This window comes from Salmo salar, chromosome 02 (assembly GCF_965601325.2).
Source record: "Salmo salar chromosome 02, fSalSal1, whole genome shotgun sequence".
Lineage (NCBI taxonomy): Eukaryota > Metazoa > Chordata > Actinopteri > Salmoniformes > Salmonidae > Salmo > Salmo salar.
The window spans coordinates 88,763,037-88,884,871 of NC_138292.1; the positions used below are offsets into that span (position 1 = coordinate 88,763,037).

General features: G+C 41.1%; 4 protein-coding genes across 6 annotated transcripts; 1 reads left to right on the forward strand and 3 right to left on the reverse strand.

The window, feature by feature from the left end:
• Nucleotides 1–2,127: 2,127 nt before the first annotated feature.
• Nucleotides 2,128–10,256, reverse strand: LOC123738661 (uncharacterized). The gene is made up of 2 exons (XM_082968929.1): nucleotides 9,573–10,256; nucleotides 2,128–5,034 (listed from the first exon to the last, which is right to left on the reverse strand). Exons 1-2 carry the CDS (start codon nucleotides 10,018–10,020, stop codon nucleotides 4,061–4,063), a joined length of 1,422 nt encoding a protein of 473 aa, XP_082825055.1. The 5' UTR covers nucleotides 10,021–10,256; the 3' UTR covers nucleotides 2,128–4,060.
• A 38,446-nt stretch (nucleotides 10,257–48,702) lies between these two features.
• On the forward strand, nucleotides 48,703–78,838 carry LOC106600476 (uncharacterized). Of its 3 annotated transcripts, XM_082969063.1 has the most exons (3): nucleotides 48,704–49,291; nucleotides 75,288–75,379; nucleotides 76,656–78,838. In XM_082969063.1, the coding sequence occupies exons 1-3, from the start codon at nucleotides 48,964–48,966 to the stop codon at nucleotides 76,698–76,700; spliced, it is 465 nt and encodes a 154-aa protein (XP_082825189.1). In that variant the 5' UTR covers nucleotides 48,704–48,963; the 3' UTR covers nucleotides 76,701–78,838. The 3 variants fall into 3 exon arrangements, with proteins under 3 accessions (XP_045567825.1, XP_082825189.1, XP_082825179.1); XM_045711869.2 differs by lacking the exons at nucleotides 75,288–75,379; nucleotides 76,656–78,838 and adding an exon at nucleotides 56,617–59,837 and having other exon boundaries at nucleotides 48,703–49,291; XM_082969053.1 differs by lacking the exon at nucleotides 75,288–75,379.
• LOC145864245 (uncharacterized) lies at nucleotides 76,816–92,591 on the reverse strand. The gene is made up of 2 exons (XM_082969616.1): nucleotides 92,570–92,591; nucleotides 76,816–79,533 (listed from the first exon to the last, which is right to left on the reverse strand). Exons 1-2 carry the CDS (start codon nucleotides 92,589–92,591, stop codon nucleotides 78,590–78,592), a joined length of 966 nt encoding a protein of 321 aa, XP_082825742.1. The 3' UTR covers nucleotides 76,816–78,589.
• Nucleotides 92,592–99,759: 7,168 nt separating this feature from the next.
• Nucleotides 99,760–108,306, reverse strand: LOC106606985 (uncharacterized). Its single transcript, XM_082968976.1, has 2 exons — nucleotides 107,719–108,306; nucleotides 99,760–101,965 (listed from the first exon to the last, which is right to left on the reverse strand). Exons 1-2 carry the CDS (start codon nucleotides 108,074–108,076, stop codon nucleotides 101,085–101,087), a joined length of 1,239 nt encoding a protein of 412 aa, XP_082825102.1. The 5' UTR covers nucleotides 108,077–108,306; the 3' UTR covers nucleotides 99,760–101,084.
• Nucleotides 108,307–121,835: the final 13,529 nt, after the last annotated feature.

The window sequence follows — 121,835 nt, forward strand, 5'->3', positions numbered from 1 at the left end:
GAGACATATTCAGAGCCAAACATCAACCCAACTTAACCTTTTTAACTGTTGTCGCATCCAAACTTGTCACCATCGTTTTCAGTTGTAATTGCGAAGTTCCCGGAAGAAGTCCAGCAACAACGGAGGTTCCTTGAAGAATCCACCTTCTAACAAGTTCTTTGAAGAACCTTTTGGGGCTGTTTTTCATTGACCAAGAACCCTACGGTTCTTAGAGGATCTGAGAACAACTCCAGTTGAACCCTTCATTGTTAGTGTAGTTGGCTCTATTTACTCTCAGATTCAAACATGATGATTAGCATCAACGATCAAGTCAGCTGCTGCTGCTCCAATACAGTATGAGGTGAGACGGTGAACTGACGTTGAACTGGGCAGTCAGTCATTCAATCTGTACTATGAGTCTTATCAAATCGAATTTTACCTTACAGTGAAATGCTTACTTCCAAGCCCCTAACCAACAATGCAGTTTAAAAAAAGTACAAATAAGAATACGAAATAAAAGGAACAAGTAATTAAAGAGCAGAAGTTAAATAACAATAGCTAGACTATATACAGGGGGTACCGGTACAGTGTCAATGTGCGGGGGCACTGGTTAGTCGAGGTAATTGAGGTAATATGTACATGTAGGTAGAGTTATTAGAGTGACTATGCATAGATGATAACAGAGAGTGGGGGGGGGGGGCTTCCTCTGACACCGCCTGGTATAGAGGTCCTGGATGGCAGGAAGCTTGGCCCCAGTGATGTACTGGGCTGTACGCACTACCCTCTGTAGTGCCTTGCGGTCAGAGTCAGAGCAGTTGCCATACCAGGCAGGGATGCAACCAGTCAGGATGCTCTCGATGGTGCAGCTGTAGAACCTTTTGAGGATCTGAGGACCCATGCTAAATCTTTTCAGTCTCCTTTGACGTATTGTTGATTGTAACATTTTTCATCTTCAACAAATGAACTGGGTTGGTTGAAAAGTGATACTGATCTTACATACCATGGAAGAAATACTGAATTTATACTGTTTTTCATACTAAGATGGACCTAGATATGTGTTGCTTTTGCACATATTTGTTCATTGGTTTTGCAAGAGTGTTGGTCAATCATTGGGTTCATTTGTTTTACAATATGTTCAAATCAAGCTTTATTTATAGAGCACATTTCAGACATGGATGCAACACAATGGGTTCACAGAAAAAAATCTTTATTGAGTGACTGATCCATTCATCCTTCCATCCCTCCTCAGCCTTCCTCTCTTCTGAAGACCCAGTGAGGGTGGAGCTCAGTCAGAGAGCTGTTGAGGGCCTGGTTAGGAAGAACACATCTTCAGCCAGAGAGGTGAGAGGTCACACATGGTTTAGATGGTAAATATTTATGTCCCCTTAGTGGTTCATCAGGTCAGCAAAAGGGAATATGTTCCATCATCAATGTTTATTTACATTAGTGCAAATAGTCCACTGATATTGGTGTCATTTCTCAACCCTTTTGGCTGTATGAAAGTTAATTTCCCCTCAGACACACATTTGTTCTTTGATATTATGAAGGTAATTTGTGTCAAATGTACTTTTCCCCACTCATTCAGCCCATCTCTTTACATTGCTTATGCATATTCAGTGGCCTGACTGCATCCAGACGATGTCAAAGGCCCATCCTGGTAGATCTGAACCTAATGCAGCTTGGAGTGATCGGATGACAGAAGTCACATTTAGGTGCCAGGTGTAACTGAGGCCATAGATGCTCCATATCCATTACTTTGAGTGTTTTATATAATATGACTAAATGTGTTTCTGTGTTGCAGGGGCAGTCAAGAAATGGAACAGCAAGTCCACAGAACATGACATAATCAGAGCTGTGGGAGACCACCTCAAGCCCTTGGTAGAGCCGGGGGTGGTGTTTACCACTCCACCACGCCTTCAGCAGGCTGGAAAAGTGGTGTTGATGTTTTTGATCAATTTGTTTGTTTCAGTTTTCAGTAATTTAATCCTTTGACGTATTGTTGATTGCAACATTTCATCTTCAACAAATTCACTGGGTTGGCTGAAAAGTGATACTAAACATACATACCATGCACAACCATGATATGTGTTGCTTTTGCACATATTTGTTCATTGGTTTAGCAAGAGTGTTGATTGGTCAGTCATTGGGTTAATTTGTTTTGCAATAAGATCAAATCAAGCTTTATTTATACAACATATATATATATGTGTGTGTGTGTGTGTATATATGTATATATAAAACAGCATATGTCAGACATGGATACAACACAATGGCTTCACAGGAAAAAACAAAAAACAATTAAAATAAACTGAAATATTTACTACACAACTTAAGAGGATAAACAGAAGAATAACAATTGAAAGACTAATGAGCGTTCAAAAGAAATGTCAATTAATTACAATATTAATTGGATGCAATATCCAACCCAAAATGGAAGCTTGTTTTTTGTTATGTTCCCCAGCAAGAAAACCAAAAAATGTCACTCAAACAGAAGAGGGAAACAAATTCCATAACAAAAACTTCCTAGCTTCTACAACTCTCGTCCCCTTGGAACGAGCCCAAACAAAACTCATCTCCAATTCGGAAAAACGTGCAGTCAAAATAAATTGTGATCCATGGCAATGCACTGGCTAAACGCAAAACACAAATGTTTTTGACTGCCCACCCTTGAGACAATCAGCAACCAAGTTGTCCTTACCACAAACATGACTGATTTCAAGAAGAAACTCCTGCAATATCCGTAGTAACTTTCCACCTCACTGCAGAGCGTCTCTCTCTTCTCAGGGTTCACTAGATAGGCATGTTGTTGGATCGGGGCCCAGTCCCTAATGTCATGCTCTAGTACATTTGGGTTGGTACATCTGAGAATGAACCCTGATATTCTAAAAGCAGGGTAACAATGTCAATATAATTGTACCCAAAAATTGTCTGTTGGTTGCATAAATAATTATGATTACTAAATGTTACATGAATTGTTAACATGAAATATCAAAACCAAATGTACACCCCTTTGTTAATATGTATTAGCAATAATTAACTTAATGGTGATGCATGGAATAATAAAACGTATATTTTGTCAGGCTGAATGTTTGAAATATGAGGTGATTTGAGTCATGCTTCTTCAGTAGTGGAATAAAGACAATTAGCACTTGAATGTTGTCAAGAAATGCTGGAGTGATGTAGGATTGATTATAGACTAATTTATTATACTGCGTCCATGTGTTTAGGCTGCAAGTATGTTGAAATTAAGTTGTTTTCAAGTCAATGAAAAAACAACCCGAAAAGACATCTTCTCAACTTTCAACTAAAACTGAATGTATATTGGATATCGGGCAGTCCTATTTTCAACGTCCTTTCAATTACATTTTGATTGGTGGGGTGTCCAAATCAATAACCAATATGCATAAACAGTTTGTGATATATTGAAAACCTAAACATAAAATGTGCTATATACACAGACATCTGCCACAATAATCATATTACTTGGATTTTTTTTAAACAAGCTCCTTATAAACTGCACAAGCACCAAAAAACACTGTTGTTTTGACAAGTAGCAATAAATCACTGATATCGATCAGGGGGGAAATCAGGTTGTACGTGCTGTTGAAACTAACACAACTAAACAAAACACATGGAAATGGGAGATATATTTTACCTCACTGATTAGAGGACAACCTGCAGAAGACAGTCAGCTACATTTTGGAGTGATGCATTTAAATTTAGGGGTCGCTAAACAAAGGAACACAACACTTATTTGTCATCACTCATCGATATCATGTTGAAATCAATTGTGCCGAGAGCAGGGAGATGAGGTTGCAAGGACAAACGTTTAGGGTTCTACATTGTAACATTATTTCATTGATATCATTAAACAACTTCATGTATGTATTTTCTAATGTTTGATTAGATCTTTTATCAGAGTATCTCTTCCCACATTGATCACAGCTATAAGGTTTCTCTCATGTGTGTTCTCTGGTGCACCATCACGTCCCACATTGATCACAGCTATAAGATTTCTCTCCTCTGTGTGTCCACTGATGCAAAGTCAGATGTACCAAAACTCTTCCCACATTGATTACAGCTATAAGGTTTCTCTCCTGTGTGTTCTCTGGTGTATCTCTAGATAGGCAGATGTACCAAAACTCTTCCCACATTGATCACAGCTATAAGGTTTCTCTCCTGTGTGTGTTCTCTGGTGCATCTTCAGATAGCCAGATGATACAAAATTCTTCCCACATTGAGTACAGCCATAAGCTTTCTCTCCTGTGTGTGTTCTCTTGTGTGATTTCAGGCCACCTGACTGAGTAAAACTCTTCCCACATTGAGTACAGCTGTAAGGTTTTTCTCCTGTGTGTGTTCTTTGGTGTGATATCAGGCTGGTTGACTGCGTGAAACTCTTCCCACATTGAGTACAGCTATAAGGTTTCTCTCCTGTGTGTGTTCTCTGGTGTGATGTTAAACATCCTGAAGTACCAAAACTCTTTCCACACTCAGAGCAGCTAAAAGGCTTCTCTCCTGTGTGTGTTCTCTGGTGTTTAGTCAGACTGCCAGCTTTAGTAAAACTCTTCCCACATTGATCACAGCTATAAGGTTTATCTCCTGTGTGTGTTCTCTGGTGTGATTTTAAACATCCTGAAGTACCAAAACTTTTTCCACAGTCAGAGCAGCTAAAAGGTTTCTCTCCTGTGTGGATTCTCTGGTGAATTTTAATGCCAGATGAGGTGGTGAATCTCTTCCCACATTGAGCGCAGCTATAAGGTTTCTCTCCTGTATGGATTCTCTGGTGAATTGTAATGCCTGATGAAGAGATGAATCTCTTCCCACATTGAGCACAGCTATAAGGTTTCTCTCCTGTGTGGATTCTCTGATGTCTTTTGAGGTCTGCTGAGGAGGTGAATCTCTTCCCACAGTCAGAGCAGCAGTGAGATTTCTTCCCTGTGGGTCTCTGGTGGTGTTTCTTGAGGAGTTCTGATCTGGAGAGACTCTTCGCTGCCTCATCAGCATCATGATGTTGTTGAGGCTCCCCAGAGGATCCACGATAGTGACGTCTCTCTCCTGTGTGAACAACAAAGTCAGACAAATGGTTATAGGCCCACAACAGCGGAAATCCACTGTAAAAGGTGATGCCCAGAGCGTAACCATGATTTTGTACAACAATTGACTGCCTGTAATGAATGCTAAAATTATTTGACAATTGTCTTAAGACAGTCAAGTGAGCAACAATAGTCATATTTTGTCTTGTTTACACATTAATAGTAACGTCGATGATTGTAGGCTATAAATAAGTTATTCAAGTTATTGAAACCCTAAGCAGTGTGCCAGGCGACTTTTGGTCTCCAAAATAGGCCCCTTTCTGTGTTTGCTAAAAATTGCCGCACGAGGGCGATGCACACACAATTTGGTTGCAGAAACTCCTCCCTGCTAATGAGGAAACCACTAGTTATGGATGTAGTATATCTGGTAATGAGGAAACCACTAGTTATGGATGTAGTGTATCTGCTTGGAGCAACAACGGTGAGCAAAGATTTTAGTTTTTTACAATGCATTCTGAATGTGAATGGGGGAAACTCAGGGGATTAACCTCAGGTTGCTTATGAGTGCATTTCACACTACTTTGGATTAAAATTGTAAGGCTTGTTTGAATGTCCTGCTTAATATAATGTTTGTGTTATTGTCTCAAATCAACTGCTTTATACTTTATACTGCTTTATACTAAAAAAACACTTCAACCAGTAAAATGCTCTTTGGCTAGCTTTTCCATCAGCCTGACAATGAGTGTTTGTAAACTAAGTGTTTGCCAAATTGGCCCATAACGTCACCTAACAACAAATGTGATGTTTGTTATTTGACTGGCATTCAGAAAATCATTTCCTGGATCAGCTGATGATAGTTGAACATGTGACTAACACAACAGAATGTCCCCAAGAACACAGTGGCCTCCATCATTCTTAAATGGAATACTCTTCCTAGAGCTGGTCACCCGGCCAAACTGAGCGATTGGGGGAGAAGGGCCTTGGTCAGGGAGGTGACCAAAAACCTGATGGTCACTCTGACAGCGCTCCAAAGTTCATCTGTGGAGATGGGAGAACCTTCCAGAAGGACAACCATCTCTGCAGCACTCCACCAATCAGACCTTTATGGTAGAATGGCCAGATGGAAACCACCCCTCAGTAAAAGGCACATGACAGCCTGCTTGGAGTTTGACAAAAGGCACCTTAAGACTCTAAGACCGTGAGAAACAAGATTCTCTGGTCTGCTGAAACCAAGATTGAACTCTTTGGCCTGAATGCCAAACATCACGTCTGGAGGAAACCTGGCACCATCCCTACAGTGAAGCATGGTGGTGGCAGCATCATGCTGTGGGGATGTTTTTCAGCAGCAGTGACTGGGAGACTAGTCAGGATCCAGGGAAATATTAACGGAGCAAAGTGCAGAGAGATCCTTGATGAAAAACCTGCTCCAGAGTGCTCAGGACCTCAGACTGGGGCAAAGGTTCACCGTCCAACAGGACAACAACCTTAAGCACACAGCCAAGACAACACAGGAGTGGCTTCGGGATAAATCTCTATGTCCTTGAGTGGCCCAGCCAGAGCCCGGAATGCAACCCGATCTAACATCTCTGGAGAGACCTGAAAATAGCTGTGCAGTGATGTTCCCCATCCAACCTGACAGAGGTAGAGAGGATCTGCAGAGAAGGATGGGAGAAACTCCCCAAATGCAGGTGTGCCACATAAATTAGCTAAATAAAAGGGGAAAAACATTTTTTAATCAATTTTAGAATACGGTTTTAACGTAACAAAATGTGGAAAAGGTCAAGGGGTCTGAATACTTTCCGAATGCACTGTATACAGCAACAGCTCCCCCATAAGCATTCCTGTCTTTTCTGTAGATGTTATATCCCTGTATTGCTACTGCTGTATCAAAGGAATTATCTCAGTGAGTTTCAGAGATGAACAGTACAGTGCATTCCAAATTCAATAGGCAGGCAAGTAAACAAAAACGTTTTCAAATAAAAACTATTCGGTCGACCAATCGCGTTCACATTGTCATGCTGTGACACGCAGTTCCTAAGCTAATTCTCACTAAATCCCTTTTTAAAGTCAGGGTATGAGTTGAGAAACATGCCTATTTTCCTTGAAAGTACGGAATGTCACGATTGCAAAGCTATATGATATTACAGAGAACAAGTTAATTATCTCTGAAAATATTTGTAATGTTGTGCTTCTTGTTCACAGAGGGTAATTAATGCCAATGTTCTTGTCTTTAAGATGTTAATACGAATTGAAAGGAGTTTCCAATATCCTCATTTCTTGAAGTATTTCTGGTGATAGCTTGTGATAATGACACACAAGCTAGGTCTATTTCAAACATTGCCATCCCATGGCAGCATTTACCAGCCACCAGATTCAGAAGCTTTAAAACCACAAAAATATTTAAAACCCAATTCTATTTTTGCCCAAAGTTAAGATATAAATTATTCAAACTGAACATAATTCATGCTGGTTATTATTTTAGGCTATTTTAGTTTGAGTCAAAGATAGTTTTGGAATAGTTTTCATTTTTCAAAAAGGTTTCTTATTTTATTTCAGTTTACTAAATAGTTTTCCCCTAATTACTTTTTCTATAATAAGCATGGAGGTTTTCCCTATCAACCAGTCATAGGTACTGGTGACAAAGCGCCTCGTACCCTAGCTGGGAATGGGACAGACTGAACCCTTCTGTGGTAACAGACGGGGCGATTTGTAATCAAATCTAATTCCCAATGAGACACCTCTGGGGGAGGGGTGTCAGCAACATTTAAAAAAATATATATATAGTGTTTTATGACAAACCGTTTTTTTACAAATCCGTCAAGACACCCAGACTTTACCGTGAAATGCTTTACTTACACACCCTTAACCAACAGAGCAGTTCATGAAGAAAATATTTACCAAGTAGACTAAAATAAAAAGTAATAATAAAAAGTAACACAATGAGAATAACAATAACGAGGCTATATACAGGGGGCACCGGTACCGAGTCAGTGTGCAGGGGTACAGACTAGTTGAGGTAATCTGTACATGAAGGTGGGGGCGTAGTGACTATGCATAGGTAACAAACAACCAGCGAGTAGCAGCAGTGCACAAAAGGGAGGGGGGTGGTGGGGGGGGCAATGTAAATTGTCCAGTGGCAATTTTATGAATTGTTCAGCAGTCTTATGGCTTGGGGGTAGAAGCTGTTGAGAAGGCTTTTGGTCCTAGACTTGGCGCTCCTGTACCGCTTGCCATGCGGTGGCAGAGAAAACAGTTTACAACTTGGGTCACTGGAGTCTCTGACAATTCTGTGGGCTTTCCTCTGACACCGCCTATTATATAGGTCCTGGATGGCAGGAAGCTTGGCCACAGTGATGTACTGGGCCGTTCACACTACCCTCTGTAGCGCCTTACGGTCGGATGCCGAGCAGTTGCCATAACAGGCGGCGATGCAACCGGTCAGGATGCTCTCGATGTTGCAGCTGTATTACCTTTTGAGGATCTGGGGACCCATGCCAAATCTTTTCAGTCTCCTGAGGGGGAAAAGGTTTTGTTGTGCCCTCTTCATGACTGTCTTGGTATATACCCACGTGGGTGATTAAAAGATGAACTGAGGTCCACACTCCAGTCCAGTTGGTGGTGGTAACGCACCTTAAAGTTGGTTGCCAACCGCCATATAAAGTCCAAAGAAGAAAAAGAAGCCTGAAGGAAGGAGAAATGACGAGAAACTGAATTTGGTTTAAAGTTTGGGGCGTCGCAACTGGTTACCTATTTTGATGCGGTATTTAAGTATTATGTGAAATGATTTTGATGTGATATGAAAGTATTATGTGAAATGATTTTGATGTGATATGAAAGTATTGTGTGAAATGATTCTGAATGTGACATGAAAGTACAGCGATTTATGTTTCTAGAAACGTATCGCAATTGAGAATCGATTCCCATTTAGATGGAATATTTGACTATTTTGGCTGCCAGAGCCAGTCTACCTCTGAAAATAACATACAGTCCTTGGACGTTGAGGAGTAACGGGGGCAGCAATCAGCAGTAGAAACAATAATAAAGCGTACTCCCTGCCCGTTTCGGTAAAAAGCTGAGGGATGGGGCTGGAGAAATGCAACCATCCATGATATCAACATTCTAGTTTTAACCATGTTTTGAGGATATACAGTGTTTGTTTATATTTACTGACAAACATTGGAGTAAAAAAAGCTTATATTTTGGGTTCTGATGGGGTACGACAGTTGAACTAAGCTCATGAGGCATTTATAAGGGATTTCTTCAAGAAACAATGGGTACATATCATTAATGTTTAAGTCCCAAAATGGATGTAACAACTGCTGATTGCCCCTTTAAGAGAACATATTGGGCTAATCTAATCGGAGATATTGAGGACTACAGTATTTCAGGCATTGTCATTGGATGCATTTGATCAGTTGTTAACGTTTTGTTGATGGTCCACTCTCGATGTTCTACACGTTACAGTGTAGCTCCAGCCATTCCTACAGAACAACATTAAACATTAAAGTGTAGGACCCCTTTACTGCATATTGGTTCAACGACTGCAGAGACGGTACTTACTGGTGTTAAACAGATCTCCAACCTCCTCTTCTTCCTCCAATGTGACAGTCATCTCCTCCTCCTCCTCTTTCACTCCAAAAACTGCATCCTCTTTCTCATCCTCCTCTTCTTTTAATGTAACATCCTCCTCCCCTTTCACTCTGAACACGTCTTCCTCTTCTTTCACTGTAACGTCTTTCTCTTCTTCTTTCACGGTAACAGCCTCGCCCTCTACTTGTTTTTGTATTGTAACATCCTTCTCTTCCTCCTCCTCTTTCACTCTGAACGCGTCTTCCTCTTCTTTCACTGTAACGTCTTTATCTTCTTCTTTCACGGTAACAGCCTCACCCTCTACTTGTTTTTGTAGTGTGACATCTTTCTCTTCCTCCTCCTCTTTCACGATAGTTTCTTTCTCCGTCCAGCAGACCTCCTCTTCTTTATCAGGAGGAGAGTAGCTTAGTGAACTCATGGTCGGGGACGTTAGCTAGCTAGCATTAGCGACTAGCCTAGTTCTAAGCTAACTTAGCAAACCAGCTAGCTGACAAACAACGTAAATATATAATTAAATGTGCCCACAAGTACATACAACAGAAGTGTGTTTAATACACAGCGACTAATATACACCAAAACCAGTGTAAAGAGCGTGAATGTTGTAGCTATGTTTGCTAGAAAGCTACCGAGGTGTCTGACTAGCTGTTGTTGTTGAAGGAGCGTCCCGTCCACTAGATTATACGTCACACTGGCAGCATCGCCTGAACCTAAAAGACGCACATCGCCATCTGCTGACTGGAGTGGGCAACGCAGGTGAGGAACCAAACGTTTATTTTTCATTTATTTCAGAAAAGTTGAATATTATATTAAGTCGTTCAAAGAGAAGCATGTGTTGATTGATTCCGTGTTTAATGAGTGAGAATTTAAAACACACTTTACACCCACTACATATTGGCATTGAACCATACTTCTGACATGGTTCATTTTGACCCCAGAGGCATATCTTTTATCATAGCCAAAATGTGTTTTATTCAATTCTTCCAATTTTTCATGACTTTGTCAATCAACTAGTTGTTAATAAATCTAAATCATGGTTTAGTGTTTCTATATCAATATGGACTTTTAACAAATTCAAATTCCTTTGGAGTCATTTTGACCCCAGGCAAAAGCACCTTTGATAAATAGGACATTTATTTCAAATCAAAATCACATCTCATTGGTCACATACACATGTTTAGCAGATATTATTGCGGGTGTAGCGAAATGCTTGTGTTTCTAGCTCCGACAGTGCAGTAATATCTGACAAGTAAAATCTAACAATTTCACAACATATACCCAATACACACAAATCTAAGTATTTGAACCTAGGTTTCTCTGTAGACATGATCCATCCCACCAGAGGGTGGAGGGGCACCTGTATCAGTGGTTTTGACCAGATAGACACCTGCAGACACACAGTATAGCGCCTCCCATGTACTCTCCTAAGATTGGACTTTTCTATGCCACGTATCACATGACAGTGTACTAAACTTCCTGATTTGATCAGTGTAGCAAGGGAGACTGTGGCTAGAAAAGTAAAGGTGCATTCAGACCCGGCTGCGGTCACACGTCGTTCTGCCCGACATTTCTGTTCCACGTTACAGGCCTTCATTCTAAAATCTTACGTTTTTCTTCCCGCCTGCATCAATCTACACACAAGGTAACCCATAATGACATCACAATACCGCCATCAATGACATCACAATACCCCATAATGACAAAGTCGAAAACAGGTTTTTAGAGATTTTTGCAAATGTATTTACTTAGGTATTCAGACCTTTTGCTATGAGACTCGAAATTGAGCTCAGATGCATCCTGATTCCATTGATTATCCTTGAGATGTTTCTACAACTTGATTGGAGTCCACTTGTGGTAAATGCAATTGATTAGACATGATTTGAAAGGCACACATCTGTCTATGTAAGGTCCCACAGTTGACAGTGCATGTCAGAGCAAAAACCAAGCCATGAGGTCCAAAGGAATTGTCCATAGAGCTCTGAGACAGGATTGTGCCGAGGCACAGATCTGGGGAAGGGTTCCAAAAAATGTCTGCAGCACTGGAGGTCCCCAAGAACAAAGAGGCCTCCATCATTCTCAAATGGAAGAAGTTTGGAACCACCAAGACTCTTCCTAGAGCTGGCCGCCCGGCCAAACTGAGAAATCGGGGGAGAAGGGCCTTGGTCAGGGAGGTGACCAAGAACCCGATAGTTCACTCTGACAGAGCTCCAGAGTTCCTCTGTGGAGATGGGAGAACCTTCCAGGAGGACCACCATCTCTGCAGCACTCCACCAATCAGGCCTTAATGTAGCAATGATTAAATTGTCAGCATTTATTTCAATGGACAATTCAGTGAACTGTTCTGTGAAAGGTGTCGGCTAGAGATGACATGCAGGAGCTTGCAGGGATTTGTAGTCTTGCCTGTCGTCTACTTTGATGCTAATTAGCATTTTAGAATCCGAGAGTAAAGAGAGACAAATATAGGCAGCAGCTACTCTTCCTGGGGTTTATTATTGATCCCCATTAGTTCCTGCCAAGGCAGCAGCTACTCTTCCTGGGGTCCAGCTAAAATAAAAGCAGTTATACCATTTTAAAAACATTACAATAAATTCACAACACACTGTGTGTCCTCAGTCACCTTGTCCTAGAGAGATTTACATGGTTATCAAAACGTCACACCACGGTGAGCCTAAACAAAACACAGCCCTATGGTAAAAATGAATGGTGGAAAAACGATGTGAACCATTTCCCTGTTTGACCTGTAGTTGTTATGGATATTATGACTCTGCAGAGCCCCACAGTGGACGTGTCAAAATATGTTACATTGGTAAAGCACACTTTATTTAACCTCAATGTCATCTTGTTTTTACATGGCATTGTAGATTTTAACAGTATACAGGATGTATTTTGGATGTTTTCAGTGTAATTTTAACCCTTTCAGACAATGGATTAATCGCGATTAAAAAAAATAGTGCACTAACATTACACAAAGTGAACTCAAGTCTGACAGTCCAAACAAAATCACAAATTCTCAGTCAAAAACACAAGTCAGAACACAGCCTCTCTATTCTCTCATGTGATTTCAGGTCCTCTGACTGGGAAAATGTCTTTCCACAATGAGAGCAGTGGTATGTCTTCTCCTCTTGTGTATTTGTATGTATTCTTTCATGCTCTTTCAGGTACCTTAACCGGATAAATCTCTTTCCACAGTGGGATCAGTGGTGCATCTTTTTTCCTGTGTGTGTCCTCTCATGCTGGTTCAGGTTTCCTAACTGGGCAAAATGCTTTCCACAATGGGAACACTGGTAAGGCTTTTCTCCTGTGTAATCTCTCATGCTCCTTCAGGCTCCCTAACTGCGTACAACTCTTTCCACAATGGGAAGATTGGAAAGGCTTTTCTCCTGTGTGTGTCCTCTCATGCCTTTCCACTCTCCCTAACCACCTAAAACTCTTTCCGCACAAGGAGCAGTGGTAAGGCTTCTCTTCTGTGTGTATTCTCTTATGTGTTCTCAGGCTCCCTAACTGAGTGAAACTCTTTCCACACTGGGAGCAGTGATGTCGTCCTGCTGGTTTGGACGTCTCAGGGTCTGGTTCCTCTGATGGACTCTTCCTGTTGTCAGAAGGAGAGTCTGGTCTCTCTCCTGTCAAAGACAAACAGATTATTTAATTAATTAAACAGATGCCTGAATGAAACCTCCACATGATAAAACTTCCTATGACGTTTAATCTAGACTAGATCCCTCAATCACCTGAAGTCAGTTTTCACAAGTATTATTAAAGCGACTTCAAAATGCAGGTCTCTGTGTGCTTCTTAGGATGTTCAGGCAGGTGATTCACTTCTAACCGAAGTCTTGCAGGTGTTTACATGGTTTTACACATCTGCCAGGTCATCGAAAAATCTAATTTCAGTACCAGTGTATATATATAATTTTTTTTGTACCTTTACCCCTTTTTCTCACCGATTTCATGATATCCAATTGCAACTCCCCTACGGACTCGGGGGAGAGGCGAAGGTCAAGTTCCATGTGTCCTCCGAAACATGACCCTGCCAAGCCGCACTGCACATCCTGACACACTGCTCGTTTAACCCGGAAGCCAGCCACACCAATGTGTCGGAGGAAACACCGTCAGCGTGCATGCTGACCGCCACAAGGAGTCGCTAGAGCACAATGGGACAAGGACTCCCGGCCGGCCAAACCCTCCCCTAACTTGGACAACGCTGTGCCAATTGTGTGGCGCCCTATGGGACTTCCGATCACAACCGGTTGTGATACATCCTGGATTAGAACCAGGGACTGTAGTGACGATTCTAGTGACGCCAATGACAAGCATACCCATAACATGATGCAGCCACCACCATGCTTGAAAATATGAAGAGTGGTACTCAGTGATGTGTTGGATTTTCCCTAAACAAAGCACTTTGTATTCAGGATATAAAGTTCATTTCTTCAACACAATTATTTGCAGTATTACTTTAGTGCCTTATTGCAAACAGGATGTATGTTTTGGAATATTTTTAGTTCTTTACAGGCTTCCTTCTTTTCACTCTGTCAATTAGGTTAATATTGTGGAGTAACTACAATGCTGTTGATCCATCCGCAGTTCTCTCATATCACAACCATTAAACACTGTAACTATTTTAAAGTTACCATTGGCCTCATGGTGAAATCCCTGAGCAGTTTCCTTCCTCTCCAGCAACTGAGTTAGTGACTGGGTATATTGATACACCATCTAAAGTGTAATTAATAACTTTACCATGCGCAAAGGGATATTCAATGTCTGCTTTTTTACCAATCTACCAATAGGTGCCCTTCTTTGCGAGTCGTTGGAAAACCTCCCTGGTCTTTGTGGTTGAATCTGTGTTTGAAATTCACTGCTCGACTGAGTGACATTACAGATAATTGTATGTGTGGGGTACAGAGATGAGGTAATCATTCAAATATCATGTTAAACACTATTATTGCACACAGAGTGAGTCCATGCAACTTATTATGTGACTTGTTAAGCAAAATCTTTACTCCTGAACTTATTTAGGCTTTTAATTAAATGTGTAAACATTTCCAAAAACATAATTCCACTTTGACATTATGGGGTATTGAATCCATTTAACCCCAGTATCTCTACTTGCACATTCATCTTCTGCACACCCTACCATTCCAGCTATATTGTAATTACTTCTCCACCATGGCCTATTTATTGCCTAACCTCTCTTATCCTACCTCATTTGCACATGCTGTATATAGATTTTTCTACTGTATAATTGACTGTATGTTTGTTTATTCCATGTGGAACTCTGTGTTGTTGTATGTGTTGAACTGCTTTGCTTTATCTTGGCCAGGTTGCAGTTGCAAATGAGAACTTGTTCTCAACTAGCCTACCTGGTTAAATAAAGGTGAAATAAAAATAGGCTGTAACACAACAAAATGTGGGACAAGTCAAGGGGTGTGAATACTTTCTGAAGGCACTGTATATATAAAACTCCTATCCCCCAAACCCAGCAATCTAATAGCATCAGTAAAATCTGTTGAAATAAAACCACAGATAAATATACCTAACATAGTACAATTAAACAATACATCACAATAGATACATCAGAAATAGTTACACATTATAGAAATCCATTCATGGAAGTACAGGTCTGTTGGAAAAATGTTCAGAAATGTCCACTGCTGATTTTTTCCAGGTGTCCATAGCGGACACCCTGGCCCTATGAATCCTGTCCATGGACAACTTCTCAGTCAGAAACATAAGTCAGAACACAGCCTCTCTATTCTCTCGTGTGATTTCAGGTCCTCTGACTGGGAAAATGTATTTTCACAATGAGAACAGTGGTATGTCTTCTCCTCCGGTGTATTAGTATGTTGGAAAGGCTTTTCTCCTGTGTGTTTTCTCGTATGCTTTTTCAGACTGCCTGACCACCTAAAACTCTTTTCACACTGGGAACATTGGAAAGGCTTTTCTCCTGTGTGTATTCTCTCATGCGTTTTCAGGCTCACTAACCACCTAAAACTGTTTCCACAGTGGGAACAGTGATAAGGCTTCTCTCCCATGTGTGTTCTCTCATGCCCAACCAGGGCCCCTAACTGAGTAACATTCTTTCCACAGTGGGAACAGTGGTAGGGCTTTTCTCCTGTATGTATTCTCTCATGCATTTTCAGGCTCCCTAACCACCTAAAACTCTTTCCACACTGTGAACAGTGGTGTTGGTTAGGCGTCTCTGGGTCTGTTTCCTCTGAGGAACTCTTCCTGCTGTCAGAGTCCGGTCTCTCTCCTGCCAAAGAGTATCTTGTTAAACAGAGAACTGAATGAAACCTGCATTAAATAAAATTGTTTTCCTATGAGGTTTAATCTAGACTAGATCCAAAATAACCTGAGGTCAGTTTTCACAACATTACATCATTAAAAATAAACTTGGTGACGGTGAGATTTAAAAACAAATGATGTAGAGCTCCATATCTAATCTCTCAGGGAATGTCATGTGTCAGGCTGAGCAGAGCTCTATAATAATAGATAATGTCATGTTTATAGGCTGAGCAGAGCTCTATAATAATAGATAATGTCATGTTTATAGGCTGAACAGAGCTCTATAATAATAGATAATGTCATGTTTATAGGCTGAGCAGAGCTCTATAATAATAGATAATGTCATGTTTCAGGCTGAGCAGAGCTCTATAATAATAGATAATGTCATGATTTTATTTCCCCATAGTATGTTGTACCGAAGTTGATTGACTGAAAGGGAATGTAACTTTGATTATAATTACACTTCCCTGAAGGATCTTCCTCAGAGATATCATCCTAACCAACTTGCCCTCTAAATACACCTCTGCTGTTTTCAACCAAGATCTCAGCGATCACTGCCCCATTGCCTGCATCCGTAATGGGTCAGCGGTCAAACGACCTCCACTCATCACTGTCAAACGCTCCCTGAAACATTTCAGCGAGCAGGCCTTTCTAATCGACCTGGCCCGGGTATCCTGGAAGGATATTGACCTCATCCCTTCAGTAGAGGATGCCTGGTTATTTTTTTTCAATGCCTTCCTCACCATCTTAAATAAGCATGCCCCATTCAAGAAATTTAGAACCAGGAACAGATATAGCCCTTGGTTCTCTCCAGACCTGACTGCCCAAAACCAACACAAAAACATCCTGTGACGTTCTGCATTAGCATTGAACAGCACCCGTGATATGCAACTTTTCAGGGAAGTTAGAAACCAATATACACAGGCAGTTAGAAAAGCAAAGGCTAGCTTTTTCAAGCAGAAATTTGCTTCCTGCAACACAAACTCAAAAAAGTTCTGAGACATTGTAAAGTCCATGGAGAATAAGAACACCTCCTCCCAGCTGCCCACTGCACTGAGGATAGGAAACTCTGTCACCACTGATAAATCCACTATAATCGAGAATTTCAATAAGCATTTTTCTACGGCTGGCTGTGCTTTCCTCCTGGCTACCCCAACCCCGGCCAACAGCTCCGCACCCCCCGCAGCTACTTGCCCAAGCCTCCCCAGCTTCTCCTTCACCCAAATCCAGATAGCTGATGTTCTGAAAGAGTTGCAAAACCTGGACCCGTACAAATCAGCTGGGCTAGACAAATCTGGACCCTCTCTTTCTAAAATTATCCGCCGCCATTGTGGCAACCCCTATTACTAGTATGTTCAAACTCTCTTTCGTAACGTCCGAGATTCCTAAAGATTGGAACGCTTCCGTGGTCATCCCCCTCTTCAAAGGGGGTGACACTCTAGACCCAAACTGTTACAGACCTATATCCATCATGCCCTGCCTTTCTAAAGTCTTTGAAAGCCAAGTTAACAAACAGATCACTGACCATTTTGAATCTCACCGTACCTTCTCCGCTGTGCAATCCGGTTTCCGAGCTGGTCACGGGTGCACCTCAGCCACACTCAAGGTACTAAACGATATCATAACCGCCATCGATAAAAAACAGTACTGTGCAGCCGTCTTCATCGACCTGGCCAAGGCTTTCGACTCTTGTCAATCACCGTATTCTTATCGGCAGACTCAACAGCCTTGGTTTCTCAAATTACTGACTCGCCTGGTTCAGTGTGTCAAATTGAGTTCAGTGTGTCAAATTGAAGGGCCTGTTGTCCGGACCTCTGTCAGTCTCTATGGGGGTACCACAGGGTTCAATTCTCGGACCGACTCTTTTCTCTGTATATACCAACGATGTTGCTCTTGCTGCGGGTGATTCCTTGGTCCACCTCTACGCAGACGACACCATTCTGTAAACATCTGGCCTTCTTTGGACACTGTGTTAACTTCTTAAAGTATAGGGGGCAGTATTTTCACGGCCGGATGAAAAACAATCCCAAATTAAACCGGTTACTACTCTGGCTGAGAAACTAGAATATGCATATTGTTAGTAGATTTAGATAGAAAACACTGAAGTTTCTAAAACTGTTTGAATAGTGTCTGTGAGTATAACCTGTTGGGGCTACAGGTTAGCAATGAACCCCGAGTCGGGATTGCTAAAAAGGCTGGAAATTCAAAACATCAAAAATCTAATAATTTCAATTTCTCAAACAATCAACTATTTTACACAATTTAAAAGATAAACATCTCCTTAATCTAACCACATTGTTCGATTTTCAAACAGGCTTTACGGCAAAAGCATAAAGTTAGATTATGTTAGGACAGTACATAGCCACAAAAGTACAAACATCCATTTTCAATTCAAGGTCAGGCGTCACCAAAAGCAGAAACCAGCTAGAATTATGCACTAACCTTTGTCAATCTCCATCAGATGACACTCCTAGGACATTATGTTATACAATACATGCATTTTTTGTTCCATCAAGTTCATATTTATATCCAAAAACAGCATTTTACAGTAGCGTGAAATTCAGATTTTTTTCTTCTCTGAAATGCTTCCGGTGAACATAACAAAATTACTATTCGAAAACATTGGTAAATTATAATATTGTCATTCAAAGAATAATATATTATCATCTCGTAATTGCTACCGAATGGCCAGATCTCAAAATAACTTTACTGGGAAATCACATTTTGCAATAAACGGGGTGCTATGTTAAGAACAATAAGCTATGCTATACAGTTAGCATCATCTAAAATCGATAATAACATTGTAAATATCCCCTTACCTTTGATTATCTCCATCAGAAGGCAGGCATCCCAGGTCCGGAAGGCATCCCAGGTCCGGAACAAATGTGGTTTCTTTTGACAAAGTTCATAATTTATGTCCAAATAACACCAAGTACTTAGCGTTCATTATGCTCCCACAAAACGTGGTGGGGGGAGTGTAAAATCACGCCGAAAAGCTAAAAAAAACTAGTAAAAAATCTATTTACGTTCGTTCAAACATGTCAAATGTTGTTTAGCATTAATCTTTTGGTCCATTTTTAACGTTAAACATCAGTAATATTTTCACACAACCTATCCTATGTCTAGATAAACAATGATGACAAACTCACGCTTCTCAGATTTATGTGCAGGCGCAAAAAAATGAAGTGATGACATGTCAACTTCCTTGGATTCTAATTTGCTCTCTGTTTATCATAGACGCTTCAAACAACTTTATAAAGATCGTTGACATCTAGTGGAAGCCGTAGGTGTTGCGAAATGAATCCTTTCTCACTATGGTATCTATAAAACAATGACACTAAATAGTACAGTCACAAAATTCACATTTTTTTTAAATCTATTTTTCACAGGTTTTTGCCTGCAATATGAGTTTTGTTATACTTACAGACACCATTCAAACTGTTTTAGAAAATTCAGAGTGTTTTCTATCCGAATGTGTTAATAATATGCATATCCTAGCTTCTGAGTTGGTGTAGGAGGCAGTTAAAAATGGGCACATATTTTTTTCAAAATGTCTCAATACTGCCCCCAAGCCCCAACAGGATAACAGAACTCATATGGCAGGCAAAAACCTGAGAAAAATCCAACCAGGAAGTGGAAAGTCTGAGAATTGTAGTTCTTCTTTTGAATCTCTATCGAAACTACAGTGTCTGTGGGGTTACGTTGCACTTCCTAAGGCTTCCATTGGCTGTCAAAAGCCTTCAGAAAGTTGTTTCATCCGTCTCCTGTATCCGGGCAGAGTATAGGAGCTCAGTCACTAGGTGGACTGCCTATGGACAAAGGGATTGGATATGCGCGATCCCGCGAGTGCGCCTTTCCTTCTTTTTCTTCTTGAATGAATATGCTATTGTCGGGTTGGAATATTATCGCAATTTTACGTAAAAAATACCATAAAGATTGATTTTAAACAACGTTTGACATGCTTCTAAGAATGGTAATGGAACATTTTGACTTTTCGTCTCCGGTACCGCGGTCGCACGTTATGCCTTTGGATAGTGCTCTGTACGCACGAACAAAACGGAGGTATTTGGACATAAATATGGATTATTTCGAACAAAAACTAAATTTCCTTGTGGAAGTAGCAGTCCTGGGAGTGCATTCTGACGAAGATCAGCAAAGGTAAGAGAATATTTATAATACTAATTCTGAGTTTAGGTGACCCCAAACTTGGCTGGTGTCTGTATAGCTTGCTGTGAAGGCGAGCTATGTACCCAGAATATTGAAAAATGTGCTTTCTCCGTAAAGCTATTTTAAAATCTGACACAGCGGTTGCATCCAGGAGTAGTCTATCTATAATTCTTTAAATAATTGTTATATATTTTGTCAAAGTTTATGATGAGTATTTTTGTAATTTGATGTGCACATTCACCGGCCGTTTTGGTGGGAATACATTTTCTGAACATCACGCGCCAATGTAAAATGCTGTTTTTGGATATAAATATGAACTTTATCGAACAAAACATACATGTATTTTGTAACATGATGTCCTATGAGTGTCATCTGATGAAGATCGTCAAAGGTTAGTGCTTCATTTAGCTGTGTTTTGGGGTTTTGTGACACATATCCTTGCTTGGAAAATGGCTGTGTGGTTATTTTTGTCTATGTACTCTCCTAACATAATCTAATGTTTTGCTTTCGCTGTAAAGCCTTTTTGAAATCGGACAATGTGGTTAGATTAACGAGAAGTTTATCTTTAAAATGGTGTAAAATAGTTGATTGTTTGAGAAAATCTAATTGAGATTTTTGCTGTTTTGTATTTCGCGCCATGCTATTTCACTGGCTGTTGAATAGTGTGTCCCGCAGGTGGGACGCTAGCATCCCACGTAGCCCTGAGAAGTTAACAAACCTCCAAATGAGCTTCAATGCAATACCAAACTCCTTCTGTGGCCACCAACTGCTCTTAAACACTAGTCAAATTAAATGCATGCTCTTCAACCGATCTTGCCTGCACCCACCGCCTGACTAGCATCACTACTCTGGATGATTCTGACTTAGAATAAGTGGACAACAACAAATACCTAAGTGTCTGGTTAGACTGTAAACTCTCCTTGCAGACTCATATTAAGCATCTCCAATCCAAAATTAAATCTAGAATCGGCTTCCTATTTCGCAACAAAGCCTCCTTCACTCACGCTGCCAAACATACCCTCGTAAAACGGACTATCCTATCGATCCTTGACTTTGGCGATGTCATTTTCAAAATAGCCTCCAACACTCTAATCAGCAAACTGGATGCAGTCTATCACAGTGCCATCCGTGTTGTCACCAAAGCCCCATATACCACCCATCACTGCGACCTGTATGCTCTCGTCGGCTGGCCCTCGCTACATATTTGTCGCCAAACCCACTGGCTCCAGGTTATCTATCAGTCTTTGCTAGGCCGTCTTAACTTCTTATGGATGGGTCGCAGTATTGAGTAGCTTGGACGACTGACGTGCCCAGAGTAAACTGCCTGCTACTCACGCCCAGAAGCTAAGATATGCATATTATTAGTAGATTTGGATAGAAAACACTCTGAAGTTTCTAAAACAGTTTGAATGATGTCTCTGAGTATAACAGAACTCATATGGCAGGCAAAAACCGAAGAAAAATCCAACCAGGAAGTGGGAAATCTGAGGCTTGTAGTTTTTCAACTGATTGCCTTTCCAAACTACAGTGTCTGTGGGGTCATATTGCACTTCCTAAGGCTTCCACTAGATGTCAACTGTCTTCAGAACGTTGGTTCAGACTTCTACTGTGAATTTTGAGAGAATAACAGCCGGGTCAACCAGTGGACTAGCTGAGGTCATTGAGCTGGGTACTGCGCGATCACGCAAGGCGCGCCTTTCTTATTTTTTCTCTGTAATGAATACGCTATTGTCCGATTGGAATATTATCGAAGAATTATGTTAAAAAGATGCTAAGGATTGATTGTAAACATGGTTTGACATGTTTCTACGAACAGTAATGGAACTTTTTTACTTTTCGTCTATGGTTTTGCGCTCGGCATTGTGCCTTTGGAATAGTTATCTGGACGTGCAAACAAAACTGAGGTATTTGGACAAATGATGGACTTTATCGAACAAATGAACATTTCTTGTGGGAGTCCTGGGAGTGCATTCCGACGAATATCAGCAAAGGTAAGGAAAGATTTATAACACTATTTCGGAGTTTTGTTGATGCCATGACTTGGCGGGTAACTGAATAGCTTGCTTTGATGGATGAGCTCTGTACTCAGAATATTGAACAATGTGCTTTCCCCGTAAAGTTGTTTTGAAATCTGACACAGCGGTTGCATTAAGGAGAAGTGTATCTATAATTCTTTGAATAACTGTTGTTTATTTTATCAACGTTTATGATGAGTATTTCTGTAAATTGATGTGCTCATTCACCGGATGTTTTGGGAGGCAAACATTTTCTGAACATCACGCGCCAATGTAAAATGGGGTTTTTGGATATAAATATGAACTTAATCGAACAAAACATACACGTATTGTGTAACATGATGTCTTATGAGTGCCATCTGATGAAGATCATCAAATGTTAGTGCTTAATTTTAGCTGTATTTCTGGTTTTTGTGACGCCTCTCCTTGCTTGGAAAATGGCTGTGTGATTTTTTTTTTGTCTTGGTGCTATCAGCCCTCTCCTGTACTCCCTGTTCACCCACGACTGCGTGGCCATGCACGCCTTCAACTCAATCATCAAGTTTGCAGACGACACTACAGTGGTAGGCTTGATTACCAACAACGACGAGACGGCCTACAGGGAGGAGGTGAGGGCCCTTGTAGTGTGGTGTCAGGAAAATAACCTCACACTCAATGTCAACAAAAGAAAGGAGATTTACATTTTAGTCATTTAGCAGACGCTCTTATCCAGAGCGACTTACAGTAGTGAATGCATACATTTAATTTCATGCATTTTTTTTGTTTTTTGTACTGGCCCCCCGTGGGAATCGAACCCACAACCCTGGCATTGCAAACACCATGCTCTACCAACTGAGCCACACGGGACCACATGATGATCGTGGACTTCAGGAAACAGCAGAGGGAACACCTCACCCACACTGTTACAGACCTATATGCATCCTGCCCTGCCTTCCTATTTCACAACAAAGCCTCCTTCACTCACGCTGCCAAACATACCCTCGTAAAACTGACTATCCTACCGATCCTTGACTTCGGCGATGTCATTTTCAAAATAGCCTCCAACACTCTACTCAGCAAACTGGATGCAGTCTATCACAGTGCCATCCGTTTTGTCACCAAATATTCGTCGCCAAACCAACTGGCTCCAGGTCATCTATAAGTCTTTGCTAGGCCACCTTCACTCAGCTCACTGGTCACCATAGCAACACCCACCCCTAGCACGCGCTCCAGGTGGTATATCTCACTGGTCATCCACAAAGCCAACATCTACTTTGGCCACCTTTCTTTCCAGTTCTCTGCTGCCAGTGACTGGAACGAATTGCAAAAATCGCTGAAGTTGGAGACATATATCTCCCTCACTAACTTTAAGCATCAGCTATCTGAGCAGCTTACCGATCGCTGCAGCTGTACACAGCCCATCTGTAAATAGCCCAACCAATTGCCTACCTCATCCCCATGTTTTTATTTACTTTTTTTGCTCTTTTGCACACCAGTATATCTACTTGCACATCATCATCTGCACATCTATCACTCCGGTGTTAATCTGCTAAATTGTAATTACTCTGCTACTATGGCATATTTATTGCCTTACCTCTGTACTCCATTTGCACACACTGTATATAGATATTTCTATTGTGTTATTGACTGTACGTTTGTTTATCCCACGTGTAACTCTGTGTTGTTTGTGTCGCACTGCTTTGCTTTATCTTGGCCAGGTCACAGTTGTAAATGGGAACATGTTCTCAACTAGCCTACCTGGTTAAATAAAGGTGAAAGAAAAAAAAGGAAAAAAAAGAAAATAGAATCTTAACTTTATTAACGCGGTTCTTCAAAAATTACACATAATTCACAATACTGTAGCAAACATATTAAACAGGACATTCAAACGAGCCTTACAATTATAATCCAAAGTAGTGTGAAATGTACTCATAAGCAACCTGGAAATGGAGGTTACTCCCCTGAGTTTTCCCCCATTCACATTCAGAATACATTGTGAAAAACTAAAAACTACTACGGTTTCCTCATTAGCAGGGAGGAGTTTCTGCAATCAAATTGCCCTCGTGCCACAATTTTAGCAAACACAGAAAGGGGCCTATATTGGAGACCAAAAGTCGTCTGGCACACTGCTTAGAGTTTCAACAACATGAATAACTTATTTCTAGCCTACAATCATCGATGTCACTACTAATTTGAAAACAAGACAAAATATGACTATTCTTGCTCATTTTAAGGCAAATGTCAAACAATTTTAACATTCATTAGACGTCAGTTGTTGTACAACATCATGGCTACGCTGTTGGCATCACCTTTTACAGTGGATTCCGCTGTTGTGGGCCTTTAATCATCTGTCTGACTTTGTTGTTCACACAGGAGAGATAGGGGACTATCGTGGATCCTCTGGGGAGCCTCAACAACCTCATGATGCTGACGAGGCAGAGAAGAGACTCCAGATCAGAACACCTCAATAAACACCTGCAGAGATCCACAGGGAAGAGAACTCACTGCTGCTCTGACTGTGGGAAGAGATTCACCTCATCAGGCATTAAAATTCATCAGAGAATCCAAACAGGCGAGAAACCTTATAGCTGTGGTCAATGTGGGAAGAGTTTTGCTGCATCTAGTGCTCTGACTCTACACAAGAGAACACACACAGGAGAGAAATCCTACAGCTGTGATCAATGTGGGAAGAGTTTTGGTGGATCTGGAAATCTGACTATACACCAGAGAACACACACAGGAGAGAAACCTTATAGCTGTGGTCAATGTGGGAAGAGTTTTGGTCAATCTGGAGATCTGACTCAACACCAGAGAACACACACAGGAGAAAAACCTTTTAGCTGTGGTCAATGTGGGAAGAGTTTTTCTAAATCTGGCTCTCTGACTCAACACCAGAGATCACACACAGGAGAGAAACCATATAGCGGTGGTCAATGTGGGAAGAGTTTTGTTCAATCTGGCCATCTGACATTACACCAGAGAACGCACACAGGAGATAAACCTTATAGCTGTGATCAATGTGGAAAGAGTTTTGCTGCATCTAACAATCTGACTCTACACCAGAGAACACACACAGGAAGAAACCTCATAGCTGTGACCAGAGATAATCTGATAAAAGATCTCTGATCAAATATCAGAAAATACATGAAGGAGATGTTTCATGATATCAATTAATTAATGTCACAATGTAGAATGTTTTAACATTATAGAAGGAGTATTTTAATAATGTCACAATGTAGAAGCCTAAACGTTTGCCCCCTGTTCTATTGATTTCAAAATCATATGGATATTAACCTCAGGGGGGACATCAAGGCTCTGAAATGGATGAGTACTATTTATGTGATTTAACAAAAAGTGACTAACACAAAAAGAGCTGTGTTACACTTACCACGTTGGTGACCCACTTGAATCAAAATGCAACACTTCAAAATGTATCTAGCTGTTTTCTACAAGTTGTCCTCTAACCAGTGATGTACACATTATTCCCAGATTCCATGTGGTTTTGGAGCTGTTAGTTTTAACAGGACATGCAACCTCATCTCCCTCCTCTCGGCACAATTGATTTCAACATGATATTAATGAGTGATGACAAATAAGTGTTGCGTTCCTTTGTTTAGCGACCCCTACATTTAAATGCATCACTCTAAAATGTAGCTGACTGTCTTCTGCAGGTTGTCCTCTAACCAGTGAGGTGAAAGATATCTCCCATTTCCATGTGTTTTTGTTGTTGTGATAGTTTGAACAGCACATACAACCTAATTTCCCCCCTAATTGATATCATTGATTTATTGCTATTTGTCAAAACAACAGCGTTTCTGGTGCTTCTGCAGTTTATAAGGAGTCTGTTTTAGTAATACGATTATTGTGGCATATGTTTGTGTATATAGCACATTTTATGTTTAGATTTGGACATGTTAAAACTGTGTTTTGACATTGGGCTATCCCACCTAGCAAAATGTCATTTGAAAGACGTTGAAAATAAGACTATGCAATCAAATATTTCATATTTACATTTCATGGAACATTTAGTAATTATATTTATTCAGGCAACCAACTGACAATTTTTTGGTACAATTATATTGACATTGTTGCCCTGCATTTAGAATATCAGGGTTAATTCTCACATGTGCCAAACCAAATGTACTAGAGCATGACATTGGGGACTGGGCCCGATCCAACAACATGCCTATCTAGTGAACCCTGAAAAGAGAGAGAAGCTCCGCAGTGAGGTGGAAAGTTACTACGGATATTGCAGGAGTTTCCTCTTGAAATCAGATATGTCCGTGGTAAGGACAACTTGGTTGCTGTTTGTCTAAAGGCTGGGCAGTCAAAAAGTTTGGTGTTTTGCATTTAGGCAGTGCATTGCCATTTATTTTGACTGCATGTTTTTCCGTATTGGAGATGAGTTTTGTTTGGGCTCGTTCGAAGGGTACGAGAGTTGTAGAAACTATTGAGTTTTATGAGGTTTTTTTTCTTCTTGTTTTTAATTGTTGACGCCAGTTGACGCCATGTTTATATTGTAGAAGGTGAAACATTGTAGTTGATTATAATGTGAAATGGAAGTTGTTTTCTGTTGTTGGTAAGGAAACTTGTCCAACAAAAATATGGGATATATTTGTTGTCTTAAAGGGGGAAGGTGTTACAGGCTTTGGTTTTTCCATTTATGTTTTGAGGTTGGACTTTAGCACGTGTACCCCGTTAGCACGTGTACCCCGTTAGCACGTGTACCCCGTTAGCACGTGTAGCACGTAGGACGCACTGATTGGTGTCACCTCGTTAGTCAGTATGTGTTACACCTGTGCTGGCTTGTCCATCTCGTTAGTGGGAAGGTGTTTCACCTGAGCTGGTCCAGGTTCTATTTAAGAGTGTCTGGCCCAGTGCTCCAGTTGGCTTGATAGATGTGGAGAGTCAACACCTTTAGTTGCTCCACCTTTTTGGTTTGTTTCCTGTCTTTAAGTTTGGTGTGGGTTTTTCTTTTGTTTTCCTCTTCTTGGGCAGATTTAGTGGGTCTCATGGTGGGTGTCTTTTAGGTCCCAGTTGTTGTTACTAGTCAACTTCCAGTGGACACCCCCATAGTGTCTTTGAAAGCCCTCCTAAAAAACAAGCTTATATTTTGGGTTAGATATTGCATCCAATTAATATTTTAATCAATGACATTTCCTTAGAATGTTCATTAGTCTTTCAATTGTTAGTCTTCTGTTGTGTACTAAATATGTTTATTTTTTTCCTGTGAAGCCATTGTGTTGCATCCATGTCTGAAATGTGCTGTATAAATAAAGCTTGATTTTATTTCAACAAATGAACCCAATGACTGACCAATCAACAGACTCTTGGTCCCTCTTAGTATGAAAAACAGTATCACTTTTCCAGCCTGCTGAAGGCGTGGTGGAGTGGTAAACACCACCCCCGGCTCTACCAGGGGCTTGAGGTGGTCTCCCACAGCTCTGATTATGTCATGTTCTGTGGACTTGCTGTTCCATTTCTTGACTGTCCCTGCAACACAGAAATTAACACATTTAGTCATATTATATAAAACATTAAAAGTAATATATATGGAGCATCTATGGCCTCAGCCTTTGACATAGTCTGGATGCACTCTGGCCACTGAATATAAATAAGCAAATTGCACCAATATCAGTGGACAATTTGCACTAATGTTAATAAACATATATGATGGAACATATTCTCTTTTGCTTACGTGATGAAACACTAAGGGGACATAAATATTTACCATCTAAACCATGTGTGACCTCTCACCTCTCTGGCTGTAGAAGTGTTCTTCCTAACCAGTCCCTCAACAGCTCTCTGACTGAGCTCCACCCCCACTGGGTCTTCAGAGGAGAGGAAGGCTGAGGAGGGATGGAAGGATGAATGGATCAGTCAGTCAATAAAGTGTAGAGGTGCTGTCTATGCTGTCTGACAAAATCACTATTTTAGTAGTTCATTAAAGTAAATAAGGCTTTATGACTGCTGAATACCAACTATCAATCACTTAGATCATTTATTTTCAGGTAGAGATACATCCTTGGGACGTCCCTAGCCCATTGAAGTTGACATTTAAAATGGTTAAGGTAGGGGTTAAGGTTAGGGTGTATGGTAGGGATGTCCCAAGGATTCCAGATAGCATTGACCATTGTGCATTCTTCTGTCTCTTTTGCATAGCAGGTGTAAAAGAAACACAAACAAAACAAGTAGACATGCAGTGCATTATGGTCATTGCGTCTAATTATGCCAATCTCTATGTGGGGTTGTTTGAGAAGAATGTGATTGTCAGCCCTAACAACCCATTCTAGCACCTCATCAGGCTCTAAAAAAGACTTAGTTGGTGACGTGTTCCTTCTATTCCAGAGGACAGCAGAGAAACTTCATCGATTTCCACTCCTTCATCATTACAAGCAGTGAACATCTGAAATTCACCCTCACCTTTAATGTGTATGAAACAAGTTATCTGGACATTTTGATTAAGAGGGGGAAGGGTGGCTTAAGCACAGTCCTATACAGGAAGCCGATGGACAGGAATTCCCTGTTACGCGGAGACAGCTTCCACCCTACACCCCTAAAAGAGAACCTCACCATCAGCCAATAAAGTCACATACACAAGATTTGTAGTACACAGAATGACTATGACAAACAAGCCAACTGGCTGGATGAGTGTTTCAGACAGCGGGGTTACCCAGAGGAACGGCTGGATGAGTGTTTCAGATAGCGGGGTTACCCAGAGGAACGGCTGGATGAGTGTTTCAGACAGCGGGGTTACCCAGTGGAACGGCTGGATGAGTGTTTCAGACAGCGGGGTTACCCAGAGGAACGTCTGGATGAGTGTTTCAGACAGCGGGTTACCCAGAGGAATGTCTGGATGAGTGTTTCAGACAGCGGGGTTACCCAGAGGAACGGCTGGATGAGTGTTTCAGACAGCGGGGTTACCCAGAGGAATGGCTGGATGAAAAAGTACCCAATTGTCATACTTGAGTAAAGAAAACATTTAAAATGTCATTTTAATTTTGTAAATTTAAAACATAAACAACTGTTTGTACTCATAGGTAGCCAGATCGTGGCTACATCTAAGTTACTAAGTCTTTGTGGCTCCGTCAACAATTCAGCAGAGCAAGTTTGTTTGAAGGTCTGGTTATTAAATGGGTACATAGTTCAATAGTAATATCCTCTAAAACGCTCTGGTGACAAACTTTGCTGCCCTTTTTCCAAATGTCCACATGGCTGGGAGAACCTATTCAAGTAAGTAAGTAAGTAAGCAACGCAAGGGGAACAACCACTTCAGGTCTCAGAGCGAGTGACGTCACTGATTGAAACGCTATTAGCGCGCACCACCGCTAACTAACTAGCAATTTCACATCGGCTACATAAGTAAATAGATTTGGAAAATGTAAAAAAAACGATGTATTATTAGCTAATGAGCTACAGTGCAGGCTAACTCAAATGAGCTGCTAAATGAGCTAGCTAGCTATCTAACCAACTTCACATTCTGTATAGATAGGTAGCTAGCTAAGTGAATTAAATATCAGCAGCTATCTAACTTCATATTAGCTAGCTATATCACTATATCGCTATATCACTGTAAAAAACAAACTCCAAATGCATTTGTAGGTAGCTAGCTAACAGCCATGGAGGAGGGTGAAAGGATAGCAGCCCCAACTGTCAGTGAGAGAGGAGGCTATTCTGGATAGGACAGGTACTTTTGTGTAGTTCCTGTCCCTAGAAGTGAGGACGGAGATAATAGTAACATAATATTCAGTGTGGTGTAATTTGACTATAATGAAGTATGTTTCTTGTGAGGTTTTCTGTCCTCAGATAAAGAGCGCTATGAAAGCCAGTCTACATACGAAGAGGTCCCAATGAAGAGCAGTGGTTCTCAGTCCTGGGGACTCAGAGGGGCACATTTTTGTTTTTGCCTTAGCACTGCACAGCTGATTCAAATGATCAACTCATTATCAAGCTTCAAGTGGTATTTATGTATTCATTTGTGATGCCATCCTTGATATGATCCTGTTATTGTCACATGCTACACATGTACATATGTGTGCCCATGCATCTATCAATCAAATGTTATCATGATTTGTAATCAGGGATATTATACTTTAGTAATCCACAATGACCTGGTCATGTAACAGTCTAATAATTACATTGTCTTCCATATTCCTACAGATACCTTGTAACTGGAGATTCCTTCAAAACGATTGCCTACAGTTACCGTGTAGGGCACTGCAAGGTTGGGTGACCAGGGCCATCTGGGACTGCCTCCTGGAGGAATTCAGGTGTGTGAAGGCTACCTGCGTAACTTCATGAGGATGGACACGAGGACCAGGGGATCTGCAGCTCGCCGCCGTGTGCCAGAGGAGGAGTCTGCTGCTCTGCAGGATGTTTCAAGGATGGGGTCCAACAACGCAGCAAGAGAGGCAATCCGTGTGCAGGAGATCTTCACCTCCTACTTCTTCAAAGAGGGTGTTGTTCCCTGGCAACACCATAGACTACACTATGCACAACCAAAGGATCTTTTAAGAGCCATTCACATTGCAATAAGAGTATTCTTCCATTTACTGAGCTATGTCAACTGCAGTTATTCAATTCACAGTTTTTCTCCCTTTGATTTCTACTTCTCAGGTGAGGGTGCTGTTTAGGTAAGGGTGTGATGTCTGTGCAAAAAACAAAAAAGGATATTTTAAGTCACCCATATTGAAAAAATGTAGAACAATTAGACACCCTATAACTCACACCTACACACTCATGTATCAATCTGATTGATGTATTGTGTTGTGCAGTAAACAGGCTCAGGTGTATAACTGTGGCTCCTTCCACCTTCAAAGAATAGGCAAGAGGGCCAACCATGGAGAACAGTAAGACACTTCATTAGTTCTATAACTATGCTATATTGTTTGTCCTTGTGTGTCCGTTCATGTTTTTCAGCATAAAGTAATCTGCAGCCACTTAGTGTGGTGTGGACACCAGGTGAGGCCACACACAGATTCCTGTTGAACACTGTCGCTTTAACTACCTTATTTTCTCAATAACAGTCTCTCTCCTTCACTTCATCCCTCTCTCCCCTTCTCCCTAAATCCTCTAGTGTGTCGGTGAACCCCTCCTGCATCTGAACTGGCTACATAGAGGGCACAGCATGATCAGAGGTGAGAGGTCACTTGGTCAGGTCAACAGGAAGTATTATTAAAGAGATGCTTTACATTGAAATACAGATAGAGATGCAGTAGTCCCAGAGTTAATGATCCCAGGTCAGTTTATATTATACAGGAAGTATTATTAAAGAGATGCTTTACATTGAAATAAAGATAGCGATGCAGTAGTCCCAGAGTTAATGATCCAAGGTCAGTTTATATTATACAGGAAGTATTATTAAAGAGATGCTTTACATTGAAATACAGATAGAAATGCAGTAGTCCTAGAGTTAATGATCCCAGGTCAGTTTATATTATACAGGAAGTATTATTAAAGAGATGCTTTACATTGAAATACAGACAGAGATGCAGTAGTCCCAGAGTTAATGATCCAAGGTCAGTTTTGCATTTCACCTCCTGATTGATGACTAACAATGTCAGAATAAAAACTAAAAACACAAGGCTTAAACATGTTCTCTCTCTCCATCTGTCTCTTGTCTGCAGATATGTTTTGATGTGAGAGGATGCCAACCCCCAGTCCCATCATCGCCACCTCACCTGCTTTTAAGAACCTTTGGGCCGACATGAGACCATTATGTAATTGTGATGAACTGAGAGAATATTTATGTAGCACTGTGATTCATTAATCATGTGCTGCCTTCCCTGCTCCTATGTGCTTACCTCTTTCCCTTTATGTCTTTTACACCTCTCTCACCACCTCCTCTTTCTTCCTCTGTTTTTATAATGCACAACAGATGTGCATTGAAGTACAGATTGAAACATGTATTTATAACACTTGGATAATGAGCTTTTCAATAAAGCGTTTCACATTCTCTACTGGTTGAAATGAAGTGTAATGTGATGAAATACTCCACCTATCCTGTGTTTATCAGATCAATGCAGATGAAGGGCATTAGATGTTGAGATTAACCAGTGTTAGAGTATTTACATGATGCATAGGAAGTGTAGTGTTCTGTTTTTAACATTATATTTCTGTATATATGAATTAACTAGTTAAATCCTGTTTCTAGTCTATTAGTTACAATTTGTAACCATTGATGTCCCAGGACCAAGATTGGTAAACACTGTTGAAGTGTATAATTGTAATACATAAATGCAGACACAGCGTCATTCAAAGACTGGAATTTGATACTCCTAAAATAATCTCAAAGACATTCATACCTAAACTGCACCTTTATTTGCCAAGATAGAGTACATGATCAGTGAATATATTAAATGTACAGGCTACAATGTGGGGATCTCATGCATGGTAATAACTACATGTATATACGACTTGTATCCTTGGCACAAAGTTATATTATATTCTACTCAATCCATAGGCTTCATTAATGTAATTCAGGCTGTTTTGAAGTTGATACAACTGGCTATGATAGCTGAGGTTCATAGCTAGGTTCTGAACTAATATGTATACCAAACGTTTGGGTCCATACACAGATTGGCTAGATATCTAGCTACACATCCATAGGCATACAGGTATTTTAATCATCCACTGCACAATAAGCAAGAACATAGCTAGCTACGTTATTTAATCTATCTGCATGGCAAATATCAGCAAGGCAAGCTTACACAATTGTACATTCAATTTGCAGTAAATTCTTCAGCTAGCTAGATTCTATACATCCACTGTTTCACAAAACGACAGCCTGGTTAACTGGTTGTTTCAGGAGTCCCTAAAACAACCTGAATGACAATTTAGGCCTATAAATGTGCCCATTTGGGGATGTCTGATAGTATTTCTGATTGTCTTAATGCACCACCACTAATGAGCTGTGGAGCTTCTCAAAGCAAATTTTTCTTCACCTCAAAACAGCAAGTAAACAAAGTCTAATCAAAATCAATTGCGTATGACAATAGTTCCTCAAAATAATTTCGTTAAATATTTCCAGTCGGCATGAAAGGGAAAAATGTAATGCTCTGATCCAGTGGAAATGTCATGAAATACCTGATTACTTCTTATCCTTTGCACAAATAGCCGACAGCTGTGTTTGTCCTGAACTCACTGGCACGGGAAACTCTGAGGGCCCAGAATATTTTATACAATGTTGCAAGCTTGCTATCACAAGCTGACCCAGTTGATAGTTGATACAATGTTTCAAGTTTGTTGTAGACAGGCCATGTGCAGCCAATGTGATTTCTAGGATATTTGTTTTTAATCAGAATATTCTCTACCTGCTGTCAGGTCCTGACCACTAAAAGGGGTTATTTGTTATTGTAGTTTGGTCAGGGCGTGTCAGGTGGTGTTTGTTTAGTGTGTTTCGGAGTTTTTGGTCTATGTTTTCTATTTCTATGTGGTTTTTCTAGTTTTTCTATGTCTGTTAGTTTTGTCAATGACCTCCAATCAGAGGCAGCTGTTTGTTGTTATCTCTGATTGGAGGCCATATTTAGTTGTGTGTTTTTACTTGTGTTTGTGGGTGGTTGTTAGTATAGTCTGTGCACCTTACTGGGCTGTTATCATCGTTTGTTTTGTTCAAGTATTTTTTCTTCAATAAATAAGAAGATGATTAATATACCCGCTGCGTTTTGGTCCCCCTACAACGACGCTTATGACAGAACCACCCACCAAAGAAGGACCAAGCAGCGGAGGAAGGAGCAGCAGGAGAGCCATTTAGAGTCGTGGACATGGGAGGAAATAATGGATGGAAAGGGACCCTGGAGGCAGGCAGGGGAGTACCGGCGCCCGAAGGAGGAGCTGGAGGCAGCAAAGGCTGAGCGACGGAGGTACGTGGCACTATATCCTACATTTCAGGAGGTGAGGAGGCAGCCCCCCAATATATTTTTTTTTGGGGGGGGGGCACACGGGGAGTTGGAGTAAGTCAGGCAATAGGCCTGAACCAACTCCTCGTGCTTATTATGGGGAGCGTTTGGCGTTGAGAGCACCGTGCTATGCGGAAGTGCGAACGGTCTCGCCCATCCGCACTGCACAGTCCGGTACGGTTAATACCAGCCCCCCGCAAGTGCCGTGCTAGAGTGGGCATCCAGCCAGGGAGAAGTGCGCTGGCACAGTACATCTGGCCACCAGTGCGTCTCCTAGGCCCAGGCCACCCTGCGCCTGCTCTACGCACGGCAGCCATCATGCCTCAGCACAGCCAAGTTCACCCTGTGCCAGCACTCTGCATATTGGACCCTATTCCAACTAAACTACTGAAAGAGCTGCTTTCTGTGCTTGGCCCTCCTATGTTGAACATAATAAACGGCTCTCTATCCACCGGATGTGTACCAAACTCACTAAAAGTGGCAGTAATAAAGCCTCTCTTGAAAAAGCCAAATCTTGACCCAGAAATTATAAAAAACTATCGGCCTATATCGAATCTTCCATTCCTCTCAAAAAATTTTGAAAAAGCTGTTGCGCAGCAACTCACTGCCTTCCTGAAGACAAACAATGCATACGAAACGCTTCAGTCTGGTTTTAGACCCCATCATAGCACTGAGACTGCACTTGTGAAGGTGGTAAATGACCTTTTAATGACGTCAGACCGAGGCTCTGCATCTGTCCTCGTGCTCCTAGATCTTAGTGCTGCTTTTGATACCATTGATCACCACATTCTTTTGGAGAGATTGGAAACCCAAATTGGTCTACATGGACAAGATCTGGCCTGGTTTAGATCTTATCTGTCGGAAAGATATCAGTTTGTCTCTGTGAATGGTTTGTCCTCTGACAAATCAACTGTAAATTTCGGTGTTCCTCAAGGTTCCGTTTTAGGACCACTATTGTTTTCACTATATATTTTACTTTTTGGGGATGTCATTCGAAAACATAATGTTAAATTTCACTGCTATGCGGATGACACAGCTGTACATTTCAATGAAACACGGTGAAGCCCCAAAATTGCCCTCGCTAGAAGCCTGTGTCTCAGACATAAGGAAGTGGATGGCTGCAAACTTTCTACTTTTAAACTTGGACAAAACAGAGATGCTTGTTCTAGGTCCCAAGAAACAAAGAGATCTTCTGTTGAATCTGACAATTAATCTGGATGGTTGTACAGTCATCTCAAATAAAACTGTGAAGGACCTCGGCGTTACTCTGGACCCTGATCTCTCTTTTGAAGAACATATCAAGACTGTTTCAAGGACAGCTTTTTTCCATCTACGTAACATTGCAAAAATCAGAAACTTTCTGTCCAAAAACGACGCAGAAAAATTTATCCATGCCTTTGTTACTTCTAGGTTGGACTACTGCAATGCTCTACTTTCCGGCTACCCGGATAAAGCACTAAATAAACTTCAGTTAGTGCTAAATACGGCTGCTAGAATCCTGACTAGAACCAAAAAATTTGATCATATTACTCCAGTGTTAGCCTCCCTACACTGGCTTCCTGTTAAGGCAAGGGCTGATTTCAAGGTTTTACTGCTAACCTACAAAGCATTACATGGGCTTGCTCCTACCTATCTTTCCGATTTGGTCCTGCCGTACATACCTACATGTACGCTATGGTCACAAGACGCGGGCCTCCTAATTGTTCCTAGAATTTCTAAGCAAACAGCTGGAGAGCTCCATTTTTATGGAATAGTCTGCCTACTCATGTGAGAGACGCAGACTGTCTCAACCTTTAAGTCTTTACTGAAGACACATCTCTTCAGTAGGTCCTATGATTAAGTGTAGTCTGGCCCAGGGGTGTGAAGGTGAACGGAAAGGCTGGAGCAACGAACCGCCCTTGCTGTCTCTGCCTGGCCGGTTTCCCCTCTTTCCACTGGGATTCTCTGCCTCTACCCCTATTACAGGGGCTGAGTCACTGGCTTACTGGTGTTCTTCCATGCTGTCCCTGGGAGGGGTGCATCACTTGAGTGGGTTGAGTCACTGACGTGGTCTTTCTGTCTGGGTTGGCGCCCCCCCTTGGGTTGTGCCGTGGCGGAGATTTTTGTGGGCTATACTCGGCCTTGTCTCGGGATAATATGTTGGTGGTTGGAGATATCCCTCCAGTGGTGTGGGGGCTGTGCTTTGGCAAAGTGGGTGGGGTTATATCCTACTTGTTTGGCCCTGTCCGGAGGTTTCATCGGATGGGGCCACAGTGTCTCCTGACCCCTCCTGTCTCAGCCTCCAGTATTTATGCTGCAGTAGTTTACGTGTCGGGGGGCTAGGGTCAGTCTGTCACATCTGGAGTATTTCTCTTGTCTTTTCCGGTGTCCTGTGTGAATTTAAATATGCTCTCTCTAATTCTCCCTTTTTCTCTTTCTTTCTCTCTCTCTCTCGGAGGACCTGAGCCCTAGGACCATGCCTCAGGACTACCTGGCTTGATGACTCCTTGCTGTCCCCAGTTCACCTGGCCGTGCTGCTGCTCCAGTTCCAACTGTTCTGCCTGCGGCTATGGAACCCTGACCTGTTCACCGGACGTGCTACCTGTCCCAGACCTGCTGTCCCAGACCTGCTGGAACCCTGACCTGTTCACCGGACGTGCTACCTGTCCCAGACCTGCTGTTTTCAACTCTCTAGAGGCAGCAGGAGCGGTAGAGATACTCTCAAAGATCGGCTATGAAAAAGCCAACTGACACTTACTCTTGTGTTACTGACTTGTTGCACCCTCGACAACTACTATGATTATTATTATTTGACCATGCTGGTCATTTATGAACATTTGAACATCTTGGCCATGTGCTGTTATAATCTCCACCCGGCACAGCCAGAAGAGGACTGGCCACCCCTCATAGCCTGGTTCCTCTCTAGGTTTCTTCCTAGGTTTTGGCCTTTCTAGGGAGTTTTTCCTAGCCACCGTGCTTCTACACCTGCATTGCTTGCTGTTTGGGGTTTTAGGCTGGGTTTCTGTATAGCACTTTGAGATATCAGCTGATGTAAGAAGGGCTATATAAATACATTTGATTTGATTTATTACTCCCTTCAGGGAATCTGACCTGACCTCCTGACCTCAACCCCTCCTTCTCCTAATCCACAGATGTCCATCCGCTTCCCCTAAAGCAATCCTGTGATCTCCTCCTGTCCACCCAGCACATTCCACAGCCACTCTGTCTTTCTACAGATCTCACTCCTTTATATACTCTGCATCTGATCTATCATGTCTTCAATATCTCAAAGTTCAAAGTTTAGCCCGAATCCAACAATAGTCAAAGTTACACTCCCTTTCAGTCGGTCAACTTCGGTACAACATACTATGGGAAAATACAATCACTCCCCATGTCGACCCAAACAGATACTAAATGAAACGGCCCCTAGCAGACCACCCAGACCTGACCCCGCAAGATACGTCAGTTGTCAATTTAGTAATTGTCTTTTGTTTGAAACGCTCCTGTCAATGGTGAGTAAGGACGCACACCTAATTACGCATATAGAAGTAGGACTAGTCTACCTGGCCTGTGTGCAAATGTAGACCTATAAATGAGCCCATTTGGGGATGTCTGATAGTATTTCTGATTGTCTTAATGCACCACCACTAATGAGTTGTGGAGCTTCTCAAATACATTTTTCTTCACCTCAAACAGCAAGTAAACAAAGTCTAATCAAAATCAACTGCGAATGACAATAGTTCCTCAAAGTATTTTCGTAAAATATTTCCAGCTCTCACCCTTTCGATAACCACTCAGCATAAAAGTGAAAAATGTAATGCTCTGATCCAGTGGAAATGTCATAAAACACCTGATTACTTCTTATCCTTTGCACAAATAGCCTACAGCTGTGTCTGTCCCGAATATTTTATACAATGTTGCAAGTTTCAGAGGACCCAATGGATAGTTGATACAATGTTTCAAGTTTATTGTAGACAGGCCATGTGCAGCCAAAGTGATTTCTAGGATATACATTTTTATCAGGATATTTTCTACCTGCAGAATGCAATGTTTTTATTTGTTGGCTTTATGTAGGCAATTCTTTTTCATAGTTGGCAATGGCAATAAAAGTTACTTTTAGATTTGTATTATTTTCATTTAGATTTAGATAGAATGTAGATTAGTCACAGACAAAGATTTTGAGATACTATTATAACCTCTGGTGAGGTTGGGGCGGCAGCGTAGCCTAGTGGTTAGAGCGCTGAACTAATAACCGAAAGGTTGCAAGATCAAATCCCCGAGCTGACAAGGTACAAATCTGTCGTTCTGCCCCTGAACAAGGCGGGCTGTTCCTAGGCTGTCATTGAAAATAAGAATTTGATCTTAACTGACTTGCCTAATAAAATAAAAAAGTTTATGTTGATGACTGGCTCCCTCTGGTCATTTGTGTGTCTTATTTATTTAATCAAACAGTGTGCTTAAAGCATCAGACAAGTTCGGTACATATAGATTTTATAAAAACACATGGGGTGATTGGTAGAAAGAACAGATGACTCTTGGTTGACCAAGATGTATTTTAGTTGGGTACAGCACTAGAATATGATTTTGGGGCTCCCGAGCGGCGCAGCGGGGACTGCATCTCAGTGCTTGAGGCGTCACTACAGACACCCTGGTTCAAATCCAGGCTGTATCACATCCGGCCGTGATTGGGAGTCCCATAGGGCGGCGCACAATGGCCCAGCGTCGTCCGGGGTAGACAGTCATTGTAAATAAGAATTTGTTCTTAACTGACTTGCCAAGTTAAATAAAGGTTACCTTTAAAAAAAAATAAAAAATAGTGTTTCATGACAAACCATTTTTTACAAATCTGTCAAGGCACCAACTTTGAGAAGGGTTGAAAACAAAGGTTTCAAACCAATTCATGAATGCAATTGAATCTAGGTATGTCTTGCCTTTAATGTAAGGGCATGAAAAAAAATTGGCTGAATATTATACAATGACTTATCAACAGCTCTAATAATTTGCCTCCACAGGAAATCTACACTGGCAGTTATAGAATATACTATATAGCCTAGAAACCTGGTTAAACTATCATTATGACATCATGGAAGAATTCTAGAATATTCTATATAGCCTAGAAACCTGGTTAAACTATCATTATGACATCATGGATGAATTCTCAAATATACTATATATCCTAGAAACCTGGTTAAACTATCATTATGACATCATGGATGAATTCTAGAATATACTATATAGCCTAGAAACCTGGTTAAACAATCATTATGACATTGTGGATGAATTCTAGAATATACTATATAGCCTAGAAACCTGGTTAAACGATCATTTTGACATCATGGATGGCCAGTCTGTATTCATAGTGTAGTGAATTCAGGGGGTTGCCCTGAGCTGTCAAGCCAACACCTTATAACTGTTACGCCAAGAAGTCTGAACTTCTTGAAGAGGTCGCTAGGTGTTGAGTTACGGTTGCCACAATAGCTTTCTCTATGAATCTGAGAGTGGTTACACTTCTCCAGCCCCCATCCCTCATCTGTTTACCAAACCAAGTCTCTGGGCAGCCATTTTGTTACTGTTGAAAAACCCACACAACCCAGGAATCTACAATTCAAACAATAACAAATCTGTCATTCCACCACTGTTTTGGTAACAAGATGATTATGGGGTTGGAGAAATGTAACTACAGACTGACGTATGGATGCAAGGACTGAGTATCCATGATATCAACATTATAGTTTTAACCATGTTGAGGCTATACAGTGTTGATTTACATTGTTTCTAAACATTGGAGTAAAAAAAGCTTATTAGGGGTTCTGATGGGGTACAACAGTTGAACTAAGCTCATGAGGCATGTGTTATATTCTTCAAAGAATCAATGGCTATAAATAAATAATTTAAAAGTCACAATATGGATGTAGCAATTGCAGATTTCCGCTTTAACGCCACACATCAGTTCAACAACTGTAGAGTTTGTACCTCTGTTTTTAAGACAGTACTTACTAGTGTTAATCAGGGAACGGTTTCTCAAAACCATCTTACGGCAAAGTTCACCGTTAGAACCATTGGACGCCTTAAGATGCGTTTGGGAAATCGGGCCCAGATATCCAGTTTCCTCCTCCTCCTTTATCGATGTAACAGTCACCTCCCACTCCTCCTCTTTCACTCCATAAACTGCATCCTCCTCTTCTTTTACTGTAACATCCTCCTCCTCTTTCACTCTGAACGCGTCTTTTTCTTCTTTCACAGTAACGGCCTCACCCTCTACTTCTTGTTTTACTGTGATATCCTCCTCTTCTTTAGCAGGAGGAGAGTAGCTTAGTAACCGCATGGTGGGGGATGTTAGCTAGCTATGCTAATTCTAACTTAACCAGCCCGCTAGCTGACTAATAACAACAACACTGTAAATATGAAATTAAATCGGATAACTAACTAGACGACAGAAGTGGTTTTAAAACACAGTTGCTAATATCCACGAAAGCGTCTAAAGAGCTTTACTGGTTCGGCTATTTTGTCTAGCAAGCTACCGAGGTGGCTGATTAACTGTTGCTGATGTTGAAAGAAGCGTTCCGTCCACTACATCACACGTCACACTAACAGCATCGCCTTAAATTCCCACACCGCCATCTGCTGACGGGAGTGGGCAACGCAGTTGAGTAAAATGTATATTTAATTTTCAGACAAAAAGTTAAAGGGTAGGAATCAGGGACGTCGCTAGGCCTAAAATATTCATTAGCCCCCCTTAAATAAATCAATATCAGTCAATATATTTTTTCTGTGATTTATTTTTTTCGTCAACCGTTCCATCGCATCTTAAACTTCTTACCGGGCCGGCACTAGGACCGGGGAGGCTGCTGTACTAGTGATTGTTAGACTTTCTTCAGCAAAGATGGCGGACAGAAATACTAGGAGAGAGGGGTACCCCTACACAGAACTGAACTGGATCAAAGATGGAGGACAGAAATACTAGGAGAGAGGGGTACCCCTACACAGAACTGAACTGGATCAAAGATGGCGGACAGAAATACTAGGAGAGAGGGGTACCCCTACACAGAACTGAACTGGATCAAAGATGGTGGACAGAAATACTAGGAGAGAGGGGTATCCCTACACAGAACTGAACTGGGTCAAAGATGGCGGACAACAATACTAGGAGAGAGGGGTACCCCTACACAGAACTGAACTGGATCAAAGATGGCGGACAGAATTACTAGGAGAGAGGGGTACCCCTACACAGAACTGAACTGGATCAAAGATGGCAGACAGAAATACTAGGAGAGAGGGGTATCCCTACACAGAACTGAACTGGATCAAAGATGGCAGACAGAAATACTAGGAGAGAGGGGTATCCCTACACAGAACTGATCTGGATCAAAGATGGCAGACAGAAATACTAGGAGAGAGGGGTACCCCAACACAGAACTGATCTGGATCAAAGATGGCAGACAGAAATACTAGGATGGAAGCAAATGTAAGGGATTATAATGTCATAACAAATCATGCAAATACATGTACAGTTGACAGGAATGTTAGTTAATGTAGAGACAAACGATTATGCTTTTTTTATCATTAAGTTCATTTACGAAAATTGCAATTTAGCCAGCTAGCTGACTAGCTAACATTAGCCAGCTAGCTGACTAGCTAACATTAGCCAGCTAGCTGACTAGCTAACATTAGCCAGCTAGCTGGCTAGCTTTATGGGTGTTGTGACATGAGTATGAAATTGTAATTCTGGTTGTTTTAGGGAATCCAGAAACAACTAGCAAACCAGGCAGTCGTTTTGTGAAACAGTGGATGTATAGAATCTAGCCAGTTGAAGAATTTACTGCAAATTGAATGTACAATATTGTAAGCTTGCCTTGCTGATATTTGCCATGCAGATAGATGAAATAAACTAGCTAGCTATGTTCTTGCTTATTGTGCAGTGGATGATTGAAATACCTGTATGCCTATGGATGTGTAGCTAGCTATTTAGCCGATCTGTGTATGGACCCAAACGTTTGGTATACATATTAGTTCAGAACCTAGCTATGAACCTCAGCTATCATAGCCAGTTGTATCAACTTCAAAACAGCCTGAATGACATTAATGAAGCCTATGGACTGAGTAGAATATAATATCATGTTGTGCCAAGGATGCAAGTCGTATATACATGTAGTTATTACCATGCATGAGATCCCCACATTGTAGCCTGTACATTTAATATATTCACTGATCATGTACTCTACCTTGGCAAATAAAGGTGCAGTTTAGGTATGAATGTCTTTGAGATTATTTTTCAGTCATATCCAATACCAGGAGTATCAAATTCCAGTCTTTGAATGACGCTGTGTCTGCATTTATGTATTACAATTATACACTTCAACAGTGTTTACCAATCTTGGTCCTGGGACATCAATGGTTACACATTGTAACTAATAGACTAGAAACAGGATTTAACTAGTTAATTCATATATACAGAAATATGTTAAAAACAGAACACTACACTTCCTATGCATCATGTAAATACTCTAACACTGGTTCATCTCAACATCTAATGCCCTTCATCTGCATTGATCTGGTAAACACAGGATAGGTGGAGTATTTCATCACATTACACTTAATTTCAACCAGTAGAGAATGTGAAACACTTTATTGAAAAGCTCATTATCGAAGTGTTATAAATACAAGTTTCAATCTGTACTTCAATGCACATCTGTTGTGCATTATAAAAACAGAGAGAGGTGTAAAAGACAGAAAGGGAAAGAGGTAAGCACATAGGAGCAGGGAAGGCAGCACATGATTAATGAATCACAGTGCTACCTAAATATTCTCTCAGTTCATCACAATTACATAATGGTCTCATGTCGGCCAAAAGGTTCTTAAAAGCAGGTGAGGTGGCGATGATGGGACTGGGGGTTGGCATCCTCTCACATCAAAACATACCTGCAGACGAGAGACAGATGGAGAGAGAGAGCATGTTTAAGCCTTGTGTTTTTAGTTTTTATTCTAACATTGTTAGTCATCAATCAGGAGGTGAAATGCAAAACTGACCTTGGTTAACTCTGGGACTGCTGCATCTCTATCTGTATTTCAATGTAAAGCATCTCTTTAATAATACTTCCTGTATAATATAAACTGACCTGGGATCATTAACTCTGGGACTACTGCATCTCTATCTGTATTTCAATGTAAAGCATCTCTTTAATAATACTTCCTGTTGACCTGACCAAGTGACCTCTCACCTCTGATCATGCTGTGCCCTCTATGTAGCCAGTTCAGATGCAGGAGGGGTTCGCCGACACAGCTGATATAACCTAGAGGATTTTGGGAGAAAGGGAGAGAGGGATGAAGTGAAGAAGAGAAACTGTTATTGAGAAAATAAGGTAGTTAAAGCGACAGTGTTCAACAGGAATCTGTGTGTGGCCTCACCTGGTGTCCACACCACACTAAGTGGCTGCAGATTACTTTATGCTGAAAAACATGAACGGACACACAAGGACAAACAATACAGCGTAGTTATAGAAATAATGAAGTGTCTTACTATTCTCCATGGTTGGCCCTCTTGCCTATTCTTTGAAGGTGGAAGGAGCCACAGTTATACACCTGAGCCTGTTTACTGCACAACACAATCCATCAATCAGATTGATACATGAGTGTGTAGGTGTGGGTTATAGGGTGTCTAATTGTTCTAAATGTTTTCAATATGGGTGACTTAAAATAGCCTGTTTTGTTTTTTGCACAGACATCACACCCTTACCTAAATAGCACCCTCACCTGAGAAGTAGAAATCAAAGGGAGAGAAACTGTGAATTGAATAACTGCAGTTGACATAGCTAAGTAAATGGAAGAATACTCTTATTGCAATGTGAATGGCTCTTAAAAGAGCCTTTGGTTGTGCATAGTGTAGTCTATGGTGTTGCCAGGGAACAGCACCCTCTTTGAAGAAGTAGGAGGTGAAGATCTCCTGCAGACGGATTGCCTCTCTTGCTGCATTGTTGGACCCCATCCTTGAAACATCCTGCAGAGCAGCAGACTCCTCCTCTGGCACACGGCGGCGAGCTGCAGATCCCCTCCTGGTCCTCGTGTCCATCCTCATGAAGTTACGCAGTACACAGGTAGCCTTCACACACCTGAATTCCTCCAGGAGGCAGTCCCAGATGACCCTGGTCACTCAACCTTGCAGTGCCCTACACGGTAACTGTAGGCAATTGTTTTGAAGGAATCTCCAGTTACAAGGTATCTGTAGGAATATGGAAGACAATGTAATTATTAGACTGTTACATCACCAGGTCATTGTGGATTACTAAAGTATAATATCCCTGATAACAAATCATGATAACATTGGATTGATAGATGCTTGGGCACACATATGTACATGTGTAGCATGTGACAATAACAGGATCATATCAAGGATGGCATCACAAATGAATACATAAATACCACTTGAAGCTTGATAATGAGTTGATCATTTGAATCAGCTGTGCAGTGCTAAGGCAAAAACAAAAATGTGCCCTTCTTTGAGTCCCCAGGACTGAGAACCACTGCTCTTCATTGGGACCTCTTCATATGTATACTGGCTTTCATAGCGTTCTTTATCTGAGGACAGAAAACCTCACAAGAAACAGACTTCATTATAGTCAAATTACACCACACTGAATATTATGTTACTATTATCTCCGTCCTCACTTCTAGGGACAGGAACAACACAAAAGTAACTGCCCTATCCAGAATAGTCTACTCTCTCACTGACAGTTGGGGCTGCTAACCTTTCACCCTCCTACATGGCTGTTAGCTAGCTACCTACAAATGCATTTGGAGTTTTTTTTTTACAGTGACAAATAGATAGATAGCTAATATGAAGTTAGCTAGCTAAGTGAATTAAATATCACCAGCTACCTATCTATCTATAAAGTATTTAAAGTTGGCTAGATAGCTCATTTAGCAGCTCATTTGAGTTAGCCTGCACTGTAGCTATTTAGCTAATAATACGTTGTTTTTTTTACATTTTCAAAATCTATTTACTTACTTACTTGAATTGGTTCTCCCAGCCATGTGGACATTTGGAAACAGGGCAGAAAAGTTTGTCACCAGAGCGTTTTAGAGGATATTACTATTGAACTATGTACCCATTTAATAACCAGACCTTCATACAAACTTGCTCTGCTGAATTCTTGACGGAGTCACAATGGGCGGCCTAAGAGGCATCTAGTCCATCTGCTGACTGGACGCAGTTCAGTAAAATGTACATTTTATTTTCAGACAAGTTAAAGTGTAGGAAGCATGAGTTTTTACTCACCAGTGTAACAACACAGTGTGGTTAAAGACTTAGTAACTTAGTTGAAGCCACGATCTGGTTACCTATAAGTACAAACAGTTATGTTTTTGCGTTTTACATATTTCTTAACTTATTTCCAGATATCATCTAAACTACCCACAATGCACTATTTCTCAACGTCATATGGAGGATCTACTCTGTGCTACAGAGTTTGTATGCTAGCTCGGTAGCTAGCTCCAACTTGTCAACATTAGCCACACCTCATGCTTTCATGTACTGTGTGGTTGTGTTATCTAGTGGGAACCCATGAGTGCAAACGATTGGTTTAATATGAAGTTCTACATTTGAAGTTATTTCTGTTGTAGTTTACATCATAGGGAATTGGCTGGTCCTCCATATTACATCACACCTGACTTTGTCATTCTTCTGAATTCTGATTGGTTTTATGTAATAACTCCAAAAATAGAACAGTGAGGTGTAACTTTACATTGGGACTTAAAAATATTTTATTTGATATTTTATAAACAATAGAAAACATACACATACAAATGACAACATCATATAAACATTAACTACATCACACCTGTCCAGACCCACTAGAACACACCTCCATCTCCATTAACTACATCACACCTGCCCAGACTCACTAGAACACACCTCCATCTCCAGCGCCCGCATCAGCACCATTTAATTTCTCTCACTTCCAACTTTTAGATAATAAAGCATTTTACCTTTCTTTTGAATTAACAACAGAGGATTGGTTGATTTCCATGTTTTAATTAAGTATAATATTTAAGATGATTGATGAGAAAAGTATCGTCCAACCATCGGGTATCTCACTGTATCCCCATATGCCATGTCTTGAAATATACAGACAGACGGATTAAAAGTAATTTTACATTATAATACTGTACTTCTGACAGCCAACTTTCTAACTCCTCCCATAACTTTATGACATCATAACATTCCCAGAAGGATTATTGAGTCATTGTTAGTTTTACACTGAAGACATGACTCTGCTGTTGTGCTGTAGAATTAGGGGATTTTGTCTCTTGTATAATAAGGGACTATCATCTGTCCCAACATCACAGGCCACAGACTTTGATAAAGACTTCCAAAAGTTTTTCCGCCGTTTGAGATCGACTGAGTTTTTTTTTTACACCTGCCAATGTTATTCCATTGAACGAGACAAGTTACCAGACAGGACATATTGCTAATGCTCTTCCTATTGATAACCTGAATGACAATTAACTAGTGGGCGGTGGTCGTGATGACGGCCTATTCGATGTCCATCGGGATTCCCCCAAAAAAGAAGACGCTCTGGATTGATCACTGGAGTCAGATGTGAAGGAGGAGGTTGATCACCAGGAGTCAGATGTGAAGGAGGAGGTTGATCATCAGGAGTCAGATGTGAAGGAGGAGGTTGATCATCAGGAGTCAGATGTGAAGGAGGAGGTTGATCATCAGGAGTCAGATGTGAAGGAGGAGGTTGATCATCAGGAGTCAGATGTGAAGGAGGAGGTTGATCATCAGGAGTCAGATGTGAAGGAGGAGGTTGATCACCAGGAGTCAGATGTGAAGGAGGAGGTTGATCATCAGGTGTCAGATGTGAAGGAGGAGGTTGATCATCAGGAGTCAGATGTGAAGGAGGAGGTTGATCATCAGGAGTCAGATGTGAAGGAGGAGGTTGATCATCAGGAGTCAGATGTGAAGGAGGAGGTTGATCATCAGTGAACCTCTAGGATTGTGGCTGGGCTGGCATTTACACTTCCAGCTTGGTCATATATTTTGATACTTTGAATGTTGATATTGTGAACTTATGTTATATATTTTTCCTCCTGTTTCAGGAAGTGATGTCACTAAGTACTGCCCCTATATATACAGTGCATTTGGAAAGTTTTCAGACTCCTTCACTTTTTCCACATTTTGCTACGTTACAGCCTTATTCTGAAATGGATTAAATCAATATTTTACCCTGAATCTACACACAATACCCCATAATGACATCACAATAGCCCATAATGACATCACAATCCCCCAGAATGACATCACAATACCCCATAACAACAAAGCAAAAACAGGTTTTTATAAATGTTTCAAATGTAAGAAAAACAACTGAAATATCACATTTACATACAGTACCAGTCAAAAGTTTGGACTCACCTACTCATTCAAGGGTTTTTATTTGTACTATTTTCTACATTGTAGAATAATAATGAAGACATCAAAACTATGAAATAACACATATGGAATCATGTAGTAAGCAAAAAAATATATTTTATATTTGAGATATTTTAAAGAAGTCACCCTTTGCATTGATAACAGCTTTGCACACTCGTGGCATTCTCTCAAACAGCTTCATGAGATAGTCACCTGGAATTAATTTCAATTAAATGTTAATTTGTGGAATTTCTTTCCTTCTTAATGCATTTGAGCCAATCAGTTGTGTTGGGACAAGGTATGGCTGGCTCTCATGAGGATTGCCACAGGAAAGGAAGATCCAGAGTTACCTCTGCTACAGAAGATACGTTCATTAGAGTTAACTGCACCTCAGATTGCAGTCCAAATAAATGCTTCACAGAGTTCAAGTAACAGAAACATCTCAACATCAACTGTTCAGAGACTGCGTGAATCAGGCCTTCATGGTTGAATTGCTGCATGCAAAAACACTGTTTACAAAAGCGTTGTTATTAAAGAACAAGAAAGACAGCACACTGTTTACAAAAAATTTGTTTTTCTTTCAAAAACAAGGACATTTCTAAGTGACCCCAAACGTTTGAACGGTAGTATACATCTACATGATGTATTGTTACACCATGTAGGAGCAGTATAGACCTAGTCTGTTCATTATATACATCTACATGATGTATTGCTACACCATGTAGGAGCAGTATAGACCTAGTCTGTTCATTATATACATCTACATGATGTATTGTTACACCATGTAGGAGCAGTATAGACCTAGTCTGTTCATTATATACATCTACATGATGTATTGCTACACCATGTAGGAGCAGTATAGACCTAGTCTGTTCATTATATACATCTACGTGATGTATTGTTACACCATGTAGGAGCAGTATAGACCTAGTCTGTTCATTATATACATCTACGTGAAGTATTGTTACACCATGTAGGAGCAGTATAGACCTAGTCTGTTCATTATATACATCTACATGATGTATTGTTACACCATGTAGGAGCAGTATAGACCTAGTCTGTTCATTATATACATCTACATGATGTATTGTTACACCATGTAGGAGCAGTATTGACCTACAGTAGCTGGCTACTTATTTAGATTTGGTTTGACTTAATGAAACTGTCTTAACTTGCTGTAGTAAACATTTTAAATTCGCACTAATCAATCAACACATTCAGGTCTTTGTATGTCTCAATATAATAGTATTATTTAATTAAATCCATGTAAAATAATCTTTGTCTGAAAATAAAATCTGATCCTCAACTGCGTTTCCCTCCAGTCAGCAGACGGCGATGTGCGTCTTTCAGGCGATGCTGCCAGCGTGACGTATAATCTAGTGGACGGTTCTTCATAAACAGCTCGTCAACCACCTCGGTAGCTTGCTAGCCAACATAGCCGAAAGATTCAAGCTATTTAGACGCTTTCGGTGTATATTAGCTACTATGTTTAAGACACGCTTCTGTCGTATCTACTTGTTAACCTATTTCATTTAATATTACGTTATTTTGTATTAGTCAGCTATAGTAGCTGGCTGGTTAAGTTAGCACTAGCCTAGTCGCTAATGATAGCTAGCTAGCTAACATCCCCGAACATGAGCTCCCTAAACTACTCCCCTCATGTAAAAGAAGAGGAGGTCTACTGGACGGAGAAAGAAGCTCTGGGGCTGAACATTGTCGTGAAAGAGGAGAAGGAAGAGGAGGATGTTACAGTAAAACAAGAAGTAGATGGTGAGGATGTTACAGTGAAAGAAGAAGAGAAAGACGTTTCAGTGAAAGAAGAGGAAGACGCGTTCAGAGTGAAAGAGGAGGAGGATGTTACTGTGAAAGAGGAGGATGTAGTTTTTGGAGTGAAGAAGGAAGGAGAGATTACTGTCACATTGAAAGATGAAGAGGAGGAGATAGGAGATCTGAGTAACACCAGTAAGTACCACATTCAATTTGTTTTTAACTTTGGATATTCGGAGTTGGCTCGTCAATACCTCTTCAACGGAGGGCCCTGGGATGATGACTGATATGTCTAGAATCAGACGATGTAGAGAACAAGCTGTAATATTCATATGTGAATACATACTGAATTATAATTGCATGCATTTTACCGCCGTATCCTACTGTGCAGTGATTGGTTAAGACCACCCAGACGGTTAGGTCATGGGCAGTTGATCGTGGTTGGAGATAGGCGAACATGCAGTTGTAGCTAGTTAATAAAGAGTTATGATAAGAAACATCCTGTAGTTCTCAGCCATAAAAGAAATGGAGCCACCAAAGAACCGTGCAGAGCTGGAAACAGTGCTTGGCATGGTCAACTACTTAGCCAAGTTCGCACCCAGCCTCTCCAATGCTAATGCACCCCTGCGTCAACTGCTAAAGCAGTCCAGTGAGTTTCTTTGGGACAAGCAACACGACATTGCTTTCCAGAATGTGAAAGACTTGATCACGAGAGAACCAGGACCAATCCTTGCCTACTACGACCCCAACAAAGAGCTCAGACTCCAAGTGGACGCGTCGAAGTATGGACTAGGTGCAGTGCTACTGCAAGAAGGAAAGCCCATCGGCTACGCTTCCAAATCTCTCACAGACTGTGAAATCAACTACGCCCAAATCGAAAAGGAGCTCTATGCCATTCTGTTCGGATGTAAACGTTTCCATCAGTACGTATATGGACGACAAGTCATTGTGGAATCCGACCACAAGCCCCTTGAGTCAATCATGAGGAAACCACTAGCTGCAGCCCCGCCAAGGCTACAGAGAATGATCCTTCAACTACAAAAATACGACTTCACAATCACTCACCGTCCAGGCAAAGACATCCCTGTCGCAGACACACTCTCCAGGAAGTTTCTTACCTACAAGGACAGCAGCCTCAGTGAGGGCATGGACATGCAAGTGCACACTGTGTACAGCAACTTACCAGTTAGTGACACGAAACTGAAGGAGATCCAAGCAGAAACAGACAAGGACTCACAACTCACACAGCTGAGGGAAGTCATACAGGATGGATGGCCTGAGGAGAGGAGAAAACGCCCTCAGAGCGTCTCAGAATTCTGGAACCATCGTGATGAACTATCACAGATCAACGGAATCATTTTCAAAGCAGAGAAAATCATTATTCCTACCAGTCTCAGAGAAGAGATTTTGACAAAGATCCATGCTGGACACATGGGCATGGAAAAGTGCAAACAGAGAGCACGGGACATTTTGTTTTGGCCTGGAATGTGCAAACAAATAGAGGACATTGTTGGTAGATGCACCATCTGTCTTGAAAGACGCCCCTCAAACACCAAAGAGCCAATGTTACCTCACTGTATCCCAGACCAACCCTGGCAGGTCATGGCAACCAATGTGTTCACCTGGAACAATGAGGACTACATCGTAACAGTGGACTACTACAGCAGATACTTCGAACTCGACAAGCTTCACAGCACCACATCTGCAGCTGTGATACACAAGCTGAAAGCAGCCTTTGCCAGGCATGGCATTGTAGAGACTTTAATATCTGACAATGGGCCCTGTTACAAATCAAATGAGTTTGAATCCTTCACAAAAGCATGGGAATTCACACATGTCACCACAAGCCCACATTACCCTCAAAGTAATGGCCTTGCTGAAAAATCTGTGCAGATTGCTAAATCACTCATGGACAAAGCAAAAGCAGACAAGAGAGACCCCTACCTCAGTCTCCTTGAATACCGCAACACTCCAGTTGACAACTTCAAATCACCAGCCCAGCTGTTGATGAGCCGCAAACTTCGCTCAACCCTTCCCAGCACCAACCAGAGGTTGTCAGCTACAAGGAAATGCATGGAAAACGTGCACAGAGACAACAACAACAAAAGCGATACTACGACAGGTCAGCTAGACCACTGCCACCACTGATCGACGGAGAGTCAGTTAGAATCCAGGAGCATGGCCTCTGGAAACCAGCAGTCGTCATCCAGCCAGCTGACACTGAACGTTCATATCACGTCCGCACAGCAGAAGGAGCAGTGTACCGCCGCAATCGTCGTCACTTACTGAACACAAAAGAACAACACACTGATGAGATGAACTGTTCCCCTGAAAGAGAATGTGATGGACTAAACACACACACAGCACAACATACACCACACTTACCTGCAACACCACCAGAGCTGTTGACTGACACAGAAGCATGCTCAACATCATATCGCACAAGGTCAGGAAGAGAGGTCAAGCCCAGAGCTGTCCTCGACCTGTGAAATGTCAAAGGGTGTAGGCGGATCGCTGCCCTAAAAGAGTTCCAGACTGTAAACTTGTTATTGAAAGTTGACTTGACATGCTTTGGTATTGTATTTGTTTGAAATGTTAAGATGTCATTTCTACAGTGAAAGCTGAGTTGCTGAGAATCCCTTGTTTGAAAAGTAACAGTATGTTGGATCATTGTTTCAGAGTCTGTTGATTCAGTTGGTGTAGTATGCAATATAAATGGTTACTTACCTTGAGTTCAAACTACAGAGCATGTATCCAAAAGAAAAGCTTAGAATATGTAAAACATTTGTATTTTGTTTAAAAGAAGGGGGATGTAATATTCATATGTGAATACATACTGAATTATAATTGGATGCATTTTACCGCCATATCCTACTGTGCAGTGATTGGTTAAGACCACCCAGACGGTTAGGTCATGGCCAGTTGATCGTGGTTGGAGATAGGCTAACATGTAGTTGTAGCTAGTTAATAAAGAGTTATGTTAAGAAACATCCTGTAGCTCTGTGTTTTATTATTTTGTACAAAGCGTACAAAACAAGACACAAGCTACCCCTTGTTTTCTCCGTTCCGTTTCCTAAAAGTGACTTAACATATATATTTGAGAAGGGTCTATCTGCTGACCGCAGACTGAGGGGCACGGCATGTAGTGATTTTAATGTAGTGATGTTTTACTACACACCGTGTCCTCCAATAGAGCCATGTGAGAGTTGGGTTGGCTACACCAAAGATTATGGATATACTGACAAGATGTCTCTCCGTCCTAACAAGGGGAGTCGTTGTCCACAAAGCTGCGCTGTGGGTTGTCTCACTCCCACCTACCCTGTCTTTGGATTGGTGGATTCATGTTATTATTGTAATCTATTGTTTACATTCTATGAGGGTTGTTGACGTCAACCGCCTGAATTCAATCGAGAGAGATGCTAAGCTACTAGCTTGAATATGCATAGCAATCTGGAGACAACTCCTTTAGTGTTTTACTTGAACTCACCATTCTAAACAGTCCACCTGGTAGAGGTTCATATCTGACAGAGATGAACACACCGTTCTATACAGTCCACCTGGTAGAGGTTCATATCTGACAGAGATGAACACACCGTTCTATATAGTCCACCTGGTAGAGGTTCATATCTGACAGAGATGAACACACCGTTCTATACAGTCCACCTGGTAGAGGTTCATATCTGACAGAGATGAACTCACTGTTCTATACAGTCCACCTGGTAGAGGTTCATATCTGACAGAGATGAACACACCGTTCTATATAGTCCACCTGGTAGAGGTTCATATCTGACAGAGATGAACACACCGTTCTATATAGTCCACCTGGTAGAGGTTCATATCTGACAGAGATGAACACACCGTTCTATACAGTCCACCTGGTAGAGGTTCATATCTGACAGATGAAAATCTCTTTTAGAAACTTAGAAAGAGGGGGAGTCTAAAGCTGCAACAACTAGGATTGTGCTTTTGGCTTCTGGACAACGAAATAATGTTGAAATGAAAGCCAATAGAACAGGAGAGAAATGACATAGTGGTGGGTCCAATAGAACAGGAGAGAAATGACATAGTGGTGGGTCTAATAGAACAGGAGAGAAATGACATAGTGGTGGGTCTAATAGAACAGGAGAGAAATGACATAGTGGTGGGTCTAATAGAACAGGAGAGAAATGACATAGTGGTGGGTCTAATAGAACAGGAGAGAAATGACATAGTGGTGAGTCCAATAGAACAGGAGAGAAATGACATAGTGGTGGGTCTAATAGAACAGGAGAGAAATGACATAGTGGTGGGTCTAATAGAACAGGAGAGAAATGACATAGTGGTGGGTCTAATAGAACAGGAGAGAAATGACATAGTGGTGGATCTAATAGAACAGGAGAGAAATGACATAGTGGTGGGTCTAATAGAACAGGAGAGAAATGACATAGTGGTGGGTCCAACAGGTAAATAAATGTAAATAAATGTACCCAAATGATATAATTACTCCTGTCTATACAAAAATAAATAAAATACTTCACCAGAAAGCATGATGTTGCCACAGAGGAATCAGGGATCATTAGCTTCTTAATTCATTTTTTTTTTAGCTGTGTTTGGTTTCAAATCACAAGCTTGTAGGCTTATGCCTATTTGGGATGGAATCAGGGTTTATTTATTTATTTCACCTTTATTTAACCAGGTGGCCAGTTGAGAACAAGTTCTCATTTACAACTGCGACCTGGCCAAGATAAAGCAAAGCAGTGCGACAAAAACAACAGAGTTACACGTGTGATAAACAAACGTACAGTCAATAACACAATAGCTAATTCTATCATCGCCGGCATGTGTAAATTAAGTAAGGAGGGAAGGCAATAAATGGGTAATTACAGAGGTAATTACAGTTCAACAATTAACACTGGAGTGATATGAAGAAAAAAAAATAGCTGTGTTTGAATGAACAAATGTCACCAGTAGTAAATGTACCATTACTTCCTGTCATTTGGTTACATTCATTTCTGTTAATGTATTAATTACAGTCATTTATCGTTGTCATTCTCGGAGTGGAAATGTTGTCTGTTCAAAACCTGCTACACTTGTGAGAAACCAGTTTTGGTTTATTTCAGAACCATCATTTACAAGATTTGTCCATTTTTTTCATTGTCTTTTTGTTTGGAGTTCTCCATGTGAGCAATGAGCATGTCTGGTTTCTCTGTCCTGATCATGTTGAGGGAGCGTGTGTCTGGTTTCTCTGTCCTGATCATGTTGAGGGAGCGTGTGTCTGGTTTCTCTGTCCTGATCATGTTGAGGGAGCGCGTGTCTGGTTTCTCTGTCCTGATAATGTTGAGGGAGCGCGTGTCTGGTTTCTCTGTCCTGATCATGTTGAGGGAGCGCGCACCCATTTCCCAATATGAATGAGACCCCCTTCACCGCTAGGCTAGGCCTCACTCCAACGACAACAGAATGAGATCAGATTCCAGTTCCACATTATAAAAATGAACTTCCATGCAACCATCTCCAGGCCTTGTACTAACACACTGGAACCAGTTGTATTGTACTGACACACTGGAACCAGTTGTCTTGTACTGACACACTGGAACCAGTCGTCTTGTACTGACACACTGGAACCAGTTGTCTTGTACTGACACACTGGAACCAGTTGCCTTGTACTGACACACTGGAACCAGTCGCCTTGTACTGACACACTGGAACCAGTTGTCTCGTACTGACACACTGGAACCAGTCGCCTTGTACTTACACACTGGAACCAGTTGCTGAAGTGTCAAAGACAAAACACCCTCCAACATGAAGGGCTTCCCCGGTATAGTACTGTAGAAACACCCTCCAACATGAAGGGCTTCCCCAGTATAGTACTGTAGAAATACCCTCCGACATGAAGGGCTTCCCCGGTATAGTACTGTAGAAACACCCTCCAACATGAAGGGCTTCCCCAGTATAGTACTGTTTTAAGGTTATACCAAGGATAATTTTGACTTTCTGATTTTGAATTGTAAGACCAATGGAAGAATCAACAAAAAATATTCAAAAGTTAATTTATGTCAAACAATGATTTGTCCATACTGCTATAACCCACAGTAACATATTGGATAACATTCACAACATTGAACAACAGTAACCATAGTAACACATTGGATAACATTTAGAACATGGAACAACAGTAACCATAGTAATACATTGGATAACATTCACAACATGGAACAACAGTAACCATAGTAACACATTGGATAACATTCACAACATGGAACAACAGTAACCATAGTAACACATTGGATAACATGGAACAACAGTAACCATAGTAACATTGTTTCCCCCAGAACAGCTAAAGGAAGTTTGTTCTGAAGTGTCTGTCCTGTATCTGAGAGATAAAATAACAAATATTTTAAAAAAAATGTGCATGTCTTCAACCCCTTATTTATGTCACTAAACAGTCTTTCCGCATTTTATTATGTTACAGCCTTATTCTACTATGGATTAAATAAATAAAAATCCTCATCAATCTGCACACAATACCCCATAATGACATCACAATACCCTTAATGACAAAGCGAAAATAGGTTTTTAGAAAAAAGTCACATTTATTAATAACAAAAAACAGAAATACCTTGTTTCCATAAGTGTTCAGACCCTTTGCTATGAGACTTGAAATTGAGCTCAGGTGCATCCAGTTTCCATTGATCATCGTTGAGATGTTTCTACAACTTGATTGGAGTCCACCTGTGGTAAATTTAAATTGATTGGACATGATTTGGAAAGGCACACACCTGTCTGGCTGCTACAGCCTTCTGAAGCGATACGCCATCCCATCTGGTTTGCGCTTAGTGGGACTATCATTTGTTTTTCAACAGGACAATGACCCAGCACGCTGCATCAGATGACCTGGCCTCCACAATCACCCGATCTCAACCCAATTGAGATGAGTTGGACCGCAGAGTGAAGGAAAAGCAGCCAACAATTGCTCAGCATATGTGGGAACTCCTTCAAGACTGTTGGAAAAGCATTCCAGGTGAAGCTGGTTGAGAGAATGCCAAGAGTGTGCAAAGCTGTCAAAGGCAAAGGGTGGCTACTTTGAAGAATCTAAAATATATTTTGATTTGTTTACCACTTTTTTGGTTACATGATTCCATATGTGTTATTTCATGGTTTTGATGTCTTCACTATTATTCTACAATGTAGAAAATAGTAAAAATAAAGAAAACCCCTGGAATGAGTAGGTGTGTCCCAACTTTTGACTGGTACTGTATATCTCATGAATGTTTTTACATTCAGTTACAAAAAGTCACTAATCACTTCTTCCATAGGCAAACGTAAGGAAAGCTTTTTTTTAATCAAAAGGGATGCTGTCAAATATTGATTGAATTCAAATGGATTTACCTAGCCTACAAAGCACTACAGCCACTCTGTGATGATCAGTTCTGCTCTTTTATTGAGGGATCTAGTCTAGATTAAACCTCATAGGAAGACAGTTTTATCATGTGGAGGTTTCATTCAGGTCTCTGTTTAAGAGATACTCTGTTTGTCTTTGGCAGGAGAGAAACCAGACTCTCACTCTGACAGCAGGAAGAGTCCTTCAGGGGAACCAGACACAGAGACGCCCAAACCAGTGAGACATCACCACTGCTCCCACTGTGAAAAGAGTTTTCGCTGGTTAGGGAACCTAAAACTGCATGAGAGGACACACACTGGAGAAAAGCCTTTCCAATGCGCCCAGTGTGGAAAGAGTTTTGCTGTGTTAGCTAACCTGAAGAGGCACAAGAGAATACACACAGGAGAAAAGCCTTTCCAATGTTCCCAGTGTGAAAAGAGTTTTACTAAGATAGGGCAATTAAAAGAGCATGAGAGAATACACAAAGGAGAAAAGCCTTACCAATGTTCCCAGTGTGGAAAGAGTTTTGCCGTGTTAGCTAACCTGAAAAGGCATGAGAGAATACACACAGGAGAAAAGCCTTATCACTGTTTCCACTGTGGAATGGGTTTTATTCAGTTATGGGACCTACAAGCTCATGAGAGGATACACACAGGAGAAAAGCCTTTCCAATGTTCCCAGTGTGGAAAGAGTTTTACTCAGATAGGGCACCTGAAAGCTCATAAGAGGATACACACAGGAGAAAAGCCTTTCCAATGTTCCCAGTGTGGAAAGAGTTTTACTCAGACAGGGCACCTGAAAGCTCATAAGAGGATACACACAGGAGAAAAGCCTGCTCCCAGTGTAAAAATAGATTTTCACGAATGGCGGACCTAAAAGCTCATGAGAGGATAGAGAGGAGAAAATCCTTTCCAATGCTCCCAGTCTGGAAAGGGGTTTACCTGGTTAGGGAGCCTGAAGGAGCATAAGAGGACACACACGATAAAAGTCCTACCACTGCTCTCTCTCCGTGTGGAAGGACATTCAGAGAACCTGAAATCAAATGAGAGAATAGAAAGGCTGTATTCTGACTCATATTTTTGACTGAGAATTTGTGTTTTTGTTTATGCCACATGAAATCATATTGTGTATGATTACACCTGTCTACATAAGGTCCCACAGTTGACAATGCATGTCAGAGCAAACACCAAGCAATGAGGTCGAAGAAATTGTCCTTAGAGCTCCGAGACTGGATTGTGTCGAGGCATAGATCTGGGGAATGGTACCAAAAAATGTCTGCAGCATTGGTCCCCAAGAACACAGTGGCCACCATCATTCTTTAATGAAAGAAGTTTGGAAGACTCTTCCTAGAGCTGGCCACACGGCCAAACTTCACAATCAGGGGAGAAGGGCCTTCGTCAGGGAAGGGACCAAGAACCCGATGGTCACTCTGACAGCTCTAGAGTTCCTCTGTGGAGATGGGAGAACCTTCCAGAGGGACAACCATCTCTGCAGCACTCCATGTTGTTTGTCAGCTAACTGGTTTGCTAAGTTAGCTTAGAACTAGGCTAGTCGCAAATGCTAGCTAGCTAACATCTCCGACCATGAGTTCACTAAGCTACTCTCCTCCTGCTAAAGAAGATGAAGAAGAGGTCTGCTGGACGGAGAAAGAAACTCTTGTGAAAGAGGATGAGGAAGAAAAGGCTGTTACAATACAAAAACAAGTAGAGGGTGAGGCTGTTACAGTGAAAGAAGAAGAGAAAGACGTTTCACTGAAAGAAGAGGAAGACGCTTTCAGAGTGAAAGAGGAGGAGGATGTTACAGTAAAAGAAGAGAAGGTAGAGAAAGAGGAGGAAGCAGTTTTTGGAGTGAAAGAGGAGGAGGGGGAGGTGACTGTCACATTGCAGGAAGAAGAGGAGGTTGGAGATCTGATTAACACCAGTAAGTACCTCTGCAGTCGTTGAACCAATATGCAGTAAAGGGGTTCTACACTTTAATGTTGTTCTGTAGGAATGGCTGAAGCTACACTGTAACGTGTAGAACATCAAGAGTGGACCATCAACAAAACATTAACAATTGATCAAATGCATCCAATGACAATGCCTGAAATACTGTAGTCCTCAATATCTCCTATTAGATTAGCCCAAGATGTTCTCTTAAAGGGGCAATCAGCAGTTGTTACATCCATTTTGGGACTTATACATTAATGATATGTACCAATTGTTTCTTTAAGAAATCCCTTATAAATGCCTAATGAGCTTAGTTCAACTGTCGTACCCCATCAGAACCCAAAATATAAGCTTTTCTTTACTCCAATGTTTGTCCAATATATAAACACTGTATATCCTCAAAACATGGTTAATATTATAATGTTGATATCATGGATGGTTACATTTCTCCAGCCCCATCCCTCTTTATTTTACCGAAACGCGCAGGGAGTACGCTTTGTTATTGTTTCTACTGCTGATTGCTGCCCCCGTTACTCCTCAAGGTCCAAGGACTGTATGTTATTTTCAGAGGTAGACTGTCTCTGGCAGACAAAATAGCCAAATATTCCATCTAAATGTGAATCGATTCTCAATTGCGATACGTTTCTAGAAACATAAATTGCTGTACTTTCATATCACATCTAAATAGGTAACCAGTTGCGACGCCCCAAACGGTAAACCAAATTCATTTCTAGTCATTTCTCCTTCCTTCAGGATTCTTTTTCTTCTTTGGACTTTATATGGCGGTTGGCAACCAACTTTAAGGTGCATTACCACCATCAACTGGACTGGAGTGTGGACCTCAGTTCATATTTTAATCACCCACGTGGGTATATACCAAGACAGTCATGAAGAGGGCACAACAAAACCTTTTCCCCCTCAGGAAACTGAAAAGATTTGGCATGGGTCCCCAGATCCTCAAAAGGTAATACAGCTGCACCATCGAGAGCATCCTGACCGGTTGCATCACAGCCTGGTATGGCAACTGCTCGGCATCTGACTGTAAGGCGCTACAGAGGGTAGTGTGAATGGCCCAGTACATCACTGGGGCCAAGCTTCCTGCCATCCAGGACCTATATAATAGGCGGTGTCAGAGGAAAGCACACAATTGTCAAAGACTCCAGTCACCCAAGTCATAGACTGTTTTCTCTGCTACCGCACGGCAAGCAGTACCGGAGCGCCAAGTCTAGGGCCAAAAACCTCCTCAACAGCTTCTACCCCCAAGCCATAAGACTGCTGAACAATTCATAAAATCACCACCGGACAATTAACATTGAACCCCCCCCTTTTGTGCACTGCTGCTACTCGCTGCTTGTTTGATCCCTATGCATAGTCACTACGCCCCCACCTTCATGTACAGATTACCTCAACTAGCCTGTACCCCTGCACACTGACTCGGTACCGGTGCCCCCTGTATATAGCCTCATTATTGTTATTCTCATTGTGTTACTTTTTATTATTACTTTTTATTTTAGTCTACTAGGTAAATGTTTTCTTCTTGAACTGCACTGTAGGTTAAGGGCTTGTAAGTAAAGCATTTCACGGTAAAGTGGGGCGGCAGTGGTTAGAGCATTGGACTAGTAACCGAAAGGTTGCAAGTTCAAATCCCCGAGCTGACAAGGTAGAAATCTGTCGTTCTGCCCCTGAACAAGGAAGTTAACCCATTGTTCCTAGGCCGTCATTGAAAATAAGAATTTGTTCTTAACTGACTTGCCTAGTAAAATAAAGGTAAAAAAAGTCAAAGTTGGTATCTTGACGGATTTGTAAAAAACGGTTTGTCATAAAACACTATATATATATTTTTTAAATGTTGCTGACACCCCTCCCCAGAGGTGTCTCATTATTGGGATTCATTGCTGATTCCTACCTGTAGCTCACTATGAGGTGTCTAGTGATACAGGTTAAGGGCCCTGTTGGAGATTGGTGGTTGGTAGCGGAGTCGAGGGAACAAGCAGGGTTGGACACGGCCATGTTATTATCCCACACACAGTCTCTGTGGTTCATATGAACCCCATTTCTGGGAATTAGATTTGATTACAAATCTCCCCTGTCTGTTACCACAGAAGGGTTCCATCTGTCCCATTCCCAGCTAGGGTACGAGGCGCTTTGTCACCAGTACCTATGACTGGTTGATAGGGGAAACCTCCATGCTTATTATAGAAAATGTAATTAGGGGAAACTATTTAGTCAACTGAAATAAAATAACAAACCTGTTTGAAAAATGAAAACTATTCCAAAACTATCTTTGACTCCAAAACTAAAATAGCCTAAAATAATAACCAGCATGAATTATGTTCAGTTTGAATAATTTATATCTTAACTTTGGGCAAAAATAGAATTGTGTTTTAAAAAGTTTTTATGTGGTTTTAAAGCTTCTGAACCTGGTGGCTGGTAAATGCTGCCATGGGATGGCAATGTTTCAAATAGACCTAGCTTGTGTATCACTATCACTTGCTATCACCAGAAATACTTTAAGAAATGAGGATATAGAAAATTCCTTTCGATTTGTATTAACAGCTTAAAGAAAAAAACATAACCATGAATTACCATCCGTGAACAAGAAGCACAACATTACAAATATTTTCAGAGATGTGAGATAATTAACTTGTTCTCTGTAATATCGTATAGCTTTGCAATCATGACATTACGTACTTTCAAGGAAAATAGGCATGTTTCTCAACTCATACCCTGACTTTAAAAAGGGATTTAGTGAGAATTAGTTTAGGAACTGCGTGTCACAGCATGACAATGTGAACGCGATTGGTCGAAAGTCTCTTGGACGGGCATTATATACGCTTTGACATTTTCTGGAATAGTTTTTCTTTGAAAACGTTTTTGTTTACTTGCCCGCCTATTGAATTTGGAATGCACTGTACTGTTCATCTCTGAAACTCACTGAGATAATTCCTTTGATACAGCAGTAGCAAACTGGTATATAACATCTACAGAAAAGACAGGAATGCTTATGGGGGAGGTGTTACTGTATACAGTGCATTCTGAAAGTATTCAGACCCCTTGACTTTTTCCACATTTTGTTACGTTAAAGCCTCATTCTAAAATTGATAAAATAATTTTTTCCCCCCTTTCAATTAGCTAGTTTAAATGGCACACCTGCATTTGGGGAGTTTCTCCCATCCTTCTCTGCAGATCCTCTCTAGCTCTGTCAAGTTGGATGGGGACCATCACTTGCACAGCTATTTTCAGGTCTCTCCAGAGATGGTAGATCGGGCTCAAGTCTGGGTTCTGGCTGGGTCACTCAAGGACATTCAGAGACTTCTACCGAAGCCACTCTGCGTTGCCCCAAAATCATGTTCTAGTGTCCCCACCTAAAATAAATCTTGGTCAACCAAGAGTCGTCTGTTCTTTCTACCAAACGATTGGTTGAAATGTTATAATGTGTATTTTTCCATATATAGACACACCCCATGTGTTTTAATAAAATCAACTATATGTACTGAACTGGTCTGATGCTTTAAGCATGCTGTTTGATTAAATAATTAAGACACACAAATGACTCGGGAGCCAGAGATCATTATAACCTAACCAGAAGGAGAAAAATTCTGCCGTTATGCTCCTAAAGTTTCCAGTAATGTGCTACACCAGCGGTCGGCAACTTTTTCCATTTGGAGTGCCAAGTTATCTTACCGTTTCTACCAACCTGCGTGCCAGTTACGATTTTCATATGTACATTTTACTGGAACAGTTTCATTTAATTTATAATAGTATCTCAAAATCATTGTCTGTGATTAATCTACATTCTATCTAAATCTAAATGGAAATTATACAAATCTAAAAGTAACTTTTATTGCCAACTATGTAAAAATAGTCTACATAAAGCCAACAAATAATAACTTTGCAGCCTACAGGTAGAAAATATCCTGATAAAAATAAATATCCTATAATTCACATTTGCTGCACATGGCCTGTCTACAACAAACTTGAAACATTGTATCAACTATCAACTGGGTCCTCTGAAACTTGTGATAACAATCTTGCAACATTGTATAAAATATTCTGGGCCGTCAGAGTTTCCCGCACCAGTGAGTTTGGGACAGACACAGCTGTCGGCTATTTGTGCAAAGCATAAGAAGTAATCAGGTATTTTATGACATTTCCACTGGATCAGAGCATTACATTTTTACCTTTCATGCCGAGTGGAAATATTTTACGAAAATACTTTGAGGAACTATTGTCGTACGCAATTGATTTTGATTAGACTTAGTTTACTTGCTGTTTGAGGTGAAGAAAAAAAAAAATTACTTTGAGAAGCTCCACAGCTCATTAGTGGTGGTGCGTTAAGACAATCAGAAATACTACCAGACATCCCCAAATGGGCACATTTATAGGCCTACATTTGCACACAGGCCAGGTAGACTAGTCCTACTTCTATATGTGTAATCAGGTGTGCATCTTTACTCAACATTGACAGGAGTGTTTCAAACAAAAGACAATTAATAAATTGCCAAACTGATGGAAATTGCGGGGTAAGGTCTGGATGGTCTGCCACGGGCCGTTTCATTTAGTATCTGTTTGGGGCGGCATGGGGAATGATTGTATTTTCCCATAGTATGTTTTACCGAAGTTGACCGACTGAAAGAGAACAGTAGTTATAGTCATAACGTTACGCTTGTCATATGATGAACTTCAACTTAAATACGGAATCTTGCTGTCGGACAGTTTTTTTGTATTCTGAAATGCACTCGAACTACGTATCATTTATGTTACGCTGGAAAAACAGTTTTCATCGGCACAGAAATACAAAATAATTTCAGAGTTTGCTAAATCCAATGGTTTTTAACTGAGAGACATCTTGTAATCCAAGATGGCGTAGCAGTAAGACGTGTTTGTTGTAAATGTTATGTTTGTATATATTGCAATCTCTTTTCCATTTTTAAATTAAATATACCTTCCGGCAACCCGCCTCACCCAATGTGATACGGATCTGCAATTTTTTAGACCTTTTAGCTAGAACCTCCATCAGCAGCTAACCAGCTAATTAGCTACTAGCTATTTAGTCATTGTTAGCTACTGCTAGCGGTCTTTACCTTTTTAGCTCAGACACCAGCCGCTTTTAGCCTGAATAATACCTGCCAGTCTGCACAGCGCGATATGAACCCTGAGCATATCGGACTGTTTTTCTCCACTACATCACCGTATTCCTGCCGTAAGCTCTGGACCATTACACCAGATAATTGCAGCTAGCTAGCTGCTACCGAGTGGCCCAGCCTCGAAGCTAGCGTTGAACCAGGCCCATCTCCCGGCCTGCTCAGTGGACCCTATGATCACTCGGCTACACAGCTGATGCCTCCCAGACTCTTCACTAAGACGACTAGAAGTCACTACATCACCGGATTCCTGCCGTAAACTCTGGACCTTTGCACCGGATTGGCTAACGCCCTTGTGCCGAAGCTAGCAGCAGTTAGCCTCGAGCCAGGCGCATCTCCCGGCCAGCGAAGTGAAGACTACCATATCGGCTTCCCTGCTTCATATATTGCTGTTCACTGGACCCTATGATCACTTGGCTACATAGCTGATGCCTGCTGGACTGTTCATTACTCACGGTACTCCATTTGGTTTATTTTGTTTATCTGTCGGTCCCAGCCTCGAACTCAGGCCCTGTGTGTAGTTAACTGACCCTCTGCCCATTCATCACCATTTTACCTGTTGTTGTTGTCTTAGCTGATTTAACTGTTGTCTTACCCGTTGTTGTCTTAGCTAGCTCTCCCAATCAACACCTGTGATTGCTTTATGCCTCTCTAATGTCAATATCCCTTGTATATTGTTGTTTAGGGTAGTTATCATTGTTTTTATTTTACTGCGTAGCCCCTAGTCTCACTCAACATGCCTCAGAGAACTATTTTGTCCCACCTCCCACACATGCGGTGACCTCGCCTAGCATAACTGGTGCCTCTAGAGATGCAACCTCTCTTATTGTAACTCAAGCCTAGGTTTACCTCTACTGTACCCTTACCCTACCATACCCCTGTCTGTACATTATGCCTTGAATCTATCCTACCACGCCCAGAAATCTTCTCTTTTTATTTTCTGTTCCCAACGCACTAGACGACCAGTTCTGATAGCCTTTAGCCGTACCCTCATCCTACTCCTCTGTTCCTCTGGTGATGTAGAGGTTAACCCAGGCCCTGTGTGTCCCCAGGTGCTCTCATTTGTTGACTTCTGTAACCGTAAAAGCCTTGGTTTCATGCATGTTAACATCAGAAGCCTCCTCCCTAAGATTGTTTTACTCACTGCTTTAGCACACTCCGCCAACCTTGATGTCCTTGCCGTGTCTGAATCCTGGCTTTGGAAGGCCACCAAAAATTCTGAAATTTCAATCCCCAACTACAACATTCTCCGTCAAAATGAGAGGAGTTGCAATCTACTGCAGAGATGGCCTGCAAAGTTCTATCATACTTTCCATGGCCTAAGCCCAAACAGTTCGAGCTTCTAATTTTAAAAATGTATCTCTCCAGAAATAAGTCTCTCACTGTTGCCGCCTGTTACAGACCCCCCTCAGCTCCCAGCTGTGCCCTGGACACCATATGTGAATTGATTGCTCCCCCATCTATCTTCAGAGTTGGTTCTGTTAGGTGACCTAAACTAGGATATGCCTAACACCCCGGCCATCCTACAATCCAAACTAGATGCCCTCAATCTCACACAAATTATCAAGGAACCCACGAGGTACAACCCTAAATCCGTAAACATGGGCACCCTCATAGATATTATCCTGACCAACTTTCCCTCCAAATACACCTCTGCTGTTTTCAATCAGGATCTCAGCGATCACTGCCTCATTGCCTGCATCCGTTATGGGTCCGCGGTCAAACGACCACCCCTCATCACTGTTAGTAGAGGATGCCTGGTTATTCTTTAATTGTAATTTCCTCACCACCTTAAATAAGCATGCCCCTTTCAAAAAATGTAGAACTAAGAACAGATATAGCCCTTGGTTCACTCCAGACCTGACTGCCCTCGACCAGCACAAAAACATCCTGTGGCGTACTGCAGTAGCATCGAATAGTCCCCGCGATATGCATCTTTTCAGAGAAGTCAGGAACCAATACACACAGTCAGTCAGGAAAGCAAAGGCTAGCTTTTTCAAACAGAAATTTGCATCCTGTAGCATAGCTCTAACTCCAAAAAGTTTTGGGACACTAAAGTCCATGGAGAATAAGAGCACCTCCTCCCAGCTGCCCACTGCACTGAGGCTAGGAAACACTGTCACCACCAATAACTCCACGATAATCGAGAATTTCAATTAGCATTTCTTTACGGCTGGCCATGCTTTCCTCCTGGCTACCCCAACCCCGGCCAATAGCTCCCCACCCCCGCAGCTACTTGCCCAAGCCTCCCCAGCTTCTCTTTCACCCAAATCCAGATAGTTGATGTTCTGAAAGAGTTGCAAAACCTGTCAGCTGGGCTAGACAATCTGGACCCTCTCTTTCTAAAATTATCCGCCTCCATTGTGGCAACCCCTATTACTAGTCTGTTTAACCTCTCGTATCGTCCGAGATTCCTAAAGATTGGAACGCTTCCGCGGTCATCCCCCTCTTCCAAAGGGGTGACACTCTAGACCCAAACTGTTACAGACCTATATCCATCATGCCCTGCCTTTCTACAGTCTTCGAAAGCCAAGTTAACAAACAGATCACTGACCATTTTGAATCTCACCGTACCTTCTCCGCTGTGCAATCCGGTTTCCGAGCTGGTCACGGGTGCACCTCAGCCACACTCAAGGTACTAAACGATATCATAACCGCCATCGATAAAAGACAGTACTGTGCAGCCGTCTTCATCGACCTCGCCCAGGCTTTCGACTCTGTCAATCACCGTATTCTTATCGGCAGACTCGGTTTCTCAAATGACTGACTCGCCTGGTTCACCAACTACTTCTCAGAGTTCAGTGTGTCAAATCGGAGGGCCTGTTGTCCGGACCTCTGGCAGTCTCTATGGGGGTACCACAGGGTTCAATTCCCGGACCGACTCTTTTCTCTGTATACACCAACGATGTTGCTCTTGCTGCGGGTGTTTCCTTGATCCACCTCTACGCAGACGACACCATTCTGTATACATCTGGCCCTTCTTTGGACACTGTGTTAACCTCTCTGGGGTATGTGGGACGGTAGCGTCCTGCTTCGACAACAGCCAGTGAAAATGCAGGGCGCCAAATTCAAAACAACAAGAATCTCATAATTAAAATTCCTCAAACATACAAGTATTATACACCATTTTAAATATGCACTTCTTGTTAATCCAGCCACAGTGTCTGATTTCAAAAAGGCTTTACGGTGAAAGCACAACTTGCCATTATGTTAGGTCAGCGCCTAGACACAAACCATACAGCCATTTTCCAAAGAAGGAGAGGTATCACAAAAAGCAGAAATAGAGATAAAATGAATCACTAACCTTTGACGATCTTCATCAGATGACACTCCCAGGACTCAATGTTACACAATACATGTATGTTTTGTTTGATAAAGTTCATATTTATATCCAAAAACCTCAGTTTACATTGGCGCCCTGTTCAGAAATGCCTCAAAAACATCCAGTGAAATTGCAGAGAGCCACATCAAATAACAGAAATACTCATCATAAACTTTGTTTTACATAGAATTAAAGAGAAGCTTATTCTTAATGCAACCGCTGTGTCAGATTTCAAAAAAGCTTTACGGCGAAAGCATATTATTCAATAATCTGAGTACAGCACTCATCTACCGAAGCAAACCATACAGTTACCCGCCAAGTTGTGGAGTCAACAAAAGTCAGAAATAGCATTATAAATCTTCACTTACCTTTGCTGATCTTCGTCGGAATGCACTCCCAGGACTCCAATTTCATTTACATTTACATTTACGTAATTTAGCAGACGCTCTTATCCAGAGCGACTTACAAATTGGTGCATTCACCTTATGATATCCAGTGGAACAACCACTTTACAATAGTACATCTATATATTTTTTGGGGGGGGGAAGGGTTAGAAGGATTACTTTATCCTATCCCAGGTATTCCTTAAAGACGTGGGGTTTCAGGTGTCTCCGGAAGGTGGTGATTGACTCCGCTGTCCTGGCGTCGTGAGGGAGCTTGTTCCACCATTGGGGTGCCAGAGCAGCGAACAGTTTTGACTGGGCTGAGCGGGAACTGTGCTTCCGCAGAGGTAGGGAGGCGAGCAGGCCAGAGGTGGATGAACGCAGTGCCCTTCTTTGGGTGTAGGGACTGATCAGAGCCTGAAGGTACGGAGGTGCCGTTCCCGTCGCAGCTCTGTCGGCAAGCACCATGGTCTTGTAGCAGATGCGAGCTTCAACTAGAAGCCAGTGGAGTGTGCGGAGGAGCAAGGTGACATGAGAGAACTTGGGAAGGTTGAACACCAGACGGGCTGCGGTGTTCTGGATGAGTTGTAGGGGTTTAATGGAACAGGCAGGGAGCCCCGCCAACAGCGAGTTGCAGTAATCCAGATGGGAGATGACAAGTGCCTGGATTAGGACCTGCGCCGCTTCCTGTGTAAGGCAGGGTCGTACTCTGCGAATGTTGTAGAGCATGAACCTACAGGATCGGGTCACCGCCTTGATGTTAGTGGAGAACGACAGGGTGTTGTCCAGGGTCAGGCCAAGGCTCTTAGCACTCTGGGAAGAGGACACAATGGTGTTGTCGAGATCATGGAATGGGCAGTCCCTCCCTGGGAGGAAGAGCCGCTCCGTCTTGCCGAGGTTCAGCTTGAGGTGGTGATCCGTCATCCATACTGATATGTCTGCCAGACAGGCAGAGATGCGATTCGCCACCTGGTTATCAGAAGGGGGAAAGGAGATGATTAATTGTGTGTCGTCTGCGTAGCAATGATAGGAGAGACCATGTGAGGATATGACAGAGCCAAGTGACTTGGTGTATAGCGAGAATAGGAGAGGGCCTAGAACTGAGCCCTGGGGGACACCAGTGGTGAGAGCACGTGGTGCGGAGACGGATTCTCGCCACTCCACCTGGTAGGAGCGACCTGTCAGGTAGGACGCAATCCAAGAGTGAGCCGCGCCGGAGATGCCCAACTCGGAGAGGGTGGAGAGGAGGATCTGATGGTTCACAGTATCAAAGGCAGCAGAAAGGTCTAGAAGGATGAGAGCAGAGGAGAGACAGTTAGCTTTAGCAGTGCGGAGAGCCTCCGTGACACAGAGAAGAGCAGTCTCAGTTGAATGACCAGTCTTGAAACCTGACTGATTTGGATCAAGAAGGTAATTCTGAGAGAGATAGCAAGAGAGCTGGCCAAGGACGGCATGCTCAAGAGTTTTGGAGAGAAAAGAAAAAGGGATACTGGTCTGTAGTTGTTGACATCGGAGGGATCGAGTGTAGGTTTTTTGAGAAGGGGTGCAACTCTCGCTCTCTTGAAGACGGAAGGGATGTAGCCAGCGGTCAGGGATGAGTTGATGAGCGAGGTGAGGTAAGGGAGAAGGTCTCCGGAAATGGTCTGGAGAAGAGAGGAGGGGATAGGGTCAAGCGGGCAGGTTGTTGGGCGGCTGGCCATCACAAGTCGCAAGATTTCATCTGGAGAGAGAGGGGAGAAAGAGGTCAAAGCATAGGGTAGGGCAATGTGAGCAGGACCAGCGGTGTCGTTTGACTTAACCTCTTGGGGCTAGGTGGGACGCTAGCGTGCCACCCGTGGTGCACTCCATCAACAGCAGGTGCATTTCAAGAGCGGCAAATTTGAATCCAAATAAATGTCAAAATTCAAATTTTTCAAAAATACAACTATGTTACACCATTTGAAAGATAAACATCTCCTTAATCTAACCACGTTTTACGATTTCAAAAAGGTTTTACGGCGAAAGCATAAATTTAGAGTATGTTAGGACAGTACATTTACAAGAGTTGTGTGTAATGTTTTGTCAAGTCAAAGACAGGGTCACCAAAACCATAAAACCAGCTAAAATGATACACTAACCTTTTACAATCTCCATCAGATGACACTCCTAGGACATTATGTTAGACAATGCATGCATTTTTAGTTCTATCAAGTTGATATTTATATCCAAAAACAGCGTTTTACTATGGCATTGATGTTGAGGAAATCGTTTCCCTCCAATAACCGGCAGTCAAGTCAGCGTCACAAATTAAATAATTAAAATTAGAAAACATTGGTAAAATATTATATTGTCATTTAAAGAATTATAGATTTACATCTTTTGAACGCAATCAACTTGCCAGATTTAAAAATAACCTTACTGGGAAATCACACTTTGCAATAATCTGAGCACTGTGCCCAGAAAAATACGCGTTGCGATACAGACTAGACGTCATGTTGGGGAGATCTAAAATCGAAAATACTATGTAAATAATCCATTACCTTTGATTCTCTTCATCAGATGTCACTTCCAGGTATCACAGGTCCATAACGAATGTAGTTTTGTTCAAAAAAGCTCATCATTTATGTCCAAAAATCTCCGTCTCGTTAGCACATGATGTAAGCCAGCCGGACTTCTCGTCATGAACGAGGGGAAAAAATATATTTCCGTTCGTTCAAACATGTCAAACGTTGTATAGCATAAATCATTAGGGCCTTTTTTAACCAGAACATGAATAATATTCAAGGTGGACGAATGCATAGTCTTTTATAACGTATTGGAACGAGGGTACCCAACATGAAGTAGCGCGCCAGGTGTCTAATGGGACATCACCGTTCCATGGCTCTTGTTCGGTCAGATCTCCCTCCAGAAGACTCAAAACACTTTGTAAAGGCTGGTGACATCTAGTGGAAGCAATAGGAAGTGCCAAAATATTCCTAAACCCCTGTGTTTTTCAATGGGATAGGTTTAAAGTCAATACAACACATCAGGTATCCACTTCCTGTCAGAAAATGTCTCAGGGTTTTGCCTGCCAAATGAGTTCTGTTATACTCACAGACACCATTCAAACAGTTTTGGAAACTTTAGAGTGTTTTCTATCCATATATAATAAGTATATGCATATTCTAGTTACTGGGTAGGATTAGTAACCAGATTAAATCGGGTACATTTTTTTTATCCAGACGTGCAAATGCTGCCCCCTAGACCCAACAGGTTTTAACAAACGAGGATCGGATGTCGTCAACCTTCTTTTAAAAATGGTTGACAAAGTCATCCGCAGAGAGGGAGGAGGGGGGAGGGAGAGGAGGATTCAGGAGGGAGGAGAAGGTGGCAAAGAGCTTCCTAGGGTTAGAGGCAGATGCTTGGAATTTAGAGTGGTAGAAAGTGGCTTTAGTAGCAGAAACAGAGGAAGAAAATGTAGAGAGGAGGGAGTGAAAAGATGCCAGGTCCGCAGGGAGGCTAGTTTTCCTCCATTTCCGCTCGGCTGCCCGGAGCCCTGTCAGATACTTTGTCCAACATTTGACAGATTCCATCAAGATATTTCCCATCAGCACAAGGAGGCCTGTAACAGCAGCCAACTAGTATATGTTTCATATGTGGTAAATGATCCTGGAACCTCTGTTTCATTCAGCACTAAAGGTGCGGCATGTAGAATGTCTCGCCCATGTGGAAGTTAGGTGAACTGCATCAACAAGTCTGCATTCCAAACTCCCCCATCACACTTCCCTGTAACATGGTGAACTGCATGAACTAGTCTGCATTCCAAACTCCCTCCATCACACTTCCCTGTAACATGGTGAACTGCATCAACTAGTCTGCATTCCAAACTCCCCCCATCACACTTCCCTGTAACATGGTGAACTGCATCAACTAGTCTGCATTCCAAACTCCCTCCATCACACTTCCCTGTAACATGGTGGACTGCATCAACTAGTCTGCATTCCAAACTCCCTCCATCACACTTCCCTGTAACATGGTGGACTGCATCAACTAGTCTGCATTCCAAACTCCCCCCATCACACTTCCTGTAACATGGTGAACTGCATCAACTAGTCTGCATTCCAAACTCCCCCATCACACTTCCCTGTAACATGGTGAACTGCATCAACTAGTCTGCATTCCAAACTCCCCCATCACACTTCCCTGTAACATGGTGAACTGCATCAACTAGTCTGCATTCCAAACTCCCCCATCACACTTCCCATCACACTTCCCTGTAACATGGTGAACTGCATCAACTAGTCTGCATTCCAAACTCCCCCATCACACTTCCCTGTAACATGGTGAACTGCATCAACTGGTCTGCCTTCCAAACTCCCCCCACTATCACGCTTCCCTGTAACATGTGTGGTGGAATATTGACTCAGAAATATAACACTCTTACTAGAACTTGTGAATTCAAAGTAGACTTTAATACAAAGTAGCAAAGCCGAGCCCTTCCATGGAAAGACTTTATTACAAACGTAACAGAGCCGAGCCCCTCCATGGAAAATACTAAATTCTTTAATCACAGAGTTCTGACCTTATAGTCTTTCCCGTCTTTGCATAGCACATATAGTCACTCCTTGTATGTCCATGAACAGCTCCTATTGGCCTTTCTCCACCATTATCTTTTCATCTCAGTTCTTGCTTATTACCGGCCACATCTGACAGCTGTATAGGTAGCGGGGCCCTGGTCCTATATGTTCCATTCCTTATATAGCCATTCTGTCTTAGCTCTTCAAAGTGGACAGTCTAAATACTGCCTGCTAATATTGGAGTCATGCACTAGATGACATCATTTCTGCATCTGGCCAATGTAATTATTGGCTTGAAGTTTTTCTCAGCATAGCAACTGCACCTAGTTACATTGAATAATCTCCCACAACAGTTGGTGCTTAAAGCTAGTGAGGGAGATATGAGTCTTCAGCTTCAGTGATTTTTGCAGTTCGTTCCAGTCATTGGCAGCAGAGAACTGGATGGAATAATAAGGCGTGTTGCGATTGGCCCTGCTTGCAAATGGGGGAGATGGCAAATGTCAGGTCTCCCCAGTATGAAAATGTGATGCAAGGGGTCGGTCACGTTCAGAATACTGTTTTATATTTGACAAGTTTGCTGTACATTGCTGATTTATACATGTCTGGGTATATGGTGCCTGTTAGGGATTGAGGGGCTTTCTGGGATGTGCTTTGGTATATGATTGCTGTATATAAGTAGGTTAGCTAGCATGCTGGTCACATAAGCCCACTGCTAACACAGTTGTTTTCACGCTACAGATTTTACCATCGACAGCCATCAATATCATCAAGCCCTGCACAATTAACGTGCTGTTTCCTATTTAACAACAGATAATAAATGATGCTCAACTGGGACCACTGGCTGGTGTGATTTATTAGGAGAAAACACAACGCAAGGAGAGTACGATCAACATCTGTTATACACAGAATACAACAGGTGTAGACCTTAGAGTGAAATGCTTACTTACAAACCCCTAACCAACAATGCGGTTTAAAAAAGTATGAATAAGAATAAGAAATTAAAGGAACAAGTAATTAAAGAGCAGAAGTTAAATAACAATAGCTAGACTATATACAGGGGGTACCGGTACAGAGTCAATGTGCGGGGGCACTGGTTAGTCGAGGTAATTGAGGTAATATGTACAGTGTAAAGAAAAGTATGTGAACCCTTTGGAATTACCTGGATTTCTGCATAAATTGGTCATCAAATTTGATCTGATCTTCATGTAAGTCACAACAATAGACAAACATAGTCTGCTTAAATGAATAACACACAAATTATTGTATTTTTCTTGTCTACATTGAATACATAATTTATACATTCACAGTGTAGGTTGGAAAAAGTATGTGAACACCGAGGCTAATGACTTCTCCAAAAGCTAATTGGAGCCAGGAGTCAGCTAACCTGGAGACCAATGAGACAAGATTGGAAATGTTGGTTAGAGCTGCCATGCCCTATAAAAAACACTCACAAAATTTGAGTTTGCTATTCACAAGAAGCGATGTGAACCATGACTCAAACAAAAGAGAGCCGCAAAATACCTAAGATTGAGTTGTTGACTTGCATAAAACTGGAAAGGGTTACAAAAGTATCTCTAAAAGCCTTGATGTTCATCAGTCCACGGTAAGACAAATTGTCTATAAATGGAGAAAGTTCAGCACTGTTGCTACTCTCCCTAGGAGTGACCGTCCTGCAAAGATAACTGCAAGAGCACAGCGCAGAATGCTCAATGAGGTTAAGAAGAATCCTAGAGTGTCAGCTAAAGACTTACAGAAATCTCTGGAACATGCTAACATCACTGCTGACGAGTCTACAATACGTAAAATATTAAACAACAATGGTGTTCATGGGAGGACACCACGGAAGAAGCCACTGCTGTCCCAAAAAAACATTGCTGCACGTCTGAAGTTTGCAAAAGTGCACCTAGATGTTCCACAGCGCTACTGGCAAAATATTCTGTGGACAGATTAAAGTACAGTTGAGCTGTTGGGAAGGAACACAACACTATGTGTGGAGAAAAAAAGGCACAGCACACCAACATCAAAACCTCATCCCCACTGTAAAGTATGGTGGAGGGAGCATCATGGTTTGCGGCTGCTTTGCTGCCTCAGGGCCTGGACAGCATGATGTCATCGACGTAAAAATTAAATCCCAAGTATATCAAGACATTTTGCAGGAGAATGTTAGAGTATCTTTCTGCCAATTGAAGCTCAACAGAAGTTGGGTGATGCAACGGGACAACGACTCAAAACACAGAAGTAAATCAACAACAGAATGGATCTAGTCTATCATTGTTGGTATTGAAAAAGCCTACTGCACGTTGTGGTGGAAATTCTACCCAATAAGAAGACACTTTGACATTTCTTCAAACAATCAACCTTTATTTGATAAGAATTGCAATAAAGTAGCTGGTCAGCCCTACACTCTGAGGTGGAAGGCCGAGAGCTCGATGACACAAGGAGTTCAGAAGCCTTATACAGTCAAACTATCTTGTGCATATAGAAAACACGTGATCTTGGTATGTGTACGTGTGTGGAGAACGAGACACAGACTAACTGTGAATTGGTCGTCTCGTTCTGTAGCAACAGCTAGTTATTCTAGTTTTCCAGTGAGGTGTCAAAACAACAGGAAATCACTCTAGACACAGTTCCTCTTAAGTAGATCAACGATTCCCCGAATTGGGCCAAGCAAGCGCCTTTGGCCTGTCTGCCCAGAGGGTGTGTGGTTGCAGACCCACACAAACATACAAACTTCTCAACCATAAAGAGATCCTTCAACACATTAGAAGCCTTATAAACTTAAAGAGGTTGACATAGATTTTTCCACCACAACATTGTACAGAGATAAATCAGACCCAGACTTAACTGTGTGATGAAGTATGGAGTTGTAGTTTCTCTAGAGATAAATCAGATCCAGACTGAACTGTGTGATGTAGTAGGGAGTTGTAGTTTCTCTAGAGATAAATCAGACCTAGACTGAACTGTGTGATGTAGTAGGGAGTTGTAGTTTCTCTAGAGATAAATCAGACCCAGACTGAACTGTGTGATGTAGTAGGGAGTTGTAGTTTCTCTAGAGATAAATCAGATCCAGATTGAACTGTGTGATGTAGTAGGGAGTTGTAGTTTCCAACAGGCCAATATTCTACATAGTTTAGCGCATAAAACATAATTAACTACAATGACCATAATCCATTGCGTGCCTACTTGTCTTGTCTGTGTTTCTTTTACACCTGCTAGGTAAAAGAGACAGAAGAATGCACGATGGTCAATGCTATCTGGGATCCTTGGGACATCCCTACCCTAAACCCTAACCTTAACCCCTACCTTAACCATTTTAAATGTCAACTTCAATGGGCTAGGGACGTCCCAAGGATGTATCTCTACCTGAAAATACATGATCTAAGTGATTGATAGTTGGTATTCAGCAGTCATAAAGCCTCATTTACTTTAATGAACTACTAAAATTGTGTTTTTGTCAGACAGCATAGACAGCAGCTCCACACTTTGACTGACTGATCCATTCATCCTTCCATCCCTCCTCAGCATTCCTCTCCTCTGAAGACCCAGTGAGGGTGGAGCTCAGTCAGAGAGCTGTTGAGGGACTGGTTAGGAAGAACACTTCTACAGCCAGAGAGGTGAGAGGTCACACGTGGTTTAGATGGTAAATATTTATGTCCCCTTAGTGGTTCATCACGTCAGCAAAAGGGAATATGTTCCATCATCTATGTTTATTTACATTAGTCCAAATTGTCCACTGATATTGGTGTAATTTCTCACCCCTTTTGGCTGTATGAAAGTTAATTTCCCCTCAGACACACACATTTGTTCTTTGTTATTACCCGAGCCACTGCCTGTTCACCCTGCTATCATCCAGAAGTCGAGGTCAGTACAGGTACATCAAAGCTGGGACTGAGAGACAGAAGCTGTTTTTCAATCTCAAAGCCATCAGACTGTTAAATAGCATCACTAACACAGAGAGGCTGCTGCCTACATACAGACTTGAAATCATTGGTCACTTTAAGGAATGGAACACTAGTCACTTGAATAATGTTTACATATCTAGCATTACTCATCTCATATGTATATACTGTATTCTATCCTATTCTACTGTATCTGTCTATGTATTACTCATCTCATATGTATATACTGTATTCTATCCTATTCTACTGTATCTGTCTATGTATTACTCATCTCATATGTATATACTGTATTCTATCCTATTCTACTGTATCTGTCTATGTATTCTATCCTATTCTACTGTATCTGTCTATGTATTACTCATCTCATATGTATATACTGTATCCTATTCTACTGTATCTGTCTATGTATTACTCATCTCATATGTATATAGTCTATTCTATCCTATTCTACTGTATCTTAGTCTATGTATTACTCATCTCATATGTATATACTGTATTCTATCCTATTCTACTGTATCTGTCTATGCCGCTCTGACATTGCTCGTCCATATATTTATATATTCTTATTCCATTACTTACATTTGTGTGTATTTGGTATTTGTTGTGAAATTGTTAGATATTACTGCACTGTTGGAGCTCGGAACACAAGCATTTAGTTAGATATTATTGCACTGTTGGAGCTAGGAACACCAGCATTTCGCTACCCCCGCTAAACACATGTATGTGACAAATAACATTGGATTTATTATGAAGGTCACTTGTGTAAAATGTACTTTTCCCCACTCATCTTTTGATATTGCTTATGCATATTCAGTAGCCTGACTATGTCAAAGGCCCATCCTGGTAGATCTGAACCTAATGCAGCTTGGAGTGATCGGATGACAGAAGTCACATTAAGGTGCCAGGTGTAACTGAGGCCATAGATGCTCCATATCCATTACTTTGAGTGTTTTATATAATATGACTAAATGTGTTTCTTTCTGTGTTGCAGGGACAGTCAAGAAATGGAACGGCAAAGCCACAGAACATGACATAAGCATAGCTGTGGGAGACCACCTCAAGCCCCTGGTAGAGCTGCGGGTGGTGTTTACCACTCCACCACGCCTTCAGCAGGCTGGAAAAGAGTGTCGATTGGTCAGTTATTGGGTTAATTTGTTGAAATCAAATCAAGCTTCATTTATACAGCACATTTCAGACATGGATGCAACACAATGGCTTCACAGGAAAAAACAGAAATATCTAGTACACAACAAACAGAAGACTAACAACTGAAAGACTAATGAACATTCTAAGGAAATGTCATTGATTAAAATATTAATTGGATGCAATATCCAACCCAAAATATAAGCTTGTTTTTTAGGAGGGTCTCTGAAAGACACTATGGGGGTGTCCACTGAAAGTTGACTAGTAACAACAACTGGGACCTAAAAGACACCCGCCATGAGACCCACTAAATCTGCTCAAGAAGAGGAAAACAAAAGAAAAACCCACACCAAACTTAAAGACAGGAAGCAAACCAAAAAGGTGGAGCAACTAAAGGTGTTGACTCTCCACATCTATCAAGACAACTGGAGCACTGGGCCAGACACTCTTAAATAGAACCTGGACCAGCTCAGGTGAAACACCTTCCCACTAACGAGATGGACAAGCCAGCACAGGTGTAACACATACTGACTAACGAGGTGACACCAATCAGTGCGTCCTACGTGCTAACGAGCTAACGTCCAACCTCAAAACATAAATGAAAAAAACAAAGAATGTAACACCTTCCTTAATAGAATGCTTACCACCAACAGAAAACACCTTCAAATTCACATTATAATCAACTACGATGCTTCACCTTCACCAATATAAACATGGTGTCTACTGGCTGTCAACAATTAAAAACAAAAAAATTTACCAAAATTCACTAGCTTCTAGAACTCTCATCCCCTTGGAAGGAGCCCAAACAAACCTCATCTCCAATACGGAAAAACATACAGTCAAAATAAATTGTGATCTTAACAAAGCACTGGCTAAACGCAAAACTTTTTAACTGCCCACCCTTGAGACAATCAGCAACTAAGTTGTTCTTACCACAGACATGTCTGATTTCAAGAGTAAACTCCTGCAATATCCGTAGAAACTTTCCACCTCACTACAGAGCTTCTCTCTCTTTTCAGGGTTCACTAGATAGGCATGTTGATGGATCGGGCCCCAGTCCCCAATGTCATGCTCTAGTACATTTGGTTTGGCACATCTGAGAATGAACCCTGATATTATAAAAGCAGGGCAACAATGTCAATATAATTGTACCCAAAAATTATCAGTTGGTTGCATAAATAATTATCATTACTAAATGTTACATGAATTGTAAATAGAAAATATTTGATTGCATAGTCTTATTTTCAACGTCTTTTCAATGACATTTTGCTAGGTGGGATAGCCCCAGTGTCAAAACACAGTTTTAATGTGTCTAAATCAATAACCAATATGCAGAAATAGTTTGGGATAAATTGAAAACCTAAACATAACATGTGCTATTGACACACAAACATCTGCCAAAATAATCATATTTTTTTAAACAAGCACCTTATAAACTGCACAAACACCAGAAACGCTGTTGTTTTGACAAGTAGCAATAAATCACTGATATCAATTAGGGGGGAAATCAGGTTGTAACACAACTAAACAAAACACATGGAAATTGGAGATATCTTTTAACGATAAGCTTAAGATTAAGATTTAGCGATAAGTTTAACAAGTTTTTTGTTTGTCACTTTTTGTAAAAAAATAGTACTCTTTCAATTCAGAGCCTGGATTTTCCCCGAGACTAAAATCAATTGAACAGGGGGCAAACGTTTAGGGTTCTACATTCTGACATTCATTCAAATACTCCTACTACAATGTAAAAACATTCTACATTGAGACATTATTTCATTGAAATCATAAAACAACTCCTTCATGTATTTTCTGATGTTTAATCAGAGATCTTTTATCAGAGTATCTCTTCCCACATTGATTACAGCTAAGAGATTTCTCTCCTGTGTGTGTTCTCTGGTGTGCATTCAGACAGCTAGATGTAGTAAAACGCTTCCCACATTGATCACAGCTATAACGTTTCTCTCCTGTGTGTATCCGCTGGTGTACTATCAGGCTGTTCAGCTGATTAAAACTCTTCCCACATTGACTACACCTATATGGTTTCTCTCCTGTATGTGTTCTCTGGTGTATAGTTACATAGCTAGATGTAGAAAAACTCTTTCCACATTGATCACAGCTATAAGGTTTCTCTCCTGTGTGTGTCCGCTGGTGTACTATCAGGCTTTTGATGTGAGTAAAACACTTCCCACATTGACTACAGCTATATGGTTTCTCTCCTGTGTGTGTTCTCTGGTGTATAATTTGATAGCTAGATGTAGAAAAACTCTTCTCACAGTAATCACAGCCAAAAGGTTTCTCTCCAGTATGTATTCTATGGTGTGATTTCAGGGTTTGTAGCCGAATAAAACTCTTCCCACATTGACTACAGCTATATGGTTTCTCTCCTGTGTGTATTCTCTGGTGTATAGTTAGATAGCTAGATGTAGAAAAACTCTTCCCACAGTGATCACAGCTATAAGGTTTCTCTCCTGTGTGAATTCTTTGATGTATTTTAAGGTCTGATGAAGAGTTGAATCTTTTCCCACAGTCAGAGCAGCAGTGAGATTTCTTCCCTATAAATCTCTGCTGGTGTTTCTTGAGGAGTTCTGATCTGGAGAGACTCTCTGCCTCATCAGCATCATGATGTTGTTGAGGCTCCCCAGAGGATCCACGATAGTCACGTCTCTCTCCTGTGTGAACATCAAAGTCAGACAGATGGTTAAAAGGCCCACAACAGCAGAAATCCACTGTTTATTTGAGGTACAAGGTGATGCCCAGAGCATACCCATGAAGTTGTACAACAATTGACGTTTGTTAAATGCTTTGACAAGACTGTCAAGATAGCAACAATAGTTATATTTAGTCTTGTTTTCACATTAGTAGAAATCCTAAGTAGTGTGCCAGACAACTATTGGTCTCCAATAATGGCCCCTTTCTGTGTTTGCTTAAATTGCGGCATGAGGGCGATGCATACTCAATTTGATTGCAGAAACTCCTCCCTGCTAATGAGGAAACCACTTGTTATGGATGTAGTATATCTGCCTGGTACAAAAATGGTGAGTGAAGATTTTAGGTTTCACAATGTATTCTGAATATTACAGCGCACTATCAGGAGTGCTACTCAAGGAAACTCACATTAAGTTCTGTGTCTATTCGCTAATTCACCACCGTGGGGGAAAACTCAGGGGAGTTCTCATAGGCTGACAGCAAAAATAGCCTCCATTTCCAGGTTGCTTATGAGTGCATTTCACATTACTTTTAGATTATAATTGTGAGGCTCGCTTGAATGTCCTGCTTAATATGTTTGTGTTATTGTCACATATCAACTACTTTATACTTCTTGGTGACGGGGCAGTATTCGGAAATTCAGATGAATAATGTGCCCAACTTAAACTGCCTGCTACTTGGGCCCAGAAGGTTGGATATGCATATTATTAGTAGATTTGGATAGAAAACACTCTGAAGTTTCTAAAACTGTTTGAATGATGTCTGTGAGTATAACAGAACTCATATGGCAGGCAAAAATCTGAGAAAAAATCCAACCAGGCAATGGGTTGTAGTTTTTCAACTGATTGCCTTTCCAAACTACAGTGTCTGTGGGGTCATTTTGCACTTCCTAAGGCTTCCACTAGATGTCAACAGTCTTTAGAACCTTGTTTCATGCTTCTACTGTTACTGGGCAGAGAATAAGAGCTGTCTCAAGCCTGGGACCAACGAGTTGTTTACTGCGCGCTCACACAGGCTCCTTCACACACGCTCCTTCTTTTTCCTCTGTAATGAATACGCTATTGTCCGGTTGGAATATTATCGAAGATTTATGTTAAAAAGACCCTAAGAATTGATTGTAAACATCGTTTGACATGTTTCTACGAACGGTAATGGAACTATTTGACTTTTCGTGTCAGGTTTTGCGCTCATGCATTATGCCTTTGGATTAGTGATCTGAATGCGCAAACAAAACGGAGGAATTTGGACATAAATATGTTTATCGAACATTTATTGTGGAAGTGGGAGTCCTGGGAGTGCATTCCGACGAAGATCAGCAAAGGTAAGTGAAGATTTATAATACTATTTCTGAGTTTAGTTGACTCCAGAACTTGGCGGGTAACTGTATAGCTTGCTTTGATGGCTGAGCTCTGTATTCAGAATATTGAACAATGTGCTTTCACCGTAAAGCTATTTTGAAATCTGACACAGCGGATGCATTAAGGAGAAGTGTATCTATAATGCTTTCAATAACTTCAGCGGAAGTTTTGGAGGCAATACATTTTCTGAACATCACACGCCAATGTAAAATGGGGTTTATGGATATAAATAATAACTTTATCGAACAAATCATACATGTATTGTGTAACATTGAGTCCCACATGTCCCAGAGAGGTTAAACACTTCAACCAGTAAAATGCTCTTTGGCTAGCTTTGCCATCAGCCTGACAATAAGGGTTTGTACACTAAGTGTTTAACAAATTGGCCCATAACTTCACCTAACAATAACATAGACCTACTGTAGGACCCATAACTTAACAACAACATAGTAGAGGTCGAGCGATTATGATTTTTCAACGCCGATACCGATTATTGGAGGACCAAAAAAAGCCGGTACCGATTAATAGGCCTTTTTTTCTTATTATTATTATTATTTATTTATTTGTAATAATGACAATTACAACAATACTGAATGAACACCTATTTTAACTTAATATAATACAGCAATAAAATCTATTTAGCCTCAAATAAATAATGAAACATGTTCAATTTGGTTTAACCTCTATGGGCTAGGTGGGACGCTTGCTAACAGCCACTGGCAGCCTGTGGCGCGATTTTCAAAACCTTAAAAATCCTATTACTTCAATTTCTCAAACATATGACTATTTTACAGCTATTTAAAGACAAGACTCTCGTTAATCTAACCACACTGTCCGATTTCAAAAAGGCTTTACAACGAAAGCAAAACATTAGATTATGTCAGCAGAGAACCAAGCCAGAAATAATCAGACACCCATTTTTCAAGCCAGCATATAATGTCACCAAAACCCAGAAGACAGCTAAATGCAGCACTCACCTTTGATGATCTTCATCAGATGACAACCCTAGGACATTATGTTATACAATACATGCATGTTTTGTTCAATCAAGTTCATATTTATATCAAAAACCAGCTTTTTACATTAGCATGTGACGTTCAGAACTAGCATACCCCCCGCAAACTTCCGGGGAATTCGCTAACATTTTACTAAATTACTCACGATAAACGTTCACAAAAAGCATAACAATTATTTTAATAATTATAGATACAGACCTCCTCTATGCACTCGATATGTCCGATTTTAAAATAGCTTTTTGGTGAAAGCACATTTTGCAATATTCTAAGTACATAGCCCAGGCATCACGGGCTCGCTATTTAGACACCCGGCAAGTTTAGCACTCACCATAATCATATTTACTATTATAAAAGTTTGATTACCTTTTGTTGTCTTCGTCAGAATGCACACCCAGGACTGCTACTTCAATAACAAATGTTGGTTTGGTCCAAAATAATCCATCGTTATATCCGAATAGCGGCGTTTTGTTCGTGCGTTCCAGACACTATCCGAAATAGTAAAGAAGTGTCGCGCGCATGGCGCAATTCGTGACAATAAAATTATAAATATTCCATTACCGTACTTCGAAGCATGTCAACCGCTGTTTAAAATCAATTTTTACGACATTTTTCTCGTAGAAAAGCGATAATATTCCGACAGGGAATCTCCTTTTCGGCAAACAGAGGAAAAAATCCCAAAGGCGGGGGCGGTCGGGTCATGCGCATAAGCCCAGTGTCCCTTGATCGGCCACTTGAGAAAGGCGATAATGTGTTTCAGCCTGGGGCTGGAATGACGACATTCTGTTTTTTCTCGGGCTCTGAGCGCCTATGGACGACGTGGGAAGTGTCACGTTAGAGCAGAGATCCTTAGTAAATGATAGAGATGGAAAAGAAGTTCAAGAAATGGTCAGACAGGCCACTTCCTGTAAAGGAATCTCTCAGTTTTTTACCTGCCATTTGAGTTCTGTTACACTCACAGACACCATTCAAACAGTTTTAGAAAATTTAGGGTGTTTTCTATCCATATGTAATAAGTATATGCATATTCTAGTTACTGGGTAGGAGTGGTAACCAGATTAAATCGGGTATGTTTTTTATCCAGCCGTGTCAATACTGCCCCCTAGCCCTAACAGGTTAAATAATGCAAAAACAAAGTGTTGGAGAAGAAAGTAAAAGTCCAATATGTGCCATGTAAAAAAGCTAACGTTTAAGTTCCTTGCTCAGAACATATGAAAGCTGGTGGTTCCTTTTAACGTGAGTCTTCAATATTCCCAGGTAAGATGTTTTAGGTTGTAGATATAGGAATTATAAGACTATTTCTCTCTATACGATTTGTATTTCACATACCTTTGACTATTGGATGTTCTTATAGGCACTTTAGTATTGCCAGTGTAACAGTATAGCTTCCGTCCCTCTCCTCGCTCCTACCTGGGCTTGAACCAGGAACACATCGACAACAGCCACCCTCGAAGCAGCGTTACCCACGTAGAGGAAGGGGAAACAACCACTCCAAGTCTCAGAGCGAGTGACGTTTGAAACGCTATTAGCGCACACCCGGCTAACTAGCTAGCCATTTCACATTGGTTACACCAGCCTAATCTCGGGAGTTGACAGGCTTGAAGTCATAAACAGCACAATGCTTGAAGCATTGCGAAGAGCTGCTGGCAAAACGCACGAAAGTGCTATTTTGAATGAATGCTTACGAGCCTGCTGCTGCCTACCACCGCTCAGTCAGACTGCCCTATCAAATCATAGACTTAATTATAACATAATAACACACAGAAATACAAGCCTTAGGTCATTAACCTGTTAGGGCTAGGGGGCAGTATTGACACGGCTGGATAAAAAACGTACCCGATTTAATCTGGTAACTACTCCTGCCCAGTAACTAGAATATGCATATAATTATTGGCTTTGGATAGAAAACACCCTAAAGTTTCTAAAACTGTTTGAATGGTGTCTGTGAGTATAACAGAACTCCTATGGCAGGCCAAAACCTGAGAAGATTTCAAGCAGGAAGTGGCCTGTCTGAGAAGTAGTGTTTCATCTTGGCTCTTTTTATTGAAGACTCAGGATCTGTGCAATAACGTGACACTTCCTACGTCTTCCATAGGGTCTCAGAGCCTGGGAAAAAGTTGAACGATATCGAGGCAGGCTCTGGCTTAAACACTTTATCACTTTTGGCAAGTGGCCACTCAGAGTACTATGGGCTTAGGCGTGTGCCCGCTTCGACCGAATGCTTTCTTTTCCTTTGTCTGTTTATCTAAACGCAGATTCCCGGTCGGAATATTATCACTTTTTTATGAGAAAAATGGCATAAAAATTGATTTTAAACAGCGGTTGACATGCTTCGAAGTACGGTAATGGAATATTTAGAATTCTTTTGTCACGAATTGCGCCATGCTCGTCACCCTTAGTTACCCTTTAGGATAGTGTCTAGAACGCACGAACAAAACGTCGCTGTTTGGATATAACGATGGATTATTTTGGACCAAACCAACATTTGTTATTGAAGTAGAAGTCCTGGGAGTGCATTCTGACGAAGACAACAAAGGTAATAACATTTTTCTTACAGTAAATCTGACTTTGATGAGTGCTAAACCTGCTGGGTGTCTAAATAGCTAGCCCTGTGATGCCGGGCTATGTACTTAGAATATTGCAAAATGTGCTTTCACCAAAAAGCTATTTTAAAATCGGACATATCGAGTGCATAGAGGAGGTCTGTATCTATAATTATTAAAATAATTGTTATGCTTTTTGTGAACGTTTATCGTGAGTAATTTAGTAAAATGTTAGCGAATTCCCCGGAAGTTTGCGGGGGGTATGCTAGTTCTGAACGTCACATGCTAATGTAAAAAGCTGGTTTTTGATATAAATATGAACTTGATTGAACAAAACATGCATGTATTGTATAACATAATGTCCTAGGGTTGTCATCTGATGAAGATCATAAAAGGTTAGTGCTGCATTTAGCTGTCTTCTGGGTTTTTGTGACATTATATGCTAGCTTGAAAAATGGGTGTCTGATTATTTCTGGCTTGGTACTCTGCTGACATAATCTAATGTTTTGCTTTCGTTGTAAAGCCTTTTTGAAATCGGACAGTGTGGTTAGATAAAGGAGAGTCTTATCTTTAAAATGCTGTGAAATAGTCATATGTTTGAAAAATTGAAGTTTTTGTATTTTAGAGGAGTTTGTATTTCGCGCCACGCCCATCATTGGATATTGGAGCAGGTGTTCCGCTAGCGGAACGTCTAGATGTAAGAGGTTAAATCATCCCCCGTTGGCTGTCTTTGTTAGGAAGAAATAGTCTTCACAGTTCGCAACGAGCCAGGCGGCCCAAACTGCTGCATATACCCTGACTCTGTTTGCAAGAGAAGTGACACACTTTCCCTAGTTAAAATAAATTAATGTTAGCAGGCAATATTAACTAAATATGCAGGTTTAAAAATATATACTTGTGTATTGATTTTAAGAAAGGCATTGATGTTTATGGTTGGAGCAACGTGTACCTAAGCGATTATATGCAACGCAGGACAGGCTAGATAAACTAGTAATATCATCAACCATGTGTAGTTAACTAGTGATTATGATTGATTGATTGTTTTTTATAAGATAAGTTTAATGCTAGCTAGCAACTTACCTTAGCTTCTTACTGCATTCGTGTAACCTCGTGGAGTGCAATGTAAAGCAGGTGGTTAGAGCGTTGGACTAGTTAACTGTAAGGTTGCAAGATTGAATCCCTGAGCTGACAAGGTAAAACTCTGTCGTTCTGCCCCTGAACAAGGCAGTTAACCCACCGTTCCTAGGCCGTCATTGAAAATAAGAATGTGTTCTTAACTGACTTGCCTAGTTAAATAAAGGTCAAAAAAAAAATTCTGCCAAATCGGCGTCCAAAAATACCGATTTCCGATTGTTATGAAAACTTGAAATCGGCCCTAATTAAATCGGCCATTCCGATTAATCGGTCGACCTCTACAACATAGACCTACTGTAGGACCCATAACTTCACCTAACAACAACACAGACCTACTGTAGGACCCATAACTTCACCTAACAACAACATAGACCTAGGACTATAAATCATTTCAGGTGAAACATGGAAACTAAAATGTCTTTGTCATGACATTTTATAACCAGATAATTTTGTGAATAATCCCATTAGGCTACTCTGTAATGTGTTGTCATTCTAAATGTCCTGAATAAAGGAAAATAGCTCTGTGTGTTGTACAATAGCCTATCCATCAAGGAACAGTTCTCTACACACTACTATAAATCAAGCAGACAATAACATTATAAACACCAATTTGTTAGGGATGTTGGATACAACGTGGAGCACGGCATAACTGTCTTTACCAGAGTAATGAATGAAGAAGCACTTTGGTTGTTGTTGCATGTCGTGATGTTTGTCATGTGACTGTCATTCAGAAAATGATTTCCTGGATCAGCTGATGATAGTTGAACATGTGACTGTAACTAAACAGCTACAGTATTAAGAATTATGTGTAATTATTGAAGAACCACATTAATGACAGAATCCATTTGGGTGTTGTCAATAAAGTTAAGGTGACTCTCAGTTAAAACCATTGGATTTAGAAAACTCTGAAATTATTTAAGATTTCTGTGTCCATGAAAACTGTTTTCCCAGCGTAATATAAGGAGGCACTAAATGTTACGTAGTTAGAGAGCATTTCAGAGATCTGAATAGAAAAAATTGTCTCGTTAAAACAAGAGCCTGCCTGGATCTTTAATTTAAAGACCTTTGCTCCCGTCGGTCTCAACGTAGCCATTATTGAAATATTGCTATTCATTGTAAATGTTTCTAGGTCTATGGAGCCAAATTGTATCTATGACCGTATGCTATCCATTTATGTTTTATATGTTCTATTTATATCTGTAAATTGACCAATGATATCAGGCCACACTTGGCCATGATTACAGACATTCAACAAGCACTTACACAAATGACTGATGAGAAATTGATGATAAAAAGATTGTGGGGCTGTTTTGTTAGACTTCAGTGTGGCTTTTGACATTATCGATCATAGTCTGCTGCTGGAAAAACGTATGTGTTACGGCTTTACACCTCCTGCTATATTGTGGATAAAGAGTTACTTGTCTAACAGAACACAGAGGGTATTCTTTAATGGAAGCCTCTCAAACATAATCCAGGTAGAAGCAGGAATTCCCCAGGGTAGCTGTTTAGGCCCCTTGCTCTTTGAGTAAAGCCAGTGTGTCTATGTATGTGGATGACTCAACACTATACACGTCAGCTACCACAGCAACTGAAATGACAGCAACACTTAACAAAGAGCTTCAGCTAGTTCCAGAATGGGTGGCAAGGAATAAGTTAGTCCTAAATATTACAAAAACTAAAAGCATTGTACAAATCATTCACTAAACGGTAAACCTCAACTCAATGTTGTAATGAATAATGTGTAAATTGAGCAAGTTGAGGTGACTAAACTCTTTGGTGTAACCCTGGATTGTAAACTGTCAAGGGGAGAAGTCAATAATAAAGTGCTGCTCTGCCTTAACAGCACTATCAACGAGGCAGGTCATTGATGTTCATCAGTCCACGGTAAGACACATTGTCTATACATGGAGAAAGTTCAGCACTGTTGCTACTCTCCCTAGGAGTGGCCATACTGCAAAGATGACTGCAAGAGCACAGTGCAGAATGCTCAATGAGGTTAAGAAGAATCCTAGAGTGGCAGCTAAAGACTTACAGTAATCTCTAGAACATGTTAACATCTCTGTTGACGAGTCTACGATATGTAAAACACTAAACAAGAATGGTGTTCATAGCAGGAGACTACGGAAGAAGCCACTGTTGTCCAAAAAAAAGAAAAAAACTGCTGCACGTCTGAAGTTTGCAAAAGTGCGCCTGGATTTTCCACAGTACTACTGGCAAAATATTATGTGGACAGATGAAACTACAGTTCAGTTGTTTGCAAGGAACACACACCACTATGTGTGGAGAAAAAAATACATTAAAAACTTATCCCAACTGTAAAGTATGGTGGAGGGAGAATCATGGTTTGGGGCTGCTTTGCTGCCTCAGGACCTGGACAGCTTGCTATCATCGATGGAAAAACTAATTCCCAAGTTTATCAAGATATTTTGCAGGAGAATGTAAGGCTCTCTGTCTGCCAATTGAAGCTCAGCAGTAGTTGAGTGATGCAATAAGACAACGACCCAAAACACAGAAGTAAATCAACAACAGAATGGCTTCAACAGAAGTGGCCCAGTCATAGTCCTGACCTCAACCCGACTGAGATGCAGTGGGATGACCTCAAGAGAGCGGTTCACACCAGACATCCCAAGAATATTGCTGAACTGAAACAGTTTTGTAAAGAGGAATGGTCCAAAATTCTTCCTGACCGTTGTGCAGGTCTGATCCGCAACTTCAAAAAACATTTGGTTGAGATTATTGCTGCCAAAGGAGGGTCAACCAGTTATTAAATCCAAGGGTTCACATACTTTTCCCACCCTGCACTGTGAATGTTTACACGGTGTGTTTAATTAAGACATGAAAACGTATAATTGTTTGTGTGTTATTAGTTTAAACAGACTCTGTTTGTCTATTGTTGTGACTTAGATGAAGATCAGATCAAATTTTATGACCAATTTATGCAGAAATCCAGGTAATTCCAAAGGGTTCACATACTTTTTCTTGCCACTGTATGTATATTTGTAAACAACAGCTGGTGCACAAAATCTAAGGAAGTTTCAAGGTTTTGCTCGCCTGAGGTAGAGAGCCACATGATAAGCTGTAGACCACACTATTTACCAAGAGAGTTTTCATCTGTATTTTTCGTAGCTGTCTATTTACCACCACAAACCGATGCTGGTACTAAGACCACACTCAAAGAGCTGTATAAGGTCATAAGCAAACAGGAAAACGCTCATCTACAGGCGGCGCTCCTAGTGGTCGGGGACTTTAATGCCGGGAAACTCAAATCCGTTTTTTTCTTCATTTCTACCAGCATGTCACAAAGCTCTAGACCACCATTACTCCACACACAGAGACACATACAAAGCTCTCCCTCACCCTCCAATTGGCAAATTTGACTATAATTCTATCCTCCTAATTCCTGCTTACAAGCGAAAACTAAAGCAGGAAGCACCAGTGACTAGATCAATAAAAAACTGGTCAAGCTACAAGACTGTTTTGCAGCACAGACTGGAAAATGTTCTGGGATTCTTCCGATGGCATTGAGGAGTACACCACATCAGTCACTGGCTTCATCAATAAGTGCATCGATAACGTTGTCCCCACACCCCAACCAGAAGCCATGGATTACAGGCAACATCTGCACTGAGCTAAAGGTTAGAGCTTCCGCTTTCAAGGAGTGGGACTCTAACCCAGGAAGCTTATAAGAAATCCCGCTATGCCCTCCGACAAACCATCAAACAGAAAAAGCGTAAATACAGGACTAAGATCGAATCGTATTACACCGGCTCTGACGCTCGTCAGATGTGGCAGGGCTTGCATAACCATTAGACTACAAAGGGAAGCACAGCTGACAGCTGCCCAGTGACACGAGCCTACCAGACGAGCTAAACTACTATGCTCGCTTCGAGGCAAATAACACTAAAACATGCATGAGAGCACCAGCTGTTCCGGAAGACTGTGTGATCACACTCTCCGCAGCAGATGTGAGTAAGACTTTTAAACAGGTTAACATTCACAAGGCCGCAGGGCCAGACGGATTACCAGGATGTGTACTGCAAGCATGCGCTGACCAACTGGCAAGTGTCTTCACTGACATTTTCAACCTCTCCCTGTCCGAGTCTGTAATACCAACATATTTTAAGCAGACCACCATAATCCTTGTGCCCAAGAACACTAAGGTAACCTGCCTAGACGACTACCGACCCATAGCAGTCACGTCTGTAGCCATGAAGTGCTTTGAAAGGCTGACTTGGCTCACATAAACACCATCATCCCAGAAACCCTAGACCCACTCCATTATGCATACCGCCCTAACAGATCCACAGATGATGCAATCTCTATTGCACTCCACACAGCCCTTTCCCATCTGGACAAAAGGAACACAGCTCAGCGTTCAACACCATAGTGCCCTCAAAGCTCATCAAAAAGTTAAGGACCCTGGAACTAAACACCTCTCTCTGCAACAGGATCCTGGACTTCTTGACGGGCTGCCCCCAGGTGGTAAGGGTAGGTAACAACATATCCGCCACGCTGATCCTCAACACAGGGGCCCCTCAGGGGTGCGTGCTCAGTCCCCTGCTGTACTCCCTGTTCACTCATGACTGCACGGCCAGGCACGACTCCAACACCATCATTAAGTTTGCCGATGACACAACAGTGGTAGGCCTGACCACCGACAAGACAGCCTATAGGGAGGAGGTCAGAGACCTGGCCGTGTATTTTAGTGCCTGGCAACGCAGACGCTAGTTGGCACGCAAGCAGTGTGGGTGCAATGATTGAATAACATGTATGTGCTTTCTCCTATAGAGCTCCATTTTTATGGAATGGTCTGCCTACCAATGTGAGAGACGCAGACTCAGTCTCAACCTTTAAGTCTTTACTGAAGACTTATCTCTTCAGTAGGTCCTATGATTAAGTATAGTCTGGCCCAGGAGTGTGAAGGTGAACGGAAAGGCTGGAGCAACGAACCGCCCTTGCTGTCTCTGCCTTGCCGGTTCCCCTCTTTCCACTGGGATTCTCTGCCTCTAACCCTTTTACAGGGGCTGAGTCACTGGCTTACTGGTGTTCTTCCATGCCGTCCATGGGAGGGGTGCGTCACTTGAGTGGGTTGAGTCACTGACGTGGTCTTCCTGTCTGGGTTGGCGCCCCCCCTTGGGTTGTGCCATGGCGGAGATCGTTGTGGGCTATACTCGGCCTTGTCTTAGGACGGTAAGTTGGTGGTTGGAGACATCCCTCTAGTGGTGTGGGGGCTGTGCTTTGGCAAAGTGGGTGGGGTTATATCCTGCCTGTTTGGCCCTGTCCGGTGGTATCATCGGATGGGGCCACAGTGTCTTCTGATCCCTCCTGTCTCAGCCTCCAGTATTTATGCTGCAGTAGTTTATGTGTCGGGGGGCTAGGGTCAGTCTGTTACATCTGGAGTATTTCTCTTGTCTTATCCGGTGTCCTGTGTGAATTTAAATATGCTCTCTCTAATTCTCTCTTTCTGTCTTTCTCTCGGAGGACCTGAGCCCTAGGACCATGCCTCAGGACTACCTGGTATGATGACTCCTTGCTGTCCCCAGTCCACCTGGCCGTGCTGCTGCTCCAGTTTCAACTGTTCTGCCTGCGGCTATGGAACCCTGACCTGTTCACCGGACGTGCTTGTTGCACCCTTGACAACTACTATGATTATTATTATTTGACCATGCTGGTCATTTATGAACATTTTAACATCTTGACCATGTTCTGTTATAATATCCACCCTGCACAGCCAGAAGAGGACTGGACACCCCTCATAGCCTGGTTCCTCTCTAGGTTTCTTCCTAGGTTTTTGGCCTTTCTAGGGAGTTTTTCCTATGGAGTTTTTCCTAGCCACCGTGCTTCTTTCACATGCATTGCTTGCTGTTTGGGGTTTTAGGCTGGGTTTCTGTACAGCACTTTGAGATATCAGCTGATGTACGAAGGGCTATATAAATAAATTTGATTTGATTTGATTTAAATTGATTTTGCAACGTTCGCACACGCGACACATCCGGTTTGGGCAGCGTGTAAATGGACGAGGGTGTGTCTTTTAAGTGTTTGGACCATGTAGCCGGCTAACCTCAGAGAATAAGACATGGTAGGAACCAAAGTGTTGGTCAGTGTTTCCAGGTGACCCTAATTAGATTTTACATTACATGTTTTCTTACTTCATGTAGCCAGCTAGCTAGCCAACATATTCATACTTCTCTTATTCCTGTCTGATAAGATACCGCTGCACAAACATTCTTATCTAGCCCTACACCAGCACTGGTACCAGGCAGTATTAGTTAGTGATTAGCATTAGCGAATAACACATTTTAGCAACACCTTGCTAAGAAAAGACAAACTAGCAGAGAGTAGTTTACAGACAGTAAGATAGACAAACTAATAGTGTATAGAACGCTTGTGGAGACCAACATTGTAACATCCATCTGACCAAGCAGAGTGAACAGCAAGAAAGGGCTCATGACTCTGAGTAACTGCTCTCTCCTTGAGTGACAGGGGGCAGGGCTTGGTGTGGTTAGTGACATGCAGGACTAAACTATAAAAACGGACATGAAACAAATCACATTTAACAAACCAAACATTGAAATACCCTTATAGAAGGTAAAGTAAAAACCCAAACCGGTCCGTGCATCAATACTGGTATATAGTAAAATACGATATACCCCCCCAGCCCCAAAGCTAGGTTGAGTGTGGGCAGACATCGTACACATCACACTCAGGCAGACAAGACGTTTGATCCGCCCAAAGACCCAATCCATCTCCCTGTCCCGCAACTCAGACTTAGCCGAGGTACGGGCACCAAGTAGAGGAAGTCACTATCAGAAACACTAAGCCTCCTAAAGAAAACAACATGATTGTCATGAGAACCTGAGGGTGGACTAGCAGGGAAACAGTGCCAGACGTCCCCTAGTCTTGTACATGAACTGATTCGAGCGAGGGCAGCCTAATCATGCACCTAGCCGAGTCATACAAGACAACAAATGTGAGTATCTCTTTATTCACTTGGGCATGGTTGCTTACCCGAATCTGGCTTAACCTTCATTGTCTAGGTCACATTTTTAGCCATCTTACTCATTGCAATAGCCAGGACAAGCTATCCGAAGAATAACTCATTGTTTGTGATTAGGAAACTATGAGAACCACACAAAGTCCAGGGGGTGAGCACGCTCTACCACTAACATGCTGACCACAGTGCTCGTGTCACGTGCACGAGCATTGCAAAATAAATGTGCACATACATGTTAATCAATCATTGCACCCACACTGCTTGCGCGCGCCAACGAGCTTCTGCGTAGCCAGGCGCTAAAATAGAACTTGCTTCTATTTGTGACTCTCGACGGACTGCAAGTCCAGCCTCTCCCATTTTTAGGAGCATATACCCACATGGGTGACTGAAAGATGAACTGAGGTCCACACTACAGTCCAGTTGGTGGTGGTAATGCACCTTAAAGTTGGTTGCCAACCGCCATATGAAGTCCAAAGAAGAAAAAGAAGCCTGATGGAAGGAGGAGAGATGATGAGAAACTAATTTGGTTCGACCACAAGGCACTACTGCCATCTAGGACGGTATGAGGCGTTGCTACTGGTTACCTATTTGGATGTGATATGCAAGTATTATGTGAAATTATTTTGATGTGAGAGAAATTGAAATGATTTTGATGTGACATGAAAGTACAGCGATTTATGTTTCTAGAAACGTATCGCAATTGAGAATCGATTCACATTCAGATGGAATATTTGACTATTTTAGCTGCCAGAGCCAGTCTACCTCTGAAAATAACATACAGTCCTTGGACCTTGAGGAGTAACGGGGGCAGCAATCAGCAGTAGAAACAATAACAAAGCATACTCCCTGCCCGTTTCGGTAAAAAGCTGAGGGATGGGGCTGGAGAAATGCAACCATCCATGATATCAACATTCTAGTTTTAACCATGGTTTGAGGATATACAGTGTTTGTTTATATTTACTGACAAACATTGATGGGATACGACAGTTGAATTAAGCTCATGAAGCATTTATAAGTGAATTCTTCAAGAAACAGATGGGTACATATCATTAATGTATAAGTCCCAAAATGGATGTAACAACTGCTGATTGCCCCTTTAAGAGAACATATTGGGCTAATCTAATAGGAGATATTGAGGACTACAGTATTTCAAGCAATGTCATTGGATGCATTTGATCAATTGTTAACGTTTTGTTGATGGTCCACTCTTGATGTTCAACACGTTACAGTGTAGCTTCAGCCATTCCTACAGAACAACATTTAAGTGTAGAACCCCTTTACTGCATATTGGTTCAACGACTGCAGAGATGGTACTTACTGGTGTTAAACAGATCTCCAACCTCCTCTTCTTCCTCCAATGTGACAGTCATCTCCCCCTCCTCCTCTTTCACTCCAAAAACTGCACCCCCCTCTTCTTTTACAGTAACATCCTCTTCCTCTTTCACTCTGAACGCGTCTTCCTCTTCTTTCACTGAAACGTCTTTCTCTTCTTCTTTCACGGTAACAGCCTCACCCTCTACTTGTTTTTGTATTGTAACATCTTTCTCTTCCTCCTCCTCTTTCACAAGAGTTTCTTTCTCCGTCCAGCAGACCTCCTCTTCTTTATCAGGAGGAGAGTAGCTTAGTGAACTCATGGTCGGGGATGTTAGCTAGCTAGCATTAGCGACTAGCCTAGTTCTAAGCTAACTTAGCAAACCAGCTAGCTGACAAACAACGTCAATATATAATTAAATGGGCCAACAAGTACATACAACAGAAGTGTGTTTAATACACAGCGACTAATATACACCAAACCAGTGTAAAGCGCGTGAATGTTGTAGCTATGTTTGCTAGAAAGCTACCGAGGTGTCTGACTAGCTGTTTGTTGTTGAAGGAGCGTCCCGTCCACTAGATTATACGTCACACTGGCAGCAAGGCCTGAACCTAAAAGACGCCTTCTGCTGACTGGAGTGGGCAATGCAGTTGAGGAACCAAAAGTGTATTTTTCATTTATTTCATATAAGTTTAATATTATATTAAGTCGTTCAAAGAGAAGCATGTGTTGATTGATTCGTGTTCAATGAGTGAGAATTTAAAACAAACTTTACACCCACTACACATTTGCATTGAACCATACTTCTGATATGAATCATTTTGACCCTACAGGCATATCTTTTATCATAGCCAAAATGTGGTTTATTCAATTCTTTCATTTTTTCATGACTTTGTCAATCAACTTGTTCTTAATAAATCGAAATCATGGTTTAGTGTTTCTGTATCAATATGGACCTTTAACAAATTCAAATCCCTTGGAGTCATTTTGACCCCAGCCAAAAGCACCTTTCAAATATAGGATGTTTACATTTACATTTTTTACATTTTAGTCATTTAGCAGACGCTCTTATCCAGAGCGACTTACAGTAGTGAACGCATACATTTCATAATTTTTTTTTCTCCGTACTGGTTTATTTCAAATCAAAATCAAATCACATTTTATTGGTGACATACACATGTTTAGCAGATGTTACTGCGGGTGTAGTGAAATACTTGTGGTTCTAGCTCCGTCAGTGCAGTAATATCGTACAATTAATATCTAACAATTTCACAACATATATCCAATACACACAAATCTAAGTATTTAAATCTAGGTTTCTCTGTAGACATGGTCCGTCCCACCAAAGGGTGGAGGGGCTCCTGTATCAGTGGTTTTGACCAGTTGTACACCTGCAGACACACAGTATAGTGGCTCCCATGTACTCTCCTAAGATTGGACTTTTCTATGCCACGCATCACGTGACTGTGTACAAAACTGCCAATGGTAGAAAACTCTGCCAGTGGTATACCGTGCATTCGTTAAGTATTCAGACCCCTTCACTCTTTCCACATTTTATTACGTTACAGCCTTATTCTAAAATTGAATAACTATCAAGGCAGCAGCTACTCTTCCTGGGGTTTATTATGGATCCCCATTAGTTCCAGCCAAGGAAGCAGCTACTCTTCCTGGGGTTTATTATGGATCCCCATTAGTTCCTGCCAAGGCAACAGCTACTCTTCCTGGGGTTTATTATGGATCCCCATTTGTTCCTGTCAGGGCAGCAGCTACTCTTCCTGGGGTTTATTATGGATGCCCATCAGTTCCTGCCAAGGCAGCAGCTACTCTACCTGTTTTTTTTTTATGGATCCCCATTTGTTCCTGCCAAGGCAGCAGCTACTCTTCCTGGGGTTTATTATGGATCCCCACTAGTTCCTGTCAAGGCAGCAGCTACTCTTCCTGAGGTTTATTATGTATCCCCATTAGTTACTGCCAAGACAGCAGCTACTTCTCCTGGGGTTTATTATGGATCCCCATTAGTTCCTGCTGAGTAAGGTCAGGGAGCGTGCCAGCCTGCCTGAACTGCCCCTTTCAAGCAAAAAGTATAAATGATGGGTTATGAACTAATAGGTATAAATGTTGGGTGACAAATTAACAGGTATAAATTATGGGTTATGAATTAACAATTTTTTATTTTACCTTTATTTAACTAGGCAAGTCAGTTAAGAATACATTTTTATTTTCAATGACGGCCTTGGAACAATGGGTTAACTGCCTTGTTCAGGGGCAGAATGACAGATTTTTACCTTGTCAGCTCGGGGATTTGATCTTGCAACCATTCAGTTACAAGTCCAACGCTCTAACCATCAGCCTACCTGCCGCCCCACAGCCCCAGCGAGCTCAGGCATTTCAATACATTCAGGATTTCTTACAGTCCATGTGCAATGTATATGGTTACCTCTCTCTCCCTCTCCATCTCTTCATTAACAAGTAGCCATGTTGTTGTCATTCCGCTAGTGACCTGTTTTCAGCATTTTAAGTCTCCAGTCAATAACAGGTGCACTGGAATTATCCCTCTACACCCTTTACACATGTACTGCACTGAAATTATCCCTCTACACCCTTTACACATGTACTGCACTGAAATTATCCCTCTACACCCTTTACACATGTGCTGCACTGGAATTATCCCTCAACACTCTTTACACATGTACTGTACTGAAATTATCCCTCTACACATGTGCTGCACTGGAATTATCCCTCAACACCCTTTACACATGTACTGCACTGAAATTATCCCTCTACACATGTACTGCACTGGAATTATCCCTCTACACATGTAATGCACTGGAATTATCCCTCTAAACCATTTACACATGTACTGTTCTGGAATTATCCCTCTACATACTTTACACATGTACTGCACTGGAATTATCCCTCTACACATGTACTGCACTGGAATTATCCCTCTACACATGTACTGTACTGGAATTATCACATTGGCCGGCAGAAACATACTGTTTTCTTTTGTTGGGCCATCAAAGCTGTCTCAGTGAGAGACTAGTTGATTATGGACTAACAGTCTAACAGTCTAAAGGACAGAACTCATGTTATTCTGGTTAAACAGTGAGAGACTAGTTGATTAAGGAGTGGGGATTTGTTTTACAATTAGGAAATAATATGTGATGTTTTCTTCATACCTCAGCCAGCATTGTGAATGGTTAGGAAATAATATGTCATGTTTTACTCGGTACGAGTACTCAGCCAGCATTGTGAATGGTTAGGAAATAATATGTCATGTTTTACTCGTACCTCAGCCAGCATTGTGAATGGTTAGGAAATAATATGTCATGTTTTACTCGTACCTCAGCCAGCATTGTGAATGGTTAGGAAATAATATGTCATGTTTTACTCGTACCTCAGCCAGCATTGTGAATGGTTAGGAAATAATATGTCATGTTTTACTCGTACCTCAGCCAGCATTGTGAATGGTGTCTGAGGCGGTGACATACTAGACCATGGCAGTAAATCTAATACTTAGGTATTTTTAGTCATGCATGAAAGGTCTGGGGTGGTTCTGTGGTTCTAAGTTACTGACCTTGGAATACATTTCTGCCCATGCTGGCAGGGTCTGAATCAAACCCAATGTCCACCTGGTACACTGGCAGGGTCTGAATCAAACCCAATGTCCACCTGGTACACTGGCAGTGTCAGAATCAAACCCAATATTAATGAATTGTCAATGAAGCATTATTTGTTACCACGCTCAAAACAACTGTTAACTTGGAACTATGAAAACTTGACTTCAGTGAGTTCCAGACAACTGGGAAAAAATTAGCTCCAACTGGGAAAATACGTTTTGAACGGTCATCCAACTGGGAATTGTAAATCCGGAACTCGGGCCTCTTTCTAGAGCTACAACCTGAAGATCACTGACATCATCAGGATTCAACCTTGTTTTTCCCCCGAGTTCCCAGTTGTCTTGAAATCACCATAAATCCAGAGAATGACAGACTTTGATGACACAATTTGCCCACGAAGGACACCTTCCTGTTCAAGTGAGCACAGAACAACACAGTGAGTCCAAAAATATATTGTATGCTGCTGCATAAATGATGTAATATGCCAGAGATATGTATACTGTAGCTAAGAAAGTAATACTAAGTGTATGTTGTGTAGTAAGATGTTAGTAGCCCATGTGCCTCACCCTAATAATTTGGTCTATTTTCCCCTCTTAATTTTGCTTACTGTTCTGACTTGGTGGTGCACATGTAGCCTATAACCTGTTTTAGAGAAATGTAATTGTTGAATATTGTAAGAGCTTTCATTGTCTGCATATATGCCCCCTTTATTTATCCTACGGTTCTGACTTGGTGTACAGGGAGGACACTGTAAAAACAGCCCATGTTCTGAATTCTGTCACTGTACATTTCAAAAGTGCTAAACAAATAGTTATATTGACTACGTCCGTCCTAGCTCGCTCATTAATGTCTTCATCGAAATTACGGATTGCCTCTTATCTGCTTGTCGTCCCCTTATGCCATAGTTTGTACATCTCAATTGTCATTAGAAACCACATTTGTTTAAGCAAGTCAGCCATATTAGCTATGTTTTTTTAAAGTCAGTAAATGAAGCTGAATGAACTGCCAGACAAGGATCCACTGATAGACAGGTGTTGCAGTGGTAAGATGTTGGGACTGCGTTGGGACAGCTTTATGTAGGCGTTAACAGTCTGTGGGCACCGTTTGTCACCGTTATAGTGCAATTAATGTATTGTTTAGTGCTGTGTTTGCCCACCAAGATTTACATGTTAAAATCGGCACTGCTCCTCAGCCTTCCTCTCCTCTGAAGACCCAGTGAGGGTGGAGCTCAGTCAGAGAGCTGTTGAGGGACTGGTTAGGAAGAACACTTCTACAGCCAGAGAGGTGAGGTCACACATGGTTTAGATGTTAAATATTTATGTCCCCTTAGCGGTTCATCACGTCAGCAAAAGGGAATATGTTCCATCATCTATGTTTATTTACATTAGTGCAAATTGTCCACTGATATTAATGTGATTTCTCAACCCTTTTGGCTGTATGAAAGGTAATTTCCCCTCAGACACACACATTTGTTCTTTAATATTATGAAGGTCATGTGTAAAATATACTTTACCCCACTCATTCACCCCATGTCATTACATTGCTTATGCATATTCAGTGGCCTGACTGCATCCAGACTATGTCATAGTCCCATCCTGGAAGATCTGAACCTAATGCAGTTTGGGAGTAATTGGATGACAAATGTCACATTTAGGTGCCAGGTGTAACTGAGGCCATAGATGCTCCATATCCATTACTTTGAGTGTTTTATTTAATATGACTAAATGTGTTTCTGTGTTGCAGGGGCAGTCAAGAAATGGAACAGCAAGCCCACAGAACATGACATAATCAGAGCTGTGGGAGACCACCTCAAGCCCCTGGTAGAGCCGGGGGTGGTGTTTACCACTCCACCACGCCTTCAGCAGGCTGGAAAAGTGGGATTGATCTGTTTGATCCATTTGTTTGTTTCAGTTTTTAATAGTTGAATCCTTTGATGTATTGTTGATTTCAACATGCACTATTTTTGATATACTTCATTTATACAGTTTTTCATACCAAGATATATATTTTTTGTTAAAAAAAATAACATGTATTTAACTAGGCAAGAACAAATTCTTATTTACAATGATGGTCTACAGGGGAACAGTGAATTAACTGCCTTGTTCAGGGGCAGAATGACAGATTTTTACCTTGTCAGCTCGGGGATTCGATCCAGCAAATTTTCAGTTACTGGCCCTACGCTCTAACCACTAGGCTCCCTGCTGCCCAAAATATGTGTTGCTTTTGCAAGAGTCTGTTGATTGGTCAGTCATTGGGTTCATTTGTTTCGCAATATGTTGAAATCAAGCTTTATTTATATAGCAAATTTCAGACATGGCTTCACAGAAAAAAGAAGATGAAAAACTCACATTTACTACACAACAAACATAAGGATAAAAAACAAGATTAAATGGAAGACTAATGAGCATTTTAAGCATTCTAAGGAAATGCCATTTGATTAAAATAACAATATGATGCAATATCCAACCCAAAATATAACTCCATTGTTTGTTGTTATGTTCCCCAACAAGAAAACCAGAAATGTCACTTAGAAGAGGGAACTAACAAAGAGTCATTGACAACAACCACAACTAAACAGGTGGGGTTTTAGGAGGGGTTCTGAAAGACACTATGGGGGTGTCCACTGAAAGTTGACTAGTAACAACAACTGGGACCTAAAAGACACCCACCATGAGACCCACTAAATCTGCCCAAGAAGCAAACAAAAGAAAAACCCACACCAAACTTAAAGACAGGAAGCAAACCAAAAAGGTGGAGCAACTAAAGGTGTTGACGCTCCACATCTATCAAGACAACTGGAGCACTGGGCCAGACACTCTTAAATAGAACCTGGACCAGCTCAGGTGAAACACCTTCCCACTAACGAGATGGACAAGCCAGCACAGGTGTAACACATACTGACTAACGAGGTGACACCAATCAGTGCGTCCTACGTGCTAACGAGCTAGACATGCTAACGGAGCTAGACGTGCTAACGAGCTATACGGGCTAACGAGCTAAAGTCCAACCTCAAAGCATAAATGGAAAAACCAAAGCCTGTAAAAACCTTAAGACAACAAATATATCCTATATTTTTGTTAGATATGTTTGCGCACCACCAAAATAACTTCTATTTCACATAATAATCAACTGCTATGCTTCACCTTTTACAGTATAAACATGGTGTCTACTGGCTGTTAACAATTAAAAACGAAAACATTTTTCCCCCACTAGTTTCTAGAACTCTTGCCTTCCTAAAACTCACTAGCTTCTAGAACTCTCATCTTCCTAAAACTCACTAGCTTCTAGAACTCTAGTCCCCTTGGAACGAGCCCAAACAAAACTCATCTCCAATAAGGAAAAACGTGCAGTCAAAATAAATTGATCCATGACAACTCACTGGCTAAATGGAAATATTTTCGACTGCTCACCCTTGAGACAATCAGCAACCAAGTTGTCCTTACCACAGACATGTCTGATTTCAAGAGGAAACTCCTGCAATATCCGTAGTAACTTTCCACCTCACTACAGAGCTTCTCTCTCGTTTCAGGGTTCACTAGATAGGCATGTTGTTGGATCGGGGCCCAGTCCCCAATGTCATGCTCTAGTACATTTGTACTAGTACATTTGGGTTCTCTGGTGCTGCTTCAAAGTCTGTAATGTTGAAAAACTTTTCCCACAATCTGAACAGTGGTGAAGCTTCTCTCCTGTGTGTACTTGCTGGTGTCTGGTCAGATGGCTAGATGTAGTCAAACTCTTCCCACATTTACCACTGCTATATGGTTTCTCTCCTGTGTGTACTTTCTGGTGTATAGTCAGATAGCTAGATGTAGTAAAACTCTTTCCACATTGATCACAGCTATAAGGTTTCTCTCCTGTGTGTGTTCTGTGGTGTAGACTTAGAATGCTAGATGTTGAAAAACTCTTCCCACATTGAATACAGCTATAAGGTTTCTCTCCTGTGTGTACCCGCTGGTGTACTATCAGGCTGTTTAGCTGAGTAAAACACTTCCCACATTGATCACAGCTGTAAGGTTTCTCTCCTGTGTGTATTTTCTGGTGCATCTTCAAAGCATGTGACCTTGAAAATCTTTTTCCACAATCTGAACAGTGGTGAAATTTCTCTCCTGTGTGTGTCAGCTGGTGTGTAGTCAGATTGCTAGATTGAACAAAACTCTTCTCACATTGATCACAGCTATAAGGTTTCTCTCCTGTGTGTGTTCTCTGGTGTACTGTCAGATTGTTAGATTGAACAAAACTCTTCCCACATTGATCACAGCTATAAGGTTTCTCTCCTGTGTGTACTCGCTGGTGTATTTTAAGTTCTGATGAAGATTTGAAACTTTTCCCACAGTCAGAGCAGCAATGAGATTTCTTCCCTGTGGGTCTCTGCTGATGTTTCTTGAGGAGCTCTGATCTGGAGAGACTCTTCTCTGCCTCATCAGCATCATGATGTTGTTGAGGCGCCCCAGAGGATCCACAATAGTCCCGTCTCTCTCCTGTGTGAATGACAAAGTCATACAGATGGTTAAAGACCCACAACTGCAGAAATCCAATATTTATTTGAGGTAAAAGGTGATGCCCAGAGCATAGTCATGAAGTTGTACAACAATTGACGTCTGTTAAATTATATGACAGTTGTCTTAACAGTCAAATGAGCAACAATAGTCATATTTTCATATTAGTAGTAACATCGATGATTGTAGGCTAGAAATAAGTTATTGAAGTTGTTGAAACACTAGGCAGTGTGCCAGACGACTTTTGGTCTCCAATATGGGCCCATTCTGTGTTTGCTAAAATTACGGCAGGAGGGCGATGCAAACGCAATTTGGTTGTAGAAACTCCTCCCTGTTAATGCGGAAACCACTAGTTTTGGACGAAGGTTTTAGTTATTCCACAATGTGTTCTGAATATTACAGCGCACTATCAGCGCAAGATCAGGAGTGCTACTCAAGGAAACTCACATTAAGCTCTGTGTCTATTCACTAATTCACCACCGTGGGGGAAAACTCAGGGGAGTTCTCATAGGCTGCCATTAAAAAAAGCCTCCATTTCCACGTTGCTTATGAGTACATTTCACATTACTTTGGATTATAGTTGTAAGGCTCGTTTGAATCGCTTGTGTTTTTGCCGCAAATCAACTGCTTTATACCTCAACAAGTAAAATGCTCTTTGGCTAGCTTGTCCATCAGCCTGAAAATTAGCCAATAACTTCACCTAACAATAACATAGACCTACTGTAGGACCCATAACTTCACCTAACAACAACATAGACCTAGGACTATAAATCATTTAATATTTCAGGTGAAACATGGAAAATAAAATGTATTTTAGGTGACATTTCATAACCTGATCACCAGATAATTTTGTGAATAATCCCACTAGGCTACTCTGTAATGTGTTGTCATTCTAAATGTCCTGAATAAAGGAAAATAGCTCTGTGTGTTGTACAATAGACTATCCATCAAGGAACAGTTCTCTACACATTATGAGCTAAGTATCTCTGTGTCCAAACAGACTAACGAGACCCTACTGTAAATCAAGCAGACAATAACACATTATAAACATGAATTTGTTTAGGGAGGTTGGATCCAACGTGGAGCATGGCATAACTGTCTTTAATTACTTCTGCGTTATGAAAGGAACTAGACACGGACACGAATGATCCATTGGTAGTTTGTTGTAACCAAGTATTGGTGCTAACCGTGTGTTATTGGATGCTAGCATGCTAGTTAGCTACGGCATCATAGGATACGGTGCACTGGGTGGGTTTCACGGAAGAATACTGAACCAAGTTATCTAGCTAAATAAACCAAGTTTGAGCCTATTCCTGGAAACATTGAATAACTAGTTAGTGAGGGAGGCCCTGCTCTCTCGCTTCCCCAGTTGTTTAGCTAATTTTCAATCCAATCTCCTTTGCATTAGCGTAGCCTCTTCTGTAGCCTGTCAACTATGTGTCTGTCTATCCCTGTTCTCTCCTCTCTGCACAGGCCATACAAACGCTTCAAAAGCGTGGCTGCTGCCACTCTAACCTGGTGGTTCCTGCGCGCACAACCCACGTGGAGTTCCAGGTCTCCGGCTGCCTCTGGAACTGCCGGTCTGTGGCCAACAAGGCAGAGTTCATCTCAGCCTATGTTACCCTCCAGTCCCTCGACTTCTTGGTGCTGACGGAAACATGGATTACCACAGAAAACACTGCTACTCCTACTGTTCTATCCTCGTCTGACCACGTGTTCTCGCATACCCCGAGAGCATCTGGTCAGCGGGGTGGTGGCACTGGAATCCTCATCTATCCCTCAGAGAAGAAGAAGACATGGTAGGAACCAAAGTGTTGGTCACTGTTTCCAGATGACTCTAATTAGATGTTACATTACATGTTTTCTCACTTCATGTAGCCAGCTAGCTAGACAACATATTCATATTTCTCTTATTCCTCTCTGATAAGATACAACTGCACAAACTAGAGGTCGGCCGATTATGATTTTTCAAGGCCGGTACCGATACCGATTATTGGAGGCCCAAAAAGCCGGTGCAGATTAATCGGACGATTTTTTTACATTTATTTGTAATAATGACAATTACAACAATACTGAATGAACACTGATTTTAACTTAATATAATACATAAATACTATGAATTTAGCCTCAAATAAATAATGAAACATGTTCAATTTGGTTTAAATAATGCAAAAACAAAGTGTTGGAGAAGAAAGTAAAAGTCCAATATGTGCCATGTAAAAAAGCTAACGTTTAAGTTCCTTGCTCAGAACATGAGAACATATGAAAGCTGGTGGTTCCTTTTAAAATGAGTCTTCAATATTCCCAGGTAAGAAGTTTTAGGTTGTAGTTATTTAGGAATTATAGGACTATTTCTCCCTATACCATTTGTATTTCATATACCTTTGACTATTGGATGTTCTTATAGGCACTTTAGTGTTGCCAGTGTAACAGTATAGCTTCCGTCCCTCTCCTCGCTCCTACCTGGGCTCAAACCAGGAACACATCGACAACACCCACCCTCGAAGCAGCGTTACCCATGCAGAGCAAGGGAAACAACTACTCCAAGTCTCAGAGCGAGTCACGTTTAAAACGCAATTAGCGTGCACCCGGCTAACTAGCTAGCCATTTCACATCGGTTACACCAGCCTAATCTTGGAAGTTGACAGGCTTGAAGTCATAAACAGCGCAATCCATTGCGAAGGGCTGCTGGCAAAACGTACAAAAGTGCTGTTTTGAATGAATGCTTACGAGCCTGCTGCTGCCTACCACGCTCAGTCAGACTGCTCTATCAAATCATAGACTTAATTATAATATAATAAACACACGGAAATATGAGCCTTAGGTCATTAATATGGTCGAATCCGGAAACTATCATCTCGAAAACAAAACGTTTTTCCTGTCAGTGAAATACGGAACCGTTCCGTATTTTATCTAACGGGTCTAAATATTCCTGTTACATTGCACAACCTTCAATGCTATGTCATAATTACGTAAAATTCTGGCAAATTAGTTCGCAACGAGCCAGGTGGCCCAAACTGTTGCATATACCCTGACTCTGCGTGCAATGAACGGAAGAAAAGTGACAATTTCACCTGGTTAATATTGCCTGCTAACCTGGATTTATTTTAGCTAAATATGCAGGTTTAAAAAGATATACTTCTGTGTATTGATTTTAAGAAAGGCATTGATGTTTATGGTTAGGTACAGTCGTGCAACGATTGTGTTTTTTTCGCAAATGCGCTTTTGTTAAATCATCCCCCGTTTGGCGAAGTTGGTTGTCTTTGTTAGGAAGAAATAGTCTTCACACAGTTCGCAACGAGCCAGGTGGCCCAAACTGCTGCATATACCATGACTCTGTTGCAAGAGAAGTGACACAATTTCCCTAGTTAAAAGAAATTCATGTTAGCAGACAATATTAACTAAATATGCAGGTTTAAAAATATATACTTGTGTAATGATTTTAAGAAAGACTTTTTCGCGAATGCGCACCGCATCGATTATATGCAACGCAGGACAGGCTAGATAAACCATGTGTAGTTAACTAGTAGGTGGTTAGAGCATTGGACTAGTTAACCCTAAGGTTGCAAGATTGAATCCCCAAGCTGACAAGGTAAAAATCTGTCGTTCTGCCCCTGAACAAGGCAGTTAACCCACCGTTCCTAGGCCGTCATTGAAAATAAGAATGTGTTCTTAACTGACTTGCCTAGTTTATAAAATAATTTAAACAAATAATAATAATAATAATAATAAAAAATGTAAAAAAATATTTAAAAATCGGCAAATCGGTGCCCAAAAATACCGATTTCCGATTGTTATGAAAACTTGAAATCGGCCCTAATTAATTGACCATTCCGACTAATCGGTCGACCTCTAGCACAAACATGCTTATCTAAGCCTACACCAGCACTGGTACCAGGCAGTATTAGCTAATTACGTTTGACTCTAAATACATTTAGCAAGCTAGTTTGTTAACTAGCAATTAGCGGCTAACATTATTTTAGCAACACCTTGTAAGAAAATACAAAATAGCAGACAGTAAGATAGACAAACTAATAGTGTATAGAACGCTTGTGGAGAGCAGCATGTCACCAACATTGTTACATCCGCCTTCAATGTAATGGCATGAAAATAATTGCCAGAATATTATGTAATGACTTATCAACAGCTGTAACAATTTGACCCCCAGAGGAAATCTTCACTGGCAGTTATAGAAACACCCATTTACTATATAACCCTTGATTCTTGAAGAATTTCACTTATAAATGCCTCAAATGTTTCAACTGTATTAACCCACCAGAAACCAAAACATAAGCTCATATAAGGCCACTGTTTGTAAACAAATACTATATGGCTGAGGAGTAGGGTCGATCCAAGCGTTCTGACCTTACAAGAACAGTAGAGCACCCAAGCTAACTGGCTAACGTTGGATAGCTTGCTAGACACAAATGACAGAAAACCTCACTCTTACCATTTTACTTGCCCTAGCAGAGCTTGTTAGGCAGTTTTCATGTTATCCAGAGTGACTGTAACTGTGCTGCTGGCAACAATTTAACTTGAGCTTTTTTTGCCTACATTTACTGACACCTGGACATATTCAACGGGTGTTGAGCGCTAGTAATTTATGATTCTGCGCTCTGGTACTCAGACGAGAGTGCTCTGAAATCAGAGTAGATAGCCAGAGTGAATTTATGAAAGCACCCGAATTAACAATGTCCATTGAGAACGCACATGACCCCTTGGCTAAGGATGACGTGAATTATCAAGTCAATAAACGCGGGGTAGTTAGTTAGATAGAATATAGTTAATATACTGTCAAGTTTGATGTATAAGTAGCCAACTAATGTTTGGTAGCTAGCTGACATACTGCTACATACGGCTATAAAGATATGCTATGCGGTTTGTAAGGATAGTGTAGCTAACAATGTGTAACGTAACTTATTTGAGAAGTCATTACTTTATTACATTGCTCAACATTTTCTTAACATTTGTCATAATAAGTTGAAGCAATGAATTTGTATCGGCTCTCGGACTTCAGCTGCATATTTTCCGCCATTTTCTTCAAATCTGAAAATAGTTGAAGCCACGCCCATTTCCTGAAGAATTGCATTTTGGGCCCTAAAAACACAGAAATAGTGTCCTCTGCATGTATACTTCGTATTTTGGCGAATGTAGTACAACATCCGGGGACCTTTGGCATGCTAACTATATCCATACTATGACAAATAAGCATAATATATTGTATGGTTAGTATGACTATTCGAACACAGCTCAGGTCTCTGGGCTGCCATTTTGTTTGTGTTTTAAAACTAGGTTGCGCCTTTAAAAAAGCCACGCAATCAATCAACCAATCTGCAGTTCAAACAATAACAAAGCTGTAATTCCACCACTGTTTTGGTAATAAGATGATGGGGTTGGAGAAATGTAACTACTTTCAAATTCATAGACAGACCTATGGATGCAAGGACTGACCATCCATGATATTAACATTATAGTTTAACCATGTTGAGGCGATACAGTGTTGATTTACATTGTTTCTAAACATTAGAGTAAAAAAAGCTTATTTGGGGATCTGATGGGGTACAACAGTTGAACTAAGCTCATGAGGCATGTGTTATATTCTTCAAGAATCAATGGCTATAAATAAATAATTTAAGTCCCAATATGGACGTAGCAATTGCAGATTTCCGCTTTAACACCAAACATTAGTTCAACAACTGCAGAGTTTGTGCCTCTGTATTTAAGAAAGTACTTACTAGTGTTAATCAGGGAACGGTTTCTCAAAACCATCTTATGGCTAAGTTCATCGTTAGAACCATTGGATGCCTTAAGATGCGTTTGGGAAACCGAGCCCAGATATCCAGTTTCCTCCTCTTCTTCCTCCTTTTTCGATGTAACAGTCATCTCCCCCTCCTCCTCTTTCACTCCATAAACTGCATCCTCCTCTTTCACTGAAACGTCTTTCTCTTCTTCTTTCACGGTAACAGCCTCACTATCTACTTGTTTTTGTAGTGTGATATCTTTCTCTTCCTCCTCCTCTTTCACAACAGTTTCCTTCTCTGCCCAGCAGACCTCCTCTTCTTTATCAGGAGGAGAGTAGCTTAGTGAACTCATGGTCGGAGATGTTAGCTAGCTAGCTAGCATTAGCGACTAGCCTAGTTCTAAGCTAACTTAGCAAACCAGCTAGCTGACAAACATCGTAAATATATAATTAAATGGGCCAACAAGAAAATACAACAGAAGTGTGTTTAATACACAGCGACTAATATACACCAAAAACTGTGTAAAGAGCGTGTTTGCTAGAAAGCTACCGAGGTGTCTGACTAGCTGTTGTTGTTGAAGGAGCGTCCCGTCCACTAGATTATACGTCACACTGGCAGCATCGCCTGAACCTAAAAGACGCACATCCCCATCTGCTGACTGGAGTTGACAACGCAGTTGAGGAACCAAAAGTGTATTTTTCATTTACTTCATATAAGTTTAATATTATATTAAGTCGTTCAAAGAGAAGCATGTGTTGACTGATTCGTGTTTAATGAGTGAGAATTTAAAACAAACTTTACACCCACTACATATTTGCATTGAACCATACTTCTGACATGGATCATTTTGACCCCAGAGACATATCTTTTATCAAGGCCAAAATGTGGTTTATTCAATTCTATAAAATTTTTCATGACTTTGTCAATCAACTTGTTCTTAATAAATCTAAATCATGGTTTAGTGTTTCTGTATCAATATGGACTTTTAACAAATTCAAATCCTTTAGAGTCAATTTGACTCCAGCCAAAAGCACCTTTGATAAATAGGATGTTTATTTCAAATCAAAATCAAATCACATTTTATTGGTCATATACACATGTTTAGCAGATGTTATTGCGGGTGTCGCGAAATGCTTGTGTTTCTAGCTCCGACAGTGCAGTAATATCTTACAAGTAATATCTAACAATTTCACAACATATACCCAATACACACAAATCTAAGTATTTGAATCTAGGTTTCTCTGTAGACATGATCCATCCCACCAGAGGGTGGAGGGGCTCCTGTATCAGTGGTTTTGACCAGTTGTACACCTGCAGACACACAGTATAGTGCCTCCCATGTTGTCTCCGAAGATTGGAATTTTCTATACCACGTATCACGTGACTGTGTACAAAACTGCCAATGATAGAAAACTCTGCCAGCGGTATACAGTGCATTCATTAAGTATTCAGACGCCTTCACTTTTCCACATTTTGTTACGTTACAGCCTTATTCTAAAATTGAATAATTATTCCCCCTCATCAATCTACACACAATACCCCATAATGACATCACAATACCCCATAATGACAAACCAAAAACTTTTTTTTCTTCATTTTTGCAAATGTATTTACTTAGGTATTCAGACCCTTTGCAATGAGACTCGAAATTGAGCTCCGATGCATCCTGATTCCATTGATCATCCTTGAGATGTTTCTACAACTTGATTGGAGTCCACTTGTGGTAAATTCAATTGATTAGACATGATTTGGAAAGGCACACACCTGTCTATATAAGGTCCAACAGTTCACAGTGCATGTCAGAGCAAATACCAAGTCATGAGGTCAAAGGAATTGTCCATAGAGCTCTGAGACAGGAATGTGTCGATGCACAGATCTGGGGAAAGGTACCAAAAAATGTCTGCAGCATTGAAGGTTCCCAAGAACACAGTGGTCTCCATAATTCTGAAATGGAAGAAGTTTGAAACCACCAAGAGTCTTCCTAGAGCTGGCCGCCCGGCCAAACTGAGAAATCGGGGGAGAAGGGCCTTGGTCAGGGAGGTGAACAAGAACCCGATGTTCACTCTGACAGAGCTCCAGAGTTCCTCTGTGGAGATTGGAGAACCTTCCAGAAGGACAACCATCTCTGCAGCACTCCACCTATCATGCCTTAATGTAGCAATGATTAAATTGTCAAAATGTATTTCAATGGACAATTCAGTGAACTGTTCTGTGAAAGGTGTCAGCTAGAGATGACATGCAGGAGCTTGCAGGGATTTGTAGTCTTGCATGTCGTCTACTTTGATACTAATTAGCATTTTCGAATCCGAGAGAATAGATATACAAATATATTGATACAAGTATATGTATTTATTATGGATCCCCATTAGTTCCTGCCAAGGCAGCAGCTACTCTTCCTGGGGTTTATTTTGGATCCCCATTAGTTCCTGCCAAGGCAGAAGCTACTCTTCCTGGGGTTTATTATGGATCTCCATTAGTTCCTGCCTAGTAAGAAGTAAGTTCAGGGAGCGTGCCAGTCTGCCTGAACCGCCCCGTTTGATCAAAAGGTATAAATGATTGGTTATGAATTAAAACCTGTTGGGGCTAGGGGGCAGCATTTGCACGTCTGGATAAAAAAAATGTACCCGATTTAATCTGGTTACTAATCCTACCCAGTAACTAGAATATGCATATACTTATTATATATGGATAGAAAACACTCTAAAGTTTCTAAAACTGTTTGAATGGTGTCTGTGAGTATAACAGAACTCATTTGGCAGGCAAAACCCTGAGACATTTTCTGACAGGAAGTGGATACCTGATGTGTTGTATTGACTTTAAACCTATCCCATTGAAAAACACAGGGGTTTAGGAATATTTTGGCACTTCCTATTGCTTCCACTAGATGTCACCAGCCTTTACAAAGTGTTTTGAGTCTTCTGGAGGGAGATCTGACCGAACAAGAGCCATGGAACGATGATGTCCCATTAGACACCTGGCGCGCGAGTTCATGTTGGGTACCCTCGTTCCAATACGTTATAAAAGAGTATGCATTCGTCCACCTTGAATATTATTCATGTTCTGGTTAAAAAAGGCCCTAATGATTTATGCTATACAACGTTTGACATGTTTGAACGAACGGAAATATATTTTTTCCCCTCGTTCATGACGAGAAGTCCGGCTGGCTTACATCATGTGCTAACGAGACGGAGATTTTTGGACATAAATGATGAGCTTTTTTGAACAAAACTACATTCGTTATGGACCTGTGATACCTGGAAGTGACATCTGATGAAGAGAATCAAAGGTAATGGATTATTTACATAGTATTTTCGATTTTAGATCTCCCCAACATGACGTCTAGTCTGTATCGCAACGCGTATTTTTCTGGGCGCAGTGCTCAGATTATTGCAAAGTGTGATTTCCCAGTAAGGTTATTTTTAAATCTGGCAAGTTGATTGCGTTCAAAAGATGTAAATCTATAATTCTTTAAATGACAATATAATATTTTACCAATGTTTTCTAATTTTAATTATTTAATTTGTGACGCTGACTTGACTGCCGGTTATTGGAGGGAAACGATTTCCTCAACATCAATGCCATAGTAAAACGCTGTTTTTGGATATAAATATGAACTTGATAGAACTAAAAATGCATGCATTGTCTAACATAATGTCCTAGGAGTGTCATCTGATGGAGATTGTAAAAGGTTAGTGCATCATTTTAGCTGGTTTTATGGTTTTGGTGACCCTGTCTTTGACTTGACAAAACATTACACACAACTCTTGTAAATGTACTGTCCTAACATACTCTAAATTTATGCTTTCGCCGTAAAACCTTTTTGAAATCGTAAAACGTGGTTAGATTAAGGAGATGTTTATCTTTCAAATGGTGTAAAATAGTTGTATTTTTGAAAAATTTGAATTTTGACATTTATTTGGATTCAAATTTGCCGCTCTTGAAATGCACCTGCTGTTGATGGAGTGCACCACGGGTGGCACGCTAGCGTCCCACCTAGCCCCAAGTTAACAGGTATAAATTATGGGTTATGAATTAACCTGCGAGCCCAGGCATTTCAATACATTCAGGATTTCTTACGGTCCATGGGCAATGTATATGGTCATCTCTCTCTCTCTCTCTCTCTCCATCTCTTATTTATTAACAAGCAGCCATGTTGTTGTCATTCCACTAGGGACCTGTTTTCAGCATTTTAAGTCTCCAGTTAATAACCGGTGCACTGGAATTATCCCTCTACACCCTTTACACATGTACTGCACTGGAATTATCCCTCAACACCCTTTACACATGTACTGTACTGGAATTATCCCTCAACACCCTTTACACATGTACTGTACTGGAATTATCACATTGGCTGGCAGAAACTTACTGTTTTTTTTATTGGGCCATCAAAGCTGTCTCAGTGAGAGACTAGTTGATTATGGACTAACAGTCTAACAGTTTGAAGGAAATAACATGTCATGTTTTACTCGTACCTCAGTCAGCATTGTGAATGGTTAGGAAATAACATGTCATGTTTTACTCGTACCTCAGTCAGCATTGTGAATGGTTAGGAAATAACATGTCATGTTTTACTCGTACCTCAGCCAGCATTGTGAATGGTTAGGAAATAATATGTCATGTTTTACTCGTACCTCAGCCAGCATTGTGAATGGTTAGGAAATAATATGTCATGTTTTACTCGTACCTCAGCCAGCATTGTGAATGGTTAGGAAATAATATGTCATGTTTTATGTCCAGTGGGAATGATCTGTTAGATCCAATTGTTTGCTTCAGTTCTCAGTAGTTGAATCCTATGACATATTGTTGATTTCAACATTTTTGATTTTCAACAAATGCACTGGGTTGGTTGAAAAGTGATACTAAATGTACATACCATGCACTATATTGACATAGTGGAAGATATACTGAATTTATACTGTTTTTCATTCTAAGATGGACCAAGATACGTCTTGCTTTTGCACATATTTGTTCATTGGTTTAGCAAGAGTCTGTTGATTGGTCAGTCATTGGGTTCATTTGTCTTACAATATGTTCAAATCAAATCAAGCTTTATTTATACAGCACATTTCAGACATGGATACAACACAATGGCTTCACAGGAAAAAAATTATAAAAAAACAATGAAAATAAACAGAAATATTTACTACACAACAAACATAAGAGGATAAAAAAACAGAAGAATAACAACTGAAAGACTAATGAGCACCCTAAGGAAATGTCATTGATTAAAATATTAACAATTGGATTCAACATTGATAAGAGAATTATCTAATAAAGGTAAATGAATCAATAAACCATGATGAAATATTAGTCATACAGCATGGTTAATGAATAATCAATGTAATGATCAATGTAGGGATCGATTGGTCTGATTAGTTCCGGAAAGTCCAGGAACCACTGGAGAGGGAAAGAAATGTGTGTATGCAATTAGTATAGCTACAGAAGCAGATGGTCAAGGGAGTAAAACTTCAGAGAGTTCCTAACCTTGAAGGAAAGGAACAGGCTGAGCCAGAAGGTGATAAACAGTGTGAGAAGTTTATGGGGGTTGCAGGTCACCAACGGATTGTGTGTAAATGCATGTGCGTAAGTAAGCAAGAACTATATAATGACTGTTTTGTTATCCTGACGGCAGAACGTTCTCTGAATAAAGCTACAGATACCTTTTGCAGAAAGCTGAGTCCTTTCCTAATTATTTTAACCCATTGTCTTACAAACCTTGGGCATTAGTCAAGGCGAATTGATTATTGATTATTATCATCAAGATATAAAATTCCTTTAACAATTGGTCCTTCGACCGGGATCTCAAAAACTGCCGCTGTCGTTCCAAGGAGACACTGAAACCGTGCACGGGCGGATGAAATATCTGTAAATCAAAGACCTGGCCCTTTACTGTGGGTTCTTTACAGGACGGTGGCAAACTGGTACGCGACAGAGGTGGTGACGAGATTCAACGAACATTGAAAAACTCACCTGCAAATTATAAGGTTAGTAGACTTTATTCATACTTTTGGGGAATAGCACCTGTATGATTACATTAAATAAGAGGTGAGTGATATACCTATAGGTCTGCATTGCATAGTGAAATGAGTGATACAGGTGTATGTCGGCATTGTATGATGAAATGGGAAATACACCTGTATGTCTGCATTGCATGATGGAATAAGGGACACAATTGGGTGTTGGCATTTGATGAGAAAGCGATTGTTGAGAGTGTAAGGCAAAAGAGATTGTTGAGAGTGAAAGGCAAAAGCGATTGTTGAGAGTGAAAGGCAAAAGCGATTGTTGAGAGTGTAAGGCAAAAGAGATTGTTGAGAGTGAAAGGCAAAAGAGATTGTTGAGAGTGAAAGGCAAAAGAGATTGTTGAGAGTGAAAGGCAAAAGAGATTGTTGAGAGTGAAAGGCAAAAGAGATTGTTGAGAGTGAAAGGCAAAAGAGATTGTTGAGAGTGAAAGGCAAAAGATTGTTGAGAGTGAAAGGCAAAAGATTGTTGAGAGTGAAAGGCAAAAGAGATTGTTGAGAGTGAAAGGCAAAAGCGATTGTTGTGAATGAAAGGCAAAAGCGATTGATAAGAGTGAAAGACGAGAGCAAGTAGAGGATTTTAATGTACTCTGGGTGTTAGACGCTGAAATTGGTGAATGTTATAGCTGGTGACCTGGCTTCAGAAGTTCACGTGGAGAAAAATCGGTTTTAAAGGGAATCAAGTATTCTGCGCGAATGGAAGACAGGAATTAGTTGTAAATTCAAAACGACGAATTCGAAAACGACGCAGGGTCCGAAATCGACCCTGGGCAACTGTGGCCACTGCATAAAACTAAACTAGGGCTTGTGGTGAGACCTGATAACGTAGCACAAGGGTCAAAAAACCATAAGGGGATAGTCGGTACCTAAATACGGCTTTAGGTCTGATATCTATGGGTGAAGTGAGACCTAATATGGCGGAGTGAGATACAGGTATTGGTGTCAACAGTTACATGAAGCAACAGATAAATAGGCTGTTAACTAGGGCTTTATGACCCCTGGAAAAGAGTTTATAGTTGCATACGTATGAGACCTAATGTCCGATCAATATCCCTCTATAGATAAAGTTTAGAGAGAGATAGAGTAACTATACTGGGATGAGGGATTGCGTGTGAGGAGAATTCTGTCAACAATCACGAGAAAAAGACAGACAGTAAAAACCTAAAAATAAAATGGGTTGCAGTGTTTGCCTATGAGCGAGATAAAGACAGGGTTAGGATAGATACGTATAATCATTCTAGCAGAACAACTCTATATTGCCAATAGAAGGTTAATAACGAAAACATATTGCTAGAATCAACAGTCGCAAGACAAAAGCCGGTTGTTCTTTTTGAGCGATGAGATGGAAGCAATTTGTAATATAGCGTGCGAATAATTATTCCCCAAATTCTAGGTTAATAACGGTAAAATAGCATACACATAAAGATTAACAGCGAGTAGACACTGATCGTATTTGGTTCGGAGTTGTATAAATTAAAGCACCTAGAATAAAAGATAGTTTAAGGTTCTTACAAATAATATTTCTAAAATTCTAGATTGGGAGAAGAAGCAGAATAAATATGAGTGTACTTTAACAACATGGGTAGTAAATCCTCTAATGAGATCCCGGTATTGACGGGAGATGAACGTTTTATGCTGGGAAAAGATAAGAGGAACATTTATTTTGGGCCGAAATGGAGGAAGAAATACGATTTTGATGAATGTTTAAATGTTGAAAGATTGGAATTAAGGATAAAACAAATACATAGGGTCTGTGGGGATAAGACAGAGAAGCAGCGCAAAGAAGGCCTTGACACCGCTCGTGTTTGGCTGGCAGAAGCTAGGAAGAGAGTGGAGGGGGCCAGGGATAAGGGCGTTGCTAACAATGATTTGGGTAGCCAGGAGCAGACAGAGAGGAGAACAGGATTTAGCAAACTTATTGAGAAAAGTGGATAGAGACACTGTAGACAGAAGGGAAAAACAGGGAAACGCGCTGACAAAGACGGAGAGAGGATGTGTTTTAATTGCGATAGAACAGGACATTTCGCCAGAGACTGTAAAACACCCTGTGAAGATAGTGACCGAGTAGAACACAACTACCGAAATTGTAAACATGAACAATAGTGGTTCAGTGGTAGAATTCTTGCCTACCATGCAGGGGGCCCGGGTTCGGTTCCCAGCCCATGCACCATGGGACTAAAATTGATTTTAATTATTGTTATGTTATGACTGGAACCATACGGTTGTTAGTGTTTGTTTAAGAACGTTTTGATAGCTTGTTTAGTTTAAATAGAAAGACAGAGTCGATAAAGTACGTTGTTTGTGGTCTAAATGGCCTGTTTTAAGGATTTATAGAGAATGGGAGTTGTATTTGAATGACGGAATCAAGGAGAAGGCAGTTACCTAAATCTAATGAATTATAAGGAGCGGAAATTAATAAGTGCGACAGAATTGTGGTGATATACATGATATTTTTTTTTAAAACCCTTGGACATTTCATAAGACTATAAACCAATACCTAGAGAGATTAAAGGACGTGTCGAACGCTAATAGTGGGTTAATAGAACCCCCGGTAGTGGATGGATTTGAAGCCCCGTATTATCAGCAATTAAAAATTGTTTTCCTCAGTGGAATGCGTCCCGAGATAAATCGTGCCACCAAACAGAACCTCGTAGGGTGGGGGCTAGCAGATCTGAGGGAAGTAAGCAAGGCCAGAGAGGGAGTAGAGACAGATACAAAGAGAAGGTCAGGCGCCCCCAGCCAGACTCAGAGGAGGAGGCTTGACTAACTTTGGAGAGCGGGGGAGCAGACACTAACTAGTGAGGGGAAGGACGTTTTTCATAATTTAGTTATAAACAGCGATTGTGAAGTTTTTGAATTGGCTACAATTGATTTGGCAGTACAACAAGAACAGAACCCCTATTTGACACTAACAGTAATGGGAGAGAGAATCACATTTCTGTGTGATACTGGGGCGTGTCTTGTTTTCAGAGTTTTAATAAACACATTAAATTCTTTTGATATGGAATGTTCTGGGAAACCTGGGATACAAAATGTAGATAAAGTTCTTAGCTTTAATTTGTTTAATGTAGTAAGAAACACGGTTCTGAAAGGGTGGTATGACTTTTGACCCCTCTGGTGACTTTTCCTGTGTGGTCTGATCAGCCACATTGAAAAGCCATTTGGATGGTGAATTTAAGGTCATTGGTGATATTGATTTTAAGGGAATTTGGAGAACTGATAATTATGATGGAGTTAAAGTTCTTAGACACAATTGATAATTTGAACCAATGAGAAGACTAAAAGGGCAAAGCCTTAGACTAAGGGTAGGCTTCTTTAAGTCTATTTTCCTAGAACAATAAGGGTAAAATAATTTTTCTTGGTGGAGTAAATCAGATTAGTCATTTTGATCTGATGATGTGATTTGAAAATATTTTGACCAGTAGCAGGGGTATTTTTTACATGATCTAGATAGGAAGTCAGCTGTTGTTGAATTCAGTGTAAGAGATTTAACACAACAAGGCTGTGGAATTGATATAATAGTATTACTATATTTTGTTGCGAATAAGTTTAATAATGGTAGACTTATGTCAACAGGACAGGGATATATGACATCTGTAGGTGATCCAGGATTATTGAGGGTATCGAGATAAATTTAAGTAGATATGCAATATCTAGAGAGGTTGATTTTTCTAAAACTCAGGAGTGCAACCAAGGAGACAATGAGACATTTAGTCAATATTTGGAAACAACCATATTATGACAAAAAGCTGGAGACAGATAGAAGGGCAGACAGAGAGATCCTCCCCTGCACTGCTGAAACCTTGAGGGTTGGGGAGTAGCAGGAAGAAAGGAGGGGGGCCAGCAGGAGTAGATAGGAAGAGAATTTGGTTCACTCAGCTTTAGGATATTAATTCATGGAGAGACTATCGGCTCCATAGGCATGTATTTTAGTTTTGATTTTAAGTTTATGTCTGGTAAATCCGCTAGGACGATATTAGTATCATTTTGTTGAAAGTAATTGTTACCCTAACTAAAAGGGCAATGAAAGCTTAGTTGGTTTCAGGTGTTAGACACTGAACCATTGCCCAGACACTATTCTGCACAGTAGGCCGAAATAGTAGCATTGACTAGAACCGGTGAAATAAGAAAGGAGAGAAGTTACTATTTACACAGACAAGCACATAGACATTTAAAACCATACAAAGCAGCATAGATAAATCTTAAAGACGATAAGAAACTTGACAGAGGATTGTTAAATGATAGCCAAGGATGAAGGCCCCAGGAAGAATTGGACATGTGGAAAATGAAATGGGGCATCCTACAAGAGAAGGTCTGACATAAGGATAATTTACTTATCCTACCAAAGACATTGTATGGATACGCAGCAATATTGATACATAGGCTAAGCAATGTATCAAGGGGAGGGAAGTATAGTAGAGTAGTTAGGAAAGAGTGATGGCCTAGAGGATAATTACTTAAAAATATATATATATATTTTGTAAGAAGATCCATTCCAACATTTGGAATTGGACTTATTGAACTATTCCGGATTGAGGGGAAGAAGGGGTGTTTAACAATAATAGATAACTATAGCAAATGGGTAGAAGCGTTCCCAACTTACTTGGTGGACATGATTATGGTAGCTAAAATATTAAGTCAAGATATTATCCCTAGAGTTGGTTTACTAGGAGCCATCTCTTTAAATGATGGATGACATTTTAGCTAATCAGGTAAAGCCTATAGAATGCCAGAGTTAGAGATACCGGAACAGGTAGACATAGAAGTTGAAGAAATACTAGCAGAGCACATGAGAAGACTGTTTGTTAACCAAACCCGTATGTCCAAGATTTTGTGTCCAACAGGTGAATTACAGGAGAAGGTGATTCACTCAATCCAACCAGGAGACTGGGTGTGGATCCAGTCCCTGAGGAGAAAAAACTGGAAGCAACACCGTTGGGAAGGCCCATACCAGGTTCTGTTAAACCATTGCCTTTGCCATTAGAAAAGCTGAGAGAGTCACTTGGGTCCACGTTATCCACTGCAAGAAGGTATGTACACATATGAGCACTGATGATCACACACAGAGTTAGGAGAAGAACCAAGAACCAACAGGGTCCGGGGGTTACCAACTTAACGAAGATTTCCTATCCCGACCGTTCATCACTGTGTGTGCTCCTAGAGGTGTGAGTATGGGGTGGTACCTAGCAGAGAGACTAAGGGCAGGAGAGGGTTGGCGGTTTTTGGGAAGAGTAGAGACTCTAAACTGCATCATAGTTTTGGTAACCTTTCTGATACATTCAGATCCACCACCTTCCGGTACTAATCATAGGATACCGTTGTCATTGAGAAGAAGTAGAAGATAAACTATATAATACACTGATGAGTGACATACAGAATAAGGAATCAAAGAAGATCAAGATGTAGAATTTAAGGTAAACATTAAACAATTTCCTGGGGAAGCAGACAACTGTACAGGAATTGGGGATGGCCAGATTGAAGTACTCAGCAAACCCACCTCGGTTCACCTAAATTCCTGATGAGCACCAGTGTTATAGATACAAGAATGGCACCGAGAACTAAGATGATTTTAATGACTGAAAGTAATCGTTAATGTGACTGACTTAGGTTTGAGAGATGAATAGAACATTCTTAACCTCACAGCACCTATAACTGATGAAGGGTGGGCTAGTACCAGTAAAGGACGCATACGACAGAAATTACCACAAAGGGTGGTTAGGAACTTGCGCCCTGGGGTTATTGGTCCAACCAGTTCGAGTTAGTCATCAGAGGCCAGTTATAGGAGGCTAAAGTAGGCACAGGAGGAGTTTTGACCAGGATGGGAGTAGCTTTACAAGATGCATGCTATTGGCATCCTCAGGGAAGTTCCAGATGAATACAAAGCTATGAATCAAATATGTGAAGGCTTTAACACTACATTATTTTGGTGGTTGACAATAAATAGAAATGTGGATTGGATTAATGACATCTTTAATAATCAACAGAGATTCATGAATGAAAACGGGGATGCAGTAAAGATGTTCTCTGACCAATTATCCGCCACCCCCCTCATGACCTGGTAAAATAGACTGACTCTCGATATGTTATTGGCAGAAGAGGGCAGTGTAGGTAGAATGATTAGGTTCAGCGCTACACGTACATTCCTGATAACACATCCCATGTTTGGGAAATGGAAAAGTGTTGTAAGAACTGTATTATGGGCTGCTTTCACCTGTATGAGTGTGTTTGTGTTGTGTGGATGTTGTCTCGTCCCATGTATGAGAGGTTTAATCACCAGGACTCTAGAGAGATCGATGACGCAGCAGATGGTGAGATATGGACCAATTCCGAGCTCCGATCAGTGGAATGGCGAATGCGGGCCTCCAGGCCAGGAAGATGGCTCCGTCTCTTTCAATAACGAGGAGCCAATGTTTGATGAAACAATTTTCAACGTTTTGATTGAATTTTCAACGTTTTGATAGACTGTTCCTTTAATGAAAATTATGATGAAAATCCTGAATCGAAGTGTCATAATTGGAAAGAGGCCTAGGACTGTCATTGATGGGTATAGGAGGAATAATTAATGTATTGGTTTTGTTTAATCCTTGTATCACAATTAAATTCCATATAGCGTGTGATTTCACAATTATGTATTTCCATATAGAGTATGATTATTGTATTTCCATATAGTGTGTGATTATTGTATTTCCATATAGCGTGTGATTATTAGTGATTACTTATAGCATGTGATCATCATGGTGAATTAGTGAATCATTTAAGGGTGGAATTGATAAGAGAATTATCTAATAAAGGTACATGAATCAATAAACCATGATGAAATATTAGTCATACAGCATGGTTAATGAATAATCAATGTAATGATCAATGTAGGGATCGATTGGTCTGATTAGTTCCGGAAAGTCCAGGAACCACTGGAGAGGGAAAGAAATGTGTGTATGCAATTAGTATAGCTACAGAAGCAGATGGTCAAGGGAGTAAAACTTCAGAGAGTTCCTAACCTTGAAGGAAAGGAACAGGCTGAGCCAGAAGGTGATAAACAGTGTGAGAAGTTTATGGGGGTTGCAGGTCACCAACGGATTGTGTGTAAATGCATGTGCGTAAGTAAGCAAGAACTATATAATGACTGTTTTGTTATCCTGACGGCAGAACGTTCTCTGAATAAAGCTACAGAAACCTTTTGCAGAAAGCTGAGTCCTTGCCTAATTATTTTAACCCATTGTCTTACAAACCTTGGGCATTAGTCAAGGCAAATTGATTATTGATTATTATCATCAAGATATAAAATTCCTTTAACAAACATCCAACCCAAACAAGATGGACAAGCCAGCACAGGTGTAACACATTCTGACTAATGAGGTGACTCCAATTGGTTCTCCCTACGTGCTAACGGGCTATACGTGCTGTGGTGGAAATTCTACCCATAATCAATAATGAGGAGAGGCTAAATTAATAATCAATCAAGGTTTTTACTGTTATTAAAATACTTGTTATAACAAGGAGGCTTCTGGGTTATATACTATCTCAGGATAGGTGCAACTTCAGAGACGACGTACAATGGTTCCAAACACCAACCCCCCACATCCTGTGCCAGACCTTGGGCCCCAAATACAATCTCCCCCTAGGAGGAGGTGACTGACACACATACACTGTGGAGACAAGTGATTGGTTCCCCATTACTCACGCCATCCCTTCACATGGTTTGTAATAAACACACAGTTCACATGGAAACAATGTTTCCTTCTGATCTCCTTTGCCTCCCTGCTGATATTCTGCCTAGCAACAGGGACATGTGATAGATGCTGATATTCTGCCTAGCAACAGGGACATGTGATCGATGCTGATATTCTGCCTAGCAACAGGGACATGTGATAGATGCTGATATTCTGCCTAGCAACAGGGACATGTGATCGATGCTGATATTCTGCCTAGCAACAGGGACATGTGATCGATGCTGATATTCTGCCTAGCAACAGGGACATGTGATCGATGCTGATATTCTGCCAAGCAACAGGGACATGTGATAGATGCTGATATTCTGCCAAGCAACAGGGACATGTGATCGATGCTGATATTCTGCCTAGCAACAGGGAAATG

Coding starts and splice junctions, on each gene's coding strand:
- LOC123738661 (XM_082968929.1), bottom strand. CDS start 10,020: ATGAGTTCACTAAGCTACTCTCCTCCTGATAAAGAAGAGGAGGTCTGC. Junction 5,035..9,572: donor TGGAGATCTGTTTAACACCA/GTAAGTACCGTC, acceptor TTGTTCACACAG/GAGAGAGACGTCACTATCGT.
- LOC145864245 (XM_082969616.1), bottom strand. CDS start 92,591: ATGAAGGTTAAGCCAGATTCGG. Junction 79,534..92,569: donor GAAGGTTAAGCCAGATTCGG/GTAAGCAACCAT, acceptor TCAAATAAACAG/TGGATTTCTGCTGTTGTGGG.
- LOC106606985 (XM_082968976.1), bottom strand. CDS start 108,076: ATGAGTTCACTAAGCTACTCTCCTCCTGATAAAGAAGAGGAGGTCTGC. Junction 101,966..107,718: donor CCGTTCCCTGATTAACACTA/GTAAGTACTTTC, acceptor TCATTCACACAG/GAGAGAGACGGGACTATTGT.
- LOC106600476 (XM_045711869.2), top strand. CDS start 48,964: ATGAGCTCCCTAAACTACTCCCCTCATGTAAAAGAAGAGGAGGTCTAC. Junction 49,292..56,616: donor AGGAGATCTGAGTAACACCA/GTAAGTACCACA, acceptor TGTCTTTGGCAG/GAGAGAAACCAGACTCTCAC.